The 117,478-nt window shown below is 38.3% G+C and overlaps 1 protein-coding gene and 2 pseudogenes across 3 annotated transcripts; all 3 read left to right on the forward strand.

The window, feature by feature from the left end:
- Window positions 1-22,164: 22,164 nt before the first annotated feature.
- Window positions 22,165-76,694, forward strand: MMP20 (matrix metallopeptidase 20). The gene is given in 14 exon segments (XM_082410098.1): window positions 22,165-27,842; window positions 27,844-27,882; window positions 34,498-34,593; window positions 34,912-35,063; window positions 38,459-38,607; window positions 40,757-40,882; window positions 41,996-42,157; window positions 44,412-44,497; window positions 44,501-44,553; window positions 61,583-61,719; window positions 62,704-62,789; window positions 62,793-62,860; window positions 75,510-75,613; window positions 76,579-76,694. Coding segments are annotated over 14 exon segments (1,446 nt in total). The 5' UTR covers window positions 22,165-27,755; the 3' UTR covers window positions 76,680-76,694.
- Window positions 58,225-60,619, forward strand: LOC309636641 (heterogeneous nuclear ribonucleoprotein K pseudogene; annotated as a pseudogene). The gene has a single exon. The product of its transcript is annotated as a heterogeneous nuclear ribonucleoprotein K pseudogene (transcript).
- A 10,606-nt stretch (window positions 76,695-87,300) lies between the features above and the next one.
- On the forward strand, window positions 87,301-88,545 carry LOC309636695 (palmitoyltransferase ZDHHC4-like; annotated as a pseudogene). The gene is made up of 2 exons: window positions 87,301-87,363; window positions 87,396-88,545. The product of its transcript is annotated as a palmitoyltransferase ZDHHC4-like (transcript).
- Window positions 88,546-117,478: the final 28,933 nt, after the last annotated feature.

Here is a 117,478-nt window from a genome sequence, read left to right on the forward strand (position 1 = left end):
ATCAATGAAGCATTTGAGCTGGCACATCATCTCCTGCATCCAATCCCGAAATACATGCAAGACAGCAATCTCATGCCATGTAAGGCTAGTCACTCTGCTTCTAGACAGTGTCTATTCAGAAGCAAATTGTCAAGCAAAGAAACCAAGGAACTCCTGCTCCTCAGTGTGGCCCCCTCAAGAGCTTACTACAGCTCCCAATTCCACTGATTAGGGTTAAGTCTTGTTTAATTTTAGTGGCAAATATGATAGGAGTGGCAGTGTATTTTATCTCTTTTGTCCATTTTACCTTATTTTTATTTTTCAAATTCATCTAATTTTTTCCCACCTCAGTTTCGGCCTCCGTTATCCCAGTATTGAGTTATTGCTACATCAAGTTATTGGGATCCCACTGCCTCTAGGTTTATACACCAAGGCCAGAGTAAGCCCTCTGAAATTAATAATGTCATCCCCTTTCTTAAGAACTTTAAGTAGTTTGCCATCACTCTTAGCCTTCTGAACATGACTTACAAGGCCCAACATGACAAAAGTCTCTATCCTGCTTTATCTTTCTTTACCCTTTACCCACCCAGCCTTGTGTCTGATGCTTAAGCCATGCCAATCTTTCACAAGTTTGCCTAAACATGGCCACGTTCTCTTTCAATTTCAGGTCTTTGAACCTGCTGTTTTATTTCCTGGAACTCTCTCCCTCTACTATCTTGTCCTCTTCACCTGGTCTTCTCCTTCTCAGTCTCTAGGACACCAGATAGAGTTCCCCTCTCCTGGGAATCCTTCCCTGACTCCCCACACCTAGTGTTTTCCCTCCCATCCTCTTCCCTTAGCACACTGCATGGTATGTCTATCATCACATTTATCCAAAGTCTTTCTCAAGACAGCAGGCCAGGAAGTCCACAACTAAGTGATCAAAGTGGGTACAATCTATATACCTTGAATTGACCAAAGAAAAGTAGTCAGACAACCAGCATATACCCAGTTTTAACCCTTAGAATCCTTTGGCCTTGAAGAGTAGAAAAAAAGGAACGGCCTTACTCTACTGAGTCTGAGAATAGAACAAAATGAGTAGGGTAAAAAACCCAGAAATCTGATAGAAAACAAATGAAGATTTAAAAATAATAATGGTAAAATATAGTTTGAGTTGCAAATGGTGGTATCTGGCAAATCCCAGGAACTGAGTCATCAGCACTTTCAACCACCCATGAATGCTACAATCTGGAGTGGTCTGGCCTTTTTTAGAAACCTGTAATCACCTCTGGGTCTAAACCTAGATGATGGGTGTTGACCTGAGCAGAGGACCAAAAAGAGAGGAAACAAAGATGTATTTTCTTTCTGGAAAGGAAGCACTATGTTGAAAGGATGAAGGAATGGAGTCACTTATTTAGAAGAAGAGTACATGAATATGTAATAATATGAAGAAAAATCTCAGTCACCAAAATCTCTGTTAGAGAAAGCACTGTATTTGTCATAGAGTAACTGTCTGAATTAACCACTACTAGTCAAAGGTATGAATCACCCGCAAGCTGCAGGTGCATGCTCGAGAAACCAGAATCATTGCTAAGTTGTTCTGTATGGCCGGGAAGTGAGGGATTTAAAGTTGTCTTTGAAAAGAGAAGGAGAAAGAGATCAGAGAAAGGGAAATGTCAGAAGTGGCAAGAAAAGGAAGAACTGAGAACAGATATATCTGTTAAACCATAACTAAAAAAGGCTTAAGTGAAATATTATTTATTCAAAAAAATCTTTGGACTTCTGTGTGTCCTTCTTTTCCTGGGTATTTTGAAAGAAAATTATAAGGTAAGCAAATGTTTTCAGAAGTTCAAACTCCTGTCTCTTTAGAGACAGAGACTAAAGACCTTTTGAGACCTTCTCAGCCCTGTGATTCTATGACATTTCATCGAATCAAGAGCATGATTAAACCTGAAGAGCTATAATAAAAACAAACCTTAGGTGTAATTATAATATCCAAAAGTGCCTGCTTGGTCTCTTTTGCTGCTGCTTCTTGTATTTTCAACAGTTTCAAACTGCAAACTAGCATTTTTTAAAAGATCCTGGGTTCCCAAGGGGAAAAAAGTAAATACTTCTAAATTCAGAGCACAATTCTGTTTCCAAGTCAATATTTTTGTTGCTGCTGTAATTTATTTGACACAGTGTATATTTTCTAAACTGTTCTCTGCAGTTTATATTAGATCTTATGGGGTTACAAAATCAAAGATGAGTGAAATATGATTTCTGCTTTTAGAGATCTCATAATATAATGTGGGAAACAGAAATACAATAAATAACCCAAATGAAAGGGGGTTAGTACTGAAATGGAGTTATATGAAAATGCTACCTAATAAAAATTCTTATTTAAGACATGAAAAAATAGAGCCACTGAAAATATTCAGCATTGTTCTTTGTAGTACTATCATATCCTGTTATCCTGATGGAAACATGGCAATGGCAACTATATCAAACCTCTATGGAGACAAACAACAAAACTACGTTGATTGATAATAATGCCAAATGATGCCAAATAGTCTCTGAACAAAAAGTTGGAGTATAATTCCTTAAGGGCTACCAGCCTGGTGTTCAGATTATTTTGCAGTGTAAGCCAAAGGATCGCCTCACTGTTCAAGAGGTCAAATAGGATTAGAAGATACAAAATACCCCAGGATAAGTCAACCCTTAAGAGATACGGCTCATTGCCACCACTGCCATTTCATTCAGATGAAATCAGGGTAAGATGAACATCAAGGAGAAGGAAAGAAATTATAAAAGGGCAACTTGCCACTTTCTCAGGCTAGTGTACATAAGTAGAGAATGACTTTGATTTGATGATGATGGTCTTGGGGAAAAATAAATGCAAATGCTTTAGATCATTTAGCCCCACCAGCTAAGTCATGGTTTCATGCCCACCACTGTCAGCTTGACCTTGAGTCTTGGACACCACAAGACACTCTTACTTGCCACTGCTTACTAATGATTCTAACCTCTGTTCCTCTCACTAAAAGACTCTAAAACCAACTAGCTATTTGCAGATGAAGAAATTACGTCCCTTGATTTAAAATAAGTAGTTAACATTTGAAAGACTTTCTGAGAAAAAATTAGTATTACTTAATAATGTGAAAACACAGCTGAGTTTGCTTTCCTAATTAAAACCATGCATTATAATTAATGTGTGAAGCAACACTTTGGTACCTTTTCTTTCTCATTTCACTTTTTACTCATTCCTCTTTAATAAAAATTGGGGGTGGGGGAGGCGGCACACCTGATTTTAAACAACACATGCTAGAATTTTTCAAAATTCAATGCTCCAGGATGGAGTTAGAGTCTGTCATACAGAGTGAAGTAAGTCAGAAAGAGAAAAACAAATACCGTATGCTAACACATATATATGGAATCTAAGGAAAAAAAAAAACAAAGGTCATGAAGAACCTAGTGGCAAGACGGGAATAAAGACACAGACCTACGGAGAATGGACTTGAGGATATGGGGAGGGGGAAGGGTAAGATGTGACAGGGTGAGAGAGTGGCATGGACATATATACACTACCAAATGTAAAATAGATAACTAGTGGGAAGCAGCTGCATAGCACAGGGAGATCAGCTCGGTGCTTTGTGATCACCTAGAGGGGTGGGATAGGGAGGGTGAGAGGGAGGGAGATGCAAGAGGGAAGAGATATGGGAACATATGTATATGTATAACTGATTCACTTTGTTATAAAGCAGAAACTAACACACCATTGTAAAGCAATTATACTCCAATAAAGATGCTAAAAAAAACCACAAAACACTCGTGTAAAAAATAAATAAATAAAAATAAATTCAATGCTCCAGGGAAAAAGGAACAGGTGAAATGAGAAATTACAGACAAAGTCTGTAACTCTAAATATACAACAGAGCAACAAGCTTTGAGGGAAACAAAGCCAACTGCAATGACAAAATGAAAAATAAAAGTATTAACTAAAATTAAATTTCCCTTGAATTCAATCTCCAAGAAGAAAGAAAGTAAGAGAGAGAGAAAGAAAGAAATCATTTGAATGACTGGTGAGTGTGTATGACTTCAGCTAAAGTCCAGGCCATCATTGGTTTTGCAGTGACTGTTGAAAAGAAGACCTACCTTACAATAAGTACATTTGTTTTGAGTGACTACTTTTCTCACTATAATAATAGAATATTCAGAGTTAAAAGTCAGAAATTTTCTTTTAAAACAGCAACCAGGGGAATGAGACATGAGAATGAAATCTCACTTGAGCAGAAAAAAAAAAAAAAAGATGACATGGTTTAGGAAAAAAAAAAAAGTAAAAAAATAAGGCCAAAAGAAACCAGCGCCTACCTAGGGAGAACCCAGGAGCACGCTGTAGACTCAGCCCTAGTGACAGGAGGTGATAAGGATGTGTCAGGAACTTCTTTCTGTTCCCCATGGACTCCAATTTCTCAAGAATGCACATTTTCAGCTAGAGCCACAATTCTATTCCTGATACTAGAATCAGTAGAAGAAGGTACACAAAAACAGGAAAAACCAGGAAGTTAAAGCTGCAAGTACAGGCAGGGTTAATACCCTCACTCTCACAAGGTAAAGTCCAGGTTCTTAATGGGACGCAGAAGACACCCTGTGACTGGCCCCCCAGCCTCCTCTGCCTTGTGTCTTGCCACACTGCTTCTTGCACAAAACAGGCCATCTCAGATATCCCACTTTCTAAAGTGCCACCTTTCTTTTCTTTGGCCCGGTTCACTGCTGCCCATCCCACCACACTCAGGAAGCTTTCCCTGACCTCTGCAATAATTCCATAAAAATCATAACCTATGTCTGCCTTGACCCCTGTTTTATAATTGCTCTTTTGAATTGTTGTCTCTTAAACCAGCTAGTGAGTTCCCCAAGGACAGAGCTGGGTCATGTTTACTACAATATCACTAGTGCAAGCGTGTGGCCATTTGTTATGAGAATGAAACTGGGAGAGTTGTAAACTTTGATCAGCTATTCTTTCAACTGTTGCTGGCAAAAACTTCCAAAGCAATGTTCCAGGGAACTTTGTGGGGCCAATCGGGAAGGGATGGGGGTGGGGAGGAAATGCACAGTGAGTCCTGTGTCCTAGACAAAGAGATGCTTTTCAATTGTGGGAGTCGTTGGGCAGGGGTAGGGTTGATAAATTTAGGATATGTTTAAAAGATTGGGAAGGAGAAAAGTATGAGAGAAAAGAAAACCAGAGGGTACTCTTATAGCCACTCATTCAGCTGTACATATTTATGTAGTCCTTCTAAGCATGCTTGAAGGGATTCAAGTCAAGAGGGAGTGATACTGAGAAGCTTCATAGATAAATTATATCTTATGATTATAATAATTATTATGTTAAATTATAATTGGATGTTATATATGTGTACATAATATATAATAATAGAAAACATTTATCCAGCACTTTCTACATTTCAGGTATCATGCTAAGCCTTTATATACACTATCTCATTTGATTCACATAACTCAATGTATTAAGTTTTAATATCCTCATTTCTTAATTAAAGAAACCGAATCTCAGAAAGGTAAATTACCTTACCAAAGATCACACAGCTGTAAGTGCCTTCTTATCTTGCATATATGTAAGTAATTGAAGAAACCAATAACTTAATTTAACTGAAATTTCCCATCATTATACATAAGCAGACTTGTCCAAAAGGTAGATATTCTAAAAAAAGTTTCAGGACTATTGTCTTGTTATCAAAACATCACCTACGTCTCAAGTGGGCCAATAATTCCTTCCCAAAATGGAATGCTGGCCTTGTTTAGATTCCGGTTAATTGTAAGTGAATCATAACTAGTGAATTTGTTTCCTTTGAATATGCCCCAAATTATTAGGGAAAGGTTTATAAAACAAAATTAAGGTTTTATGTAACTATCATTCTTGTCTTAAGAAAACATTTATTGACATAAGTACTTTGGGATTATAGAATGGAGGGATCAGTAGTTCTGCCTTCGTAGACATTAAAATAAAATTATTTGAGAAGCTTGATAAATGCAAAATACATTTTTAATTGCTGGGAACATTGAACAGGAAACCCTGTGGTTGTTTTATTGTGTGCTCCTGAATTACTATAATTATGTGGTTTAAGACAACTAGCCTTTATTTATATACACCTCTTTTAAATCACTGCTACCCACACTGCACTTTATTCGCAATTTTTCCTCATTTAAAAGCACAAATCTTTATATTTAGTGACTTCTTTATTCTATTAGAATCCTCGCTGAAGATTTTGAAATGACCACATTTGCAGAATTTCAGTATTTAAAATATATTTTTTTTCTTCTTTAGACAGAAGCATTGAACATAATAACGGGTGCTGAGGAGCAATAAAACTAAAAGGCTAAAATCAAATTATTTTAAGTCATTATTGTTAATTTATTTTAAATTCAGTTCGCGGTGTAAGTTTTATTGAGTTCTGTCCTTTCTCACAGAAATCATGGCTGACGGTTCTGTCATCACATAATCCCGCTCCCTTTGTCTTCCTTTTACTGCTCTTTCTCAGATGAAACATTTTCTAGTCGGTTGAGAGCTTCCAGTAGTCTGCCTTCATAGCTACCTCAAAGAAAGAAAGGCTCTGCCCGTCCAATTCCAAATTCAAGGATTTCGTTGTTGTTGCTATACTGCCCTAAAGTTCACTGGAAAGGCTGGATTTGTGCACCGGGCTGGCAAGCCTCCCATATGTTCCTTTTTATGTTCACTGGAGCCCTAGAAGATTCTTAAGAAATGCACCTGCCCACCCCCACCTCCCGCCACCCACAATTATGCTCAGTGTTGATGGAATCCAAACCATATAGAGCACAGTATTTGTAGATGTAGTGGATGCTATGGTGCAATGTCTAGATGCTCCTCTGAACCAAAGGATTATTCCCCCGGCTGTTAGGAGCACTGCAGATGACAGCCCTCAGTTCTTAGCCCTTTTCTGAACTGCTTCAACTGAAGAGATTTTGCCTCTTCCAAGGCAGACCACATCCTTATTACATGTGTGGGTTATAAGGCAAATCAATCACGCTCCAACTCAGGACAACTTTGAAGGACCCTCCAGAGCTGTCCGTGGGATGCTGACACCATCCTGAGACTATATCACAGCTCAGGTCTCCATCTGCTTAATCCTGCTTCTTTCCCTTCCCTTCCCTTCCACAATTGGCGGTCCCAAGAGCACTCCCCCATAACTTCCTACACTCTCATGTCCACTACAGAGTGTGCTACTAGGGGAACCCCATCTGTAACAATGGACAAATTCTTACTTTGATATATGTACCACAAAAATTAACATGTTAGATATGTCAACTCCAAGTCACATTATGTTTAACCTTTTTCTAAAGTCTAAAGAAACTACTAGGTTTACAAGAAAGCAGAGGTAGCTATACTCATATCAGACAAAGTAGACTTTAAAAGAAAGACTATAACAAAAGAGCAGGGCATTGTATAATGATAAAGGGATCAATAAAGAAGAGGATATTATGCTCGTTAACATATATGTGCCTAATAATGCTAATTATTAGACAAATACAAATCAAAACAACAAGGAGATACCACCTCACACCTGTCAGAAAGTCTACAAATAACAAATGCTAGTGAGGATGTGGAGAAAAGGGAATTCCCACTGTTGGTGGGAATGTAAATTGGTGCAGCCACTATGGAGGTTCCTCAAAAAACTAGATAGAACTACCACATGACCCAACAATTCCACTCCTGGGATATATCTGGGGAAAAGTGAAAACACTAATTCAAAAAGATCCATGCACCCCAGTGTTCACAGTAGCATTATTTACAATAGCCAACATGTGGAAGCAACCTAAGTGTCCATCAACAGACAATTGGATAAAGAAGATGTAGTATACATATACAATAGAATATTAATCAGCCATAAAAGATAATAAAATTGTGGCATTTGCAGTAAGTAATGTGGATGGACCTAGAGAATATTACACTTAGTGAAATTAGTCAAATACTGCATGTTATCACTTATATGTGGAATCAAAAACATAATACAAATGAATGTATATAGCAAAACAGAAACAGACTCACAGATATAAACTAGTGGTTACCAAAGGGGAGTGGGAAGCAGGGGAGGGGCAAATTAGGAGTATGGGATTAAGAGATACAAACTGCTATGTATAAAATAGATAAGCAACATGGATATATTGTACAGCACATGGAATTACAGCCTTTATCTTGTAAGAACTTTTAATGGAGTATAAACTGTAAAAATACTGAATCACTATGCTGTACACCTGAAAATAATATAATATTGTAAATCATCTATACTTCAATCTAAAAAAATAAATAAATGGACAGACAGGCTAAGAGAGATGTGTAGGAGGGTGTCCCTGACTGAGAGAACAAAATAGGGAAGACAGAGCAGGATTACAGCTCATGGCACAATTCAGGGGTGATGAGGAGTTCATTACAGCTATAGCAAAGGCTGCAATGAGCGACACTGGGAAAAGAGGCTGAAGATGGCAGGGCCAGGACAGGAATGTCATGCAAAGGATTATGAGCATTTTCTTAGAGGCCAAGTAGAGCCATTGAAAGATTTTATGTACATGCTAATATGATTATATTTTATTTTTTAAAATGTTACTTTGATACGAGGATAGTTTGGGTAAGAATATTACAAGACTGATGCAGAGAGACTGGTAAGGAAGCTATTTTAATAATCCAAGTAAGAAATAATGAAAGCCTGAACAGAGACTGTGAAGGAGGAAAGAAGGAAACAGACTCCAAAGACACTTCAGAGAAAGACTTCACAGGACTTAGTAAGCCATTTAGAAATGGAGATTATGTTCTTTAAATATTTTGCATATATGTTTAATATTAAATTTTAAATATTTTTGAAATAACACTGATAATCTCTAGATGGTAGAATTGTGGGTGATTTTTAATTTACTTTTTTAATCTTTTTTTTGGTTAAATAATGGGCATGGGTTTTGTAAAATTTTTGTATAACAAAAAAAAATTATTAAATATAAGTAAAGATGGGACTTCCATGGTGGCGCAGTGGTTAAGAATCCACCTGCCAGTGCAGGGGACACGGGTTCGATCCCTGGTCTGGGAAGATCCCACATGCCACAGAGCAACCAGGCCAGTGCACCACAACTACTGAGCCCACATTGAGAGATACATTTTAAAGTAATAACTAGAATTATGACTTATAACATTATACCAGAACATACAAGATTTTTAGAAATTTCATGTAATGTCTGAAACATTTATATTAACATATTTCCATACAAATAACCCAAAGAAAGTTTAGTATTAGTTGTTTTTTGTTTGTTTGTTTGTTTGTTTATACTGCAGGTTCTTATTAGTCATCAATTTTATACACATCAGTGTATACATGTCAATCCCAATTGCCCAATTCAGCACACCACCATCCCCACCCCACCGTGGTTTTCCCCCCTTGGTGTCCATACGTTTGTTCTCTACATCTGTGTCTCAACTTCTGCCCTGCAAACCGGTTCATCTGTACCATTTTTCTAGGTTCCACATACATGCGTTACTATACGATATTTGTTTTTCTGTTTCTGACTTACTTCACTCTGTATGACAGTCTCTAGATCCATCCACGTCTCAACAAATGTCTCAATTTCGTTCTTTTTATGGCTGAGTAATATTCCATTGTATATATGTACAACATCTTCTTTATCCATTTGTCTGTCGATGGGCATTTAGGTTGCTTCCATGACCTGGCTATTGTAAATAGTGCTGCAATGAACATTGGGGTGCATGTGTCTTTTTGAATTACGGTTTTCTCTGGGTATATGCCCAGTAGTGGGATCGCTGGATCATATGGTAATTCTATTTTTAGTTTTTTAAGGAACCTCCATACTGTTCTCCATAGTGGCTGTATCAATTTACATTCCCACCAACAGTGAAAGAGGGTTCCCTTTTCTCCGCACCCTCTCCAGCATTTGTTGTTTGTAGATTTTCTGATGATGCCCATTCTAACTGGTGTGAGGTGATACCTCATTGTAGTTTTGGTTTGCATTTCTCTAATAATTAGTGATGTTGAGCAGCTTTTCATGTGCTTCTTGGCTATCTGTATGTCTTCTTTGGAGAAATGTCTATTTATGTCTTCTGCCCATTTTTGGATTGGGTTGTTTGTTTCTTTAATATTGAGCTGCATGAGCTGTTTATATATTTGGAGATTAATCCTTTGTCCGTTGATTCATTTGCAAATATTTTCTCCCATTCTGAGGGTTGTCTTTTCATCTTGTTGATAATTTCCTTTGCTGTGCAAAACCTTTTAAGTTTCATTAGGTCCCATTTGTTTATTTTTGTTTTTATTTCCATTACTCTAGGAGGTGGATCAAAAAAGATCTTGCTGTGATTTATGTCAAAGAGCCCAGCCATTTTTATTATAACATGTAATATTACATGTTAACATAGCACATTTTTATAACATTTTCCAGAAAAAAAAAATAGTGAGAAGAGTGGCATTGTTTCACATTTTTAAAAAGCTCTTTAATGTGTGTCTTTATAGAAGAAAATTTTTTTCTCATATCTGCTTGTGCATTTAATCTGTTGTAATATTAAATGTCATGTAGCCTCTGAAAAACTACACCATACATGTATGAGAGAATGAGCATAGAGAAGGAAAATAATGCTTAGCAATATAGCAGAATTTAAAACCTCACGGAGCCTGTGAAAGTTCCTCAAGGACCTCCCTGGGTGCCTGGACCACAATATGAGAACCACTGGAATTAGATAACAGTACTGTATCCAAAGTTAGTTTCCTGATTTTGACAATTTGACTAAGGTTATGTAATATGTTAACATTTGGAGAATCTGTGTGAAGTGTATAGGTGAATTATTTGTACTATTTTTTGCAACTTTTTGTAAGCCTGAAATCATTTCAAAACAAAAAAATTAAAAGATAGCAAAAATTAAATAAGTATTTTCATAACTAAAAAGCCATGCAAGAACAAATAGAGGTGTAGGGAATCAGGAATCAAGGATAAATTCCTGATTTCTGGATAGATGTTGGCAGGGTGATAGTAAAAATGTTTATCTACCAGTATGGCTGAGTAATGATGAATCAAAAGGCCATGAGCAACCATGACAGTTCTACCAGGGCATACAGGCTACATACCATCCTGAAGGCTAGTGTCATTGCCAAGCTAGAGAATATAAGAGGAGTTATAGGCTGGGCCAGGGGTGGAAAAGGCACACTGGAAAACATGATGAGCTTTATTTTGGACTTACTTGAATTTGAGAGGAGAATTAGTCTGAATTTTGAATCCAAGTGACAAAAATCCAACTAGAACTGCACTATTGGTTCAGATCAAGGGGAAATTTACCAGAAGACTCACACAATCACAAAAAAAGATGTGTATCTAAGCCTTAAGGAGGATAAAACACTTCCAGCTCTCCCCTCTCCCCTTCTCCCCTCCCCCCCCCCCTTATCTCCCTCTCATTTCTGCTTTATTTTCTCCTGCAGGCACCTGGCATTTCCACCCAGTGGGGGACATGGCTGCAAATAACTTCAGAACCTCACATCTCCAATCCCCAAAAAGGGATCAGTCTCTAAACCCAAATTCATTAATCCTGGAAAACTGGTCTAATTCTTGCCCTTGTGTCACTGACTGGCCCATTCCTACACCAATTAAAGGTAGCCAGAAAAAAGGGAAACTGTGATTGGCCCAGCAGGGGTCAGGTACCTTTCTCACCTGGAGGAATTTTCTTTCTTCCAGGGAGACACAACCTAGAAGAAGTTTCATTCAAATTACATATTTGAAAGTATAACTTCCCAGTCGACCAGCACCACTTCTCTAAACAGACAATACAGTAGATGCCCACTGCACAGTGCCTATGGAAAGAGAGTAAAGTGGAGATTACAGGAGACTGTTGGATATATCTTAAAAGATACATCATCTGGCTATTTTGCATATTGCTGTTGGGGTCAGGGTGGGCTGGAGAACACAGGGTTTTTGGGTGAAGACACACAATGGATATCTTTTTTAATTGTTGCTCTCCATACCCTGCATAGATGTTATAAATAATTCTTTTGAATATATTCCGTATGAAATATTAAAAAAAGATATATCGTCTGGGTTGATGATAAAAATTGAGGTTTCATCAGAATATATGTGGATCTCGAACTACAGTAATTTATGAGGTTACCCAGAGAGAACACATAGAAGATGAGAATACATAGAAGAGAATACACAAATAAGATGATTAGAGATGGGCCCTGGAGAAAACCATTTAAAGACCTGGAAAAGGAAAAGAACTTAAATTAAGGAGACTAGGGAAGAGCACAGGGACATGGGTGTAATGTGGTATAATCTGGCTAAAACGCTGGAATGGGAGCACATAAACTGAGTATGGTAATGATATCTTCCTCTATTCAAATGTACTCATAATTTTATTGTTTTTATTACCTAACTTGATAAACTTTTTAGATATTTTTGAATTCAGAGAACAAATTATTTAATTTTCCCAATTTAGGATGACTTGCTTCATGTACATTTAAAATTATATCACATTTCTGACCATTGTAATTTTTTCTGTGAATTTGAGAGGTCATATAATTCTCCTTCCTCATTCAGGGCTAGACCAAGGCTAAGCTGATATTTAGCCTGATGATTTGGCAACTTTCAAATCTATACTCTTTGATGATTTCTTCAATGCTTAGTTAAAGGAGATCAGAAAAAAAATATCTTTTCCATTAATAAAGATCATATCTTTTGTGTATAAAATGAAATTTATCACAGGCACTTAATGAATCACAAACTTTTAACTTGTTTGGACTTACCTTTTATTTCTATTTTTCCCTTACATAATTAAGCAAAGCTAAATTTGCATGAGTATGGTTTTACAGATTGCTTACAATAAATTTTTTCAGTCTTGAGTGTTCTCAAAATCTCTAGCATTTATTCTTCTCTTTAGTGGATATAACAATTTAAATTTATAAATAGCTTTCACACTCTTTCACTAGCTCCTCAGAGCAACTCTGTGAAGTAGCTCCTTTTGTGTGAGTCTAAATCCTATTTTTCCACATAGTAATGTGAGCCTGAATAATTTAGATGACCAGTTTTTAAATGTTTTCTTTTTTTAATTTTCATTTTGAAGCAGCTTTAAACTTACAGAAAAGTTGTAAGAAGAGTAGACAGGACATGGAAGCAACCTAAGTGTCCATCAACAGATGAATGGATAAAGAAGATGTGGCACATATATACAATGGAATATTACTCAGCCATAAAAAGAAATGAAATTGAGTTATTTGTAGTGAGGTGGATGGACTTTGAGTCTGTCATACAGAGTGAAGTAAATCAGAAAGAGAAAAACAAATACCGTATGCTAACACATATATATGGAATCTAAGAAAAAAAAAAAAAAGGTCATGAAGAGCATAGGGGCAAGACGGGAATAAAGACACAGACCTACTAGAGAATGGACTTGAGGATATGGGGAGGGGGAAGGGTAAACTGCGACAAAGTGAGAGAGTGGCATGGACATATATACACTACCAAACATAAAATAGATAGCTAGTGGGAAGCAGCCACATAGCACAGGGAGATCAGCTCGGTGCTTTCTGACCACCTAGAGGGGTGGGATAGGGAGGGTGGGAGGGAGGGAGACGCAAGAGGGAAGAGATATGGGAACATATGTATATGTATAACTGATTCACTTTGTTATAAAGCAGAAACTAAGACACCATTGTAAAGCAATTATACTCCAATAAAGATGCTAAAAAAAAATTTTTTTTAATAAAAAAAAAAAGAAGAGTAGAAAGGACTCTCAGCTGGAGACCTCATTCACGTTCTGCCAATTATGCCCCAGGGGGTCATGTCCCTCTCGTTTCCTTCAACCTGGAACAGATCCTCTGTCTTTCCTGGACTTTTGTCGACTGAAAAAAAAAAAATGCACAAAACCTAAAAGTTAAGAGTTATGTTTTATCGGGCAGACAAAACTGAGGACTTAAGCTCTGGATGCAGCTTTTCAGGTAACTCTAAGTGACCGCTCCAAACAGGTAAGAGAGGAGCCAAGATATATAGCTTTTGCAGCAAAGACCAGGTGGTTGGAACATCAAAAAATTATTGTTAATTAAAGAAAACCAGACATCTCAAGTTAAGGAATTTAGCACTTTTCTGTGTATGGGAAGATGCAAGAGTCTGGGCTCACTGAAATCATTCCTTTGATAGGCACCTCAGCTACCTGGGGCCAGTATCCTGTGCTTTCCCATCCTGAGTCTCCTCAGGGTGTATTGTCATGGCCGCAGTGGCTGACTGTTAGAAGGCAGGCATCCTGTTTCTCTCCTGAGTTCCCTCAGGGCTCACTGTTGGAGTGGCTGTAATGTGGTGGGTTGATGGCTGCAGCATCCTTTGTTTACTGATATGGCAGACAATATGTTCTATTCACACTTTCATGACCTTGACATTTTTGAAATTATAGGCAGTTATTTTATAGAATGTTCTTCAATTTGGGTTTGTGTTTTTGGCCAGACTATCACAGAAACTATTGGGTGACATATAGTGTCCATTTAATCCCATTACAGGTGATGGTAATTTTTTTCCTGAGTAATACACATTTTGTGAGATGATACTTTGTAACCATGTAAAAATCCCCTTCTTCCCTCCATTTCACCCGCTAGTTTTAGCAACCTATGATGTTTCTTGCCTGAATCAATTATCACTAAGATGGTTTCCAAATGGTTATTTTCCTAAAGTCATTGTTTTTTCCACAATTATTTGTTAGTTGGCTTTCTGCTGGAAGGAAGAGCTTTCTCTTCTCTTCATTATTAGTTTGTTTATTTCAGTATAGACTCATAGGTTCCTATTTTATTTAATGGACTGCAACGCATTACTATCATTATGTATTTTGATGCTAAGCAGCGTCCCAGATTAGGCCAGAGGGGCCCAACAAGCTAGCTGTGTTCTTTTGACAGGCCTCCATCATTATTTGAGAACTTCCTTACTACTTGGCACCACACGATGTTCCAGGCTCATCTTTTCATTTTCCTCCCCCAGCTCTAGAATCTGCCATTTCCGAGAAGCCCTGGTGCTTTTTAGTCGAGGTAGCACTTGGAAAACAAAATCTGGCTGCAAAGTGTGCATGTTGTAGCTGGTGTATCCCTGTTCCCAGGCCCTCTCAGTGGACACTGATAGGAAATACATATATGTATACACATACACACTTGCTTGCACATGTGGCTCCATATTTACTTCTGTGTCTTATGAGTTTACACCAATACCCTCATTCCCATTTTCTCAGGCTTCATTCCTTGTAGCTTCCCTCCTGTCTGTAGCTGTACTTCTCTTTTCTGATGGTGAGAAACTTGGCTCCTGTTATCTTAGTCCTAGAGGTGTAGTCAATCTCTTGATCCTGCCCCACATACACACACCCTGACCCCTGCTCAAGCTTGCCTTCCCCAAGTTACCATCCCCATTTGGCCTTGTTTAATGGCTTTTTGATAAGAAAGGGAGGGAGGGAGAGAGGGAGGGAGTGAGGAAGGAAGGAAGGAAGGAAGGAAGGAAGGGAAGGGGGGAGAAAGAGAGAGGGAAACAGGGAAGAGGAGGACGGAAGAAGAAAGAAAAGAAGGAGGACAATAGGTTATTTTTTAATGGTTGGGGGGGGGTTGGGGAGAGAAGAGCAAAAGCCAGTTCAACAGCTAGAGAAAGAGGCAAGTGGATGCCATGTTCAAGGTTAAAGGGTCCTCAAAGCTGCCCTATTTCTCTGCTCCATCTACTCTCTCCATAGGTAATCTCATCTAGTCTTGTAGCTTCACCATCACCTATACTTAATGCCTCCCAAATTTTTATCTCCAGTCTCAACCTTTCTCCTAACTCCAGCTTTACATCCCATTGCCTTCCTGAAATCATACGTAACAGACCCAACACAGAACTCTTGACTTCCCTTGCTCCCAAATTCACACCTCCCCTTGTCTTTCTTATCTCGTAAAAAATAATAATTGATATTCACTGAGTGCTTAGTATGTGTCTGACACAGTTCCAATAGCTTTAAATGCCCCAACATTTAATCCTCACAACATTTCTGGAAGGGATGTATTATTACCGTCATTCCTATTTTCCAGATGAGAAAAGTGAGGCACAGAGAAATTTGTGCTGCAGGCTGTGTCAGTGACCCTCTCAGAGTCCTTTAGCCTACATCAGAGGTTACCTACAGCCAATTTCTACCTCTTTCTGAGGGCATTTTCTAGTCACAGGCACACACCTGGCCCATGTGGGATAGTCTAGAGGCTTCTGAAAAGGAATGTCCCAAGAGCAACCTCAACCAATGAAGACAGTAATTACTAGATAAATAGCCCAGCTGCCCCCCCTTCCTGGGACAGTTCTGAAGTACGCTCCACATAGGGTCCCCAGTGGGGCTGAACCCCAAATGCCCACAGTGGTAACCTTCTCATTCATGTACGCTTTATTAGCTTTCTTCCCTCCCCAGGGAAATGACACAGGAAGCCCCTCCTAGCACTTCTGGGGATCACTGCACCTAAATCGTTTCAGAGTCTGCTTTTGCAGGAGACATTAATTGCCCAAAGTCACACAGATACTTAGTGATGGAGTTAGGACTTAAATCCAGACATACTGCCTCAAACTTATGTTCAAAATCACCATGCTTTACTGCATTCCCTCACTATTTGCTCAGACATAATGAGATTCATTCTTGATTCGTCCATGATACATACAGGCCATCAGCAAGCCTCAGAAGCTCTCTCTCTGTGTATCCTAGATCTGATAAGTTCTTCCCACCAGCGGCCCTGGAACATAAACATTCATCAGAATCTCCTGGCAGGCTTGTTAAAACATAGGTTGCTGGGCCTCCATCCCCAGAGTTTCTGATTCAGTAGGTCTTGATGGGGCCCAGGAATTTACAAATCCCCAAATGATGCTGATGCTGCTGGCCCAGGGGCCACACTTTGAGAACCCCAGTCTAACCACCATCACCTCTTGCCTGGACACCAAGCAGCCCAGCTGGTCTCCCTGCTCGCACTCACACATCTCCACAGCAGCCAGTTTTCCTTTTAGACACGTTGGATGCACTGTGGTGTGTACGCTCAATCACCCCACTCCCAGCGCCTCCCATCACATGGGGAGTCTGGTGCAGGAATCCAAGCCCAGCCAAGATTCACCCTGCTGCCGCTCTGACCCCTCCACCACGCTCCCCTCGCTCACTCTGCTCTGGCCTCCTACTCGCTCCTGGCTCTTCCCCAGACACGCCAGACTCTATACCACCTAAAGGCTTTGGTAGCTACTGTTCCCTCTGCCTGGAACATTCTTCCCCCTAAATACTGATGAGACTCACTTTCTCCTTACATTTAAATCTCTGCTCAAATGCCGCCTTCTCACTTCTGCATTCCCTGCACCCAGAACAGTGCCTGGAACACATAGAGGACACTCAAAACACATTTTCGAACACATATAAAAGAAAATAGAAGAGGAGGAAGTGGTGGGGCTGTGGTAGATCCTTCAAAGTGATTGAATTTATTTTACATGAAGACAAAACTCTAGAGGAAAAAAATGGAGATTTCAAAAGAAACTACTGGGCAAGCTATCAATTTCCAGAAATTGCTGATTCCTACACTGAAATAGGTCTATAATTTAGACCTTTATAATTTATAAATTATAATATAATTATTATATAATTATATTTATATAATTATATTATATAATAATATATTATATATTATATAATATATTATTATATAATATAATTATATAAATATAATTATATATTATATAATATAATTATAATTTATAATTATAAATTTATAATTTGACTCATTAAAATGATTGGGCAAGTGGAATGTGTCCTAATGGGACTTTTGACATCCCACCCCTTACAGAGACTGCTGTAAACACATTTACTATCCAACCTCAAAAGCTCACATTAGTGATCAATGCGTTACAGGCCTGGGATTTTACAAGAATAAACAAAATGCTAACTATATTGACATGTTTGTCTCTCATGGTACGTGATCTAAGATAAACATAACTGTTAGCCCTCTGACCCAAGCCTCCTACAATTCACCCCTCGGTGACCCCCTCTAGTCTACACTGTGTGCTTGCTCCTTTCAGAGCAGTCTTTCTGTAAATGCAAACCCAGTCATCTCATTCCGGGGAAGGAAATGCTCCAGTGGTTTCCCATCACAAACCCTTAATGTCTAGATGCCTTAGCCTGGCACACAAGGCTCCATGACGTTGCCCAGCCCGCTCCTCTCCGTGCCCTTTAAATAAACCCAGCAAGCCCTCAAAAGCCCTTGCTGCTACTGTGGCTGCTCCAGACTTGCTCTGGGCATTCGTCTCACCTTCTGCCTTCTTTGTTTTGCCAACATGTTCCAGCTCTGTGCCCTGGAACCTCATTTCATTCCTGCTCTTGGACCTCAGCTTGGGGTAGGACTTGTTCTCCTGGCTTTCACCATTGCCCATGGCTCACCCAGCAAATGACTCCTGGCCTCTGCCTTGCTGATTCAGTCATCAGAAATGTGGGTGAGAGGTGTCCTCCAACAGACAGGTCTCTGCCTACCTTTTATGCCCCATCTCCTGGTTCTGCCCCCAAATAGACTCGTGCATAGAAATACCTTCAATTTCCTAGGAATAGATGCCTTTCAATATCTCCTCACCCCATAATCCCTCAGCTTGGAATTCTCCCCTCCCCACTTCCCTCGTCCCGTCCTCCTTCTGACCTCACCCATCTTGCTGGTGAACTCAGCTAAAGCTCCTCTCTACAGAAAGCCCACTCTGACCCCTCCTTTCCTCCATCCCACTCCCACTCTCAACAGCCCAGGAAGAAACAGGCTGGCCCTCTTCTGCCCTCATCTAGACTCCGAAATACCTCTGTTACTCCACTAATTACACTGTGGGACACTTTGAGTTTACATCTGAGTCTCTCCCTGGAGACTCTGAGACCATGGTAGGTAGGAACAGGTTTTTATTTACCTTTTGTACCTCAGCACTAAGCCCAGTACCAGCACATAGACTAAATGCAAGAGTTTTTGACTGAGTAAATAAGTGAAGAGGGGGCAAACAAATGAAAAAGTAAAATATGCCATTGAGTTCATCATACAGATTTTCTCAAATACAAACTTAAAGGGTACATGGATATAGTCTCTCAAAGTTTCACTGTTTTTTTTTGTGGCGCAAATGTCATACTTTTTTTTAAGCATAGTTGATGTACATTATCATATAAGTATAGGTGTACAATATAGTGATTCACAATTTGTAAATTTATAGTTATTATAAAATATTGGCTACATTCCCTGTGTTGTACAATATATCCTTGTAGCTTATTTTATACCTAATAGTTTGTACCTCTTAGTCCCCTACCCTTATCCTTCCCCTCCCCCTTTCTCTCTCCCCTCTGATAACCACTCGTTTGTTCTCTATATCTGAAATTTTCACTGTTTTTAAAAAAATGTATGGTAGCCTTAGAGGAAGATTTACAGATATGGTTAGGTATAAGGCCTTACCACCTTAACACTATCGTTGTCGTTTCCCCAGGTTTTCTTTTTTGCCTTTATACTTTTCTTTAGCAGACAGAAACAAATTTGCCCAATTCTGTGTTTTCCTTTTTTGGTTAAAATTGTTCTTTTAATATTTTATGCACTGCTATTTCCTTTCTAATGACTAAATTATATAACATTGAATTGCCATCACTTACATAACCACTTCCCTATTTTTAGACATTTAGGTTGTTTCCAAGTTTTTGCTCTTATAACTAAGAATAAAATAAACACTTTGCTTTTATTCTTTTAAATTGATTTCTCACTGAAAATTCTGAGGAATATGCAATATGTCCAAAAAAGTATGAACCCTTGTATGGTTCTTGGTATATAGTGCCTTTAAGAAGGATTCTACCAATTTGCAATGTAAAGGAACATTTTTTTGTCACAAAGATTCAGGCCATTTCTAAGATCTTACTCCAAGTTCTCCATCTTATTATAGGAGAAAACTTTAAGCTCCTAAAGTGTAAAAACAATGTCTCATATCTCTGTACTTCCAGTGCCTAAAAAATGATTGATGCTCAATAAATATTTATTGAATATGTGAATGAATGTAGATATTCATATATATATATAATCTTCCCTTTTTCTTTCTCTCCTCTCCTCTCCTTCTTTCTTTTCCTGTTCTTGGTGAAGATGAACAAGTTGGCTTCTGCTTCTGGAAGGGACTGGCAGGCCCTCTTTGAGCTTCTCATTCTCACAAGTGATGCCAGATCATTTGATGATTTTCTGTATGGTGTTCTGAGGGTAGTCTTTGGTTTCAAATACACTTTTTCTTTCTTCTATTTTTATTCCACCTGATTCTAAAATATTTGTTTACCTAGAAATTCAGAATATCAGTTAATATTATTCTCTATTCTTTTTTTTTTTTCAATGTAACTGTCTGATTTAATGTAAAAGTCGGGGTAATAAGAAAGGTATTAGAAGGCACGAAAATTAGAAACAAAAGTTAGATCTCTGGTATCAGATAGCCTAACAATTCACATAGATTATTCTAACTAATCTACAAAAATGTTAAAGCTAATAACTGCATTTAGCAAATTTGGAGAATATAGTCAACATTTAAAAATCAAGGAAGAACTATAAAAGTAAATTTGAAAGTACCAGAAAGTAAAGCAAAAGTGTTTAGGGATAAGTTCAACAAAACTTATAAAATAACTCTAAAACTTACAGAATATTGCTAAGATAAATGCAAGAGGACCAAAATAAATACATGTTCATCATATAAAAACCCTATTATTTAGATAACCATTCTTCCATAATAGATTTTTTTATTAACATCTTTATTGGAGTATAATTGCTTTACAGTGGTGTGTTAGTTTCTGCTGTATAACAAAGTGAATCAGCTATACGTATACATATATCCCCATATCCCCTCCCTCTTGCATCTCCTTCCCACCCTCCCTATCCCACCCCTCTAGGTGGTCACAAAGCACCGAGCTGATCTCCCTGTGCTATGCAGCTGCTTCCCACTAGCTATCTGTTTTACGTTTGGTAGTGTATATATGACCATGCCATTCTCTCACTTCGTCCCAGCTTACCCTTCCCCTTCCCCATGTCTCAAGTCCATTCTCTACGTCTGTGTCTTTATTCCTGTCCTGCCCCTAGGTTCTGCAGAACCTTTTTTCTTTTTTTTTTAGATTCCATATATATGTGTTAGCATACGGTATTTGTTTTTCTCTTCTGACTTACTTCACTCTGTATGACAGTCTCTAGATCCATCCACCTCACTACAAATAACTCAATTTCATTTCTTTTTATGGCTGAGCAATATCCCATTGTATATATGTGTCACATCTTCTTTATCCATTCATCTGTCGATGGACACTTAGGTTGCTTCCATGTCCTGGCTATTGTAAATAGAGCTGCAATGAACATTGTGGTACATGACTCTTTTTGAATTACGATTTTCTCAGGGTATATGCCCAGTAGTGGGATTGCTAGGTCATATGGTAGTTCTATTTTGAGTTTTTTGAGGAACCTCCATACTCTTCTCCATAGTGGCTCTTTCAATTTACATTCCCACCAACAGTGCAAGAGGGTTCCCTTTTCTCCACACCCTCTGCAACATTTATTGTTTGTAGATTTTTTGATGATGGCCATTCTGACCGGTGTGAGGTGATACCTCATTGTAGTTTTGATGTGCATTTCTCTAATGATTAGTTATGTTGAGCATCCTTTCATGTATGTGTTGACAATCTGTATATCTTCTTTGGAGAAATGTCTGTTTAGGTCTTCTGCCCATTTTTGGACTGGGTTGTTTGTTTTTGTGATATTGAGCTGCATGAGCTGCTTGTATATTTTGGAGATTAATCTTTTGTCACTTGCTTCATTTGTAAATATTTTCTCCCATTCTGAGGGTTGTCTTTTTGTCTTTTTTATGGTTTCCTCTGCTGTGCAAAAGCTTTTAAGTTTCATTAGGTCCCATTTGTTTATTTTTGTTTTTATTTCCATTTCTCTAGGAGGTGGGTCAAAAAGGATCTTGCTGTGATTTATGTCATAGAGTGTTCTGCCTATGTTTTCTTCTAAGAGTTTGATAGTGTCTGGTCGTACATTTAGGTCTTTAATCCATTTTGAGTTTATTTTTGTGTATGGTGTCAGGGAGTGTTCTAATTTCATACTTTTACATGTACCTGTCCAGTTTTCCCAGCACCACTTATTGAAGGGGCTGTTGTTTCTCCACTGTATATTCTTGCCTCCTTTATCAAAGATAAGGTGACCATATGTGTGTGGGTTTATCTCTGGGCTTTCTATCCTGTTCCATTGATCTATATTTCTGTTTTTGTGCCAGTACATTACTGTCTAGATTACTATAGCTTTGTATTATAGTCTGAAGAAAAATCTTCTAAACTAAAAAAATATATATCATTACAAAATGGAGTATGATATGATTTATGGGCTAAAGAAAACATTTTTACAACTCAGGCATTCAAAGTGGAGTATATTTACCGGGGAATTCTGAAAGAAAGACTGTGGTATGGCTGGCTGTGGGCTGGAAGGCCAGCGGTGGTTGATTGCTAGGAGCCTGTCTCACTGGAAGGCAATCATCCAGACTGGGGCTGAACTCCTTGCAAGTCAAGAAATGTAATCATTTATGAAAGCTAAACTCCCTAGAGATTGAGATGTAGAAACCAGAGAAAGAGTTGAATCATTTGCAATGAGAAATAGCATCAGTCAGAGAGCTTGGGCAGGTTGGCTGGCCCCCCTTCAGTGTAGGCAAGACTCGTGGGAGTGCTAGGGAGCTGCCTGGCCACCGGGGTCAGCCAAGTGGTCCACCTCCAGCCAACTCTGAGCCCAGTGTTCCCTAGGACACTGCTTGGCACATGCATCAATGTATGTATTCCTGTAACTGTCAAGAACACAGATTTTTGAGCTCTGACAGATTTGGGTTAAAATCATGGAGCCACCACTTAATATCTACATGCAGTTCAACTAATTATTCACCTTCCCTAAGCCCAAGTTTCTTCATTTGTAAAATGAGGTGTTCTATAGTTTTGTGGAAAATGTACATAAGGTGCTTGGCTCAATATCTGGCATATAATAAGGGTTTAATAAAAGTTTCAATATCTTAGGGTAATGCTACACACCTTTGTTTGATTCATTACATGGATTAAGGAAAAATTTCTCTCCCTGAGGGCAATATTATTTTTCTTATTCCTAACTTTAATCATTCAATCAATCACTCATTCATACATTCACTTATTCAACAGCTGTTTATTGAAAACCTATTTTGTGCCAGACACTGTTTTATGCACTAGGGATATTGCTGCAGACAAAAGATAGAGTCCTTATCCTTATGGAGCTTACATCCTAGAAGTGAAAGACAGACAAAAAACACTTGAACAATATATAGCATGTCAGTGTATACATTTAATGATGTAATGTTTTACTTTTTCCCCACAACTGTTATTTTAATCAATGGTCAATTCAGTAACCGATGGTATCTTAGAAGTAAGAAAATGTCATATATTCATTTTTTATTAATCCTTCACAATATTTCTGTGGAATTTTTGAAAATCATGGCAGAAAGCAATTCTGTAGTCTCCTATTTATGAACTGGACTGAACACTAAGCATCCATTTAATCCTCTCAACATCCCTTGACATAGGTATTATCCCCACCTCGCCCACCCGCCATTTGACAATGCAGGAGTAGTTTAGGAGGTTTCACAGATTGTGGTAGACATTTTCTGGGTTTGGTTTTGATTTGTTCTTTGGCTGCCCAGCACCAATTTTCTCTCTGGGGGATATTCCCATCATATATATATTTATATATAATTGGTGGTCTCTATGGAAGCTGTCCTGCCTCTTAGTGTGGAGGCCTTCTTCTTGCCTCTGGACATCAGGGTGAGGGCACATGACCCAGGCCCAACCAATAGAATTTCTCATTAAAGACTGAATGCTGAGGGAGTGAGAAAAAGACATAGAAACAAGAGCAGCAGTAGCCTTGACTGTCCATCTGGAACATTGTCCAGTAGTAAGAGGCAAGGGTCCCAACAACTGATCACTCCTTGGCCCTGGTTTCTTCTGCCCTTAGTCCTGCTGGTTCTTCCAGCCTGATGCTCCAGGCTTCCTGGCAGTTCTCTAAGCTATCTGATATCCTTTAAATAAATGTTTTCTTTTAAATTATCCAAAACTGGTTTTCATAGCTTGAAACATGATAACACTGACTAGTAATATATCTAGAAAGTGACCAAGTCAATATTTAATTCTAGGTCTGTCTAAATACAGAGCCCTTTAATAAGTCAACTGGGCAATCAGTAATTTATTCAACAATTATTCATCAATCCATAGCATGCACAGCAGGCACTATCTCAGCAATTTCAATGTTGAGTATTTACTAAAACCCCTATGGAATCAAATTCAGCTAGGGTCTAGAAAAAAGCAGTTCTTTGCAGTAAACTTGATTCTGTAATTTAAAATGCTTATCCTCTTACATTAGTGGTACATGGAAACTTGAGTTCTGTGTAAAGTTCTACAAAGTCTGCAGGACCCCAAAACATCAACCTTGCCCAGAGGCTACCAACCTCCTGTTTCATCATGTATATTATTTTTATAATCTGATTTTTCTACAGATACTATGCTTTCCACATTTCTCTGTGATACGGGTTCTCATTCCATTCCCTTTTAGTCATTGACTTGCTTTGATATGATCTTTTTAGGTTAGAATGATTTGGATTTAATTTAGATTTGACACAAGAATGATAGAAAGAAAGGAAACTTTTGCTCCCCTGTGAAGAGAGAAAGTCAGGACAAAAAAACACCTAGTGAGAAATTACCAGCTTGAGTTTTTCACTTTGGAAGGGTCAAGGGTGTTGCCTAGAACTGGCCTTGAGGTAATACCTACTCATATTAACGTGTAAATGACTTATAAGAACATAAATTGCTACTCCTCTTCAGTTTTTGTGCTTAACAATCGAAGTGTCATACTTGGGAATATTGGGATTGATTGCATTCACACAAATGAAGAGTGGATACTGGAATCTTCTAGAAATATCTAGGTCATACCTTATAAGCAGTTATTTACTTCAGTTTACTTTCAAAAATGGGACTTCGCAAATTCTTTGGAGTTCTGGAGGTGAGAGTATTTTCTCTCAATAGGTCCCAGAATTTCTGGCTATCGTTCTTCACTCCCTGCCTGCATTGGGGCCATCACGATGAATTGCAACAGTGGTTTGGGGAGAAATCAGGGGAATGAGATGATCAAATAGAGGGAAATTTCAAGGACTCATTCTTCGTTCTTCAATTGTGGCAGCTGCTGTGAAAGTGTAGTAGTAGCACTGCAGAGGGCAGGAGAACATATAAATGCAAATTTTAAAAGATTGTTGTCATAGTATTTTCCTTTACTTAGACCAAAAAGTGACAATGAGTATATGTTTGTACATTCATTCATTTATAAAACAAACTTACGTGACTTTTATATCATTCATTCTTCAAGGAACTTATAATTCAGTTAGTTGAATTAGTCTACTAGATCTGTGGTTTTTTCTTTTTTCTTCTGAGGATCATGTTTTGTGTGCCTCACAGCATATAACAGAGATGATGTTCACATGTGTGACAAACTCTCGTTGAGTACCTGGGGTTATTCACTAGACACCATAAATGGCCATAACCCCACTGTTTTCTCTTCATGAAGGAAAATGTGTCAGCATGCAAACAGAGCAAGAGAGAGAGAGATCACTATAGTAATAACTTTGAATCTAGCCTAAGTGTGAAAGTAAGACATTTATGTATTTTTATCATTTAACAAATAATAGTATTAAATTATTTGCAACAGACTTCACAAATGACTTTAAATACCAGGTATGTCACCACTAAGACACACTGCTGTAGATGGCAAGGGCAATACCGAATACTTTCTGTGACCAGGATGTTCTTGGCACTTTGTATATATTTTCCTTTCATCCCATACTTCATAATCCTGTTTGCTCATCTACTCCAGTGGTTTTCCAACTTTAGCATGCATCAGAATGACCTGGAAGGCTTGTTAAAATGCATCTGCTGGGCCCCATTCCCACAGTTTCTGATTCAGTAAGTCTGGGTGGGGCCTGAGAATTTGTATTTCCAACAAGTTCCCTGGTAATAGTAATGCTGCTAGCCCAGGAACTACACTTTGAGAATCGTTAACTGAGTCATCCACTCATCCGTTCAAAAAACATTAATTAAAAGCCTACCTGGTGGGACTTCCCTGGTGGCGCAGTGGTTAAGAATCCGCCTGCCAATGCAGGGCACATGGGTTCAAGCCCCAGTCCGGGAAGATCCCACATGCCGCGGAGGATCCCACATGCCGCGGGGCACCTAAGCCCGAGCGCCACAACTACTGAGCCTGCGCTCTAGAGCCCGCGAGCCATAACTACTGAGCCCGCATGCCACAACTACTGAAGCCCGCACACCTAGAGCCCATGCTCCGCAACGAGAACCCACTGCAATGAGAAGCCTGCGCACCACGACAAAGAGTAGCCCCTGCTCACCGCAACTAGAGAAAGCCCACGCATAGCAACGAAGACCCAACGCAGCCATAAATAAATTAATTAATTAAATAAATTTCAAAAATTAAAAAAAACCCTCCAGAGTGAAATAATTTAAGAACAATTAATTCATTTAAAAAAAAAAGCCTACCTGGTGCCTGGTAATAAAGTAAAAAGATAAATTGAACATTATTCTGTAAGAGCTGACGTCTACTGAGCACTCTGCTGAGGGCTTTGTTATGACCTGATTTACTCCTTTATGACAATTCTTCAAAGTAGGTACATTTTTCCCTATTTTTCAGGCAAAATTACCACCCCTGAAAGGGATTAAGTAACCTGCTCAAAGTCATACGGACAAGTGTCAGAAGTAGGACTTGAACCCAGGTCTGCTGGATGCAAGTGACACCCACAGATACCATGTCACAGGCTATGCTACCTCTGTAACATGAGGGGCTTACACACAGTACTACTGTCAGTCTTTTGCAGATTAAAAAAAAAAAAATGCTGTTCAGAGAGGTTATATAACTTGCCCAAAGTCACCCAGCTAGGAAGTATCTTAAACAAAATTTAATCTGTTTGTCTGATGCCAAAGTACTTTTTCCACCATACAACACCATTTCTCCATGCTATCTCTAAATCAGGATCCATCCGAATCAGAGTCAGGAACAAGAGTATGACTCCAGTTAACCAGCGTGCACAGAGAATGGGGAATTGACGGTTTCGGTTAATGAAGAACATCTCTCTCATGTTAACTGATTCAAAAGCTTTCTAACAATTACCAGTGCACCGTCCACCCTAAGTCAGCATGGTATAATGTAATGCTTCCTTGATGATTCAGGATCTTACGTGTCCCAGAACCATCATTATAAACAGCATTTGTTTCTGAGAAATGTCCAAATGGATACAGAAGAAGGTGAATGGGGTAGATGTGTGGGGAGCCCAGAGTTAGAGGACAAGTTAAAGTACATTCTACTCATTTACCTTCTCTGCCAGCAGAATGGAAAAGCCCCAAACTGAGACTCATCAAATGTTTCGGTTGAGGTGGGTTCAAATTAATCACGTTTACTCCAGTTCACGTAAGTAGCTGACAAACTGCATTGAAAGTGACTGTTTTTCTCCTTTTGCCACTTGGTAAATCGAAAAGAGTGAAGCGTTCCCTGACTCCTGTGTACCACTGTGTTACCCCATCATCAGGGTAGAAAGGAGCTGTATAATTACCTTCTGAGACATGAATCATCCTTGCTTTGAGGGCCCAGACCTGTTTGACTCTATAAAAGCAGCTCAAGGTCGAAGTGCCATCCCCTGGGCTGCTATAATTACCAAGCCACCAGGAGGAGATGAAGGTGCTCCCTGCATCTGTCCTTGCTGTCCTCCTCGTCACGGCTCTGAAGTTTTCCACTGCAGCCCCCTCCCTATTTGCAGCACCCCCCCAGGACCTCAAGGAACAGCTACCAGCTCACACAGGTTTGTGAATCTTTGCACAATTCCCGCTTCCCCCTCCTGCCCCAGAAAACCTAAAGGGGATAATGAGAAAATAAAGAAAATAAGGAAAATCTGTTATGACTTTGAAAACATCTTCTAAGTCCACTGAAGTCTAATGGATATGATCCCCTGTAGAGCTAAGGCTGGTGTCTGGTACACACTGAGTGCCTGTGTTCCATGATTGCATAAATAAATGAATGAATGTCTCTCCAGGTATCTTGCCGCACACAGAATTTGAGGCGGCTTGCAAAAATACATGCATTACAAAAAAAAGGCAAAAGAAGTATTTGAGGAGCAGCGTAGGAGGAAAAATAAGGGAAGAAAAATAAAAATCAAAGTGTAAGATTTGCACAGTACAGGTGGCTCGGAAACTTAGTGCTAAGATTCCTAACAGTCACAACAGAAAGATTTCCTGTGTTCACTTTTTAGAAAAATGGCTCTTGTACTTCTTGTACTCAGGGCAAACTTGATCAAAATTTGAAGTGAACCAAGTTTTTGCTGGGTGGCTACCCGCTTCTCATGTGAGGGTCTCTCCTCTCTAAAGCATATTCCACAAGCACCTTATTTACTTACAATTTCTGTACCTTCCCCTCCTCTAAAATCTCTCCTAACTGACTGTCGGAGAGGATCTGATAAAATAATTCATATCAGAATTTCTTCAAAGACTAAGTGTGACTCAAAGTGATTCAATGTATATTTGCTTCCAAGCGTTTTATTTTTTTGTTTTTAACATTTCAAGGGAAGTGGCGAACTTTAACCTTAAGAAACAAGTCTTCAATGAAAGAATTTCCAACATTCATGAAAGGTGTGTACGTGAGATGTTTTTACCACAGCACCTCCGTTTCAAGTGTCTGTCAAAATGATAGCGCATCTGTGATTGCTAACCCTGCCTCCGGGTTGCTTTCCTACCTGCCAGGCTACACCTGTGTACAGCATTGCAGAGCTGATTGTCGCCTGTACACACCGGCGTGTCCCTACTGATTGTTTACACCACTCTTCCATTCTAATTGGTCCGCCCCCCTGCCACACCAGTCGTTAAACATTTTGAACATCAACCCTGCATGTAAACAGCACAGTGGATGCCGAGCACAGACCTGTTGAATTGAACTTCCTTTGACTTGAACCCACTTTCAGACTAACTAAATTCCAAATAACATATCTCACAATACTGGGGGTCTATTTCAAATTGTATTTTGCTGGTGCCACCAAGCTTTGAATCCCTTCTCCCCAGATGTAATCTTCCATCACCCAGCCTCATGCCACTCTGATTCAGAAACTAGAGTCATTGGGACCTCCAGAAGGAGGGTCATGCTGAGGCCAGAGCTGATCTGGCGGCTGAAGACCGTGGTTTTGTCCAGGTTCAGAGAAACTATGTTCATTGGGCCCAAACCAGCCATGCCTGTTCATTTACAAATCATCAGTTACTGCTTTTGTACCACAATGGCAGAAACCACTTGATGAAACCAAAAATATTAATTATCAGGCCTTTGCAGAAAACAATTAGCTGACCCCATAGTGGTCTATGCAGGAATAAGGCCAGTGAGTCTTGGAAAAAGCTAACCTTGCTAGGAGTATTTAGAAATAATTAGGTGTTTTTGGACTGTTGGGGATCTCTAGTGACCCCTTACTCCTTCCTCTCCAAAGCAAGTCAGCCCTCATCAGTCTCCCTTATGTCGTACTTTCTGAAAGACCTTCGACCAAGGATCAAGGAAACTTCTCAACACCTGGCAAACAGACCTTCTCCTGCCTGCAATGGCCGCAGTCATCAGCTCTGGGCAGGAACAGGTATCACTCTGCAGCAAGCTGGAATGATTTGGGCAAACCTCCCAAGTGGATCCCAGTGTCTAGAAAGAATTACCGTCCCACGTTATAGTTTATAGAAATATTTAACAACTTAGGCAGCCTTACAATACAACAAATGAAATGACATGAAAATAGACTTATTTCATAAAAATAGCTTAAGTTCATTCATTCAGCAATTATTTATTGAAAGTTTACTGTATGCTATATGCCAGGACCTGTTCTAAGCACTGGACAAACATCAGTGAACAAAACAAGTCAAGTCCCTGTTCTTATGGCACTGACATGGGGATGATGGAGGAGTGGGAAGATGCTGGGAGGAGACAAACAAGTCAATCAATAAGTCCCCAAGTGATATTAAAAAATAAATTAGGATGATAGCAAGTTACTGGGACCCTGGGGGGCATTTTCACTTGAGTAGTCCAGGAAGGATTCTCTGAGGAAGTGATATTTGAGATAAAGAGCTATGTGAACCTAAACTTCACAGTCGTGTGAAGATCTGGAGACAGAGCAGTCCAGGCAGAGAAAAGAGCGAGTGCAGCAGCAGCGGGGGGCTGAAGGAGCTTGGATTGGAGCATCGGGCTAGCGTGGCAAGAAGATACTGGCTGAGTCCCAGAGTCAGGCCAGGCCAGCACATACCTGGGGCCTGGGGGCCCAGGCCAGGTTAAGCCCCTTCTACACTATTCTCTTCTTTCTAGATCGCTCACTAAGAGATAACAAATGGTTTCCTGTGCCTGGAAACTCCAGGCAAGAAACATTTCCAAATACTATTCGCTTCTTCCTAAACCCATGAACACGATAATCTATGCTTGAAAAGATAAACAGGTTTTTAGTCGATTTAGTGCCCACTTGTATCTTTTAAATTCTGATTGGCTAATTATCATAAAGGCTTGGAAAATGATGAAATACTTAGTCTCATAATCCAGAGTTTTATTCTACTTTTTGTTTGTTTTTTTAAAAAATAATAATATCAATACAACATTTAATACAGGCTGTTAAATTGTCCTTAAAATAATATAAGCTTTTATAATCACATTATTATGAGCTTATAATTAAAGAAAATAAACAAAAAACCTTCCAAATACAAACTGTTAAATTCAGGTACTTTTACTACCATTTTACTTTCTGTGCATAAAGATACTTTTTAATTGTCATTATACTCAAAATTTGGTTCCTACCTTTCTTATTATTATAACACAATAAAATTTTGATTTTATACTATGTTCATAAAGATCATGTTAAAAAGTTACAAATATTTCAGAATATAAGTGAGTTATAATTTATTTAGCCATTTCCTTTGTTGGATATATGGAATATTTCCATATGAATAATGTTTCTATGAACATCTTTGTACGTCAGCCTAATCTAAAGGATTATTCTTTTCAGGATAGAGTTCCAGAAGTGTAATTAATGAGTAAAAAGGTATATACCTTTTAAAGTCTTTTGATACATTTCAAATATTTTCACACTAAGGATCTCATTGGATCCTCATAATGGTGTGGGTAGGATAGACACCAACCCCATCTTATAGATGAGAAACCTAATACCAAAAGGAATTGCCCAAGCTTTTTAGAACCTAGGATTTGTCACACAACAAAAAGTTCCCACAGTTCCATTCCTGTGACTTAGCCAAAACAGAAAGAAATATTGAAGAACCGTATCTTGAACTTCACCTTGTCCTGAAGCACACTTAAATCTGAGCTTTAAGCTCTTCACTCTCAGGAAGGACACTAGGAAAGTGCACTGAAAGAAGAGTTGGGAGGGGGACCTGGGCCACTAGCTTCTGGGACTGCCCTCGAGGCCTCTGCTATTCTTATCTGTCAAACATTGTTAGAGACACGGAGAGGGGACCGTCATATTGCCAACCCTAGACTCCTGCGGTTTCAACAATGGGGGAGTACGGAGGGTGGGGAGGCACGTAGGACAATTCTGGTGAGTCCTGAAATCTTTGACCCAGGCCCACAATTAGGTGTTGAGCCAACAGCACACAAGTGTTAGAACAGAACACAAACACAGTTCTAAGTGGGCATCTTTGTGCCTAACTGAACATTTTGACTCTGAAAAGTATGCTAAACCCTCATCAATAACCTTGGCAAGAAAGTGTACAGAATAATTTGGGCTCTCTGTACCTCAGAGAGTTTGATAATTCTTCAAAGAAGCATATTTTCTATATTTTGGCTAAAGAAAAATAGCTCAAATGGTAACTGAACATCTACTCTGCACCTAGAACTGGGTCAGGCCAGGGCCATATCTGTGAAGGCATCACGATCCCCAGCCTGAGACCCCACAGGTGAGAGTATGAGAAGCTGGTGGACTGTGGTACAAGGTGGCAGGTATTCACTAGTCTAAGAACCACATTCCGTGGGAGCACCCAGTAGGGAGCAACTCACCTGTGTCACTGTAGTAACCAATCCTTGTGGTCTCTTTAAGTAGAAATAGTTTCTCATTTTATCTTTACTTCGTTAAAGATAGTTTTAATCCTATTTACTATGACTTGCCTTAAACCTTTCGAGCTGCAGGTCTAGTATCTTAAGCATATATTGAAGAAAAAATATTTTATTATAAAAATTATATATGTTCACAGCAAAAAAATATATAAAACATATATAACTAAAAATGAATTATTCTCAATTCCATCACTAAAATATAACCACTGTTAATCCCTTAGTCTATATTTTTCAAAACACTTTCTATGACTCAGTGCTGGGACTAACGTGAAGGAGTGACACAAGCTTGGACCCTGTCTTTATTTAAAATTTTGATATTTTGTCCATCATGGATTTTATGCATTAATTTTTATTTTTTTCCAAAAATATTGCATTAAACATTATTTTTCTTGATCATTGAGTATTTGGCAACCCCCCACCCACTTCCTCATCCTAGTCCTAGTTTATGACTATATATCTGTGTGTATTAATAGGCACAGACTTCTGTTTACAAAGGTGGCTTGTACTATAATAATAGTTGTAAACTTCTTTTCACTTAATATATCAGAAGCTTCTTCTTATATGACCATATTTCATAAAACCAAAATTAGAATTTAGAGTGTAAGTGTAACACATAACCTAACAAGGGAATAAAATATTTGAAATCAAAACGGCCTCAGAACATATGGCGCATCTGGCCTTCCGCACAGAGCTCACCTCTGAAGAGCATAATTCAGACTTACCATGAGCATCATGTTATCACAGCATCAGCTTGAGCAAACAGAATGGCTCAGAGAATCAACGTCATCCTGCCAAAAAGATCAGGAACATAAAATGCTGATTTAAGATGGCCTAACCAGACACGGAAATGAAAGCAAATAGTTACACCTTTGTTTCAGGGCACCTGCCCTGGGTTTCAGGGCTCCATCGCCCTTTTCCTCCTCTTGGGTTCTCATCTCAGTAAGATTTTTACAAAGAACGACCACCAGGGAAGTGAGCTCCTCTCATAAGCAGGGCAAGGAGTAAGGATTGGTTGACCCCACCGTAAGAACACAGAGCACCTTGTCCAAACAAGTGAGCGAGTCTTACTCCTTTTCTTTTTTTCCTTAACAATTACAGTTCATGTTCATAGCAGAAAACTTTGGGATATAGGAAAGGATAAAGAATAAATTGTCACCCATAATTTTAAAACCCAGAGATAAACAAGATTAATATTCAGACTTATTTCCTTCCATTACTTATGTTACTTATGTTCATTATAAATTATATATATGTTAATTATCAATGTCTTGATTAATGTCTTAATTTTAAGTGTTAATATAGATGTTAACATTATTATATTAATATACAGATATAATAAACATGAATATAACATATTTACATTATATGATTTTGTTTATGAAATTATGTATAAATATTTCACTTCTACCTTTCTCAGTATATTGCCATTATATTGACTGCATTACTCCATGCCATTAAATATTTTTCAAAAATATATAAATAATATTATTTATATACAACAAGTACCTTATAATAATGTACAAATATAAAATTTTATATTTAATAAAATACAGATATAAAGATTTAGCTGCTTTTTGTTTTCCTGAAATAAGTTGGGTGGGTGAAATTCCTGGGACAACAGCAGGCTCTGACCCTACATTTTCACGACCCTGTCTCACTCACTTCACCCAAGAAGTCATACAGAGTGTTTTGAGTGATACATTAGGGTTTTAAGCCTTTAAGCACAAATAAAAGCCTTCTAATTTATGGCTAATTTCATTTGCTTCAAGGGACAAAGAGCCAGTCCTAGGAAACATGCCCCTTGGAAACAATTTGCACCCCATGTATTGAACACACCTGAATTAATTAAAAGTCTCAGCTGGGAAACAGATTGACCTGCTGCCTTTGTATGAGAGGCTGCAATATAAGGCCGCAGAGAGTTAAGAACATACTGATCTTGCATAATGTATAATGAAAATACGACACTAATAAGTGTTTACCAGAAAAATAGGACAGTCTTTGTTTTGCAAATTGGTAAAGACCTCAATGACAAATAAATGGTCCTTGGGGAAAATGTTCACATTATTCTCCTTCCATTATTTTTTCCTCTTCAAATAACTATTCATTGTAGAAAAAGTATAAAAGGCACACAAATAAAAAAATCTAAAATCCCACCGCCCAAAGATAATTGTTGTTAATAACTTGGCATATATCTAAGCTTCATCTATGCAAATATATCTAATTTTTTCAAAAGTGGGAATATGCTCTGCACACTATCTTTAGCATATCAAGAATACCGTCCCTCTCTTACCTGAGTGTAAGTGTTGCCCAGAGATTGTGCTGTGGACATCAACCTGCCTCTCTGTTTCAGGCATACCTTGACAAATATTACACAAAGAAAGGAGGGCGCCAGATTGGTGAGATGGTTGCAAGAGGAGGCAATTCCATGGTTAAAAACGTTAAGGAGGGCTTCCCTGGTGGCGCAGTGGTTGAGAATCTGCCTGCTAATGCAGGGGACACGGGTTCCAGCCCTGGTCTGGGAAGATCCCACATGCCGCGGAGCAACTGGTCCCGTGAGCCACAACTACTGAGCCTGCGCGTCTGGAGCCTGTGCTCCGCAACAAAAGAGGCCACGATAGTGAGAGGACCGCGCACCGCAATGAAGAGCGGCCCCCGCTTGCCGCAACTAGAGAAAGCCCTGGCACAGAAACGAAGACCCAACACAGCCAAAAATAAATAAATAAATAATTAAAAAACAAAAAATACAAAAAAAAACATTAAGGAGCTGCAGGCTTTCTTCGGCCTCCGAGTCACCGGGAAGTTAGACCGGGCCACCATGGATGTGATCAAGAGGCCTCGCTGTGGAGTTCCTGATGTGGCAAACTATCACCTCTTCCCAGGTGAACGCAAATGGAAAACAAATACTTTGACATACAGGTAATGAGATCGAGTCTTTCCAAATTCAGAGAGAAAGAGACTTTCTCTCCTTCTTTCTTTTCATTTAAAAATATCTTCCTTCTGATCTGTATAAAAATCATGACTCATCACAATCATAAGAGAGCATAAGAACTTTTTAGGTCTAATCTTTAGAAAATGACAGTGGAGAATTCACTAGAAAATATGATCTCAAGAGTATCATAATGGCTGGCCGTTTTAGGCATTACAATTTTACCAATTAGAGACAACACATTTTTCTCTAAAGAAAAATAAACTAGTCTAGGATTAATAGCCTGATGGTACCAACCAGTTTTATTAAAACAATCTCTAAATCAGAAGTAAATAAACTCACCTACTAATAAATTAATTTTTTATTAATTCCAAAAATAATTTATTGACAATTTATTAAATGTCTACCATAGGCATTCAATTTTGGAGATGTAAAGGTGAGTAGATCACCTTTCCTCTCCTTTGGGGGAGACACGCATACAAACAGCCGCAGCTCCGGGTGAGAAGTCTGAAACTACAGGTCTAAGCAGACAACTGTGGCAGCACATGGAGGGAGCTACCAAGTCACCCAGGGAATGGCCAGTGACATCTGAGACTGACTTGTAGGCAAAGCGGGAGCCAGTCAGCCCCTAGCCCCAGGCTCCCCCATCTCCCACCTTATCCCCCCTCCACCTCCACAGTTGAGCCTGGTCCCCACCTGGCCATCCTCTGGTTTCCTCCTTTCCCAGACGGAACAAGGATTCTGCACGATCCAAGAGGACCCATTCACCCAACCAGAATCTACACCCTCACTGTACTCTGGGTTCTCAGGCCAGAATTCCAGCCCCACAGCCTGCATCCATTTGTGGGGTCAGTAAAGGCCTCCTTCCCAGGTTGGTCCACCCTCCTCCGTTGGACCATCCATGGTGTTTCCTAATTATTATACTACATTTTACTATTATCTATATTCACGAGGTCATTTACATCTCTTATCTGTACGATGGAAATGATGTGCTGCTGCTCATCTCCTCCCAACTTTACGTTCATTCGTGGCAAGTTGGTTGTTGAAATTAGCCATAGTGAGCGTACTTACAGTATGGAAATCAGCAAACCCTACAGACGAGGAGTTTTGGTCATAGAACCGGTTGTTAAACTGTAGCAGCACACCAGTGATTCCCTGTGATCAAATGGGGGCTCAAACCCAAGGAGAGATCACATGATTCCTCTAGGCCACTTGTTAGTTGCTATGAGCCTAAGAGTCCATTAAGGTGGTGCTGAACACAATTATTAGCCTCTGCTCCAGCATAAGAATTCCACAAAAATCAAAGCACTTGGGGAAGAAACACCCTATAAGGAATTAAACACCCAAGAGATTATGAGCTGATTAAGGGTAAGACAGAAATGTTTTATATAAACTCTCGAAGTTTTTTCTGTCATTTCTTAAAATAAACTGTATCATAGAATTTTAGTCAGCGATTATGCACAGCAAAGACAAGGGGATAGATCAAGCTAATTTGGGACTTAAAGAAGTATAATATTCTTGTGATAATATTTTGGGCAGTCCCAAAAGCACCCTCCACACTGCCCATCCAGTTGCTCCGGAATAACTCTCCTTCTCCCCCGCCCCACCCAAAAATGAACTAGAGACTATCTTAGTACTCTGTCTATATAGCTACTGGATCTCAGAATAACTCCTTTTAACATAGCCCAAAGGACTGCAAAAGACAAAATATAGCATAGTGCTTATGTGCATAGGCTTTGGAGTCGTAAAGAACTGGGCTCAAGTCCTGACTAGTCATAAAACGTAGAGTGTTACTATTATCTCTGAAGGTTGCTGTGAGAGTTAGAGGGTGTACCGCATTTAAAAGTGCCTAGAACGAGGTCCAGCACGTAGTGTGTATTCACAGAACATTAACTGTCACCACTGCTGCTGTGTCAGTCTCCAGACCCTGGGTCAGGACACCTGTCCACATGCTCTTCCTTTCTGGTGTCGTCCCTTCTCCATCCCTGTCTTCTCCAGCTCAACACACAGGCAGCTCTGTGGGGATGGATAGCTTGTCTATAATGTGAGCGAATTTCGAGATACCAACTACACAGAGCCATGATAAATCACAGATTCATATTCTGCAGTGGGCGTGGCATATTCTGAAAACACTAAATGGTCCCTTCAAGGGTCCTTCGGGTTTCCCCCCGGACACTCTACCTCCCTCCTCTTGGCCCCAGTCCCTGGAGTTAAAGATCTCCTTGATCCTTCCCTCTCCATTACTGAGGTTTAGCTATTTCCCATTCTCTCTATGGGACATGGTCCCTTCCTTTTGGGCGCCCAGGATAACCACTGTTGGTTTCTGGCTGAGAATGCACCACCTGCATCAGAATAACCTAGAATACTTGTTAAATGCAGATTTCTGGATCACACATGTGTGTTTAACAAGTTTCCTAAGTAGTTATCACAAGTCCTAAACTTTGAGAACTACTGAGTAGGCCCTAAAAAACACTAGCTTTTATTCATTAGTTCATCCACTTAGCAAGTGTTTGCTAAGTGCCTACTATGTGCAAGGGCCTGGACTAGGAAATGGAGAAAGAGAAAGTTGGCTAGGTGTCTGCTCTCAAGATTGGCTCTCACAGAATTCACTTCTAACTCTGCACCCATGATTCCATCTGAGCCCAAAGTTCTGGGTGGCAGTTCCTTTCTCCCGCCCTTCCTTTACATGCTGCCAAGAACCCCCAGCCCCTGGCCTCCAGCATGGCATGTCCTAGCAAAACACCAACTGTCTCCACCCACTGTTTGTCCAAAATGCTCTGCACTTTTCTGCCTTCTGATGTCATTGCCAGGCCAGGACTTGATGAAAGACTCAAGCCTTTTTCAGTTCAGGTGAGCATCCTTGTGAGGAGCTAGCACTTCCCCTTTAAGATACATATTATTTTAAGAAAAAACATTCCCCATGGCCCTGGGGAAATCCTGATGGTCTTTGAATAAGAATTTGAAAAACCTCAAAACTCTGTGTTTTTATTTTTTACAATTGAAAATTTTCAGTACCTTTTGGGGAAAGAGGTCCCTTCTCAATTAAAACCACTTTAGGGAAAATGGACTTCCGGCTACTCGTAAAGTTATACAAGGTATTATTCTTTAAAGTTAGTGATATATAATAACAATGAAAGCCAAACTGTTTCAGCACCAGATTATCTCAACTCTCTCATTTCTCCCCTTCATTTTTCTTACTGTTTAATATGTTTCAGTAATTTAACAAATATGAAAGCAAAATAAGAATTATTATTTTGGAGAAAGAAATCTAAATTGTAGATTTATGTTCAATATTTTTATTTTTAATACAACCTTGACGTAATTCTTGCTTTCTTCACTTAGGAGCAGTTACTGAAATCAAGACATGTTCCTTCCGTTTTCACAGAATATCCAAATACACACCTTCCATGACTTCTGCAGAAGTGGACAAAGCAGTGGAGATGGCCCTGCAGGCCTGGAGTAGCTCTGTCGCTCTGAGCTTTGTCAGAATAAACTCAGGAGAAGCAGATATTATGATATCTTTTGAAACTGGAGGTACCGTGGTGCTTCTTAGATTTTGTCTACTAATCAGAGGAGAAATGTTTCAGCACTTTTCCTTCTACAGTATTTAATCCATGTGATCAGCACAATCCTCCTTCACACAGTTTTGAAGGGCAGAGGCCAAGATCGTGGCAAAGTCACAGTCTTCATCTGGCCAGAATATAGAGCCAGAGGAGTTCTCAGCATTTCTTGTCATCATGAGACTGAGCTGTAGAATGCACTCAGCATAACCAGCTTTCATAGTGGTATTGCCCCATCAGGGACAAATGCTGTCAGATTTAGCTTTCCCATTGGCTAGGAGGTCATCTGACCTCATCCCATTCCCATGATGATGTCCATCGCCATATACCCCCTCTCATATTAGCCAAGGATTTCCCATCTTGAATCCTCACTGAGGATTAATTCCACAGGAGCCCTGACAGCTTTCCTGTGCAGCAATGTTTAGGAGAGTGACTGGCATTACCGTCTTGTCCACACTTGCATACCATCTTTTGGAGATGCCAGGCCTGCCTCCAACCTGCCCACTTCTTCTCCATCCCCCAACTCCCCCCAGCAAGGAGTGGAGCCCTTTTCAGAGAAGCATGTCTAGTAGTAGATGATGGAAAGGCCATGTAATTCTTTTCCCCTCTCAGCTTCCTCAGAGTCAAGGTGAGTATCACTGCCTCTTCCCCTCCACAGATAACATTTCTAAGTGTCCTATTTCAAGTCCTTATCTTAATTTTAATCTGATGTCACTGGGGAAATACATGCTTAGAAGCTGGGAGAGAGAAGATCAAGTAAGTCCTGAGTGTGACCCCTTGAGAGGTGGCCCTGGGTGTGGCCTGGTGCATGGCAGATCCTGTTCCTCCCAGAGGACCAAGGCCACCCCCAGTGAACTGGCAGGGCAGTGGGCTCAGGCAGCTATGGAGGTGATGGAGTTAACATCTGGCTGTCTCTTGATCTTCCAAGCTTGTGCTTTGTTCCCTAAAACAGAGTTGACTAGGGACTGTGCTGCCATTTAACCAGGCCTTCAGGGCATGTAATCTGATTAAACAACACTGCACTGAAACCTGGGGAATGGCACACCAGAATTTGTTTTGTTGGTTTTTAATAAAACAAGGTATCCTCATGAAAATCCTGAAAAACTGTGAAATGTAGTTTCTATACTATCCCTCGTTTTATTCTTCCTCCTTTTCTATTATATTTGTAATGAACTTTTAATTAAATGTAGATAATAATACAAAAGCATATTAAGCTTTGAAAGTTGTAATTTTATAAACACCTTTATTGCTTTCATGAGTTTTATGCATGAAAGTATATCAAAATTACAGAGAAATTTTCTTTTTCTTTTCCTTTTTTTGACACTTCCTTAAATTATATTGTGCTCTAGAAACAGAAAGCACACACTTGTTCAATTTACTATAATTGTCTTAGTCAAATCATATTTTTGTTTAGTTTTTTGTTTTTCTTATTAATTTTATTTTTTATTGCAGTATAGTTGATTTACAATGTTGTGTTAGTTTTAGGTGTACAACAAAGTGATTTAGTTATATATATATATGTGTGTGTGTGTATATATATATGTATATATATATTCTTTTTCAGATTCTTTTCCCTTATAGGTTATTACAATATATTGAGTATAGTTCCCTGTGCTATACAGTAGGTCCTTGTTGGTTATATCTTATATATAGTAGTGTGTATATTTAATCCCAAACTCCTAATTTATCCCTCCCCCCTAACCCCGAATCATACATTGAAAGCACTCTGCCTACATGTTCACAGATCAGTCAGTGGACAAGGTTGCGATTGAATGACCATCTGCTCTTTCTCCTTTTGTAATCTGTGGCATGCTCATAGTCTACAGTATGCCTTGTGCCAATTAATAGACATTGCAACAAATACAATATCAGAAGAACATTTTTTATTTTTAATGCTTACTATCTTTAAAATACAAAATATCCCTTTTATTTTTTAAATGGATAGGTTACTCATTGGCATGTGAGCTTCTTCTTATAAAAAAAATGAATATTGAAAAGTAAACCTATTTGTATGAGAAGTGTCAATGCTATTGAAAAAGTTTTCCATTCACTGTGATATTAGGTACCCTGCAAAAATTGCTAGAAAGACTAAATCCTGTTGGTGTTTCTCTGCACTTGTTTAGATCACAGGGATTCCTATCCATTCGATGGGACTTGGGGGACTCTATCTCATGCATTTGCACCTGGAGAAGGCCTGGGAGGAGATACACATTTCGACAATGCTGAGAAGTGGACTATGGGAATGAATGGTATATATGCACAATTCACCATAACCTGGAAAATATTGTACCTTCTTCTGGGCCTCCATCATGAAACCTTGAGGTTCAACGTCCCAAGCCACCCTTTAACTAGGGGGACTGGCTAGGAAAAACAAGTAAGCCAAAAATTCGAAAGGGAACACCGTAAGGGAAAAAGATCCACTCTCAAATGTGCTGTAGACTTTTCTGATCTCTGGTTCATAGTGTATAATCTCAGGAAACAGCAATCCCTTACTCAACACATGGCTCAATTTTTCTTCAACTACATAATATTTTTTGATTCTTACTTGTACTTGGAAATAGGCTATATTCAGAAATGACCTAAGGGGAGTCAGTACTTTCCTGAGAAGTACGATGGGGATGGGTATAAAAGTTCTAGAACATTATGCATGTCAACTGGAAATCTTCAGTGTGAAACTTGTGTGGATAAAAGGGAGTAAGCAGGGAACTAGTAAGGCATCTGTGGCCTAAATCTAGGTATTATTGCTACTGTTAGCTCTAAGGCCCTTCTTTATCAATCTACCTAGCACCATTGACAATGAACAAAATGAACTGATTTACATTTCCATCTTCTCCCACCCCGAAGCCCCTCCTAGCCAAGGTGGGGAGAACTGGACTAAAGTCAGCAAAGCTAAGTGCCAGGACAACCTACCAACCTTTGAATAACCCAGTTGTGAAAAGAAAATGAATAAATTGTGATTTGGGCATAAATTCTCCTGTGAAGACAGGAAATGTTGAAAATAAAACCTTGTGCTGATGCTGTCCTTTTCTCTCTCATATTGTCTAGGTTTCAATTTATTCACCGTTGCGGGCTTCCCTGGTGGCACAGTGGTTGAGAATCTGCCTGCCAATGCAGGGGACGCAGGTTCGAGCCCTGGTCTGGGAAGATCCCACATGCCGCGGAGCAACTAAGCCCGTGAGCCACAACTACTGAGCCTGCGCGTCTGGAGCCTGTGCTCCGCAATGAGAGAGGCCGCGATAGTGAGAGGCCCGCGCACCGCGATGAAGAGTGGCCCCCACTTGCCACAACTAGAGAAAGCCCTCGCACGGAAATGAAGACCCAACACAGCCATAAATAAATAATTTAATAAATAAATAATTTAAAAAAAAATTTATTCACCGTTGCTGCTCATGAATTTGGCCACGCACTGGGCCTGGCCCATTCCACAGACCCATCAGCACTGATGTACCCAACTTATAAGTATCAGCATCCCTATGGATTCCACCTTCCCAAGGATGATGTGAAAGGGATCCAGGCACTGTACGGTACAATCACTACACTTTTTTTGACCACAAACCCTGAAAGTGACAGGCATTTGGTCTCCAACTTAAAGAAAGTATACTTTGTCAGGAGTTACCTGCATAAGTGAAGATTAAGCTAGAAACTACAGCCCCAGCTATGCCCTCTTATGAAGAGCTTATTTACCAGATATGAGTATTGCTTTCTTTTGTAAGATGTACAATTAAATTTTACATCTTTCCTCTAGAGCATATTGGTCCCTTGATGGCCATAGAAAATACAATCATTTGTGTGTATTTTGAGTGTCGATCAGGAGTCAGACATTGGGAGAGGATGGATATTTTTCATATATATGGTGATTATCCATTTGCAGATAAGTGACCTTATCTTCCTAAAAATAGCAATGATGATGGTAATAACTACCATTCAGTCATATAGGCAATCTGCAGTTTGCAAATCATGTTCATGGGTCATCTCCGTACCATCCTCATGATCAGCCTGTGGGGTGTGAAATGTTTTCCTCAATCGATAGCTGAGAAAGCTGAGGCTCAAACACAGTAACTGTCCCAAAATATTCAAAATTATCTCAAGTGTCAACATTCTTTCAAAGGTAATAAAGGATTATTAGGAACTCTATATCCAATTTTGCTTAACAGAAAGACAAATCTGTTAATCCATGAGATGAAATCTTGAAACATCATTAGACCTTGACATTTTTTTGTGTTTGATGGATAAAAGCTGAAGAATCTAGGAAACTGACTTTTCCTTAAGCCTCAGAGCCTGGTTATTCAGGCTTTACTTATAGGAGTCCCTCCTCTTCCTCTCAGCCTAGAAAAGGGTCTGTAGAGCCCAGCTCACCCATGTTTCCTGCATGCCAGCCAGCCCATCTACTGCTTAGAAATGGGCACACACATCTGCAGTCAGATTTTACCTGAGGCATAAAAGACAAATTTCATCCCAAAAAGTGTTCGGCTAGCTGTATCCCTTCAGAGAGGGGTATATGCCAGTCCTGCTCTTCCCTTGATTGACAGGAAAAAAAAATACTGTGAATCTCTCCATATAACACATTTGGCCCTAGGACTCCAATGTGAAACATTTCCTGTGGCCACCAAGAAGAACCCACTCCAAATCCGTGCCTGCCCTTTATGGGTCCTTGTGCACTGGAGAGCCACCACCATTCTGATGGCCACTCTTACTCGGCCAGGAGCTGCAGCTTATATTTTGACATGACCATTTTTACACAGGTGAACAAAATGCAGAAGCATGGTTTTATATTGCCAAGAAGCACACACACCACCCACCCCTGACCACCTGAGCACCCTGATCTTTGGCAGAGTGCCTGGCAGCACATTTCTGATCTCACCAATTTCCAGTTTCTGATCTTTTCCCAAAGCTGCACCCCACCTCTGATCTTCACCCCATTGCTGACCCTTCTCCACCCTGATCTCACCCATCTCTCACTCTTAGTGGACCCTTCCCTGTGCCTCACTCCTTCCCTGATCCTCAGCTCTGGTCACAACAAGACTCCATCAAGCACAGAGACCTGCATGGGGCAGTGGCTCAGCCAGCCCCAGCTCACTCTTCTGTAGCTGGCAGACAGTCCTCAGGAACAGAATGGGGGATGAAAACTCACCAACACCTCTCCCAAAGGGCGGGTCCTACATTCCAAGAGAGTCCACCAGAAGATAACTTTAAATGGCAAACACTTCCAAGGTACTTCAGTGCCCCAAGAATTTGCTCAGTCTCTTCTGGGTGCCTAAGAAAAGGCTTGTGCACAGGGCAGGACATCCAGAAGTTGTTCAAAAATAATAAGAAAACACACAAGAAAGTTATAATCTTATTGAGAACAAGAGTACTTAATTATCAAAAAGAAAAAAATCAGAGGCAATTTTCAAAATAGATTCTTAATTTGAAACACCCATAGCTATCAAAGAAATTATGCATAGTAATGAAATAATAGTTAACATTTTTGGAACTTTTATTATATGCCCAGCATTCCACTAAGTGCTTTTTAGGCATTATTTAATTCTCACCAAAACCTTCTGAGGTAGGTACCATTATTGCCCCATTTTACTATGAGGAAACGGAGGCTTAGAGAGGTTCACCTGTATCACACAAGTCAGCAACTAATGAAGCCGGGGTTCAAACCCAGGTCTGCCTGTCATTGACAGCCATGTTCTTTATTACCTTGTCATATACAGTGAAAGCAGGTCCCTGGAGCAGAAGTGCACAGACTCTACATTCCTGGTACCATTTTGACCAAGTTGCTTTGAATCCTAGGACCTTGGAAGACATTCCCAGGGAAGCCCGCTGTGCCCCACAGCCTCCCTCATAATCCTATTATCCCTGACCTCTGTGACTCCAGCTAAGCCTTTGATGCTGTGACAATGCTGGGGAAGGAGCTCCTGTTCTTCAAGGACCGGTAAGCATTAAGACATGCCATCAACTCTTATCAGGCCTCAGCTCCGTATCCAGACACACGTCACTCTAGAAGACCTTGTTGCTGCCATGGGTGGCGATCATGCAGAAGTGCTGTCCTGTGTGGTATTTGGATGGGAGGCAGGAGTCTTTGGGGAGATATGGAACTGCCAAAACCCAAAAAGCACCTACTATGCTCTTGCCACTGTACTGTTTTCTGTACGAGTACAGTGTTTCTTCTAACCTTTTTCACTGTGAAGCAGAGTTAGAATCCCAAATTTACAGATGAAGACAGAAGCTCAGGAGAACACGTAACTTCATAAGGTAACACAGTTGTATTAAGTGGCTAAGTTATGACACCAGCCCAGATTTATCTGATGTCTGTTTTGTTCACCACTGTATCCCTAGCGAGAGCACATAGTATATTCTCAATAAATATTTGTTATGGGGGTTGGATAGATGGAAAGATGGACAGAGAGCTTGTTGCAAGAATGGATGGATTCATGGATGGATGGATGGTCAGGTGGATAGATAGATGGGTGGATGGTTCTAAAGTTAGTATTCTTCCTAAACCCCTCTTTCTCAAGGCCTCCTGACTTTTCAACTATCAGCTGTCAGAAAGCACAGAGAAGGAGGGAATATTGGTGGGTTTTTGTTATACTACAGCTTTAGTTACTCAAGAATACCCTGAGGTTTAAGTTTCTATTACTGTTGTTTTAGGAATGTTTCTTTTGGGCTTACTAGTAGAAGTTTCAGTAGTTCTGTGAGTTGTAAAGAATGATGAGATAGCATTGGTATTTAACTTTAATAGCGTAGGAGATTGAGTAATTTATGATACTAGAGATCCTGGGTTTTTAGTGAAGATACTATAGGAGCTATAGGAGTAGCTATAGTATCAGACACAGCTATGATTAGTGGTGATAGGTGGTTGATCTTTATTTTTTAGTATTTTTATTGTTATGGAGATTACTCATCAAAATTAAAATAAGTAACTTTAACATTAGTGTAATAAGGAAAAAGAGGAAAGTTAAACGTTTTTGGTTTGAAATTGATGTGGAAATTTTTTTTTTAATATTTATTTATTTATTTATTTGGTTGTGCTGGGTCTCAGTTACGGCAGGTGGGCTCCTTAGTTGCAGCTTGCCAGCTCCTTAGTTGTGGCATGCAAACTTAGTTGCGGCCCGCATATGGGATCTAGTTCCCTGACCAGGAATCGAATCCGGGCCCCCTGCATTGGGAGCACGGAGTCTTAACCACTGCACCACCAGGGAAGTCCCAATGTGGAAATTTTTATCTGAAGATAAGAAGAAGTTTTTGGAATAAAGTTTTCTAGCCAAATTAAATGTAATATTAATGATGCTAGCTTTTTGGCTTGCTGAAATGTTGATGAATGGTGGCAGGCAGTGAGTAACAATCGGAAAAAACCTGAAGAGGTTGGAAAATTTATATAGGTGCAAAGGGGAATTAAATTTTAGGTTTTGTGTTACAAAGTTCAAGTGCTAGAATAAAACCTGAAACAGCTACAGGGAGAGCTGCTCATTTTAGGTCGTAGGGCATAGTTATATGTGGAATAGTTGTTGGGGTAATCTTGTTGGAAGTAAAAAATCTAGTGAAAATGCTTCTGATTAAAAGATGTTTAATAGAATCGATTAGGAGAGGATTATTTTCATTCATTAGAATTAGTGCTGAAAAAATGAGGTTGTGCTAGACAGGTGAAGAAAATAATTTGAACACTATAGGCAACTGCTAGGGAAGTAGCAATGAGAGTAACTAATAGGGCTCAGGCATTGGTATACAGTGTGTTAGCAGTTTGATAATTAAGGCTTTGGAGTAAAAGCCTGTAAGGGAAGGCCTACCTGTGAGCTCTAGGCTTCTGTTAATAAGTGAGGTTGAAGTAAAGGGTAAAGCTCTAAATAAGCTGCCTATTTTTCAGGTGTCTCGTTCAGTAAGTTATGAATAATAGACCCAGAGTATATAAACAACATGGAATTTAAAAATACACGTGTGCAGATGTGAAGGATGCTAAGTATGGTTGGGTAATACCAATGGTAACTATTAGGCCTAACTGGCTTGAAGTAGAGAAGACAACAGTCTGCTTAATGTCATTTTGCTGTGAAGAGTTAGTGTGGTGATAGCACCTAGACAGAGTGTCAGTGTTTTGAATAGTTTTATTATTTTCTATCAATGGTAAAAGCAAATTAGTAAAAAACACCTTTTTCAACTCTTGTGCTTGAATGATGCTGGGGCTGTTGCTGGGCTTCCTGTGGCTGAGGGAAGTCGTGGGCGAGGCCAAGCTGGGCGGATTTACCAGCCACAGCTGGAAGCCCCATTAGTAGAAGCAGATAATGACCAAGGTTAAGCATGAAGATTTGTTGGAAATCTCATGAGTTTAAGTTAAATTGTTCCTTTTCTCCTTGTTCTGTGGCTTCTCAGGGAGCATAATTACTTCTCTCCTTGGACAAAAAGAGAAACATCCCAACTCTCACCTCCACTCCTCCCCTTACTGGGGACTGAATTCAACCACATCAGAATAGGCAGAGGTGGCTCAGGCATATGCATGTGTGACATTATTTTTTATTCTTTTTTCTTCATTGGAAAAGTGGTCGTTGAGCTCATACAGAGTGTTAAAAACTGTTGTAGTGACTGGAGCTATAAAGACGGATCAATAGTCCCCTTGCTTTTGTACACTTCAGGATTAGATGAGGGAGAGGGACATTCAAAAAGCGCTGCCATCTCCCTGTGTGCTCATGTGCGCATTTAGACAGAGAGAAAACACTCTGGTGTCTCTTTTTATAAGAGCACTAATCCCATCAGTCCCACCCTCATGACCTCATCAAACCCTAATTACCTCCCACTGGTCCCATCCAAATACCATCACACCATCACATTAGGGGTTGGGATGAATTATGGGGAGACACAAACATTCAGCTCATAACACAGAGTAATCACATTGTTAAACATGTTATTGGATGTCCATCCAGACTTTTTCTCTGGGTAGAGATTTATTGTAAATATGGGAGGGAGACAGGGATGTCCACAAAAGTGGGATTTTGTAATGTGCTGGATGTGCTGATTTGTACATTTTTTCACTCAATTATCTCTCATTTTTCCATGTCAATGAATTTTAATTTTCATCTTTATTTTTTTTATTGTTTTACTCTTTTTTTATGATATATTTTATTTATTTATTTATTTATTTATGGCTGTGTTGGGTCTTCGTTTCTGTGCGAGGGTTTTCTCTAGTTGCGGCAAGTGGGGGCCACTCCTCATCGCGGTGCGCGGGTCTCTCACTGTCGTGGCCTCTCTTGTTGCGGAGCACAGGCTCCAGACGCGCAGGCTCAGCAATTGTGGCCCACGGGCCCAGCAGCTCCGCGGCATGCGGGATCCTCCCAGACCAGGGCTCGAACCTGCGTCCCCTGCATTGGCAGGCAGACTCCCAACCACTGCGCCACCAGGGAAGCCCCCATCTTTATTTTATGTATGTATATATTATCCTAATATATAGATCTGTCCTAACTTATTTAACCAATCCCAAATTAATGAACATCTGGATTGTTTCTGATTTTTAAAAATTAGGAACAGCTTCAATAATGAATGGGCATCTGATTTTCAAAGGCAAATGAGAGGAAAGCCCAGGAACTCAGGCTTTAGACTTAGGCTAAGTTGGTTTAAATCTGGCCATGCTTCTTACTGATCAGGTGACACTGGGCAAGTAATGTGCCAGACACGTAGCAAACACTCAATAAAAGGCAGTTACTATATTTAGGAGTGGAAATCAAAAAACATGTACAACAGATTAGGGATTAGAAACAACCTGAGGTATTTTTAATTATTATCTTTTTTATTAAGCCTTACTGATTATTTACTTTATTTTTATTGTTTATAACCAAAAAGTAAACCAAAGGGGAATCAGTAAACATTGACCCAGGAGTGATAGGCAAGGTGCAGAGCAGGAAGCCTGGACACTGTGCAAGGTGACGTCAGCTTCATCTGAGGGATAACCTTGTCAGACTCTGCTGCCCAGACAAGTGCATGTAGCACTTGTGCCCCAGTGCAGCACACAGCTTACTCTTTTGGTAATATCAATGTTTGTGATGGAGGCAAAGGAGACAGTGCAGTCAAAGATACTATGCCCTTTCATGCAATTATAATTGTTTTCTTAAAAAAGCAAAAGAAAATTTTTTTAACCTTCTGTTTATCAAACTCTAAGCATTCAAAAATTGCCATAAGTGAAGATAATACACCCTTTAACAAAATCTTGACTGTAAATACTGAGGGTGGTAACAGACTAGAAAGGGAGGCATAGATATAAGGGACATTTAGAAAGGAGTGGTTAGGGAAGGGATTAAAGAAAGGGAACTTGTATCTGCTCAGCCATCACCTTGTCATCTTCTCCCATTTCTGATCTGATGAACTATTGTGGTAGGGCAGGTAATACCAAAGGTCTAGGAGGAGCTAGAAGGAGCCAGGAGTGGTACCCTTTCAACACTGGAATTGCCACTGACCCAACCTGGGACTTTGAACCTCTCTTTCTCTGCTTTAAAATGAGGTGTTGTCTGATATTCATAGCGACTTCAGTGTGTCCAGTACTCACTATGCTAAGCTCTTTGTTATCAACTCCTTACAACACCCCTGTGAGATATGGATTATTATTCCTCTTTTATCAGACATAGAAAAGATAACTGGTTCAAGCTCACGTGGCTAGTGAAGGGTGGAGCTGGGGCCCACACCCACACTGTCCTCTGCCAGAGCCCATGCTCCTAACCTCCCTGCCTAACCACCTCCTAAGGTGCTGTCCAGAGCTAGAATCCCATGGCTCTGATCTCCTACCAGCTGTCACCAAAAGTCCCCAAGTTCTTGCTAAGCCTGGACAAAGAACAAAGAATTCTATCAAACCACAGTCATCATGGCAACCTGGGGGCCATGATGAAAGTGTTCCCAGTCTGTTCTCTCCCACCTGCCAGCCTGGAATTCCCCATCACCAACAATAACCTGTTGATGAGACATTTCAGGCTGTGGATGTAATAACCACACAGTTTGTTTCCAAAGCAAGATGGAATGCAGTGCCTTTTAAAGTCACTGTGAGATTGTTACATATTCTCCGCAGTGTATAAAGGTACATTGGTACATTCAAATGTTCTGTTGGAAGAGAAATAAACTTCAGCTATAATAAGTTGAAAGTCATAAGTATATATGACTTTCATATATATATAAATATATGTATATATTTAATTCATATAGATTTCTCTTTATAATAGATGACAAAATATTAAAGTTATCCCAGATTTCCTCGAGATGACTGGAACTCCAGTCATACCCAAATGATATTTGCATCTCTCTGATTATTCTGGGTTTTACATGATATAATTTTAACGATAAAATCAAGAATATCACAATCAGCTATAGACCTTAGAAGAATAATAGCATTTTACATATGGAATAAGCGTAAAGGTTGATCATGTCCTAATCCTTCATTTTGAAGATAAGAAAGCTAGGCCCGGGTCTCTCAGCCCAGCAGACCCTCCACTGCAACCTGGGTCTTCTGACTCATGATGCTGAGTCTATCCTATCACTCACATAGATAACCTCTGACTGTGCGATGGAACTACGAAGAGAACACCGAATTTTGACTTGAATGAATGAATGCTTTTTGACTGGAATGCATTTGGAGTGAGTAGGAAAAGCACTTTGGGTCGGCTCCTGTGCTCCTGGGCCCTTGGCCCGCGGGTTGGATAAAGAGCCACAACCTTTACCCAACCTGCAAGGGAAAGAAGAAGGAGGTCCTAGACTATCCAGGTTTCCCAAAAATGTTTGCTAGGCTTCTTCACATTCTGTTTTATTCTCAAAATAGGATTCTTTATTTAAAAACATCTGTCAATCACTAATTGTCACATTTGAAAGACGTTATGTATAGTAGATTCGAATGGAAAGAAAAATATGGTTAAGGGTCATGCAAGTAGGGATTGAAGAGAAGGGCGAATGTAAGAGGCATCCTGAAGGAGTCACCAGCAGGACTTGGACACTGATTTGGTGAGAACAATGGAAAAGGAAGCCGCATGGCCCACATAGATAGGAAAATCCAAAAGACTTATTGGACAAATGAAGAAAAACTCAATTTTAGATGTGTCGAATTTAAGGTGATGACAATTCTAGTGAGGTTTTATAGAAATAAGCCAGTGCTCAAGGGAGAGGTCACAGTTGAAGGCTTCATAGGTTACAGAATCTCCCACATGGAGGAGGCACTGAAAGATTTGAAAATAAACTCTAATAATTATAATAACAATAGCTGACATTTTATGATCATTTACAATGTGCTGTGTGTTCTGCTAAGCATTTTATAGACATCTGCTCATTTAATCCACACTGTTCTTTTTCCTAGCTAGAATTTTTAACCTAGGTCTACTTGACTTCAGAGACAGAATCCCTATAATGGAGCCCCAGATAAACCAGGGAAAAGAGAATTATCTTTTTTTATAAGTGATCAATAGTGGACAATGCTGCTGAGGTCACCAGACTGAGGACTGAAGAACAGGACCGACTGGCCAGGATGATGAAGGGATGTAGTTTTAGCAGTGTAGTAAGGAATGAACCCAGATCCCGAGGAGTGAAAAGGCAAATGGTGGGGAGCAAAGGGTAATGGTAGATGTAGGTCATTCATTTGAGAATCTTGTTAATAACAAAGAGTTAAGATAATAGCTGGAAGAGGCAGCAGGGTCAAATGAGGATTTTTTTCAAGACGAGAAATACCTGGGCACATTTGAAGACATGAAAAGGAGCCAATGAAGAAAAAGAAATGCAAAGCACTTTGGGAAGGAGGGACAATAAAATCAGTAACCTCTGCTATTAAATGGCACCATTGGAACTTAGCATTTCCTAGGGTTCCGTGGGCTTGAGGAAAGCCTGCACAACTAAAGAGGAAGTCTTCCTCCTTCAGTCTCCCTGGGGATCTTTCTTTTCTGGCTATAAGGTTGCATCACTGAAAGTCAACACAAGGCATTGTATTTACTTAGACTGATTCTGTTATGTACTACAAATTCAGACAAAGAGGCAGAAGGTGTACTAAGATTGCTGATTCATTGCCATTTCTTCTGAACACCCTCCTTCTGACTAAGGACGAGGTTCTTTACATCTTCACAGGTTAAGGCTTATAAATATGGATCTCTGTAGCCTCCTCACATGGATATAAACACTTAATTTAAGGACACTGTGCACAGCTTTGGCTATTTTAACCACTGTCTGCATGTGGGTTTTTAATTTTATAAGCTCTGTTTCTCTTGGGTTCAGTGAGATGGATGATGCATGTCTGATTTTTGGCCTCTGAAATATCCTGATATAAACAGCCCTGGTTAGTGAGCTCCCCTCAAATGAATGGCTTCTTGGCCAATGATGTGACTGTACTTCAAATTTTCCAGTGATAAAATTTTATATCAGCGAGACAAATTTAGAAGGAAACTTAGCTCTACTGATAAACTCTAAGTTTTACATAATTAATAAATCTGTAGAGTGAAAACATGTCTCTTTAAAGTATTTACAAATAATTGTTAAGAGTAGTCCAGAGTTTATAAAATGCTTTAATATACATTGTCTCAATTGATCCTTTGAAATATTAGCACAGGTTTATTATTATTATCATTCTTATTTGACAGAAAGAAACTGACTCCCAGAAAAATTAAGTGACTCATACAAGGTCACACATCCAATAATAAAACAAGATCTGCAGCACCCCTTTCTTCTTTCACTGCACCACAGTGTCCAGTCTCAGGGGAGAGAAGCATCAGTTCATCTGAGACCATCAAAATGATAAAAAGAAGAAAGACACCTATTCCCCTGAAACTAGGGAACAGGGTGACAGAGAAGAAGAGAGTCAAGGAGAGTAAGGGGTGAAGACAGTAGAAAATGAAAGCACCCATCAGCTCCTGCTGGATTACCTTGACAGTCAGCAAAGAAGAGGTGAAGGTCTCCCCTGAAAATGAAAGACTGAGGGTATCAGTTTAAGCAGATGGGGAGTGAAGACAGTGGGGTAAAACAAAACAAGAAAAGTTCAACAAATATGAATCAAGTCCCAGATGTGCCAGGCACTTGCTAAGCCTGAGAATACATAGATGAATAATACATGACCTTGCCCCAAGGAGCTCACAGGACTGGCAAAGAGGTTCAAGAATGTTACCAGTGACTTCATCTCAAACTTGATGATTTAATTGCTGTTCTTTAGTAAAGGAGAATGAAAATTTCAGAGAATATGAAAATTGATGATTAGATGAGTTCCACACAACACTCTGACACCCATTTATCTAGCCAACAGATATTTATTGAGTCCTGACTATCTGCCAGGCACAGCAGTGGCTCCTGGCTACACAAAGATAAACAGTGCAGTTAAATATCTATCAGCAGGTCTATAATATCAATAAACTCCATTATTTTGCCCTCCTTATCAAACAGCAGATTACAGACTGTTGATATGATCTGTTTATTTTCATTACCAGTTCCCATACATCCTGCAGCTGTTTTTTTTAATTGATGTATAGTTGATTTACAATGTTGTGTTAGTTTCAGGCATACAGCAAAGTGATTCAGTTATACACACATGTATATCTATTCTTTTTCAGATTCTTTTCTCTTATAGGTTATTACAAAAATTTGAGTATAGTTCCCTGTGCTATACAGTAGGTCCTTGTTGGTTATCTGTTTTATATATAGTAGTGTGTATATGTTAATCCAAAACTCTTAATTTATCCCTCCTCACCTTCCCCTTTGATAACCATAAGTTTGTTTTCTGTGTTTGTGGGTCTATTTCTATTTTGTATATAAGTTCATTTGTATCTTTTTTTTTTTAGATTCCACATATAAACGATATCATATGATATTTGTCTTTATCCGTCTGACTTACTTCACTTAGCGTGATAATCTCTGGGTTCATCCATGCTGCTGCAAATGGCATTATTTCATTCTTTTTTATGGCTGGGTAATATTCCATTGTATATATATACAACATCTTCTTTATCCATTAATCTGTCCATGGACATTTACATTGCTTTAGTGTCTTGGCTATTGAAAATACTGCTGCAATGAACACTGGGTGCATGTATCATTTCAAATCATGGATTTCTCCAGATATATGCCCAGAAGTGGGATTGCAGGATCACACAGAGTTCTATTTTTAGTATTTTAAGGAACCTCCATACTATTCTCCATAGTGGCTGTACCAGTTTATATTCCCACCAACAGAGTAGGAGGGTTCCTTTTCTCAAAACCTTCTCCAGCATTTATTATTTGTAGACTTTTTGATGATGGCCATTCTGACCAGTGTGAGGTGATACCACATTGTAGTTTTGATTTACATTTCTCTAATTATTAGCAAAGTTGAGCATCTTTTCATGTGTCTTTTGGTCATCTATATGTCTTCTTTGGAGAAATGTCTATTTAGATCTTCTGCCCATTTTCTGATTGGGTTGTTTTTTTAATATTGAAATACTTGTATATTTTGGAGGTTAATCCCTTGTCGGTCACATCACTTGCAAATATTTTCTCCCATTCCGTAGGTTGTCTTTTCATTTTGTTTATGGTTTTCTTTGTTGTGCAAAAGCTTTTAAGTTTAATTAGGTCCCATATGTTTATTTTTGTCTTTATTTCTGTTACTCTAGGAGATGTATCCAAAAAGATATTGCTGCAATTTATGTCAAAGAGTGTTCTGCCTATGTTTTCCTCTAAGAGTTTTATAGTATCTAGTCTTACATTTAGGTCTTTAATCCATTTTGAGTTTATTTTTGTGTGTGGTGTTAGAGAATGTTCTAATTTCATTCTTTTACATGTAGCTGTCCAGTTTTCCCAGCATCACTTATTGAAGAGACTGTCTTTTCTCCATTGTATATTCTTGCCTCCTTTATCAAAGATAAGGTGACCATAGGTGCATGGGTTTATTTCTGGGCTTTCTATCCTGTTCCATTGATCTATATTTCTGTTTTGGTAACAGTACCATTACTGTAGCTTTGTAGTATAGTCTGAAGTCAGGGAGTCTGATTCCTCCAGTTCTGTTTTTCTTTCTCAAGATTGCTTTGGCTATTTGGGTCTTTTGTGTTTCCATACAAATTTTAAAATTATTTTGTTCTAGTTCTATGAAAAATGCCATGGTAATTTGATAGGGATTGCATTGAATCCATAGATTGCCTTGGGTATTATAGTCATTTTGACAATGTTGATTCTTCCAATCCAAGAACATGGTATATCTTTCCATCTGTTTGTATCATCTTTGATTTTTTTCATCAGTGTCTTACAGTTTTTGGAGTACAAGTCTTTGCCTCCTTAGGTAGGTTTATTCCTAGGTATTTTATTCTTTTTGATGGTAAATGGGAGTGTTTCCTTAATTGCTCTTCCTGAGGTTTTGTTGTTAGTGTATAGGAATGCAAGAGATTTCTGTGTATTAAGTTTGTATCCTGCAACTTTACCAAATTCATTGATGAGCTCTAATAGTTTTCTGGTACTGTCTTTAGGATTTTCTATGTATAGTATCATGTCATCTGCAAACAGTGACCATTTTACTTCCTTTCCAATTTGGATTCCTTTTATTTCTTTTTCTTCTCTGATTGCTGTGGCTAGGACTTCCAAAACTATGTTAAATAAAAGTGGCAAGAGTGGGCATCCTTGTGTTGTTCCTGATCTTAGAGGAAATGCTTTCAGCTTTTCACTGTTGAGTATGATGTTATTAGCTGTGGGTTTGTCATATAAGGCCTTTATTATGTTGAGGTTCCCTCTATGCCCGCTTTCTGGAGCATTTTTGTCATAAATGGATGTGGAATTTTATCAAAAGCTTTTTCTGCATCTGTTGATCATATGATTTTTATTCTTCAATTTGTTAATGTGGTGTATCACACTGATTTGCAGATATTAAAAAATCCTTGCACCCCTGGGATAAATCCCACTTTATCATGGTGTATGATCCTTTGAATGTATTGTTGGATTCGGTTTGCTAGTATTTTGTTGAGGATTTTTGCATCTATGTTAATCAATGATATTGGTCTATAATTTTCTTTTTTGTGTGGTATCTTTTACTCATTTTGGTATCAGGGTGATTGTAGCCTTATAGAATGAGTTCAGAAGTGTTCCTTCCTCTGCAATTATTTGGAATAGTTTCAGGATAGGTGTTAACTCTTCTCTAAATGTTTGGTAGAATTCACCTGTGAAGTCATTCACCTGTGATCCTGGACTTCTATTTGTTGAGAGTTTTTAAATCACAGATTCAATTTCAGTACTTGTGATTGATCTGTTCATATTTTCTATTTCTTCCTGGTTCAGCCTTGGGAGATTGTACCTTTCTAAGAATTTGTCCATTTCTTCTAGGTTGTCCATTTTATCAGCATATAGTTGCTTGTCTCTCATGATCCTTTGTGCTTCTGTGGTGTCAGTTGTAACGTCTCCTTTTTCATTTCTAATTTTATTGATTTGGGCCCTCTCCCTCTTTTTTCTTGATGAGTCTGGCTAAAGGGTTATCAAGTTTGTTTATCTTTTCAAAGAACAAGCTTTTAGTTTCATTGATCTTTGCTATTGTTTTCTTCCTATTTCATTTATTTCTGCTCTGATCTTAATGATTTATTTCCTTCTACTAACTTTGGGCTTTGTTCTTCTTTCTATAGTTGCTTTAGGTGTAAGGTTAGGTTGTATATTTGAGATTTTTCTCATTTCCTGAGGTAAGCTTGTATCACTATAAACCTCCCTCTTAGAACTGCTTTTGCTAAGTCCCACAGGGTTTGGATCATCATGTTTTCATTTTCATTTGTCTCTAGGTATTTTTTGATTTCCTCCTTGATTTCTTCAGTGATCCATTGGTTGTTTAGTAGCATATTGTTTAGCCTCCACGTGTTTGTGTTTTTTTAGTTGATTTCTAATCTCATAGCATTGTGGTAGGAAAAGATGCTTGATATGATTTCAATTTTCTTAAATTTACTGAGGCTTGCTTTGTGGCCCAGCATGTGATGTGTTCTGGAGAATGTTCCATGTGCACTGGAAAAGAATGTGTATTCTGATGCTTTTGGATGGAATGCTATATAAATATCAATTAAGTTAATCTGTCATTAATGTGTCATTTAAGGCCTGTGTTTCATTATGGGTTTCTGTCTGGATGATCTGTCCATTGACGCAAATGGGGCATTAAAGTCCCCTACCATTATTGTGTTATTGTCAATTTCTCCTTTTATGTATGTCTGTTAACATTTGCCTTATATATTGAGGTGCTCCCATGTTGGGTTCATATATATTTACAATTGTTATATCTTCTTCTTGGATTGATCCCTTGATCATTACATAGTGTCTTCTTTGTCTCTTGTAACAGTCTTTATTTTAAAGTCTATTTTGTCTCATATGAGTATTGCTACTCCAGCTTTCTTTTGATTTCCATTTGCATAGAATACGTTTTTACATCCCCCTTCAGCTGTTCCTTTCCAACAGTTTTATAGATTTTCATTTTGCTTATATTTTAAATCCATTTTCAGCTGTATTAGGAGGTTACTTGCTATACATTTTTTGTCAATTTTAATTTATTAATTATTGTAATCTATAGCTCTAAGTTTGTAAATCCTCTGAATATGTGTTCTATTGCTTTATTACCCAGCAGACATAATTTTTCTTCATTAATGTACTGAAGTTTTTCATGAATACAGATTCTTTTGGAATTTGTGATACTTTACCCAAGTATCACATATAAGTAGTGTTTATTACTACCTTATACATACAGTGTATACATTATAATATGTCATAAGTGTTTTAACTAAGGTTTCTTAACTTTGGCACTTACTGATATTTTGAGCCAGACAAGTCTTTGTCATGTTGGGCTGTCCTGTGCATTGTAGGATGTAAACTAAAATGTCATCCTTGTCTTCACTAGACTCCAGTAGCATTGCTCCCCCTGCCCACTTTTCTCATTTCTTCATCCCCACTATTATAATTGCCTGAAAGGCATGCTTTGTGCCTTAGTGAGACTCTAGCACAGTGACTTGAGCAGAGTCAGCATTTCAGAAGTATGTATTAAATTGAATTAATTGGAAAACACTTGTTTTTTGGATTCTTCATCAGGTTCCCAGTTAATCCATTGTTCTGTCCTCCTTATCAAAGCTAAGATTATGGACTGTTCACATGACCTCTTTTTCTATTTTCATTACCTGATTCTTCTGGATACCCAAACCTGTGCTCTTTCTGTGATGGTGAAGAGAAGGAAGAGGGGGAAAGCAGTCCCTCTGGCCTTCAGCAAAGGCTAGGTCTCATTGGGTAAGGGGTCAAGTTATAAACAGAGAAAAACCAGAGGTCACAGGCTGAGAAGGAGCAAGTAGATTAGTTAGGGCATGTGATGAAAATCAACATAGCTCTAGTCTAATCGGCTCTGTTTGCCCCTAACCACTGCTGACATTTGGGCCCATCAGCTTTTCTGGGTCTCAGTTTTCCATCTGTTAATACATATGGTCTAGATAAAGCTGTGATGTGTAGAGCTTGGGGAGAGGAAGTGTACCCTCAATGGCCTCCTGCCACACTGAGTATTGTCTATGGTAGATGCCCAAATAATAATTTTAAAAATGGACAATATCCAGCCAAGTGGCACTTTACAGTTTATAATGCATTTTCATATGCTTTATCTCAATTGATCCTCATAAGGATCTCAGGAGATAAGCCAGTTATTATCATTTGCATTTACGAGATTATGATGCAGGGCTGAGGTGGCACGGTGGCATAGGGACGGTAGCCTTGCCCAGCTACTGCAGCACTAGGGTGTCAGTTGGTCCCGCCCAGAACACTTCAGTTCTGCCCTGCAAGGATATATTTAATAATAGATTGGTGTGACTCTTTAATACAAGAAAATGGAAACTGAACAGCCAGAGGAAACCTTTCCCAACACCGAAACCAATGGCAAATTTAGTAAACGCCCTGCTGAAGATATGGAAGAGGAACAAGCTTTTAAAAGATCTGGAAGCACTGATGAGATGGTTGAATTACGCATTCTGCTTCAGAGCAAGAATGCTGGGGCAGTGATTGGAAAAGGAGGCAACAATATTAAGGCTCTCCATACAGACTACAATGCCAGTGTTTCAGTCCCAGACAGCAGTGGCCCCGAGCACATATTGAGTATCAGTGCTGATATTGAAACAATTGGAGAAATTCTGAAGAAAATCATCCCTACCTTAGAAGAGGGCCTGCAGTTGCCATCACCCACTGCAACCAGCCAGCTCCCGCTGGAATCTGATGTTGTGGAATGCTTAAATTACCAACACTATAAAGGAAGTGACTTTGACTGTGAGTTAAGACTGTTGATTCATCAGAGTCTGGCTGGAGGAATTATTGGGGTCAAAAGTGCTAAAATCAAAGAACTTCGAGAGAACACTCAGACAACAATCAAGCTTTTCCAGGAATGTTGTCCTCAATCCACTGACAGAGTCGTTCTTATTGGAGGAAAACCTGATAGGGTTGTAGAGTGCATAAAGATCCTCCTTGATCTTATATCAGAGTCTCCCATCAAAGGACGTGCTCAGCCTTATGGTCCCAATTTTTACGATGAAACCTATGATTATGGTGGTTTTACAATGATGTTCAACAACCGCCGGATGTCTCATGGGATTTCCCATGTGGGGAAGAGGTGGTTTTGACAGAATGTCTCCTGGTTGGGGTGGGCGTCCCATGCCTCCATCCAGAAGAGATTATGATGATATGAGCCCTCGTTGAGGACCTCCTCCACCTCCTCCTGGACGAGGTGGCTGGCGTGGTAGCAGAGCTTGGAATCTTCCTCTTCCTCCACCACCACCACCTAGAGGAGGAGATCTAATGGCCTATGACAGAAGAGGACGACCTGGAGACCGTTATGATGGCATGGTTGGTTTCAGTGCTGATGAAACCTGGGACTCTGCAATAGATACATGGAGTCCATCAGAGTGGCAGATGACTTATGAACCAGAGGGTGGCTCTGGATATGATTATTCCTACGCAGGGGGTCATGGCTCATATGGTGATCTTGGTGGACCTATTATTACTACACAAGTAACTATTCCCAAAGATATAGTTGGATCTATGGCTGGATCTATTATTGGCAAAAGTGGTCAGCGGATTAAACAAATCCGTCATGAGTCAGAAGCTTCGATCAAAATTGATGAGCCTTTAGAAGGGTCCGAAGATCAGATCATTACCATTATAGGAACACAGAACCAGATACAGAATGCACAATATTTGCTGCAGGACAGTGTGAAGCAGTATGCAGATGCTGAAGGATTCTAATGCAAGATATTTCTTCTTTTTTATAGTGCGAAGCAGTATTCTGGAAAGTTTACCTAAGATTAGTGAAGAACTGAAGGAGTCCTGCATCTTTTTTTTTTTTTATCTGCTTCTGTTTAAAAAGCCAACATTCCTCTGCTTCATAGGTGTTCTGCATTTGAGATGCAGTGAAATCTTTGCTGTTCACCAGATGTAATGTTTTAGCTCCTTACAAACAGGGGTGGGGGGTGGGGGAGGGTGTGCAGAAACTAACATTAAAATTTTGAAACAGCAGCAGAGTGAGTGAATTTTAATTTTTGTTCATTGTTGGTGGTTTTAAAAAAAATCCCCTCATATAATTATTGTGAACACTTTGCTTTGTGGTCACTGTAACATTTGGGGGGGTGGGACAGGGAGGAGAAGTAACAATAGTCCATATGTCCCTGGCATCTATTCAGAGCAGTGTGCAGAATGTAATACTCTTTTGTAAGAAACGTTTTATGATTTTTAAAATAAGTTTAGTGAACCTAAAAAAAAAAAAAAATTAGAGATTATGGAACAGGCTTGGAGATACCGGTCAGCACTGGAATTGCAACTCCAGCTTACAGCTTTTTAAAACATGATGTGCTTTTCCTTTTGCCTCTTGATGTTGCTTAGGAACATGAAGTATTTCTCTCAATACAGCTCTCCTTTAGATTTTGTCATCAGCTTAAAGTGCCTCACCTGGATGGCTTCACCAGCCCCCTAAATGGAATGACACATCCCTCCTGTGGGATACACTCTATGTTCTCAGAGCATCATGAGCTTGACTCTTCATTGCACGAATTGCTCTGAATTATAATTGTCTAATCACTTATCTGCCTCTACTACTAGATTATATCTTCTTGAGGGCAGTGTTTCATCCTTGATGTCTACCTCAGTGCCTGCTGATAGGTGCTCCATAAATATTTGTTAAATTAACTAAAACTCAACACAAGATTTGAGGAGTGCCTAAACTTACTACATGGAAAATTAAATGTCAGAACTTTATTACAATTTCCCTGTCCACAAATAATTTTATGTGTTGATTTTAGCTTCTATGGAGTCAAATAAACTATTCGTATTTTATAAGAATGATTTTTGTCTCCAAAATTCAAAGTGGACTTCATTTACATTGAAGGTTTCAGCCCAGTACCCTCTTGTATACTCCCACAATTTTATGTAAATAATACTGGATAAATGGGTGGTTGAGTTGATAAATCTTAAGTTAATGTGTGTGTACCAGAGTTTCTCTGAAGCAGCCATTAGGTCCAAAGATATAAACATTTTCAATAGATAAGTACATAGGCAACATCATTTATAATTGTTAATGTTTTTGCTGTTTTTACAGTAAATAATTAGCCCCTTCCAACCACAAAAGTTTGGCTCATTTATATAATATCCATAAAGTGCACCTGGATGGTATTTATCTTTATGAGATTTTAATTTTTAAAAGATCAGAAGAGGAAACGGAAATTTGTAGCAAATGATACTTGGAATAGGAAGGTGCACAGCTTAAGTGTATAAATTATTGATGTCAACCCTTGCTATCCTTTCATGTTTTGAACATCCTTAAATAAATGAAGGAAAGAGGATTACAGAGATGCTAAAAGAATGAAAAGGGAGAAGAAACTACTTACTAAAGTCAAAAAATTATGTTCTCCTTAAAAACAAGGCAAGAGCAAGAGGCATTTAGAAATGGCCTCTGAAGTGTGGTTTGCAGTATATTTCAGCCCAGGTTCAATTGAAGATCTAAGTCAACCCTTGACCTTGATTTCTTTTCCATTGCCCAACAGGATTTTCTGGTGTCAGCAGGTTCACTTGATGTCAGGGATCCGGCCCAGCACCATCACCAGCTCCTTCCCCCAGCTTATGTCCAATGTGGATGCAACTTATGAAGTGGCTGAGAGGGGCACAGCTTACTTCTTTAAAGGTACCCTAAAGAACCCTCAAAGAAAGAAGTGGCAGGGTACAGTGCTTGGTGTGTTTGGAACACCTAGTACTGTCATCATTTGTTAGCTATCACAGAGCATGTTCCAGTCACTCGTCTCCTCAGATTGGGGATGAAAAGCCCCTCTACTGTACTGTGACAATGACAGGAGTGACAGTGACCATCAAACTCTCCTCAGAGCCAAAGATGTCATATAGTGAGGCACTGTGATAAGGGACAGTGTCCAGGAAGGTAGAAACCTAGTCCCTGACCCCTGGACCTCTGCTCTGAGTGACATGGTATACTCTACTGAGAGCCTCTAATTCACAAAAATCAGCATAGAACCCTCAGGAGAACAATACAAGCAGCTGGGAGTGGAGAGATGCCTGCAACTTCAGGAGGTGGACACACACAATATGTCTCTGGCTCCAGACCTTTACTATTTGAGTGACTTCGGGAAGTTATCTAACTGCTTTCAGTCTTCATTTCTTTCTGTGCAAAATAATTATAATAATAACAACCTTGAAGATATGACAATGGCTAGCCAATGGAAGTTGTCCAATAAGTGGTAACTATCAGTTTTAGCTTGTATTTTCTTGATGCTGAGGGCTCAGGGTAGAAGGTTAGTGCCAATTTAAGCAAGAATCAGCTTTTGTGAGTTGCTTGCCCCTTGTCTCTCATACATATATGAGACTGAAATGAGATTATACAGACGAAAGGCATCTTGAAAAAATTGAATGTGTTAAATTTAAAACATAATTGTATCAATATTATTGCTTTCTTAAGGCATCACTAGGGATTTTGCCTCCAGAGCAAGTTTTAAGTCTTTTACTGAATTGCATAGAGGCTTTTATCTCTTACTAGGTTTTAGCCATGGTAAATATCTGATAAACTAGCCCTATTTGTGATCCTGCATAGAAATCCTCATGAGTGAAGAGCATCACTAAATGGTACAGAGTTTTTGTAAATTTTAATTTCTGTTTCCAGGACCCCACTACTGGATAACAAGAGGATTCCAAATGCAAGATACTCCTCAGACTATTTATGACTTTGGGATCCCAAGATACGTGCAGTGAATAGATGCTGCCGTCTATCTCAAGGATGCACAGAAGACCCTTTTCTTTGTGGGAGATGAATACTACAGGTATGGCTTTTCTCCTTTTGATTGTCCAGATGTATTCAGTGAGAAGGAAACATTCTTTTGCAGAAAAGAATACAGGCAAGTTTGCTATAGGCCCATTGACTCTTCTCAGCCACTGGGGTGTCATTTACTGATGGTTGATACTGTCTTCAAGATACTGAACCATCCAAATAAGTGAAACTTTCATTCAATAATCCCATTGTTTGTTCTTTAGCACATGAATCATCCAAAGCTTTCAAATCACTCATTAACTGGACGCCCAGTGGCCTAAAAGAGTGGATATAGCACTCCCAGTATATAATTACCCACTGGGAATGCCTGAAAGAAGAACTGATTCCCTCTTGAGTATCTATGCATTCCAGCATAGTCTGTGATTTTGTGCAAAATGAATGTGGTCATGACTATGGGGCTCTTTGAAGGAAATTTTTGCTGAAAGGCAAAGGCCTTATTGCTAAGTCCTTTAACCCAGAACATGAAGATTCTTCTTATCCAAGGAGGATTACAGATCATTTCCATGCCCGTCTTGCAGGAGGTTATTGTAAGCAGATCCAATCACTGCACACAGGGTCACACACCCCATCTCTCCTGCCTCATCTTACCACTTTAATTGACTCATGTTAGAGAACTGAGTGCAACTCTTTGTCAAGCGCTGCCTCTGCACCTTCTTTATTCACAGTTCTCACTTTAGCATTGCTTGTTTTTCTGAACTATAAGAAAGAAACCAAAACAGACTCTAAACAGGTGACTGTGCTAAATGCTTTAGGTCCCTGTTAGGCTCTGGTTGGCAGAGGACCCAACTTCGGTCCAAGGGTTTTCATTCTATTTTCTATTATCTATTTTTAATAACCATTTCTGTGGCATAAAATAAATTTATAAATAAATATCTGTCATCTTCCTCAATTTAGAGCTGAGAAAGTAATATAACTGAAACACAGATATACTTCATGAAAAGAAAAATTTATTTCATAAAAATGAATGTCAAAATGTGGACCCTGCTGACTTTTCTGGGCCACTGAGAGCCCTGGTAGCATTGCTCAAAGTATCACGTGCTGTCATGAGTTGTCATTTCCAGTCCAATGTTTAAACCACTAAGCCAGCTAATTTTCTTTCAGAACTTCCTTTATGAAATAGTAATAGTTATTCCCTTATTAAGTCCCTAATATCTGCTGGGCATATTCTCCAAAGTCTTTCTTTAAGGTAAGGTGGCTGTAATCACCGTGTTGACATGCAGGAAGATAGATATTGAGAAATCCAACTCCCATTTTAGGTTTTCAGAGAATGGCATCCAGAGATGCGTGTATGAGCAGGTGTGTGAGAGTATGAGTTATGATTATTCGGTTATTTGTCCAAGCCTGTTCATAGCCCGATTCTCCTTGGGGTGATTATCCACTCTCTTATTATTTCTATTCTCTATTCATTGCCTGGTCTTTGGACTAATCTACCACCCACCAGCACCCGCAGTAAAGCATGGACCTCCAACCAGGCAGGACTGAGGCTTAACAGCTAACACAAGGGGCCTGGTGAGAGGTTTTTAATTCTCCATAAATTTAGGGATGGGGAGGGGAGGGTCCCTGATTTTAACGATGTCTTATCCCCCGGAGGAAATAATTTTGAACCTTTCCAGCTGAACCTCTGTGAGTGTCTATTAAGGAAAAGTCTTTAGTAATCTAGATAAAACAGATCCATTAAAAAGTTGGCCTAGGGCATTAATGCAAATATTAAAGAGCTCCTTTTGCTGGAAAGGAAAAGAAACTGCAGTAGGCACTTTTGATATTAACCTCCCCAGGTTATTGAGAGTATTAAGTGATATAATGCATGTAGATACCTAGCACAGTGCCTGGCATATAGTAGGTGCTCAAAAAGAGTGACTGTTCAGTAATAGTAGGACCTTATATGGTAATTAGCAAATAATTGCTTTAAAAGTTGTGATAATTAACAAATGATTGCTTAAACTTCCTTATTCCTATAAACAGCAATCTAGTCAAAGAGCTGGTCATAGGGGATTTCCTTTTTAAATACTGAAGGGCCCTGAAATTGCACTGAAATCTCTGCTTTTGGCAAGGCAGAGACAGTCATTTCAGCAATCGGAGTCTTCTACTTTATACTCTCCAACATAGACACTGGTTTACATACTAAGGAATAAGACAAATAACCTTGAAAAGGTTATTTTCAAATAACCTCAAAAGTTCAGGAAAAGCTAACATATCATCTTTATTAATAAATCCCCCTGAATTCCACACATTTCGCGCATGAGTATGACATCTTATTGTCTTGTAAAGTCCTATATTGGTTAGAAATTATGTTCAGCTGCTAGTAAGAGAGACCCAGTAATAACTGTGGCTTAAACACATAAGGGTCTTTTTTTCTCATATATGTAAAATGTCTGAAGTTTATCAGATTTAGAGCTGGTAAGGTGGGTCCATGGCCATTAGGGACACAAGTTCCTTCGGATATTTTGCTCTAGTATTAACAGGTAGCTTCCACTCTCATGGTTGCCACAGGATTCAAGGTGGCCAATGGCGCCTCAGCCATTACATCCTATTCTAAATAGGAAGAAAGAGGGCTGGAAGGAAAAAGCAAAGGAGGCAATGGAATTCTATAGGTAAAGCACATGGACACACTCAAAAAATACAGAAGCCTCAAGTTACAGACCAATAATTTTACTATTAACACCCACTGACATTGTGTTAGGATTTATTTTCCTTAGTCATTCCTCAGGTTCTTCTTTGGTCCTCATGCTAGTTAAGTCTGCGACACAAATAATGTGCCAAGGGAAGAAAAGTCTCTGGATATGCAGGTTGTCAGGGAAATTCTCCATGAACCCCTAGGGCTGGGGACCCGTTTTAGTGAATGAAATGGCATGAGAAAACTACTGAAGAATTCCTCCACTGAGGTTTGAGTGTTAGCTTGGGGCCAGGTTGATTCAGGCTGTAAGAGTAAGAACCCACATGTCAGTGTACTATTGATAGTAACTTACAGAGGAGCAGCCCACAGAATTACAAAGTGAAATCCAAAAGGGGGTTCTGCCATGCTGATGCCGTCACATGCTACATTACCAAATGACATACTGGTTAAACTTTACTAACAAGGGCTACTTCCCCACACATTTGTTTGCTTTCATTCCTTCCTTTTCTTTTCCTAGAAGGCCTCAGTGATCCAGCCAGTTTTTTTCTTTACATTACTTCCACTAACTATGGTTAATTTCTCCCTATAGATGTTCTCCCTTGCCTACTAATACCAGAGCAGTGATTACACCATGGAGTTTCTGAGAACTGGGGTGGGGGTGGGGGGGAGGACGGGGAGGTGCAATCAACTCCATCATTCTTTGACATGGTCAGTGTTTTCTAAATTTTGTGTAAAGTGACTTACAAATCTACAGGTTCCAGCCCTTTTCCACTCCTAAATCACTCTTTCTATATATATGGAGGCATGATTGATGCAAAATAGGATACAGTCTTCTGAATTCTTTCCTTCCTAGATACCCCAAGAATACTGGAACTGGATCTGTTTATTTACGGATTTTATAGTTAGTCACCATAGAGAAATAAATAATAAGTAATAAAAATTTAAAAGATGGGTGGAGTTCAAAATCTTGGTTTTTTAATCTTATTTTTTTTAATGTATTGCCAAACTACCACATTCAACATACATATATTGGGCATGATTACATGTCAGGATCTGTACTGGGACCTTGACACATGAGAAGGCACAAAGTTTGCTGTTTATAAGAGTGTAGACAAGAGTAAGAGAGTGTTAATGTCAACTCTAACAGCAGTCATCTGGCAACCTGGATCACCTTTCTGTTTTAGTTTAATCATCTTCAAAATGGAGGCAGAAATAATATCTACTTCATTGAGTTGTGGAAATGAATGAGAAAAATGTGAAATGCCTGTCCTATAGTAAGTACTCAGTTCATATTGGGTGTTATTAATGCCCTCAACAAGTCTTACAGTTGAGGGTAAATATATAGATAAGTAATTAAGAGCAATCCAGGTGCCACAAGTGGCCTCGTAAAAGACTGCACAGGGATCAGTGGGGCAAACAAAGAGGAAATGGCCAATTCTAGAAAATTGTCAAGAAAGAGTTCTTAGAGGAAGCAGTGACTGAGCTTCATCTTGAGAGTTGAGTAGGAGTTTCCCAAACAGGAGGGGCAGGGTGCTTCCAGGCAGAGAGAGCAGTTGAAACAAAAGCACTGATGCATAAAAAAGCCTGTGTATAGGAGGAAAACCTCAAGCAGTTCAGTATGATTAGAACGTGGGCTAGAATGAGAAATTTGGCCCAAGGACGGAGATCATGGAGGGCCTATGCCTTTCTAGAGAGATCAGTGTTAATTTATAGAAAAGAGGGATATCTTTAAATGTCTTAAACAAAGAAGTAACCCATTAAGATTTGTGTTATTAAAATATCACTCTGGCAGCAGTGTGACTGGATTAGAGGGGGACAAGACTGGAAGTCAGCCAAACCAGTTAGGCCAGAAAGTAGTGGGAAACATCTTCAGAGTGCTTAAAGAAAAAACTCTCAACCAAGAATCCTATATTATACAAAGCTATCTTTCAAAAATGAAGGCAAAATAAAGACATTCCCAGATAAACAAAAACAGAGAATTTGTTGTTAGCATCTTCCTTACAAGAAGTACTAAAGAAAATTCTTCAGGCTTCAGCAAGTAACCCCAGACAGTTATTTGAAATTTTGAATCCACATAAAAAAACAGAGTACCAGTAAATGTAATTATGTAATTATAAAAGATAGTATAAATGTGTATTTGTTCTCTTAACTGATTTTTAAATTAATTAAAATTAACTGTATAAAGCTGTATATATATATATATATATATATATATAGTTGTATGGTTGGGCCTATAACATATAGAAAGATAATATACATTTATATATAAACTTTGAAGCAGCTTATGTTAAGTTAAAATATATATATGGTATGCTCTATAGCAACCACTAAGGAAATAACTTTATTAAATAAAGTAAAAAAATCATGAAAGAAATTTAAATGGTACACTGGAAATTCTTCACTAAAGCAAAAGAAAGCATTAAAGAGGAGAAAAGGAACTAAAAAAGATATAAGACCTGTAGAAAATAAAAGCAAAATGGCAGATTTAAATCTAATTATATCAATAATATTAAATGTGAATAGATTAAACAATCTAATCAAATTGCAAAGGTTGTCAGACTGGATAAAAAAACAAGATGTCACTGTGTACTCAAACATACAAATAGACTGAAAGTAAAAGGATGGAAAAAATATACATCATGCAAACAATGACCATAAGAAAGCCAAGGTGGCTATGCTAATACCAGGCAACAAAACGTATTAAAATAATACTTTTAAAATAAAAAGTATTACTAGGAATAGAGAGAGATCATTTATAGTGATAGAAGCATTACTCTACCAGGAATATAAGACAACCTAACAGCAGGGCCCCAAAATGGATAAAGAAAAAAAACTGACAAAAATGAAGGGAGAAAACCACAACTGAAATAATCATAGTTGGAGACTTCAATACTTCACTTTCAATAATGGACAGAACGACTGGACAACAAGATCAATTAGGAAAGGAAGACATGAACAGTACTATAAGCCAACTAGACCTAACAGATATCTATGGAACACTTCACTCAACAAAAGAAGACTACACATACTTCTCAGGTGAATGTAGAACATTGTCCAGTACAGATGATATGTTAGATCAAAACACAAGCCTCAGTAAATTTAAAACCATTAAAATCATACAAAATATCTTCTCTGACCACATTGGAATAAAGCTAGAAATCAATACCAGAAGGAAAACTGGAAAATTTACAAATAAGTGGAAATTATACTTCATGCTCTTCAACAACCAATGGGACAAGAAGAAATCACAAGAGAAATTAGAAAATACTTAAAGATGAATGAAAATTAGAACACAACATATGAGAACTTATTGACGAAGTTAAAACCGTGCTCAAAGGGAAATTTCTAGCTGTAAATACCCATATTAAAAAAGAAGAAAAAACTCAAATCAATAACCTAACTTTCCACTTAAGACACTGGAAAAAAGAGCAAATTAATCCTAAAATAAGCAGGAAAAAAGGAAATAATAAAGATTACAGTGAAAATGAAGTAGAGAATATATAAACAATTTGAGAAAATCAACAGAACTAAATTTGGTTCTTTGAAAAGGTCAAGAAAATTGACAAACTGATCACTAAATTGACCTAGTAAAAAAAAGACCAAAATTACTAAAATCAGAAATGAAAGAGGGAACATTACTACAAACCTTACAGAAACAAAATGGATTATAAAGGAATGAACAATTATGTGTCAATAAATTAGAAAATTTGGATGAAACAGACAAATTCCTAGAAAGATGCAGATGAAACTGAGTCAAGAAGAAATAAACAGCCTGAATACACCTATAACCAGTGAAGATATTTAATTCATAATTTTAAAAATTATCCACAAAGAAAAACCTAGGCCTACATGTTTCACTGGTGAATTCTACCAAAACATTTAAAGAATTATTGCCAATTTTTCACAAACTCCTCCAAAAAATAGAAGAGGAAGGAATACTTCCCAATTTATTGTATGAGGCCAGCATTGCCCTTATATGGAAACCAGACAAAGGCATCACAAGAAAATGAAACTTCACACTAATATATTGTGAATGTGGATGCAAAAATCCTCCAAAAATACTAGCAAACCAAATCCAGAAACATATAAAAAGAATTACACACCATGACCAAGGGGGAATTTTTTTCCCAGGAATGCAAGGTTGGTTTAACATCTGAAAATCAAGTAATATAATACACCATACCAATAGAATAAAAAAATTAAAAACCATATGATCATCTCAATAGATGTAGAAAAAGCATTTGACAAAATCAAACACCATTGCATGATAAAAACATTCAGCAAACTAGGAATAGAAGGAAATTTTTCAATCTGATAGAAGGCATCTATGAAAACCCACAGCTGATATCATACTCAGTGGTGAATGATTGGATGCTTTCCCCCTAATATCAGGAACAAGACAAAAATTTCCATTCTCACCACTTCTATTCAACATTTTACTGGAGGTTCTAGAGGGGCAATTAAGCAAGAATGAATGATATAAAAATTTAATGATAGAAAAGATTGGAAAGAAAGTAAAATTATCTTTATTTTGTATGTCATATAATCTTTTACATAGAAAAGCCTAAAGAATCCTCAAAAAAAAAAGCTGTTATAACTAATAAATGAGTTCATCAAGTTTGCAGAGTATGTGTTCAATATGAAAAAAATCTATTGTATTTCTATACACTTCAATGAACAATGCAAAAATGAAATTAAGAAAACAATTCCTCTTACAATAGCATCAAGAAGAAAAACATACTAAGAAATAAATTTTAACAGAACAAGTAGAAAACTTGTAATCTGAAAACTACAAAACATTGTTGAAAGAAACTAAACAAGATCTAAGTGGAAAGATATCTTATGTTCATGGGTCAGGCTTCATGTTTTTAAGATGGCAGTTTCTCCCCAAATTGATCTGCAGACTCAACACAATCCCTATCAGAATATCACCAGTTTCTTCAGGGAAACTGACAAGCTGATCTTAAAATCTATATGGAAACTCATAAGACCCAGAATAGACAAAATATTTTGAAAAAGAAGAACAAATTTGGAGAGCTCAGACTTCTCAATCTCAAAACTTACTAGAAAGCAAAAGTAATCATGAGAATGTGATACTAACATGAGAATAGGCATATAGGTAAATGGAATAAAATTGACAGTCCAGAAATAAACCCATATATCTATGCTCGGTTGATTTTTTACAAGGAAGCTAAGGCCATTCAATAGGGAAAGAATAAAATTAAGAAGTAAAGCAAAATTAAAGGAATAAACAAGAATTCCAGTTTGTGCATATGTAGTTTGAAATGCTAGTGAGACTGAAGAATGGAAATGTCTGGAAGGCTGTTGGAAATACAGGTCTTGAATTCAGAGAATTCAGGCTGGAGATATAAATTTGCATTTCATCATACAATAAGATAGTAATTGAGACCATCAATACTTTTCAACATTGTTATTAATTCTTTGTTCCAGAATTTTCTCACAGTCACTTTCCTCATGGGGACCTGGTTCCTGACCCTTATTAGGATGGTACATTGCAGCTTCTTACTCTTCTCCCTTCTCTTCATTCCTGACCACTCTCCCTCCTGCCCTCTCTAGTGAGATCACAAAGGTCCCTTCCTCCATGAAAGCCATGTGATTCCTGGCTAGAAGTGGATTATTAACTTCAAAGGGGATTCCACTAGAAATTCCACTAGATTTCACTAAAAAGGTCTCCTTGAAGAAACTTCCTGAAACATATACCATAAATACTTATCAATAAATTCCTCTTTTTGTCATCCTTTCTCACATTTTCTTTAAGCATCTTTTAGCAGACTGAACTCCCTATTGAGTACTTCAAAGAGGGCAGAATGGAGTTAAGTTTTGCCATTGACATAAGTTAGAAATCATCACAATGAAAACACCAGAAATTCCTAACAAATCTGAGGTCTGAGCATACAATTAAACAATATGCAAGTACTTTACCAATATAGTCCCCAAATTCTTAGATTACAAAGGTAGAGAGTAAGGTAATATATATGAAAAACCACATCAGATATCTATGGCAATATCGCTAGTAAAGTGTCACTGTCAGTAATGATTTAGTTAATATCTATACCTATTGATCAATATTAAATGATGAAACAAATACCCTTAAAGGAAATAAACATAGTTACTGGTCAATCATTTTTAGTTGGTATTTAGGTTTCACAAACAAGACCTCAGTAATGAGAAGACGTATGCAATGATTTTAGCAGGTATCTAGTATATTTACAATAAATATTTTCTTAGTATTCAAATATTGATGGTTTATTATGTGTTAGGAATCACACTGAGTATTTTCTCATATTCTCTCATTTTCCCACCTGCCTTCTCAACAATCTTGAGAAGTAGGTATTGCTACCTCGATTTCATAGTTGAAAACATTGCATCTAAGAGATTAAGTGATTAGATTAAGGTCACACAGCTAAAAATAGTCCATCTGAGGCTATATTTTATGCCCTCTGAATCCAAATCCAGAGATCCGTCCCATCTACCATACATAGTCACCTTTTATTCTCTTCACCATTGATTTATTTATTTACTGTCAATTAAAATACCCATGCCCATAATTCTCATCCTGTCATATAATTTTATTTTCTTTTACCCGCAGCCAAATCCTCAACATACTAGTAGACCTCCTAACCCCTTTCCTGCTGAGGTCTCTGGATTACCTCCAACATTCTCTAGCCCTCCTTTCTCCTCTTCTCAACCTTGCCTACTATTGCATGTTATCCTAATGAAGTGTGTTTTAAAAATTAGGTAAAGACTAAACTCTTTGGTGACTTAGGATCCCAGACCAAATGGCAACATTCACTAAACGTCATACTAGCCAGTCAGTTATTGGTTCTTGGGACCAAAATAAACTACAAAGTCTTATAGCTTGGGCCAGACCTTCACGTTGACATGTACCAGGCACATGTGTGTGTGTGTGTGTGTGTGTGTGTGTGTGTGTGTGTGATTTCTCTCATCCTCATGACTACTGTATTGCAGATAAGGAAACCAGGGCTCAGAGCTCAGAGCACTTTCTCCTGATCACAAAGCCAGCAGGTAACAGAGTCAGAATTCAAACCCAGAATCATCTGACTGTACACTCTTTGCTCTATAACAGAAATCCTCAAATATCTGTCCAAAAACCAAGGGCTAGATCATCACAAAGTTTTCAGCAGTCCACAGAAAAATAAAAATAGCACAATATAATAAACACTGGGGGGTGTGATCTGGGTCAGTATTATTGGCAAAAACCATCTTTTATTCTGAGATTATGTCCTTTCTGCCTTTTTTAGTATTAAAGTTTCTTTTCTTTGTGAAATGATAGTGAAAATAGGTGGTAATTTTTATTTTGAGGGTTGATGGTAATGTTCTTACTTGGTAAAATGAAAAGTAGGTGACCCTATGTTAATTATGTAGGCCCATCTACACAGTGTCTACGTAAAAGGTCCAAATGAAATATACATGTTATCAGCTCATCTTAAAATGGTGACTTATGTGTCAGACTGATACTTTGAGATAGATTTTATTGAGAGTAATACTCTTTGGAAAGCTGTTATAGGATAAGAGGCAAGAAGGCAGAGAGGGGGTTGGCAGAAAGGGAGAGGGACTATTAAATACACAAGTGGTAGAAGGGATGGAGGAAAGAAAAAATGATTTCACAGTTTTGCCAAAATTTTTGCCTACGTTTTTATAAATGCAATTGAAAATTAAAATTCTCAGCCAAACATTGCGTCTCTAAAATTTCTTCTGAAATTTTATTTACATATAATATTATTACCTCCATTATCCTCTGAACATATATATATAAGATTTTAGATGTCACCATCACCCACCTTAGCAAACTAAGCAGACAGATAAAAAGAGAAAGATTTCTTTTTCAGATCTTTCTATTGGATTAATAGTCATCATTTTCTCTTTAAAACTTATTCCTGTATTATTTAAACGGTTTTTCTAGTCTCAGAAAAGATCTTTACTCTCTCCTTTCATACTTTCCAGATTTCTCAATCCAATTTAAATATAATACAAGCAGATCCCAACTTGTAATAGGTTTCCCTATAGATATTCTTTAGTCAGTCACTTGTTTGGAACTGAGAACACATTTTGCCATAAAACAATATAAATTGTGATTAAGTTCTCAAAATCACTCATAAATGTTTAATGAACACAAAGGTAAGGCATAGCTCTAATTATAATAGCTCAGCTTCTAATCCTCTATTCAGAGCAGACAAAAGAGGATAAAGACATGAAAGGCATTTCACCATTTTCCCTGAGCTTAGGAGTCAACATTAAGCAAAGAATTCAAAATGTCATGTTCTCTGGCATCCCCCCACCACATTTCCCTCTATATCTACAGACACCAAATGTCTCCTGGTCACTTCTTTGTTCTTCCTTTTGCATCCCTCTCCCCAAATATTTTAAGCTTTAGAATTATCTTCCTCACTCCCTTCACTCAAAGCATCCATTTTCCCAGTACAGCTGCCTCAGGGAATTGAGAGAAGAAAACCTAGTGAACAAAGATTAATATGTAAACAACCTATACTTTCAGTGTCTGACTCTAGATTTCAGACACTGGAACAAAGTGAACAAAAAAGTCCAAGCCATGGGAGAGGCAATATGCCTGTCTGTTCTTTCTCTCCAGTCTTTCCCTCATTACAGTCCAGATACCTTGCAACCACTCCTTCTAATATCATACAGGTGTCCTGTCCCCACTCTTTATTGGCACTTCTGATGACAACAAAATATGGTAAATGTCTTCCATGTTTATTTGTGCTTACAGTAACTCATATAGCTTGGTTTTCCCCTTGGCCTACTTGGAAGATTCTAATAGCTCTCCTGGAAAGGGAGTTTGGACTCCTATTGATACTTCTAGGATTTAGCTTCCACTCCTATCCTCAACACCCCATAAAGCACCTCAGCCCACTAGTCAGTTTCAGCCTGAATACTTCTTTCCCAACATTTGATCTGCTTAGTATCATGAAAGATCTGTCCCCTGGCCTGTGCAGCCATAGTCACATGAAAGGCACATTTCAGGAGAAGGTGGATGTGATCTGCTGCTGCAGGAAACTCTCAGTGGCCCAGTCACAGGAGAAATTGACCTTTGGGTGGGAAAGGAGTGGCGTGTCCACCTTGGGAATGTCCGCATTGGGGGCTCTATGCTAATGAAGAAGGGACTTTCTCACACTTTAAATGAAATCTTCTTGAAGGGAAAAGAGTCTGCCCTGCCTACATGCTGAACTCATACAAGTCATACTGATTCATACAAGTCACAGTCTTTTCTACAAGGGGTAATTTAGATCACAAAGAGATGTATTAACCAATCTTCAGAGTTATCATTGCATGGTAGCTGTGGATTCAGAAAAAAAAAAACCTAATCTACTCTTTGGTCAGTTGTATAATCTTTCTAGGAAACAAAACAATTTAATTCAATTAAAACAATTTAAAAGGCAAAGTCTCCATTATTCCAGATTTTCTCATTTCTTGTCTTTATCTACTGAGCATTCACACATTTATTTATTCATTCACTGTGCATTATTTGTTCAATCCCTCCTCTATGGGTACACAGCAAGAAGCTCATTAATGAAAGCCTCTGTGAAGGGCTTTCAACTGTTTGGTAAGCCAAGAAATTCATACATACAGAACATAAGAGAGACAGAAATTGCAACAGTAAATAAAGCACTAAAAATATATGTAGAGTTCCCATTGAAAGGCAGTATTTTGTTAATTATAGAAATATGATCCTATAATTCTAAACAATATAACTACTTCTAAACAATATATCTGGCAATTTTTTAAAGAGAATGTTTAGAACAAATGACTCCCAAACTAGTGTTCCCAGAATCTCTGGAAACTGGGAGAGAAATGGCAGAATATGTGTATGTGTGTGTGTGTGTTTGAAAGAGACAGAGACAGAGAGACAGAGAGAGATCTAAAGTAAATCATAAATCAGCCCTGGCTAAATATGCCTGACTAGCACAGTGCCCTCTACAATCAATAAATACTTCTTGTTTATATATTTATGAAATAATATTTCTTCCAGCTATGATGAACGAAAAAGGAAAATGGAAAAAGACTATCCAAAGAATACTGAAGAAGAATTTTCAGGAGTTAATGGCCAAATAGATGCTGCTGTGGAGTTAAATGGTAAGTGTTTCCACCAAAAAGTTTCTTTGTAGAAATTGTAACAAGAAATCTGGTCTCTGCTTTAACATAGAAGAAGATGGATTTTCAAATGGGAGTCCTTGGTTCTTATTTTTTTGTCCCTGAGTCCCTTATAAATTTAGCTAACAAGATTAACCACCAGAAAGGGTATAAAAAGTCTGTCATTATGGTTCTTTCTTTACAAATGGAAAGTTTTAAAAGTATAGCTTCAGTGCATTAGTCAGCTACATCATAAAGGCCGTCCAGTCAAAATTACCTTTTTCATCTTTAAAATGCACACTCCTGAAATTCAACACATAGCTGGGAAAGATGAATTGAATTGAACTGGGTTGAATAAGTTTAATTGGATCTTTTGAATCGGTCAAAACATTCTTCTTGAGTACATAGCACAGAGCTGGACACTGTTCAGAAACGCAAAGACAGTTTGATATGGTCTCTGCACTTGTGGAATGGTTATTCTCTTTGGGAAATGACCCTCCATCCAACACAGATGAAATTACTAGAAAACAAGACAATCTATAATTTAGTATTGAACTGTGTGGTAGTCTTCACAATAATTGCAAGAGGTGATCTGAGGAAGAAAAGATCAAAACAGGCATCAGGTGCTGTAGATTTCATGGTGGGACTTCAGCTGGGTTTTAAAGAATGGTTAGAGGTTTGACTAGGGAAAGAAAACAGCAGGGGCTGGATTTCCTGGAGGGGAACAACCTGAGTAGAAGCAAAAAGCACCTCTGGCATGAGCAGAGAGATGAGAGATGATCGACATGTTAGGGGTGTCAAGTTCTAGGGCTCAGAGAGAGCTGTGCAGAGGATTAGCTAACTGCCACCTGACACGTTCTCAGTCCCCCTTTGGTGATACCTCAAGAAAGTTACAACTACAAGACAATCCCATTTATAAATTTGCGAGTCATTTTCAGTAACCATAATTTCAACTTTGTCTCTTTTAGGCTACATTTACTTCTTTTCAGGACCCAAAATGTACCAGTATGATACAGAGAAGGAAGATGTGGTTAGTGTGCTGAAATCTAGTTCCTGGATTGGTTGCTAAATAGAAAAGTCTAGTCTTTCCTAAGGAACGAAGATGACCGAGAGCAGCTGGTAACCGGATCTTAAGGACTAAATCAGAATTCAGGTTACGTATTCTTCCCATGGCCTTCAATTCTAAGGGTAATTTAGAATTTGTTGAAAATAATTATGCTTCTAAACTGGTTCTTAGTTTTGGATTCAGAATTTTAATCCAAATGGAAAATTCCTATATGGTCAACTTTACACAAAATCAGAATCAACACAATGCACGCTTCAGTTAGACACCCGTCATTTTTTTCTTACCTAATACACTGAGGCAAATTGATAAGTTTGGTTTTTATTTCCAGGAAGAAGCCTACTTGTGGACTCCCTGACACGTATTATAATTCTTTTAATAGGAAATAGCATTACTATACAAATTATAATAATTCTTTACAAGCAGTAGCTTTTTTGGCCTTAACATTTGTTATGATGAATATAAATGTATCCGTCTTTACTTTAACATACCACAGACAACATACTGTATAAATTTTGTTTCTCATTGTTTTTGTGTTTGTTTGTTTGTTTGACTCTATGTGTGCTCACTGGTCTTTGAAGTAGGTTACAGTGGGCAAACCTACTCAAATGGATTTTCATACTAGGTAAGAGGTGAGCACTTTGCAACAGGAAGACTTTTAACAAAAGCCAATAAAAACGTTGTATAAGAATAGTTCCTCATTTCTCTTTCATTAATGTTTACTAGCTTCTATCACACTTTGGCAACAAATTCTGGGTACCTATAGAAAACTCAAACCTTGATATAGTATTATGAGTATGCAGACCCAGAAAAAATACTCATAATTCACTCTTTTTCCTTCTTCCCGAAAATAAAATGCCCTCAATGAAACTATCTTTAACCCATCTAAGTGTGTCTCTTCTGAACAGCTTTCCATTTAAGGAAGTTTGTCTTTTGTTTTAGTTTTTCTCACTTCAAGCTAAACCTTTTTTTTCCTACCTAGTCATTAGTACAGATAAAATACAGCTGTCTGTCATTCTTATTTTTTTTAATCTTACATTTTAGTAGTTCGACTATAAAACACTGATAAAGGAAATTGAGGATGATTCAAAGAAGTAGAAAGATATCCCATGTTCTTAGACTGGAAAAATTAATATTGTTAAAATGGCCATACTACCCAAAGCAATCTACAGATATAACACTATCCCTATCAAATTGCCCATGACATTTTTCACAGAACTAGAACAAATAATCCTAAAATTTATATGGAACCATAAAAGACACAGAATTGCCAAAGCAATCATGAGGAAAAAGAACAAAGCTGGATACATAACCCTCCCAAACTTCAGAAAATACTACAAAGCTACAGGAATCATGGCATTGGCACAAAATAGATGTATGGTTCAATGGAACAGAAAAGAGAGCCCAGAAATAAACCCACACACCTACAGTCAATTAATCTCTGACAAAGGAGGCAAAAATATACAATGGAGAAAAGACAGTCTCTTCAGCAAGTGGTGTTGGGAAAGCTGGACAGCCACATGTAAATCAATGAAGTTAGAACACTCCCTCACACCCTACACAAAAATAAACTCAAAATGGCTTCAAGATTTAAATATAAGACATGACACCATAAAACTCGTAGAAGAGAACATAGGCAAAATATTCTCTGACACAAATCATAGCAATGTTTTCTCAGTCTCCCAAAGCAATAGAAGTAAAAGCAAAAATAAACAAATGGGATTTAATCAAACTTATAACCTTTTGCACAGCAAAGGAAACTATAAATAAAACAAAAAGACAACCTACAGACTGGGAGAAAATATTTGCAAACGATGAGACTGACAAGGGTTTAACTTCCAAAATATACAAACAGCTCATACATCTCAATAACAAAAAACAAACAACCCTATCAAAAAATGGGCAGAAGACATAAATAGACATTTCTCCAAAGAAGACATACAGATGGCCAAAAGGAATATGAAAAATGCTCAACTTTGTTAATTATTAGAGAAATGCAAATCAAAACTACAATGAGGTATCACTCACACCGGTCAGAAAGGCCATCATTAAAAAGCCTACAAATAATAAATACTGGAGAGGGTGTGGAGAAAAGGGAACCCTCCTACATTGTTGGTGGGAATGTAAATTCGTGCAGCCACTATGGAAAACAGTATGGAGGTTCCTCAAAAAATTAAATAGAGTTGCCATATGATTCAGCAATCCCACTCCTGGGTATATATCTGGAGAAAACTCTAATTTGAAAATATACATGCACCCCAATGTTCATAGCAGCGCTATTCACAATAGCCAAGACATGGAAGCAACATAAATGTCCATCAACATAAAAATGTATAAAGAAGATGTGGTATATATATACAATGGAATACTACTCAACCATAAAAAAGAATGAAATCATGTCATTTGCAGCAATATGGAATGACGTAGAGATTATCATACTAAGTGAAGTAAGTCAGAAAGAGAAAGACAAATACCATATGATGTCACTTGTATGTGGAATCTAAAATAATGATACAAATGAACTTATTTACAAAACAGAAACAGACTCACAGACATAGAAAACAAACTTATAGTTACCAAAGGGGAAAGGGAGGGGAGGGATAAGTTAGGAGTTTGGGATTAGCATATACAAACAACTAAATATAAAATAGAAAACAACAAGAACCTACTGTATAGCACAGGGAACTAAATTCAATATCTTATAATAAACCATGACAGAAAAGAATATGAAAAAGAATATATATATATATATGTATACATATAACTGAACCACTTTGCTGTACACCAGAAACTAACACAACATTGTAAATCAACTATATTTCAATTAAAAAAAAATTTCAATACTTCTACAATTAGATGATAAAATACATTTAACATATTTCATAGACTGGAACATCTACAGTGTTCAACAGATATTAGCTATAATTATTACCATCATTTATTAAATTTGTTTCATACACTCACTAAAAAGACAATATTAAGAAGGGACTGGGGACTTCCCTAGTGGCGCAGTGGTTAAGAGTCCGCCTGCCAATGCAAGGGACACGGGTTTGAGCCCTGGTCCGGGAAGACCCACATGCTGCAGAGCAACTAAGCCCGTGCCCCACAGCTACTGAGCCTGCGCTCCAGAGCCAGCAAGCCACAACTACTGAGCTCACGTACCTAGAGCCTGTGCTCCACAAGAGAAGCCACCACCGTGAGAAGCCACACAGCACAACAAAGAGTAGCCCCAGCTCACAGCAACTAGAGGAAACCCGCGTGCAGCAACGAAGACCCAACGCAGCCAAAAATAATAATAATAATAAAATAAATAAAATTTAAAAAGTATAAGAAGTAGAAAAATATTTTTTAGAAACTAAAATGTTGAAAAAAAAGAAGGATGGAGCAGTTACTCAAGGTTACTCTAAACTTTCCATTTGGTTTCTGTTACTGAAAGTGGCTATTTACAGCCAACCAGATATTGAATCTTTGACTGTTGAAGACAAAATCTGGCATCCCTGCTTTCCAATGTCAACTGACTCTACAGAGTAAGAAAAGTCACTTTTGCAAAAACAGTCAGCTGAGGAAAACTTCTTAGTATCAATAAGCAAGGAGGGAAAACAGTCTGGCATCTCCTCAAAACACTAAACATAGAGTTACCACATAACCCAGCAATTGCACTCCTAGGTATATACCTGTGATAAATCAAAACATATGTCCACACAAAAAAGTGTACACAAAGGTTCACAGCAGCATTACTCATAATAGCCAACAAGTAGAAACATGGCCATCAAATGAGGAATGGATTTTTTTAAATCTGGTAAATTCACATATTGGAACATTATTTGTCAATTTAGAAAAGGGCTAATACATGCTACAACATGAATGAAATGTGAAAACATTACACTAAGTGAAAGAAGTCAAACACAAAAGGCCACATATTGTATGATTCTATTTATATGAGATGTTCAGAATAGGAAAAGCCATAGACGCAGAAAGCTGATTACTGCTTGTCAGGAGCTGGAGGGATGGGTCAGCTGTGACTACTAATGGGTATGACATGCTAAAGGTGATAGATGACACGCTAAAGGTGATCTGTGAATAACTGAAAGCATTAGATTGTACACCTTAAATGGAGGAATTGTATGGTATGTGAATTATATCTCAATAAACCTTTTATTTGTTTTAAATAATAAGCAAGGAGATCAAGGTGGTGCAATTATCTGTGCAGGCTGTGCAATCTGGTCAGCTGTGACAGAGACCCCATAGCAATGAAACATCAGCCTGAAGGCATCTGGTGCCGAGCACAACCAGCCAGATGTCCTCCTAATGTCCAGGGCTAGCCGAGGGGCATGTCCACTGTAAACACTTCACTAAATAAATGAATGTTACTGGATGCAAAAAGCATGTGCTCTGAGGCCTGACTGAATTCAAACCCCAGATCTGCTATTTTTAGCCTTGTGAGGTTGGTCAAGTTCCCTAATTTCTGTCTTAGTTTCCTCCTTTGTAAAATTACAGTAAGAATAGTTCTTACCTCCTAGGGATATTTAGAGGCTTAAATATATGAGTCAAAATATGTAGAACTCTAGATAGTACCTGGTACCTTATAAGGGCTCTACAATTGTTGGTTTTGAAGCAATTAGAATTAATTTTGTTTTGAGATGCTTTGGAGAATTTGTGTATATCCCTTAAGATAGCTGAGTTATAGTACCACAAGGACTGATAACCAGTGACCTGAAATTTTTCTTTTCCAAATTCCAAATTAAATCAACAATCAAATAATATGCTGACTGTGGTTAACCTCCATTCCCTGAAAGTAATTCTTACAAATCCTTATTCCTTTGTTGAGTAAGAAAACTGGCTTCCAGATATAGTTGTATGTATTTTGGAAAGATATAATCTCTCTAAAACACAAGAAATAGTGATTTTGTTTGTGTCAGAACTCAGTCAGAGCATTTATATGCTCATCTGAAAGAGGAATTTTGTGCAGAAGTAATTTATAACATATGCTCCTCACTTGTTTTCAGAATAACAGTGCAAAAATATTCGGTTAAATAACAGTTTTGAACAAAGTGTGGTTTGACTGCTTCTTTTGAGATCAAGAGGAAGCAGAACAGAGTTTGCTTTCTGATGACCTCTGTGTATTGTCCTATTAACCTCAGTGATAACTATTTTGAAAGTACCAGAAAGGCTACTGTACTGAAGGACAAATGGAGTCACCTAGGTGAGGAGCTTCCCTAACAGCTCAACCTTAAATTTTCTGTGGCTGGACCAAGCTCTCTTCCAGTTAGCCTGGTGTGAAATGGCAGACCCACCTTTCTAGGTCCTCTGTTCTTTTTCAAATGTTTCTTTGGAAACACCTTGGACTTCCATTTCACATGGTAGATCACAAACGAACTACCGTTTTTTATTTGGAATTCTGTGTGATATGTTAAAAACATATCACAGTGTCTTCAAGTGCTTTCATTTATATGTACAATGATATTGAAGGTTTTTTGTGAATATTTATAGCCAAATTACCCAGCAAAGTACCATTTGAGAGGAAATGCATAATGTTTGTCAACAGGTTGGAGTTTTAGACTCCCATGATGGATCATAGAAAAGTCTAGGCCAAAAGATTCTCTGTGTCTCTCTCCTACAGGCCTGAGTAGGCCTAAACAGCATCTTCTGATTATCTTCCATCTGCTGAGCCTGTCTTTGGTCTCATTCCCATCCCCAAGTGGCTTGTCAACATGGCAAGACTAAAAGGCATCCTATTATACTCAAAATGCCATAATCTCTGCCTTGCTTTCACCACTTAGACTCTTGGAATTGAAATAGAGCAGAATTGGGAAGCCTGCTGGTAAATAAGTTAGAGTAGGAAATTAGTGAGTGACTTTGGAGTCCAAAAGATACTTCTAATGCACATATCCTCGTGTTAATCTCTTCTCCATTAATCTTAATCCAACATACTTTCCTTTCGTTCAATATATCATTTTAAATGGTTGGGGATAATATTAAACCTTTGTTGCACAATGCAGCATGTTGTTCCTACAAGAGTAGAGGGAGAGATCAGAAAAGATAAGGACAGAAGGATGAAAAAAACTGTTGCAAAAGACCAGTTGAGAAATGTAACATTCAAACCCATTTTAGCTCATCTGCAGTGGGGGAAAAAAAGCAAGTCTGTGTAAATAGTTAGCAATTTGTTTGTTCTTGGAAAAGCCCAGGCCTGTAATGCAGTGTAAATAATGTGAGCTTTTGAGGTTGGGTGTTCACAGCTGCCTCGGTAGAGGATGGGATGTCAAAAGTCCTATTAGAGCACATTCCACATGAATCACAGGCTGCCCAACAATTGTAGTGTGTCACTTGACTAAACTTTAGGCATATTTGCATGTATGAACTGACAATTTCTGGAAGTTAATAAATTTTTGACCATTTATTTTGAAAGACTTCACCCCTTCCCTAAAACAGTTTTATCTCCACAAATAATTCAGCCTTTTTTGAAGGCCCTAGCCATCCCACCATCCCCCTCAGTACTCATTCTTAATGCATGAAAAAATATTTATTAAGTGTTTACTTTATGTGGGTACCAGTCTAGGCCCAGCTGCTTTCAAGTGTAAACTTCTGCCCTCAAGGAGCTTACATTCTAATTGGAGAGACATTCAATATTCAAATGAATAAATAAATCTAGATGCAATTAAAGACATTAAAAATGATGTGAAAAATAAACAAAGCAGGGAAGGGGATAAAGGGTGTTGGAGTGCCATTTTATAAAAGCATGTGTAGGGAAAGGATATGCTGAGTCAGGGAAATTTATGCAAAGATGTTAGTGAGGGGAGGAAGGAGACATGGTGTCTCTGGGTTTCAGGTAGAGGAAGCAGTAAGTGCAAGGCCTTCAGCTAGGAAGGGGTCAGGCACATTTGAGGCACAGCAGAAAGGCCAGTATGGCTGGAGGCAGCGAGGGAGAAGAAAAGTAGAAGGAGGTGAGGTCCGAGAGAAAGCCAGCCAAACTACCCAGAACCTGCAGGCCACCTGTGGAGATCAACTTCACGCTAATGACGTGAGAAGGGTTTGAGCAGGTGCATAACATGATCTCAGCTAGGTTTCAAAGGGTCAGTCTGGCTGCCAGGTGGCAAAGAGCTTGTAAAAGCTTATGAGTGGGTGCAGGGACACCAGACAGTGACATTTGCCAAGGGAGAGACGATGACGGTGCTGACCAAGGAAGGAGCAATGAAGATGTTAAGAATGGTCAGATCGAGGAAATTCTTCCAGGTAAAGCCAACAGGATTTGTTCCTGAAGTGCCTGCAGGATTTTAGGGAATAAAAGGGTGGGGGGGAGTCAAGAATGACTCCAAAGTTTTTGGCCTAAGCAAGTGGGAGAAAGGTGGTGAAATGAGGAAGATTAGAGGAAGAATGGGTTTATGAGAGCTGGAAATCAAGAGGGAAATTTTGACTTTGCTGGGTTTGAGTTGCCTATTACACATCCAAGAGAAAATGTCCAATTAGGTAGTAGATATGAAAGCTTAAGTTCAAGGAAGAATTTGGAGCTAGAAATTTGGGAGTCATAGATAGCCCTTATATTGTTATCTACAATGTTTTGAGCCCCCTTCCCCCATAGGAAACTCCAGTTTCCAGGGAAAACTCCAGGGAAAATGGATTATAAAAGAATAAGGAAGCAGATAAAAAGATCTCAAGTTTTTTAATCAACATCCAGTGCTCAGTCTACTAATCCATTCTTCTTCCCCTCTTCAAGAACATGGTTTAATTTTCAACAAGAGTTTTCAAGGTTTTGAGGGGTTTTTCTCCCTTGGTATTTACATTTCTTGGTACAAAAATCAAAGAATAAATCACAAAAGAAAATACAAAATCTTAAGGATTGCTCTTCTGGAAGAAAGTTGTTGGTAGCCTAGGACTTTCTTTAAAAGGGTAAAAAAGAAGTTTCAAGATTTTTTTAAAAAAAGCCATTTTGTTCTTAAAATAGAAGTGAAAATAGAAATAGAAGTGAAAACACTTCTATTTTTAATCTTACCAAGCCTTACAGAGAAAGTGACTAGCAAGTTCTCTACCACATTCTTCTGTCTTTGCCTGAAAGCCAGAGTCACTCAGTCAAGGCCTTCCCCAGTACCCAAGTCAATCTTCAAAACAACCATTATGCCTGGAACCTCAGTCCAGCCATCAGTGGCACTCATATCAGAAGGGCCAGTCTTGCTCTCCAGTGGGCCAGTATACCAAGGGTTAGGATGAATCCCAGAGATGTACACCTTCTTCTGCCTAACCAAGTGTGTGCAAACAGGCCCTCGCCTCAGTGTTTGTTCCAGTACACAGATTTATAACCCTACTTTGGCTGAACCCCCAGATCACTTGGCTGGTGTCCCAGAGTTATATTTAGTACCATAGTTTTTCAAGCATCATTACATACCTAATCTGCTTTGAGACTTGTGGTAACCCTGAGAGGTATTATTACTTCCACAGTCACACAGGTAAGACTAGAAATGTACATGAATGTGTACAGAGAGTAAAATCAATGCCAACTAATTGCCAAGCAAGTAGCACAAACCACACATGCTCCAGAAACCCAAATAAGGAAAAGGTGGCAAGAAAGAAGGAAAGAGGAAAGGAGTCTCAGATTTTCCTTCCTACAAGTGAACCTGAAGTTCAGTTCTGTTGTTTTCATAATATTAATACCCTAAAGTGGTTAGGTTTAACTGCCAGGACTTCCACGTCCCATAAACACAACTACATAATCAATCTCCTTCTCTGTATCTCTCTCTCCTTCCCTCTCTCCCCCTACTCTCACTCTTTGCTAATTACAGGCTAGTCACAAAAATATGTGAATAAGTTTCAGCCAGATCAAATTTAGTTTGAAAGCCTAAAACCTAAATAGGTTACATGCATATGAACGGAAATCTCACTATATTTGAAGGAGGCTTCAAACTACTACAGAAAGTAAAGGCTGTTCCGGAAAGTGTATCACATGAAAAACTCTAGCAATCTGATTCTGGAGTCTTTCAATATTTCTCTATGTGGTCTTGGTGGTGCTGTGTGCAGGGATCAGGCACAGTACCCTGCTTTTGCTCCCGACACCTCAGAAGTGGCAGTTGGGTTTTGGCCTTTTTGTATCTTATTGTTCATAATTTGCCCCAACTTCACATGCAAGCAATTATTTTTAGTCCCTTATAGGTTTCTTTGTATTCTGTTGCTGGAGGAGACATTTTCCCAGGTGCAAGCACTCCAGTAAAGGTCCCGGTTCCCAGGTCCCAGCCTATCTCACAGATACAGGTTTTCAGCATGTGAACTTTCTTTTGGACATCTTTCTCTCCTCGGATGCCTCACTTATTTGCTCTGTGAGCTCATATTTTCATGGATTATCAGTGTCCCTAGCTGGGGGAGGGATGAGGGCCTTCATCTTAGTTTGTGCCTTCTTGCCTAGTTTAGGGGCCAGGAAGAAATTGAAGCACCTCAGGACAGGGAGCTTGGTGTTGGAAGTCTGGACTCAACCACTCTCATATCTCAACCTGATCAGTGGATCCTCCCCTCAGGGACACCTCAGAAATTCAACAACAGGTTCTGAGAATTTCTGAGGGCTGCTGCCATTTCTGTAATTTTCTAGTGTCTAGTCTGGGGAGGAGTGAGAGAAGTTATTTTTCAGGAACTGGTCAGGCTGACTATATATCCTGTTACTGACTTCCCATCTTTGCTGGCATTCAGCCTCAATTCCACATTAATTTATTCAAAAATATTTATTGAGCATCTACTTGACTCTTGAATTATGTCAGCAAACAAAACAAAAGCTCTTGCCCTCATGGAGCTTCCCATGTGCCTGAGAAAGACAGGCAATAAACAGTAGACATAATAAGTGATTAAATTATATAGTATGTTAGAAGATGATAAGTTCTATGGGAAAAATACTTGCAAGGCAGTGTCAGGCAATTGGGAGTCAGGGGTTAAGGTGTAGTTCTTAACTTAAAGTGTTCTAAGTCAGGGAAGGACTCACTGAGGAAGTACAAATTAACTAGTATGTTCATGAGAAAACAAACTCATTTCTTATTTTAAAATAAAATAAAGTGTATACTTGTATAATACTTAACACTAATAAATCAGAGAAAAGACTTAGCTTTATTCATAAAACCAAGATTATTAAACCATTCTGATTTGCCAAAGACTTACCGTTATTATGTGAACTTAAATTCTTAAGATGTTTGAGTTAATAGTATCTGTAAAAAAGAATTTTAAAAAATAATACATTTACTATATTAAAACTACTTTTCTAATTTTCTGTGAATTTGGGACATATTAAGATTATGTAAGGATCCTGGTGCCAGATCCAGCCTCCTAGAGCAGAGGTTCCCAACCCTTGGGCCGCAGACCAGTACCAGGCCATGGCCTGTTAGGAAACAGGCCGGACAGCAGGAGGTGAGCAGTGGGTGAGTGAGCGGAGCTTCATCTGCCTCTCCCCATCGCTCACATCACCACCTGCACTATCACTCGCATTACCTCCTGAACCATTCCCCCACTGTCGGTGGAAAAATTGTCTTCCTCGAAACCGGTCCCTGGTGCCAAAAAGGTTAGGGACCGCTGTCTTAGAGGAACCATGTCCTGAAGCTTTGGGTGCCACCTGTTGTGCCAGGCGGATGCCACTGCACAAGAGGAGATGCCGTTTGAATTCTCCGTGAATGTTTGGAGGAGGAATGCCAGAGCTGCCAGCTGAAAACTATCCAAACAAAAGATATATGTAGGCTGGGGACCCTGAATCACCTCCCCCAGGATGGACTTTCTGGTTCTCTTCTTGTTCTACCTGGCTTTGGTGCTGATTGGTGTTGTTACAATCTGCATCTGCTCAAAAACCCATTGCTTGAAAGGCCTCATCAGAGGAAGAGCACAGATTCTTTTTCCTGTATGATTCCAGAATGTCTTTGGAGACCCATGCTATGATTGCTTCATTACCACTTTCATACACGGAACCACACCTTTGTTATCCTGCATCTCATCTTGCAAGGGATAGTTTATACCAAATACACCTGGGAAATATTTTGCCTTTGTCAAGAGCTGGAGTTCTTCTTGTATTACCTTTTTTCTGCCTTATCGGCTGCTGGTTGTAAACCTGTTTTGTTTGTTTGTTTTTGCCCTAAGTTGTGTAACCAACCCCAGTACCATAACAAAAGCAAACGAATTACTGTTTCTTCAAGTTTATGAATTCGACGAAGTTATGTTCCCAAAGAACATGAAGTGCTCTATGTGTGATTTAAGTAAACCAGCGTGATCCAAGCACTGAAGCATGTATAACTGGTGTGTACACCAGTTTGACCATCACTGTGTGTGGATGAACAACTGCATTGGGGCCTGGAATACCAAGTACTGCCTCTTCTTCCTCTTGATGGTGACAGCCTAAGCTGCCACCATGGCTGTGGAGAGCACTGTTTCTGGTCCAGTTGGTGGTGTCAGACTTGTACCTGGAGACTTACGTTGATGACCTTGGACACTTGCAGGTTGTTGACACTGTCTTTCTTATTCAGCACCTGTTCCTGACCTTCCCAAGTATTGTCTTCCTGTTGGGGTTTGTTGTGGTGCTGAGCTTCCTCCTGGGGAGCTACCTGTGCTTTTGTCTGTACTTAGCCACCACAAGTGGTAGAGAGGTGACCGAGCCTGGTGCCAACATTGCTCCTAGATGGCCTGGCCCCCATCAGCAGAGCCCCAGGTTTACCAGAACTTTCACTTTCATGGGCTTTGGAGTAACCTTCAAGAGATCTCTCTACTTGCTGCTGCACATTATGAAAGAAATAAGGATGGGAAGAGTGTGAACTTATGGATTCAGTCTCACACCTCAGCCCAGTCGAGAATAAACACAGAAATACAAAAACAAACTGGCCTAGATCTTAAAGAGTTATCCTCTTTCCCAGGGGGCACAAAATTCTGAATTGATGTGAGCTCACGAAAATATAGATGAACAGAAAAACAAACAAAAAAGACTAACCAATCAGTTTCTCTGTTGTTTCTCATTCAACAGAGAATTCATCTCCATCATCTAGAAACATCATCAAATGGTTATGCTATAAAACCAAATTTCCAGTCACTGATGCAACCACTTGGGAATATATTATTGACTATGGGAAAATCAGTAGAGAGAGAAGAAAAACTAGAGAAACAGAGTAAGCAAAGCTAAAATTCTATTGTTACTTGGAATTCACTCTGGAGGCCAAGAAAGGATGTGTCCAGGCTATATAACCATTAGTGAACTTCTCCAGAAATGCGGTTTACTTGATACTTTGCCAAGACAGCCCATTTGGGCTTCTCAGTGTAACCTCCCAAACTGCCAAACTATAATTTTCTAAAAGGTAAAATTATGACTCTCAAACAAACATAAAATAAACATATGTCAAAGAATTTGTTTATTCAATTAATTAATGAGTGTACTAGTAAGAGATTTTGGAGAATATATATGTGCAAATAGGAACATTGAAGTGATTTTGCTAATAAACACAAAACTGGTTAAAATTCTATAGGTCAGTTAAATATAAAATTTACATTTAAAAGTTTTATCTCTATGAGACAATATGCCATTGCATTCCTTTTTTAAATTTTTTTAATTGAAGTATGGTTGACATATAATATTATATTAGTTTCAGGTGCATAACGTAGTGATTTGACATTTATATACACTATGAATTGATCACCATGATAAGTCTAGTAACCATCTGTCACCCTACAAAGTTATTAAAATATTATTGGCTATAATTCATACGCTGTACATTGTATCCCCTTGACATTTATTTTCTATCTGGAAGTTTTGTACCTCTTATTCCCCTGCACCTATTTGGTCCAAAGCCCCTCCCCTTCCTCTCTGGCAATCACCAGTTTATTCTCTGTTTCTATGAAACTGTTTCTTCATTTGTTTTGTTTTTTAGACTCGTTGCATTTCTATGGACAAGACTGTTTGCATTACTGTGGACTGGAAAAACTTAGATTGTTATCGGTTTTCTACAACTTAGTTTCTATCCCTACACAGCTATAAAATAGATTAGTCAACCAGACAGTGAAATAATCAAATACAACTAAATAATCCCTGGAGGATCACCTAGACAACACTCAGGACCACTCCACTGAAAGAACACTTAGTGATCTCTTTTTTCTCCATTTTCAAGCCTCATAATTGTTCTTGAAATTTAAAATAAATAATGAAAAAAAGTTTCCAACATCAATTTATTCAGTCCTATATAATTAATTCTTTTTTTTTCACACCACAACCCCCCAACTCCCGCCGCTTTCCCCCCTAGGTATCCATACATTTGTTTTCTACATCTGTGTCTCTATTTCTGAACAGCAAACCTGTTCATCTGCACCACTTTTCTAGGTTCCACATATATGCATTAATATATGATACTTGTTTTTAACCTTCTGACTTATTTCACTCTGTATGACAGTCTCTAGATCCATCCACATCTCTACAAATGACCCAATTTCGTTCTTTTTTATAGCTGAGTAATATTCCATTGTATATATGTACCACATCTTCTTTATTCATTCGTCTGTCATTGGGCATTTAGGTTGCTTCCATGTCCTGGCTATTGTAAATAGTGCTGCAATGAACATTGGGGTGCATGTGTCTTTTTGAATTATGGTTTCTCAGGGTATATGCCCAGGAGTGGGATTGCTGGATCATATGGTAATTCTATTTTTAGTTTTTTAAAGAACCTCCATACTGTTCTCCATAGTGGCTGTATCAATTTACATTCCCACCAACAGTGCAAGAGGGTTCCCTTTTCTCCACACCCTCACCAGCATTTGTTGTTTGTAGATTTTCTGATGATGCCCATTCTAACTGGTGAGAGGTGATACCTCACTGTAGTTTCGATTTGCATTTCTCTAGTAATTAGTGATGTTGAGCGGCTTTTCATGTGCTTCTTGGCCACCTCTAAGTCTTCTTTGGAGAAATGTCTATTTACATCTTCTGCCCATTTTTGGATTGAGTTGTTTGTTTTTTTGATATTGAGCTGCATGACCTGTTTATATATTTTGGAGGTTAATCCTTGGTCCATTGATTCATTTGCAAATATTTTCTACCATTCTGAGGGTTGTCTTTCATCTTGTTTATAGTTTCCTTTGCTGTGCAAAAGCTTTTAAGATTCATTAGGTCCCATTTATATATTTTTGGTTTTATTTCCATTTCTCCAGGAGGTGGGTCAAAAGGATCTTGCTGTGATTTATGTCAAAGAGTGTTCTGCCTATGTTTTCCTCTAAGAGTTTGATAGTGTCTGGCCTTACATTTAGGTCTTTAATCCATTTTGAGTTTATTTTTCTGTATGCTGTTAGGGAGTGTTCTAATTTCATTCTTTTACATGTAGCTGTCCAGTTTTCACAGCATCACTTATTGAAGAGGCTGTCTTTTCTCCATTGTATATTCTTGCCTCTTTTATCAAAGATAAGGTGACCATATGTGCTTGGGTTTATCTCTGGGCTTTCTATCCTGTTCCACTAATCTATATTTCTGTTTTTGTGCCTGTACCACACTGTCTTGATTACTGTAGCTTTGTAGTATAGTCTGAAGTCCAGGAGCCTGATTCCTCCAGCTCCGTTTTTCTTTCTCAAGATTGCTTTGGCCATTGGGGTCTTTTGTGTTTCCATACAAACTTTGAAAGTTTTTGTTCTACTTCTGTAAAAAATGCCATTGGTAATTTGATAGGGGTTGCATTGAATCTGTAGATTGCTTTGGGTAGTACAGTCATTTTCACAGTATTGATTCTTCCAATCCAAGAACGTGGTATATCTCTCCATCTGTTGATATCATCTTTAATTTCTTTCATCAGTTTCTTATAGTTTTCTGCATAAAGGTGTTTTGTCTCCCTAGGTAGGTTTCTTCCTATGTATTTTATTCTTTGTGTAGCAATGGTAAATGGGAGTGTTTCCTTAATTTGTCTTTCAGATTTTTCATCCTTAAAGTATAGGAATGCAAGAGATTTCTGTGCATTAATTTTGTATCCTGCTACTTTACCAAATACATTGATTAGCTCTAGTAATTTTCTGGTGGCATCTTTAGGATTCTTTATGTATAGTTACATGTCATCTACAAACAGTGACAGTTTTACTTCTTCTTTTCCAATTTGAATTCCCTTTATTTCTTTTCCTTCTCTGATTGCTGTGGCTAGGACTTCCAAAACTGTGTTGAATAATAGTGGCTAGAGTGGACAGCCTTGCCTTGTTCCTAATCTTAGAGGAAATGGTTTCTGTTTTCCACCATTGAGAATGGTGTTTGCTATGAGTTGGTCATATATGGCCTTTATTATGTTGAGGTAGGTTCCCTCTATGCCCACTTTCTGGAGAGTTTTTATCATATGTGGGTGTTGAATTTTGTCAAAAGCTTTTTCTGCATCAATTAAGGTGATCATATGGTTTTTATTCTTTAATTTCTTAATATGGTGTATCACATTGATTGATTTGCATATATTGAAGAATCCTTGCACCCCCGGGATAAATCCCACTTGATCATGGTGTATGATCCTTTTAATGTGCTGTTGGATTCTGATTGCTAGTATTTTGTTGAGGATTTTTGCATCTATATTCATCAGTGATATTGGTCTTTAATTTTGTTTTTTGTAGTATCTTTGGTTTTGGTATCAGGGTGATGGTGGCCTCATAGAATGAGTTTGGGAGTGTTCCTTTCTCTGCAATTTTTTGGAAGAGTTTGAGAAGGATGGGTGTTAGCTCTTCTCTAAATGTTTGATAGAATTCACCTGTGAAGCCACCTGGTCCTGGACTTTTGTTTGTTGGAAGATTTTTAATCACAGTTTCAATTTCAGTGCTTGTGATTGGTCTGTTCATATTTTCTACTTCTTCCTGGTTCAGTCTCAGAAGGTTGTGCTTTTCTAAGAATTTGTCCATTTCTTCCAGGTTGTCCACTGTATTGGCATAGAGTTGCTTGTAGTAATCTCTCATGATCCTTTGTATTTCTGCAGTGTCAGTTGTTACTTCTCCTTTTTCATTTCTAATTCTGTTGATTTGAGTCTTCTCCCTTTTTTTCTTGATGAGTCTGGCTCATGGTTTATCAATTTTGTTTATCATCTTCTCAAAGAACCAGCTTTTAGTTTTATTGATCTTTGCTATTGTTTTCTTTGTTCTATTTCACTTATTTCTGTTCTGATCTTTATGATTTCTTTCCTTCTACTAACTTTGGGTTTTGTTTGTTCTTCTTTCTCTCATTCCTTTAGGTGTAAGGTTAGATTGTTTATTTGAGATTTTTCTTGTTTCTTGAGGTAGGCTTGTATTGCTATAAATTTCCCTCTTGGAACTGCTTTTGCTGCATCCCATAGGTTTTGGATCATTGTGTTTTCGTTGTAATTTGTCTCTAGGCATTTTTTGATTTCCTCTTTGATTTCTTCAGTGATCTCTTGGTTATTTAGTAATGTATTGTTTAGCCTCCATGTGTTTGTGTGTTTTACGTTTCTTTCCCCTGTAATTGATTTCTAATCTCATAGCGATGTGGTCTGAAAAGATGCTTTATATGATTTCAATTTTCTTCAATTTACTGAGGCTTGCTTTGTGACCTAAGATGTGATCTAGCCTGGAGAATGTTCCATGTGCCCTTGAGAAGAAAGTGTAATCTGCTGTTTTTGGATGTAATGTCCTATAAATATCAATTAAAGCTATCTGGTCGATTGTGTCATTTAAAGATTGTGTTTCCTTATTAATTTTCTGTTTGGATGATCTGTCCATTGGTGTAAGTGAGGTGTTAAAATCCCCCACTATTTTTGTGTTACTGTTGATTTCCTCTTTTATAGCTGTTAGCAGTTGCTTTATGTACTGAGGTGCTCCTATAGGTGCATAGATATCTATAATTGTTATATCTTCTTCTTGGAATGATCCCTTGATCATTATGTAGTGTCCTTCCTTGTCTCTTGTAACATTCTTTATTTTAAAGTCTATTTTATCTGATATGAGTATTGCTACTCCAGCTTTCTTTTGATTTCCATTTGTATGAAGTATCCTTTTCCTACCCCTTTCAGTCGTATGTGTCCCTAGGTCTGAAGTGGGTCTCTTGTAGACAGCATATATATGGGTCTTGTTTTTGTATCCATTCAGCGAGCCTGTATCTTTTGGTTGGAGCATTTAATCCATTTACATTTAAGGTAATTACCGATATGTATGTTCCTATTGCCATATTCTTAATTGTTTTGGGTTTGTTTTTGTAGGTCATTTTCTTCTCTTGTGTTTCCCACTTAGAGAAGTTCCTTTAACATTTGTTGTAGAGCTGGTTTGGTGGTGCTGAATTCTCTTAGCTTTCCTTGTCTGTAAAGGTTTTGTTTTCTCCATCAAATCTGAATGAGATCCTTGCCAGGTAGAGTAATCTTGGTTGTAGGTTTTTCCCTTTCATCACTTTAAATATATCATGCCACTCCCTTCTGGCTTGTAGGGTTTCTGCTGAGAAATCAGCTGTTAACCTTATGGGAGTTCCCTTGTATGTTATTTGTCATTTTTCCCTTGTTGCTTTCAGTAATTTTTCTTTGTTTTTAATTTTTGTCAGTTTGATTACTATATGTCTCCGTGTGTTTCTCCTTGGCTTTATCCTGCCTGGGACTCTCTGCACTTCCTGGACTTGGGTGGTTATTTCCTTTCCCATGTTAGGGAATTTTTCAACTATAATCTCTTCAAATATTTTCTCAGGTCCTTTCTCTCTCTCTTCTCCTTCTGGGACCCGTATAATGAGAATGTTCTTGCATTTAATGCTGTCCCAGAGGTCTCTTAGGGTGTCTTCATTTCTTTTCATTCTTTTTTCTTTATTCTGTTCCACAGCATTCTGTCTTCAGTGAATTCCACCATTCTGTCTTCCAGGTCACTTATCCATTCTTCTGCCTCAGTTATTCTGGTATTGATTCCTTTTAGTGTATTTTTCATTTCAGTTATTGTATTGTTCATTTCTGTTTGTTTGTTCTTTAATTCTTCTAGGTGTTTGTTCTTTAATTCTTGTAGGTCTTTGTTAAACATTTCTTGCATCTTCTCGATCTTTGCCTCCATTCTTTTTCCGAGGTCCTGGATCATCTTCACTATCATTATTCTGAATTCTTTTTCTGGAAGGTTGCTTATGTCCACTTCATTTAGTTGTTTTTCTTGGGTTTTATCTTGTTCCTTCATCTGGTCCATAGCCCTCTGCCTTTTCATATTGTCTATCTTTCTGTGAATGTGGTTTTTGTTTCACAGGCTGCAGGATTGTAGTTCCTCTTGCTTCTGCTGTCTGCCCTCTGGTGGATGAGGCTATCTCTAATGAATTCTTTTTTCAGCTGGATTTTGAGCCTACAGTCTGCTTTCATATATCTATCTGGACTAAGAAAAACTACACAGGTACGTTATAAGCATTCCATTAGCGTTAGCCATAATTTGAAAGTTATTTCTAATATTAGTTCCTAATATTATGGTGGAAATTTGAATTTATTTTTTTTTCTTTTTGAAGTAATTTTTACAAATAAAATCAACATAAATAAAGTTTAGATTAAATAAAAGACAGTCTTCTAGGTCAAGACACTGCTTTATCCTTCCATCTTGCCAGACACTATTCTTCAGAAAGTTGGTTACTGGGTAGAGCTACTGAGAGATGGAATATTTGAGAAAGGACACTTCCTGGAGTGGGACTTTTGAAGACAGCTGATGTGGCCCCTGAAATTTCACCAAGCACCTAAAGGAGTGCTTGGCATCTGCTCCTTCAGAGCTGGGAAAATGCAGGCAGGTCCAGAGCTTCCAGACAAGGACAAGCAGTTATTCTCTTGTCTATATTTACCCAGAAACCAGCCTTCCAACCCACACCTGACAGGTAATTGGAGATATGTCTATTGCTGAAGCAGTACAATGCCAGTATAATTAGCCAAATAAGAATTATTTCGTTAAGTATTTTTGGGTACAACCAGCTTTATCAAAAGCATAAGATACCCTTGGAATTTGAAGCTTTTACCCTTGAAGTTTCAGCTTTTTGCAAGCACAGAATGTCCAAGGTCATGGGTTCATTATTTTGCTAAAGGAAAAACTGGGTGCAGTGGCATTGTGAGGATGGTGTGCATGAGAGAAGCACTTGAGCACTAGATCCTGCTAGCCATCGGGCATCCACATTATAGTGTGGCTTACCAATCAATGTCCTTCACCAGTGTCAAGGTTCTGCTGGATTTTTAAACTACCTATCATATGCTCTATACTCCAGGGAGTAGAAAAATACAAACATATAAAACATTCTCTTTGCCATCAAAGAATATTTATTTTCATTAGACAGACAAGATGGAGTTAATAAGATGGCTAACAACAGCCAAGATAACATGGCTAAGAGCTGAAGGAGTTCTGTAAGAAAATGCCAGAAAGTCAAGGGACCTGTGAGTAGTTACAGAGGATCGAGGTTCTGAATCCCATCCTGAAAAAAATATAGAATTGGTGCAGATGGGAAAGGAAGCAGGGGTGGGGGAGGATTCCAGAAAAAGGGGAAGTTGGAATAGGAAGATAGTACCAGTTAAAGGAACTAATTTAGAATGTGTATGGTGCAGAGGACAGAAAAAAAAAAAATGCCTTTGGTGGCAGAGTTAATAAAAAGCAAAATTTTTCATAGGAGAAAAGAGGAAAATAGCATTGAGTGGATTCGTGTTATGCCAGATATTTTTACATCATTATTCCACATAATCTTTTTTTTAAGATAAATCTGCATGAAGAAAAGATCACTATCATCCCCATTTCACAGATGAATATGCAAATGAGACTCAAGGAGTAAAGTAACTTGACCAGCTGGGATTTACAGCCAAGTCTTCTGACTCTCAACTTTTCTGACGATAGGCAGTACTTTTTCTGATTGCACCTCATGGAGAAGGCAAGACTTGAGCTAGTCCCCCCAAAACAGGTATGTATTTGAAGTACTAGTTATTAAACTACTGAGTGGCAGGAACCCATTGCCCAGCATCTAGTAGATGCTAAATAAATATTCATTAGATGAGTGAATAAATTAATAAATACATAAGCAGAGAACACATTCTGGGAAAGGAAATGGTTTAAATAGACAATAAGGAGAAATTATATAACTTTTTATGAGAATTATGAGGCGTTCAGACTGTTATATTGGGCTATGTTATGAAAGATCCAGGAGATCAAGCTGGAGAACTGGACTTTATTCAACGAAGAATGCAGTTGCAAAATGGAATTTTTTTTAATGGAGCTACAGAGGAAAGGGGGTATTTTAAATAATGGTTGTTGGTTTGTTACTGAGTCCAAGCTCTCTCTGCTCGCCGCACGACAGGCCAGTAAATCGGGAGATGAGGTGTTGAGGCAAGGAATACAGCTTTATTTGGAAAGCCCGCAGATCAAGAAAATGGCAGACTAGTATCTCCAAAAAACCATCTTATCGGGATTTGATGTCAATTTCTTTTATAGAACAGAGACGGGGAGGAGATGAGGAAGCAAAGTACAAAGGGCATAAGATTTGCAAATGTCCCCTGGAATGGCCAGCCTCGGGGAGGGGATGTGTTAATTTCTTCTTTCTATCAGCCATCCACAGGTGGACAGGGTCAGGATGCTTCCCTGAACAAAGGCACATTGGTTTAACGTTCAGGCAGAGGGGCAGGGTTCCCCTGAGGCAGGCCATTATGTATAGACAGTATCCTTTTAGTGAACAAAAGCAGTGGAAAGCAAAGGTTAAAGTAAAAGAAACAGATCCAACATGTAGTCAGATTTGGTTCTTCCCTGTTACAGGTTCACAACCTCAGGAGTTCCCTGGGTGAAATTTGAAACTGGCTCCCACACATGGAAAGCAAGGAGAGACTGAAGAAAGGCAAATCACTCCAGACTGGTAGGTGGCAGATTTGATAAGCAAGGGAACTTACATATGAGGCTTGTCTTGGGCGACCGCAAGGTGAGTAGATCTCTGCACCTGCCCCCAGAACCTTGTTTATACAGAGGTCTTAACTGGGTTCAGTCAAAGTCACATATCCAGTCCACGTGATCTCAACAACACAGGCTCTCTCAAGGCTGCATCCTTGAAAATGGCTCCAGCAGTGGGAACGGTGGGCAGAACATGCATTCCAGGGACAGGGGAGGAGTGAGGAGCCTCTGATTGCCCGGGTCCAGTTCACGGGTCAACCAGCAGTCATGTCCTCTCATGACCTCCTCCAACAATGGTTTAAACTAAGTTGTCTTTGCATTGACTGAGAGGAACAGTTGTTTATGTACCTTATGTAAATATCATGGACTTTTATATCTAGAGGAGGAGAAGGAAAAGGAGGACAAGAAGAAGAAAAGAAAGAAGGAGGAGGGGGAAGAGAAGGAGGAGGAGAAAGAGGAGAAGGGGAAAGAGGAGGAGGAGAAGGAGGGTGGGGGAGGAAGAAAAAGAGGAAGAGAGGCAACAGCGTGAGACAAAGCACTTGCTTCTCTTTGGAAGATATTATTACAGACATACTCAACAGATGTAAAATTACTCTGAGAAATTGTTTATAAAAGTTTATAAATGCTTACCATCAAGTTCTGTATGTATGTCATCAGACTGGTAGCAAGCAGATCCCAGACTTGCGTTGCCCTGTGGAGCACATTTTGGGTAGCCCTGGTCCACAGAATGGAGCCATTCAAAATGATGTGCCTTAAATTCAAACTTTTTATCATATCAACAATGTCATTCAGCAAGTTTTCAAACTAAAAGTCATCTGTAAAGTATGTCATAATATATGTTTATATTTATGAGATATCTAAAAACATTACAGAGGAGATACAAAGGAAGAGGGAAAGTGGTAGGAAGAGAAGTAGAATTAGCCAACAATTTCATAATTACACCAAAATGTATTTCAATAAGGCTTTGTTCATAAAACATTACAACCAAGTGTGAAACTTCTACTGAGGAGAGAATAAGAGACCATTGAGTATAATTTCACCAAGTGAGAGTTTGATGAGAGTTTAGTTTTTACACAAGTAATAATGTCCTCAACAGTGAAAACTGTCAAGCATTTCAAAGTGACATTTGTCACACCGAGAAACTCTGCTAGTGGCCTAGCATCATGGGACTTACTCTTGTCTATTTGAGGAAGTCAACCAATTCCAAGTCAATTTCAAGTCAACCCAAGATGTAACTATTCTTCTAATAACAGAGCCCCAAATTCCAAAACATGACCATGTGACTAACCTAACCACAGAATGCCAAAAACTTCAAGCCAGTAAAGCTCAGAAATTTAAGTACCAAAGAGTACCAAACCACAGCATTATTAATAAAATATAAAACAGACAGTCCTCAAGTTATACTTAGGTTGTATTTCAAAACTTTGTTAGTTGGCTCTTTAGAACTCAGAACATATTTCCCACGACGGTGATCTTTTAAACTAACAAAAGACTATATACCTTTGAGTAGAATTGTTGGGTCATAATCTATGTATATGTTCAGCTTTAATATATAATATATACCAAAAAATTATCTTCAAGAGGGGTTGTCCTAATGTACACTCCAGCCAGCAGTGTGTGAGTTCCAGTGAATAATCTTTTTTATTGAGCATTTAGTATGTGCCAGACACCGTGTAAGTGCTTTACATGTGTAGTTTTATTTGATCTTCACAACAACTCAGTGAGGTGGGTATTACTGTTTCTCTATTTCTAGGTTAGGTGAACTTGCCCCAGTCATATAGCTAAAAAGAGGGAGAGCCAGGATTGGAGCCCATGTCCAATGCTGTAAGCCACTAAGCCTTCCCTGAGAAAGACTTCAGTGCATCCAGAGCAAACACATATGAAAAATACTCCTCAATGCAGTAAAGGAAGAGCTGCATTTAGTTCTGCACATCAGTCAACTGTCAGCTCTGCATGGGGATATGCCTGAGGGCTGATGGGAGCAGACACAAGCCTTCCAGATACAGTTAGCATGGGAAGATGATTCAGAGATTTGGGAAGAGGGGAAGGATGGCTTAGGCAAGGCTGGGAGGTGGGCAACACACAAGTGAGGTCAAAAGCTCTGTGATTGGGACTTCCCTGGTGGCGCGGTGGTGAAGAATCCGCCTTCCGATGCAGGAGACACAGGTTCGATCCCTGGTCTGGGGAGATCCCACATGCCGCGGAGCCTGTGTGCCACAACTGCTGAGCCTGCACTCTAGACCCCGCGAGCCACAACTACTGAGCCCACGTGCTGCAACTACTGAAGCCCATGTGCCTGGAGCCTGTACTCTGCAACAAGAGAAGCCACCGCAATGAGAAGCCCATGCACCACAAGGAAGACCCAACGCAGCCAAAAAAAAAAAAAGAGCTCTGTGACTGGGCTTGCTCTGCGCTCTGCACTTGCAGCCTCATGCATATGTGACTTCCTGAGCAGTGAGTTGTCTGACTTTCTGGAGCTTTCCCCAGAATAATACAGACACCACGATTCTGAATGAAAAAGTGATTTTCACACGCATTTCACCTTGGGGAGAAAATTTTTGTTATTTCTTCCTGGAACTCCACCCTTTGTTCTTTGGTTCTGTTTGTTGTTTCTAAGTGGAATTTTCTTCCTCTCTTTCTCATTCCCCTGGTGCTGGTCTATCCTCCTACTCTGATGGGAATTCCTCCTAAAATTCCGGCAGTCTCTTTGATGAGCTGAGCCCGGTAAAGCCTGGAAGTGCGCTCTGAACCTCTGGCTGTCTGACCACCTTCCCACAACCCACAAGTGCAGTGTGTCTGTGCATAGATCATCGGTTTTCCCCTCTTGAAACTCTTGGATGCCCTTGAAGGAGGCAGAAACCCTGGGAGACTCAGTCTGCTTCTTTGAGATCCAAGTTGGCCTGGCCTTACTCTCTGGGTGGACATGTCCCTGAGCCAGCTCAGAGTACTGCATTTTCGGACCAAATTTCCACCTTTGAGGTCACAATTTTCCCTATGTAAATACAAAAATGAGAGCCCCCTTTCTGCACTGAGTTTAAGTTATCACCAGTCGGATCCTCTGAGAGTTTCCATGCTGGGGGGATGCTTGCATTCTCTCTCATCTCTTATTTGTTCCATCGTCTTTTCTCCAAGCTCCTTCTCAGATCATCATCATGGTCATCTGTGCCTTGTCACCCTCCCTGGGCCTGCTGTCCCCTTCAGCATGGACACAGCCCCTCTTCCCCATGTCCCAGGTCATCACAATCACAGAGTTGATGTGAGTAGCAGATTTAGTGCTGGTTTAAGGAGAAGATTAGAGCACAGAAGATGAAACAACTTACAACGGACTATTAAGGCTCTCTTGTAACATTTCCTGACCATATCAGCCCGATGTCCTTTCCTAGTTGTTTCTCTTCTTAGGCCCCTATCCTCCACATCTGTGGTACTCTTCCCTCTCCTCTTGCCTGTATTTTCCCTTATGCTTCCCCAAGTTCAGAGGCCTTTGAACACTTCCTGGGGACCACCAGGAAAAATAGGAAATTCCTATTACTTTATTACACAGATCGATTTATTGATAGTTTCCTTTGCCTCCAGTTCCCATTTCATAATCTTGAACTTTCAGAATCAAAATACCATAAATGGTATCCTTAAAATAAAACTATGCACTCTAGGCTTCCAGCTTCAGCAGCAGCCCAGATCTCTGAATTTTTTAAACAACTTCAAAGCTTCTGGCTCAGGTTTTATTAGTTTCATGGTGAAAGCACCTGTGCTTTCTTCTTCCGGCAGTCTGTAGGTGGAAGGAGAGCAGTTCTCAAGCTAGTCTCTCCCTTACCTGGTCAAACATCAGAGCCGGGGCTTTTTTCTGCTCTTACATAGGTAAAAATACTTCTCGAGAACATGGTTTCTTAGAGATGAATCATGTCTCTGGCATCAGACAAAAGATCAAGTTAAGGATTGGCCACATCAAAGGATGCAAAAAATTCTCCTCTCCACTACTCCCAGCAGGAAAATAAGGCACCTCTGGATTATGGAGCCAACACAAATAGGCAGCAAACACATGGAGAGTCAAACTGAAGAACAAACTCTTGTTGTATACAAAAGAATATTCCAGAGATCTGAAACAGTTTTAACTTCAAGGTGCATAATATTTACACATCAGATATTTAAGTCTTATTTCCTGTGGTCCCTGTGAAAGAAGCTTTTTGTTCCCCTACTCTATGCCAAGAGTGTAATTCTCAGAATGGTCCTGGGAGTTGGGGTTATTACTCTCACCTAACAAGCAGTGTAACTGAGGCCCACAGAGGTTAAGATTTTTGCCTAATTTAACACAAATTAGTGCCAGAAGAATGGTTAAAATCTTGTTCTTCAAATTCCAAGTCCCTAGCAATTTGTGTTTCCCCAAAATACAGAAGATACTATGTCAAACATCCAAGTGGCAATCTACCTCTTAGTGTTTGCCTCTTGCCCCAAATCCTACAAAAACTGCATCAAATGAGGGGACATAAGGGTCAATGAGAAAATAAAATATGAAGACAGCTTTCTAAGGCAGCAGAGAGGAACATGAAAAACAAATACAGCATTAAGTATGTCAGCCTCTGTTTATTAAGTATACTGGTAACCTATTAATTGATAAAAGTATTTGAATTATTAATTATTCTTTGGAGAAATCTATTTGTTTACTGCTCTGCCTCTCCAGGATAGGAAGAACACATTTTATTTTTTTTTTGATCACAAAATGCTGGAAAGTTTTAGCTTCAGGAATCTTATGAAGGAAGGGCAGGATTTCCAGCCCAAGCCTCATAGCCTGAGTGAGGAGAACACAAAGTGAAAAATGAGAAGTATCAGTACACAGGGGTTGTATTTTTCTAACTGGTAACCTGAGACAAGGCAGTTTCAAGCTCTCCCGGACAAACTGTTAAAGGTCCAGACACAAACAGGATTTGGGAGCATGAGAGAGCAGCCCACAGGCTGTCTGGATCCCATTGGAGCTACTGTTGTCAATGTGCTATCATTATAAGGGGTTCATGCTTCACTGCAGAAGGGCCCTGGGTGACACCTCTCCCACCCTCTCTCGTTGTTCACCAAGCAATGAAGTTTAAATATTATACCTGCAAACCCACAGGTTGTTAGAGTCTAGAACTCAGACCTAAATTCTCAGAACCCAAAAGTGAAAAGGTGAATTGCTATGTGGGTGGAGGTGGGAGGGAAAGTGGCAGTGGCTGCAGCAGGAGCTCACAGCTCTAGACAGCCCTGTTGATCAATGTGCTCTCTCCCACCTTTACCTTTCTGATGACACACATCTCACAAGCCTCAGTTTTCTCATCTGCATAATGGGAATAATAATTACAGAATTATTGTTGTGAGAATTAAATGAGACAGTCTATATAAAACACATATCACAATGCATAGTTCACAATAAGCAATAAATTAATAATTGGTATAATATTAAAATAATTAATAATTATTTTTATTTCCCTTTTACAGTCCTGAGGAATTGTTTCATGTTGCAGTGTTACCCATCTTATTACCCAGTGCTAGGAAACAAGATATCTGAGTTCCAGTCCTGGTCTTCTGCTAATGAACTCTGAGTTCTTGGATGGCTTGCTTCATCTTTCCAGAATGACTAAATCTCCGTCTCCATGTTCCAGAAATTCTAATAAATAGCATTGATGAAATAATCCCCCTCCAAAAATCTTGTCTTAGTCTCTATTCTAAATAAATACTGAAGTTACTGTTGAATTTTAATAATGTATATGTAGACTTCAAGTTAGCATATTTTTATTACTTATCTTTAATAGATACTGTGTCCCACATAGAATTTAATTTAGAGAACTTTTAGCTGAAGTTAGCTGTGGACTAATGAGGACTCAGCTACACACATACCCTTAAAAGTAAGTCCATAACAGTTCATGCTCAGTATGGTAAAATTTGCTTTGCCAATTTCTATAGTACTACTGATTCCTTCATTTAAACAGTATATTCGAGATAATCAAAATATGGGATTATAAAAATAAGAAAACAGAATTTGAATTCCATCATTTCTGTCATTTTCTGTGACCATATGGAGTTTTTTGGTATCTTAAAATTTTCAACTGTAGAGACATATGAAAGATGCTAAATTCAATCCCAAAGAAACAGACATGGATAGCACTGTGATTTCCAGAAATTAATGTGAAATGGGATTTTTATGACTCTGACAAAATTATCCCTAAGTTTAAGATTTTTCCTATTTGTATGTTGGTTGCTCCATGTGAAAGAAAACTTTAAAATTAAATTAATAAGAAGTGTTCTTTATGAAATAATGCCCTTTGCAGCAACATGGATGCAACTAGAGATTATCATACTAAGTGAAGTAAGTCAGAAAAAGATAAATACCATATGACATCACTTATATGTGTAATTTAAAATATGGCACAAATGAACGTATCTACAAAACAGAAACAGACTCACAGACATAGAGGACAGACTTGTGGTTGTCAAGGGGGAAGGGAGTAGGGGAAGAAAGGACTGGGAGTTTGGGGTTAGCAGATGCAAACTATTATATACAGGATGGATAACTGACAAGGTCCTACTGTATAGCACAGGGAACTATATTTGATATCCTGTGATAAACCATAATGAAAAGAATATTAAAAAAGAATGTCCATAAGTATATAACTGGGTCACTTTGCTGTACAGCAGAGATTCGCACATTGTAAATCAGCTATATTTCAATTTTTAAAAATTTTAATAAATGAATAAATAAAATGCAAATCCAAAACAAGTGTTGTTCAATTAACTATGAGTCAAGATAGACTGACAAATTTTAACCCAAATGTGCAAAGATCGATTACAATGAAGCTCAGGCTGAAAAACAAAAACTGTAACATTATTCATTACGATGTTCAGTAACTGAAAATTTCACTTTCTGCATTTCCTTTCCAGTCAGTATTCTTATTCATTTTGGTTCCTGATTATGACAAAATAATTTTGTCATACAGAGAAAGGGGGTGTTAAAAACAATGACTCACTCCATAGGCCATAAACACTAGGTTTGCTCCTGGTTCTGTCAACCAGAGATAAGGGGGTTGGGCTGGTTTCAGAGTTGGAAAGGGTGGTCCATGGGGAAACTCTAACCTAACGGCATGTTTTCTTTGAACTGCAGGGTGTTGGGTCACATAGTATTGTTATTTATTTGTTTATTTATTTATTTATTTAAATTATTTAAATAAATATTATTTTAAAATCAGGATTTTCTGGATATATGCCCAGGGGTGGGACTGCAGGATCATATGGTAGCTGTATTTTTAGTTTTTTAGGGAACCTCCATACTGTTCTCCATAGTGGCTGCACCAAGAAAACCATAATTCAATAAGATACATGCACCGCAACATTCATTGCAGCACTATGTACATTAGCCAAGACATGGAAGCAACCTAAATGTCCACTGACAGTTGAATGGATAAAGAACATGTGGTATATATATGTACAATGGCATATTACTCAGCCATAAAAAAATGAAATAATGTCATTTGCAGCAGCATGGAATGACCGAGAGATTATCATACTAAGTGAAGTAAGTCAGAAAGAGAAAGACAAATACTATATGATATTACTTATACGTGGAATGTTTAAAGAAAAATGATACAAATGAACTTATATACAAAACAGAAATAGATCCACAGACCTAGAAAACAAACTTACGGTTAGCAAAGGGGAAAGGGGGAGGAGGGATAAATTAGGAGTTTGGGATTAACATATACACACTACTATATATAAAATAGATAACCAACAAGGACCTACTGTATAGCACAGGGAACTATACTCAATACTTTGTAATAATCTATAAGGGAAAAGAATCTGAAAAAAAATATATATATATGTATTTACAACTGAATCACTTCACTCTACACCTGAAACTAACATAACATTGTAAATCATCTATACTTCACTAAAATAAAATAAATAATAAACATAACTGGAATTCAGCAGATTAGGAAATGGTAAAAAAAAAAAAAAAAAAAAAGGTTTAATTTATGCCCAGAACTGTAAAGCCTTTTAGAAGCCATTAGTGACATTATTAAAATAACACTATGGAAAGTGATGCAAAAAAATCAGAATTTTCATGTTGTATTAAAAATTTCTGAAATCTCTGAAAAAAATCTGCTAACAATATGCTGCCTCTTAACTGGAGGATCAGAGAGGTTAAGTAATTACCCCCACATTACTGAAACCAGCATGCCAGATCACCTGAGTAGAATTCCCAGGTCTTTCCCAATGTACTACTGGCCTATCGTGTGTGTGTGTGTGTGTGTGTGTGTGTGTGTGTGTGTGTGTTTAAGAGAGAAAAGGCATCATGGCAGGTGTCAGTGCAAGGGGCAGGAGGCGTCCAGAGAGGACTCCATTTCAGCATATTGAGAGGACTTTACTTTGAAGAGGAATAATAGTGTATCAAGTACTGGGCCATATTCTCTCTCCTTCACCCCCCAAGCACATGTCTGTAGCTGCACTTACTGAGCACCTGTGATGTACCAGGCACTGCCCACTCACTATTACATTCATCCCTCCAAAATCCCTGCACTTAAATTCTCTCAACCCCATGGTTCCCAAACTTCCAGATGCACAAGTGGACTCATGGGATAGCTTAAGTTTTCAGGGGAAATACAGCAGTGCCTAATGTTTCTTGGAAATTGGACAAAGTAGTAGTTTAAAGTAGTTCACAGTTTCAATATTAGATCATGCTACATTCCTTTTGATGTCATCAAACTTTGCAAAACTGGGTTTTCCACAGGTTCTGTGATAAAAAAAAGCAAGTACTGTGTGAAAATCAGTGTGGATTGATCTTCCCCAAAATCCAGAAGTTGTGCAGTGTCCACCAGGAGCACACATACATTCCATTAGTAAGAAATTGTGATTATTTAAGGATGAAATAAAAATTATTTTTCTTTCAATTTATGTGTATTCTTTTTTCAAATAGCTCCTAAGTTGTTAGGACTTAATTATGAAGTTGATTTGGACCTAACTACTTAATAAACAGGACTGTTGGACATTTCTTTTGGCTTAGAGGCACTGCAAAAAAATTACCAAGACCCAGGGGACCAGAAACAAGGGAGTTTTAGAACCTCTTTGTAGAGGTAAAGAAATGGGCTCAGAGAAGTTAACTAACCTGTCCAAGGTGATAAAACTGGGATTTGAATCAATATGTATCTGATTCCAAAGTCTTTTTTTTTTCTACCACCCTATATTGCCTCCTGCCTGTCAGACAACAAACCATCTCCATCAGTACAAACAGAGGGTCAGACTTGGTCACTGCCCCATCAAGGGATTCAGAAATGTAGTCAAGTCTTCTGTGGGGGCTACAGTAACCCTGCCAGCATGATGTTACTCACCCCAAATATCTATAATCCTCCAGTAACCTCCATTCTGCCTCCCCAACTGACGTTCTCTGTCTGGCTCATAACATACACCAAACTCAGGTCCCTAAGGACAAAGACCACCCCTTATACAAAATAACTCGGCTTATAATATATAGAGACATGATGTCAATTCATGCCAGTCTGTGATGAAGGCTAGACATAGGATGTGGGAAATTCAGTAATGAAGAGGGCCCCATGAAAGGAGAACTGGTGGGGTTTCCTAATAACTAAGGGGAATCTTTCTGACTGTACACTTCGGGAAATTCTCAGACTTAGAATGACTGGAATAAGACGTGATGTTAGAATTACTTCCAAAGGGTGTAGTAAACATTACAGAAGTCTTTCTTTCACCATTAATGAATGCAGCTTCTTCAAAACAAAAAAGTAGGCAAAAGAAAATCCTGATAGCAAAATTATTGAATTTATTACCTAATGTCACACACAAAGAACAGTGGCTACATGTCTAATTTATTTATGATTTACATCAAGAGAAAAAAAGTCCAAAAATAATCAAATGCAAATGATAAAAGAACACCAGCTATTATACTGAAGGGAAGACAGGGGACTTTTCACATGCATTGCTATATCCCTCGAGGCCTTCTCCTCTGTAGGTGCTTAACGATTATGAGTGGGTTTGAATTGAACCAAATTATTGGACACCAAACTAAATACCGCAGTGAATTTGAAAATACTACCATGAGCTAAAACAAAACTCTCTAACCAAGATTTTTCTGTTTTTCTAAACCAACCACCATTAACAGATGAATTTTATGGTATGTAAATTAAACCCCAATAAAGCTGTTTTTTAAAAAAAATGCTGTTAATATCTTCGAGGCTCTCTTAAAAATTGCACAGGTGATAGTTTAAAATTCTCTCTTTATCTTGTAAAAATTTACTTATTTTCCATTCACATTTCTTTTCATAGTTTTTAATTTCTCCAAGATACATAAGTAACACATGTATTCATAAGCATGCTTTCAAAAAATTCAATAACGCAGGAGAATTGAGAAGGCAGTTTGACTAAATAATTAGGAGCATAGGTTTTGGTGACAGACTGGATTTAAAACTTGGCTCTACCACTTACTAACAAGTTACTTAAAACCTTTGTGCCTCACTTTGCTCATCTATAAAATGAAGATGATAAAAATAATAATTTCATGAGTGTTTACCACGTGTCAAGGGCTGTTCTAATAAGCTTTTTAAAATATATATATATATATATATATATATATATTTATTTATTTATTTATTTACTTATTTGGCTGCACCAGGTCTTAGCTGCGGCATGCGGGATCTAGTTCCCCGACCAGGGATGGAACGCAGCTCCCTGCATTGGGAGCGCAGAGTCTTAACCACTGGACCACCGGGGAAGCCCCGGGAAGCCCCTGTTCTAATGAGCTTACGTGTATACCTCAATTAACCCTCATGGCAACCCCATTACTTAGGTACCACTTTTATTTACATTTTGCAGATGAGAAAACTGAGGCACAGAGCATTTAAGTAACTTGTTTAAAGCTCACAGTCGCACAGCTAGTCTGTTTGTAAGGTGAGATATGAACTCTGAAATGTCTGTAGACTAGAAGAGGCTACACTCTTAACCACTGGTATCTTCCTCCTGGGATGGTAATGAGTACATGAAATGAAACAGGTAAAGCTTTAGGAGAGGGTCTGCCACATGCAATAAATGTTAGCTTTTATTACCTGTTATAAAGTAAAAAGTGAAAATCTCCCTTTATCTGTATTCCACTGCCCCCACCTCCTCAAAAGAAATCACTATTACACATATATTTTATATTTAAATATATATTTATTTATGTAAATGGAATAATACTAAACATTTTGTTTAGCTATTTGCTTTTAACTTACCTATATGTCTCTGGATACTTGGAAACATTTATATGAGAGTGCACAAGGATCATTTAATTTAGGATAAAGATGATGGTTTAATTCAGTGGAGAAGATGAATGTGAGAAATGACAACATAAGAAAAGGGGCTTTAAGTCTCCAGGGCAACAAACTGTGAGAAGGTAGATATATGGAGGAACTAATAGAAGATCTAATGAGTAAAGTTTGTTAAATAGATTCTTCTAGTGCTGTCTCTGAGCTCATAGGGGTCTAGAGTTGACCTGGGTGATTAACTTCTGTCCTTCCTGGTAGACAGGGGAGGGGGGATAACTTTATAAATGTATGCCCTTCTTTTAGGCAAATAGAGAAAGGGCAGAGAGCTTTTCTTATCTCTGTTTTTTCTCACTTGCCTTCAGCTCAAAATAAGCCTTATGCCAAAGTGGCATATTTTGGGGTGGCATATTATGCTCCCCCTTCACTACTGATGACAGGGAAAAAATTCATTCCTAGCTCACTGTAGACTGCTGCTGTACTCTAGCTTCCCAGGGGGTGACTCTGAAGGACAGGAACGAGGGATGATCATTCCAGTAAGCAGAACACTGAGCAGTACATTTGGTGTTGATGCTGATGATGATAAGCAGTCATCAACTCAGCCTGGAGGAGGAAGTGATCGTAAGTAAGAATATACATAAATTCCTGGGAAATCACAAGTCACTTGATTGGTTCATCAAGGGTCTGGAACAAACAAGATAGAAATATTATAAGACCAAAGACAAGGAGGTCTGGGAAAGTAACACCTGAATGAACTTACGCAAGTAAGCACAAAATGTGTGGATCTTTGTGTCTCATTCACATCAATGCCTGAGGGAGAACATCTACCTAGGAGGAAGCACTGAACACCTGTGTGGATGTAATCATGCATACAATGGAGGTCAGCCTGCCTCTGTCCTCAGTTACCGCATGAACATAATGGGCCTATGAACAACATGGCATAGTAATGGACATGGAAGCTATTCATGACCCCAACTACAGTTCACCTAGCTGCTGCCACTGCTACTACAGATTTGACTTGTCAGTATTAAGGACTGAATCTGAGCCCTCAATATGGTACCATTCCTCAAGGGGGCCAAACGGTTACTTGAGACAATATATCTGATTAAATCAGATATTGCAGGTATGAGTATGCCTTCATTGTCCTCAGTGCATCAGCCAGCAACACCAGGCTGTGCTAAATATTCCTCCTCCATATTCCTCAATATCTCAGCAAAACCTTATCATAGCACTAACCATACTGTATTCTAATTTTCTGTGTCTATTTCAATCAAGCTGCCAATTTCTTGATGGCAGAGTCTAGATGTTATTTTTCAAGAGTTTCCTAGCCCTATTACAGGGTCAGACCATACACCACATGCTTTATAAATATTTGGTAAGTAAATGAATAAGTTAAAAAAACTCATGCAAACACCCAAATGAGGGATACTAAGAACTATAACTGGGGCAGTGGCAGTACGTTTAGAGAATCCTCTGTCCTTGGTCCATCAGTCCATGCATGCCACTGTCACTGTCACTACAGCAAGATTAGATAGCCTAAATGTAAAATAGATAGTTAGGGGGAAGCAGCTGCATAGCACAGGGAGATCAGCTCGGTGCTTTGTGACCACATAGAGGGGTGGGATAGGGAGGTTGGGAGGGAGATGCAAGAGAGAGGGGATATGGGGATATATGTATACATATAGCTGATTCACTTTGTTATACAGCAGAAACCAACACAACATTGTAAAGCAATTATACTCCAATAAATATGTTTAAAAAAAAAAAAAGATTAGGCAGCCTTTCATAACCATACTAGGATCAGGGTAGAAGGAGAATCAGACCAGACAGTAATTTGGTTGGTGAAACTATTTTATTATCTATTCATTATTAATCACCATGATTATCACAATGACACAAAAGCCTAGTATTAAAAATCTGTCATGTGTCTGATACTATACACAGAAAATCCTAAAGATGCCACCAGAAAACTACTAGCACTAATCAATGAATTTGGTAAAGTAGCAGGATGCAAAATTAATGCACAGAAATCTCTTGCATTCCTATACACTAACAATGAAAAATCAGAAAGAGAAATTAAGGAAACACTCCCATTTACCTTGCAACAAAACAGATAAAATACCTAGGAATAAACCTACCTAAGGAGGCAAAAGACCTGTATGCAGAAAACTATAAGACACTGATGAAAGAAATCAAAGATGATACAAACAGATGGAAAGATATATCATGTTCTTGGATAGGAAGAATCAACATTGTGAAAATGACTACACTACCCAAAGCAATCTACAGATTCAAAGCAATCCCTATCAAATTACCAATGGCATTTTTCACAGAACTAGAACAAAAAATTTCACAATTTGTATGGAAACACAAAAGACCCCAAATAGCTAAAGCAATCTTGAGAGAGAAAAACAGAGCTGGAGGAATCAGGTTCCATGACTTCAGACTATACTACAAAGCTACAGTAATCAAGACAGTAAGGTACTGGCACAAAAACAGAAATAAGATCAATGGAACAGGATAGAAAGCCCAGAGATAAACCCATGCGCATATGGTCACCTTATCTTTGACAAAGGAGGCAAGAATATACAATGGAGAAAAGACAGCCTCTTCAAGAAGTGGTGCTGGGACAGCTACATGTAAAAGAATGAAATTAGAACACTTCTTAACACCATACACAAAAATAAACTCAAAATGGATTAAAGACCTAAATGTAAGGCCAGACACTATCAAACTCTTAGAGTAAAATATAGGCAGAACACTCTATGACAAATCACAGCAAGTTCCTTTTTGACCCACCTCCTAGAGTAATGGAAATAAAATCAAAAATAAACAAATGGGACCCAGTGAAACTTAAAAGCTTTTGCACAGCAAAAGAAACCATAAACAAGACAAAAAGACAACCCTCAGAATGGGAGAAAATATTTGCAAATGAAGTAACTGACAAAGGATTAATCTCCAAAATATACAAGCAGCTCATGCAGCTCAGTATCAAAAAAACAAACAATCCAATCCAAAAATCGGTAGAAGACCTAAACAGACATTTCTCCAAAGAAGATATACAGATTGCCAACAAACACATGAAAAGATGCTCAACATCACTAATCATTAGAGAAATGCAAATCAAAACCACAATGAGGTATCACCTCACACAGGTCAGAATGGCCATCATCAAAAAATCTACAAACAATAAATGCTGGAGAGGGTGTGGAGAAAAGGGAACCCTCTTGCACTGTTGATGGGAATGTAAATTGATACAGCCACTGTGGAGAACAGTATGGAGGTTCCTTAAAAAACTAAAAATAAAACTACCATATGACCCAGCTATCCCATTACTGGACATATACCCGAGAAAACCATAATTAAAAAAGCTACACATACCACAATGTTCACTGCAGCATTATTTACAATAGCCAGGACATGGAAGCAACCTAAATGTCCATCAACAGATGAATGGATAAAGAAGATGTGGCACATATATACAATGGAATATTAGCCATAAAAAGGAATGAAATTGAGTTATTTGTAGTGAGGTGGATGGACCTAGTGTCTGTCACACAGAGTGAAGTAAGTCAGAAAGAGAAAAATACCGTATGCTAATGCACATATATGGAATCTAAAAAAACGGTACTGATAAACCTAGTGGCAAGGCAGGAATAAGGATGCAGACATAGAGAACGGACTTGAGGACACAGGGCCGGAAGGCAAAGCTGGGATGAAGTGAGAGCATGGCATCGACATTACACTACCAAATGTAAAATGGATAGCTAGAGGGAAGGTGCTGCATAGCACAGGGAGATCAGCTCGATGCTTTGTGATGACCTAGAGGGATGGGATAGGGAGGGTGGGAGGGAGGCTCAGGAGGGAGGGGATATGGGGATATATGTATACATATAGCTGATTCACTTTGTTGTACAGCAGAAACTAACACAACATTGTAAAGCAATTATACTCCAATAAAGATATATAAAAAAAAAATCTGTCATATGTCTCTATAGCATTAGCACCTAGCAGAGTGCCTGGCATGAGACAAACACTCTATATATGTCTGTAGAATGCATGACTCTATGTCCAAATTAATGAATGAAAGGTAGCATGGAATATTGAAAGTATTATGGGCTTCACAGACAGGCGGGCCTGGATTTTATTCCCAGCTCTATGATTTAATATGTATGTAACTTTGAAGCTAAAATATAAATAATAATACCTTCTGAATTACTTGGTTGAAAGCATCAGAAAACCATCCCAAACAATCACAATCAAAAACAAACAAACAAATACATGGGGAATTTCATTGGCTTGCATAATTGGGAAATTCAAGTAGTGGAAATCTCTTCAGCTCTGTTTGCACCCAAGGAATCAAATGATATGACTGAAAATCTGAGGACCAACCTCTGCTTAGTTTTATTCTCAGACAACTTTTCTGCACGTGGTAGCAAGATGGCTGCTAGATGCTCCAAGCTTGCATGGTTCATATAGCTCATGTTCCAAAAAAAGAACAACAACAAAAAAGTTCCCTCTCTCAGCAGTTGTCTACATCAAACCCAGAAAAGGTTCTCACTGATACTTCTGGGATACCTGCCCATTCGACTAATCATTGTATCCAAACCTTGGAAAAGGGTGTGGAGGCCAGTGAAAGCACATGAAGAATTACTTAAGTTTGGGGAGAGACAGTTCACTAAAGGAAAAATTTCCAAGCAGACAAAAAGTAACATATTTGCACTATAATTGTCTTTCAGCATTGATGTGATGATTAACAGCAAAATCCCATGTAAAGCACTTACTAAATAGTAATAAACACTCAACAAACAGCAGCTTTAGTAATAACAAAGCTTTTAGGGGAATGGAGTTCAATGTAATTACAAGAATTACACATTCAATTTGAATTTTCTCCTTATTTGAATACAACAAAAACCCACTTATTTTTAAATGTTGAATTTTGTGTGTCATACTGCCCTAATTAAAAAACAGAAAATTATTGGTATCATTGAAAACTAAGGAAGAGAACCTGGTGGTTAAAAATTCTGAATATTTAGAGTTAGGCCATTTGATATCATTATCAAATTGGCTCATATAGTCAGCTTTCCTCTCTTGCTTATTTGCTGATTTAAAGAAAAATAAAAAAGGACTCCAAATGCAATTTGGTATACAGAATTGGACCCTGGAACAGAAAAGAACATTATTGCAAAAACTGGTGAAATCTAAATAAAGTCTGTAAATTAGTTAAGTGATATTCCAATGTTAATTTCATTTTGATAAATGAATCATGGTTATATAAGATGTTAATATTAGAGGAAGCTGGGTAAAGGGTATTTAGGAACTCCTTGTTTTATCTTTGAAAACTTTCTACAAATCTAAAATTATTTTAAACTAAAAAGTTTTTTTAAGGCAAATATGAAAAGAGAAAGTACTTGGAGGACACGCAAAGTAGAGCACACAGCAAAAAAAAGACAAGTTCCTGCTCTCAAGGACCTTGTAGTGCTATTGAGGCAGGAAATAACCTTGAAATAATTTATGAAACAATATTTCATCCCATGATAGAGGCAGTGTTACACAGTGATGAATAGGACAGACTGCCTGTCTCTGCCACTTAATAGCTGTGTGATACTGGGTAAGTTACTTAAACTCTACACCTCAGTTTCTTCATCAGTAAAAGGGGATGATGATAATAGTACCTACCACAGGGTTGTTTTGAGGATTTAACAATGTGTAAAACACTTAGAGCCGAGTACATGGTAAACTTTATAATAATGTTTGCTATTATGATTATATTATAAAGTACAAAAATAAACAGCACTTCCAAACTGGAAAGCAAGAAGAAAAACTGTCACTGTTTGCAGATGACATGATACTATACATAGAAAATCCTAAAGACACTGCTAAAAAACTACTAGAGCTCATCAGTGAATTCAGTAAATTACAGGATACAAAATTAATATATAGAAATCTGTTGCATTTCTACACACTAACAATGAACTATCAGAAAGAGAAATTAAGGAAATAATCAAATTTACGATTGCATTGAAAAGAATAAAATACCTAGGAATAAGCCTACCTAAGGAGGCAAAAGACCTATACTCAGAAAACTGTAAGATACTGATGAAAGAAATTGAAGATGACAAAAACAGATGGAAAGATTTACCATGTTCTTATATTGGAAGACTTAATATTCTTAAAATGACCATACTACCCAAGGCAATCTACAGATTTAATGCAATTCCTATCAAAATACCCATTACACTTTACATAGAACTAGAACAAATAATCCTAAAACATATGGAACCACAAAAGACCCTGAATTCCCAAAGCTATCTTGAGGAAAACAAACAACAACAAAAAAAACACACAAAAAAAACAAAGCTGGAGGTATCATGCTCCCTGACTTCAGATTATACTACAAAGTTACAGTATTCAAATCAGTACAGCACTGGTACAAAAATAGACACATAGATCAATGGAGCAGAATAGAAGGCCCAGAAATAAACCCACATACTAATAGTCCATTAATCTGTAACAAAGGGGGTAATAATATACAATGGAGAAAAGAGAGTCTCTTCAATAAGTGGTGCTGGGGAAACTGGACAGCAACATGTAAAAGAACGAAATTAGAACATTCTCTAACACCATATAAAAAAATAAACTCAAAATGGATTAAAGCCCTAAATGTAAGACCTGAATTCCTAAAACTCCTGGTTGAAAACATAGATGGAACACTCTTTGACATAAATTGTAGAAATATGTTCCTGGATCTGTCTCCTAAAGCGAAGGAAACAAAAGCAAAAATAAACAAATAGGACCTAATTAAACTTAGAAGTTTTTGCACAGCAAAGGAAACCATTGATAAAATGAAAAGACAACCTACAGAATGGGAGAAAACATTTGCAAATAATATGAATGATAAGGGGTTAATATCCAAAATATAGAAACAGCTCTTACAACTCAACATCAAAAGAACAAACAACCATGTCAAACAATGGGTAGAAGACCTGAATAGACACTTCTCCAAAGGAGACATACAGATGGCCAACAGGCATATGAAAAGATGCTTAACATCACTAATTATTAGAGAAATGTAAATCAAAACCACAATGAGGTATCACCTCACACCTGTCACAATGGCTATCATCAAAAAGTCTACAAATAACAAATGTTGGAAGGATGTGGAGAAAAGGGAATCCTTATACACTGTTGGTGGGACTGTAAAGGGATGCAGTCACTATGGTAAACAGTATGAAGGTTCCTCAAAAAACTAAAAGTAGAAATACTCTTGGTTAGATATCTGGAAAAAATGAAAACACTAATTTGAAAGTATACTTGCACCCCAATGTTCAGAGCAGCACTATTTATGATGGCCAAGACATGGAAGCAACCCAAGAGCCCATCAACAGATGACTGGATTAAGAAGACATGGTATATACACGTGGAATATTACTTTATATATAATGGAATATTACTCAGCCATAAAAAAGAATTAAATACTGCCATTTGCAGCAACATGGATGGACCTAGAGAATATTATGCTCAGTGAAATAAGTCAGACAAAGACAAATACTGTATGTTATCACTTATATGTGGAATCTAAAAAATAATACAAATGAATGTATATACAAAACCAAAACATATTCATAGATATAAAAAACAAACTTGTGGTTACCAAAGAGGAAAGGGAAGGGAGGAGGGACAAATTAGGGGTATGGGATTACCAGATACAAACTACTGTATATAAAATAGATAAGCAACAAGGATATACTATATAGCACAGGGAATTATAGCCATTATCTTGTAATAACCTACAATGGAGCATAATCTGCAAAAAATACTGAATTATTATGCGATACACCTGAAACTAACACTAACTTGATTTAATATTGTAAATCAAGTATACTTCAATTTTTTAAAAAAATAGATAGCATTATCCTTAGTTTCCAGGATGTAGAAATGACCAATTCTGCTACTAATGTTGCTTTAAAAAGTGTTTTGGGTTAAGTTAAGAAGTCTTCAGTTTCTTTGAGTAGTATAACTTTGTGAGAGCTTCCTTTAGACATAAGTATTTTGGGGTTCTTTTCCACTGCACACATTTATTAAAAGGGGTTTTCACTGCTTTCATGTCTACCAGGTGTGAATGAGGTTCCTGTTTGGCTGCACTGTTTCCAGCATTTGTTAATTGTGTATGTGAGAGAGAGTCAGGGAGGGAGGGAGGGAGGATTAAATATAAGGGTTTAAAATATAGCACTGTATTTATGTTTATCAAAATTTTCATTTTGTCTCTATTTTTTCATATCTTCTAAATTACTCTTCATTATAATTAGTTATAGGTTCTTAGTATAGGTTCATAGTATTAGTTATAGTATTAGTTCATAGTATTAGTTATAGGTTCTTAGTAGTCTTATGGCTTAGTTCTTAGTTCTTACTTTAATCTAGCTTTATAGTTTTCTTTCTATAATAGAGACCTTTGAATTTTGCAAGCTTTGTTATCATTTGTCTTTTAGCTATATATTATAATAGAAATGATATATAACTGGGCTATAATATATAATTTTCCTTACTTATACTTTCCTTATTCTATTCCTTGACCTTTATTTTGTGTTCTATTCCTTGGTAACTATTTGGATTCTGTGACTTCTTTTTGATCTTGATTCTTTTAATGATTTTAAATGATACTTGTTACCTTTTAAAATCTGTGTTCTGCTTTGATATATTAAAGAAAACCTTATGCCCTTAGAAAACACATACACACAATAAAAAGTC

The sequence above is a fragment of the Balaenoptera physalus genome, assembly GCF_965194825.1.
Source record: "Balaenoptera physalus genome assembly, chromosome: 10".
NCBI classification, from domain to species: domain Eukaryota; kingdom Metazoa; phylum Chordata; class Mammalia; order Artiodactyla; family Balaenopteridae; genus Balaenoptera; species Balaenoptera physalus.